The sequence below is a fragment of the Vulpes lagopus genome, chromosome 22 (genome assembly GCF_018345385.1).
Source record: "Vulpes lagopus strain Blue_001 chromosome 22, ASM1834538v1, whole genome shotgun sequence".
NCBI classification, from domain to species: domain Eukaryota; kingdom Metazoa; phylum Chordata; class Mammalia; order Carnivora; family Canidae; genus Vulpes; species Vulpes lagopus.
In genome coordinates, this window is record NC_054845.1 from 15541816 (window position 1) to 15685994 (window position 144179).

Genomic DNA, 144179 nt, shown 5'->3' on the forward strand with positions numbered 1-144179 from the left:
CATTTGTCCATGTGCCTTACACTCCTGGGGGACAGTACAGGACACAGATGCTGCCTAGAAAAGGATCGACCATGTGTCATCTCTGTGCTTCCAGAGGGTCACGGCACATTAGCATTGGTCTTGGTGCCTCACAGGGGGACAGAGCATTCTGTCTCCAGATTTCATTCAAATTCTGGACTATATGTCTGCACATTTGACACTAAATCATATCCCATCTCATGAAATCGATGATCTTGTCTTCTGTTGTTCTATAACTTTAAATGAATGTATCTCCTCTCTCCCATTAGACTGTAGGTTATTTGGGCAGGAAACCATAAGCTGCTCATCTTTGTGTTCCCACAGCCTAGGGCACAGGGTGGGTTCAGTGATTTCAGATCAAATGAACAAAAGAATTCAGGAAAGTAGCCCCAGTATAATTCCTAGTCACTGGTGCTATTAATACAAAGTCACATACAAAGATGTGATCCTTAGGCCTTGTCCCTAATTGGCAGAAAGATGAAAAGCCATCAAGCGGATCATTGAATACACCCCTGTTGCTGAGGGTGGCTCTCTACAGCTCAGTAGATCCCGCCTTTGTCCATTACTGGTGAATTATCTATGGACATTATCATTTCGAGTTCCTGATGTTTTTAAAATATTGGAAATACCAAGGAGAAAGATAAGAGTGATAGCATGTGGCAAATGAGGCTTGGATTTTTCTTACTTGAGGTCCAGGCTGGGTTTTGGTGGATGATATATCAATTACTGAGGAAGTGAGCCCTTTGAGACACAATTGCTAAGAGTGTAAATCAGTATCACCTGGTATAAAGGGGATTACCATTCTCATTTAATCCTCTAATCCTGCTTCTAGGAATTCACCTTGAGGAAGAAATAGGACAAGTTTGTTAGTGATATATGCATTAAAGAAGTTCATAAAAATTTGAAAATATTGGTAACAACACAAATGTCTATTCATGAAGGATTTGTTGAGTAATTTATGAAATGGCTGTACAATGCAATATTCTAGAGCCATCAAAATATTAAGGTAATTTTTTAAACTTTATTCCATCATTTATAAGATGCCTTTTTAATATTTTAACATCTCTGAAATTAGGGTATGTCATATCGTCTACAGAGCCTGCCGATTATAATCTGCAGCACTTTTTTTCTTATAGTACATAACCTTATAATCACAAGTGACTTTCATCATGGAAGCATAGCATATGGACAAGGAAATATGGCCATTGTACATGAAGTTAGAAAGGGATCCCACAGAATACTGCATAGAGAAGATCCCATTATGTTATATATATGTTGATTTCTGGAAATATGCATCAAATTCTTGATAGGATTATCTGGATAGGATTATAAGATTATCTAGGGAGGCTTGAACTTTCTCTTTTTTGTTTGTTTGTTTGTTTTGTTTTTGAAATAATTCACAACATTTCTGTGTTACTAGGAAAAAATAAAGATATTTTCAAATGAATCACTTGCTTTGTTTTTTTCCTTTCTACCCACTATGAGGCCATTACTCTAATCAGGACTCATTCCCTTAAGGGAGTCAGGTGAACAAATGGAGCCTTTCTTTCCAGCCTCAGTCAGCAACATGGTCATGACCATGAGTCTATGGCTCTTGGCTCTCAATTACGCCATCCAGATAGCTTCTTGTGGAATGAACTTCTGTGGCCAAGTTCCTATTTGGCCAATATTACATTTAGCCTACTAGCTCTGCTGCAGTATTTTCTTATGATGAAGGAAGAGAGGTACTCTCAGGGAACCTGCTTGGTGGGGGGAGGAAGGAGAAAGAAAAGTGGTCTTTTGAGGAGAGAAGCTACCTATCCTGATAATGGAAAAATAAGGGACAGAGAAGGAAAGAAATAAGGCATTTAGAACCTGTTTGCCATTTGTCTTCTTCTGACCCAACAACTATCTACATTTGGCAGAAGTGTGGCCATCAGAGTAATATTATCTCCACCAGGACTGCAGGATTGGACAGAAATTACTTAAAAGGAGGACTCAGAACACGAGAGTGATCACTTAAAATTATCAGGGCTTTTTCATTTTTTAAACATTTAATTGTATTACATTATTTAAACAACCATAATTAGATGATAACCAGAATCATTTAAATTTATTTGATGTGTGATTTTTAAATTCTTAAGCATTGTGCTAAGTATGTTATTATCAACGAAATTAGCATCCTCACCACTTCTGCTCTCAATAACTTTCAGCTGCTATTATCTGGAATTTTAGTAGCATCTCATCAGTAAAAGCTCATTGTGGCTGTCCCGTCTGTTCCATTAATAATTTCTTAATTAAATGAGATGACAGCTGTCCCTCCTTGTCCTCACTACCTTGTCACTCTCTTTCTTTCCAAAGTAATTTTTTTTTCTGGTCTTCCTCATTTTTGCTCCTTATTTTTCTCCCCCCACAGACAGCTCCTGGTGTCGTTCACAAATGGATCTGGAATTTCTTCTCTGATCCTCACCCCGCCTACCCCCATCTGTTCCCTCTCTGTCTTCTTGATTTCAGTTCCATATTCATTTCTCTGCTTCAAAAGCTTTTCTCACTCTTTGCCATTCCCTATGTCTCGTCCTTTTCTGTTGTCTTGGGTTTTTCTGCTGAGCTCTCATTTTTGCCAGAAACAATTCAATTATGTTACCTTCCTTTCCTGTCTATTTCTCTCCATATTTCATCTTATATTCTAAATATCCAATAATGGAAACACAGCCCTTGTACAAAAAGAACTAGTGCCAGCTCAAACACGGAAACCCCTGATGACCTCACAACCGTCAGCAGCACAGAAACAACCCCCAATGAAGCCATCCACTTATTTATTCAATTCCAAATATTTTTTCCCCAGGTAATTTTTCTTAATGAGAAATGGGGAATGCTAACTTTGGAACAAGTAGACTACTTGATACCAAAATATAACTCCCAGGAGAACGTGTTTCTAAAGTAGTTCATCTTCTAGGACTGCCTTTTTACTTGAGATCATATTGTCACCGTTTTGAAGTCTTCCCTCTTGTTGATAAATAAGCCAGCTGTGTCTTATTATCTCTGACTCAAGAATAAGAAAAGTGACTCAAGATTCAGCCCTTATTTTATTCAAATTGGCTTATCTATTTCTGAATTGTGTATGTAGAAGCACAGATAGAACTAAAAAAGACCCCGTTTTATAGGTGAGGGCCCTGAGAAAGAGCTTTTGGATTTGTACTGTTGGATACCCACTAGCTGCATATAGCTATTCAAATTTAAATAAATTAAAATTTAAAAAAGAAATGTAGCATTCCTTTATCATATTAGCCACATTTCAAGGGCTTGTTAGCCACAGTGGCAACTGGCCATCATATTGGACAGCCCAGATACACATTTTCATTTCAGCAGAAAGGTCTGTTGACAGCACTGGTTTGGACTATACATGGCCGAGGTTTAAGAATCTGAGACTCAGTCTTCTTCTAAGCTGAAGACCCCAGTGCCCTATAACACAATTTATTTTGTAATGCCTCCTTACGATATAGGACCCTGAGAGGTCACGTACAAAGGGAGACTGAATTAAATATAATTTCATGTAGTTGATCTCTCATGAAGAGATGCTTTTCAGCTTACAAAGCATTTTCACATCCATCATCACATTTGGAGCTCACAACAGTCCTGTATGATAGAAAAGACAGGTGTTTACATCTTCATTTCCCAGAAGGGGAAACAGCAGTTCAGAGAATTAAAGACTTGTCCAAAGCCACACTTCTTTGAAACTAGGATGTAAACCCAAGTCTCCTGCTCCAAATCCCTTGATCTTTTCATCATGTCAAAAAGCACAAGGAGCATGGATACTATTTAAGAACAACAACAACAAAAAGATCGTGTGTATTAAGAACATCCTAGAAGCCAGGTGCTACGCCAAGTGTTTATGTGCATTATCTCATGTAACCCCAGCCTAACCTTTAGTCTTAAATGTCCAATGGCCTACTTGACCTCTCCCCTTGAAAATCTGCTAAGTTCCCAAACTTACAGTGTCGAAAGTGGCATAGCAATTGCCTGGATGAGAGAGAGGGGCTGAGCTGAAGGTGGTTTTAGTGGAGATGGAGAGAAAGCAAGATGCTTTGCAGTATATTTTATTTTATTTTTTTAAATATTTTATTTACTTATTAGAGACACAGAAAGAGAGAGACACAGGCAGAGGAGAAGCAGACTCCAGCAGGGAGCCTGACGTGGGACTCCATCCAGGGTCTCCAGGATCACGCCCTGGGCTGGAGGTGGCGCTAAACCGCTGAGCCACCCGGGCTGCCCTGCAGTATATTTTAGATTCATTGATGTAGAGAAAGAGGGAAACTGAGAAGCCAATGACTCAGATTTTTCACAGGAGCAGTGAGATGAAGGTTAGTGCTCTTCACTGAGGCCAAGTGCTTGTTTAAACATGTAAATCATGTAAGGGTACCCCTCTGTTTAAATTCCTCATTATATCCCCAGGGCTCTTAGAGCAAAGCCTCAGTCCTTGACCTTGCTCCACAGAGCCCTTCTTGACCTGGCCAATGTCCAGCCTCTCTCCTGCTGCTACCTCATTTGCTTCCTGCACTCTGGCCCCCGGGGCCTCCACTCTGTTCCTCCTGCGGCTCTTCGACCCAGTTTCTCCCTCGACTTGGCTCTCACTTCCTCTGCCCAGAAAGCTCTTCCATTGTTCTACACGTGGATGCTCACCCTCCTCTCCACAGGTCTTAGTTCAAATCTCACCTTCCTAGAGAAGCCTCTTCTTACCACTCCATCTAAAGTCACCCGCATGGCCACAATGGAGTCCACATTATGCTTTACTTCCTCCGTGGCCCTGCATCACATTAATTATTTTATTTACTTATTTATTTTCATGTTGATTACCTAGAAACCTGCCACCTGTTTTCTGAACTACCTTCCTTAATCTTGAGTAGGGCCTGTCTCCTAATAGGTCCTCAATAAATTTTTATTCAATAAGTAAACAACCTTGGGAGTAAGTTCCATTATTATTTCCATTTTATAACTAAGGAGGTAGAGGCTTAGATAATAATTCACTGATTAGTTCACATTCAGTGGGTGGTACAGTGCCAAACTGATCCCAACTATATCTGACACTAAGGCTCTTAATCATAGATCTATGTTGTGTCCTTGTTTTTTAAAGTTCCCTGTTGGTTGGTTGATTTATTCATTTATCAAACATTCATTGAGCATTTACAAAGTAAGTACCAGGCCCAACAGGCCACTCTGAGAAAATTCTGATTCTTCAAAAGTGTGTCTTCATGTAGCTTAAAATCTAGCAGGCAATTCTTTTGTGAGATGAAAAATGATCACTGGCTTATTTTATGTATTTATCTGATTTGCTTAAATCTGCATGTTCTGATTGTAACAAAAGAATCATAGGAATAAGCCAGTTCTTAAGAGGTTATTTCTTTGTCCCATTCCTCTCCCCTTCCAGGTGAAAAGAATCTTTTCTTTCAGATAATTCTCTGGAATGAAGGTTTGGCAAGATATTTTAATAACTGACCAAAGCAAAATATACATAGCTTATTTGGTACCATCAAAGTGGCTTGTCATCATAGACTGAATTATTAGTGATACAGATGTGATCCTTTACATTGACATTAAAGGAAAACCTGAGGAAGGGCAGAAGGAACATTGAGTTGGGAAATGAAAACCTGAGTTCTAGTCACAGTTCTTTCCCTGAACTAACCTTAGTCAAGTCATAGTCCTCTAAAAATTTCTCTATCAATAAAGTGGGGGCGAGAAGGGGATGTATGTTCTATCATGTCAAAATGTGTAAATCCAGTGAAAAGCTTATGTAAATGTGCTCTAAGAGGGGGCATCTGGGTGGCACAGTTAAGCAGCTGGCTCTCGATTTCAGTGCAGATCATGATCTTAGGGTGGTGAAATTGAGCCCTGAAGATGGGCTACAAGCTAAGCATGGAGTCTGCTTGAGACTCTCTCTCTCTGCCCTCCCCTTACTCATGTTCTTTCTCTCTAAAATAAATAAATAAATAAATAAATAAATAAATAAATAAATAAATAAATAAATATTTTTTTTTTAAAAAGGTCTAAGAAGCCAAAAGTGCTATGCAATGTGCTTCTTATCATTTCAGGACCTCCCCTGCTCCTTAGAGGGTGGTGAAGGTGGAAGGGTCATAGGTACAAAGGGACACAGAATGCTATTCCCCTTTCCAGCCTCATATTTCATTCCTCCATGTCATGGTTCCATGATGCTGAGCCTTCAGACATGTAGTTTCCTCTGTCTGGAATGCCCTTTCCTCACTGATGATTTTTTTTATATTTAAAGACTCAGCTGCAATCTTACTTTCTCTGTTCCTGATGTCGTCTTAGGCAGATTCATTGTCCTTCTGTGTTTTTAGAATGATGTATTCTTTTATTGAGCTCATGTAATTATAGTGTCATTATCTGCTAACAAATCATGACACTGGGAGTCTCATGAGAGTTGGGACTGTCCTTCACAGGATTGTCTTCTCCACACCCCTCTTCTAGCTCATTTCCACCTTCATCCACATAATTACCATAGGACCCACCATGCTGTTCCACACCCCTCCTCTAGCTTTTTTCCACCTTCACCCAGATAGTTACCGTAAGACCCACAATGCTGGTCCAGTGTAATATCACCCCTTACCCCTATTGACTGGTTGGGAGCGAGTACTTGACCGAAGCAGTATCCTACCCCAAAGGGCAGAGTCATTTGCCCTAGGGTGAGCTCCTGGCCCAATTTGGAAATTGGATTGAGAAAAAGCCCAGTTTCTTTGGCTTTAAAGCAACAAACTCCAGAGTTATTGGCAGCCATCTGATATGAATGCAAAAGAAGTGGAAGTGTTTAGAAAGAAAAGAATGAAATAAATGAGCTGAGAGGAATATAGCTGAGATAGAGGGTCCTGAGCTTTGGAACATTCATTTCTAATTGTTCTAAAAGTCATGTCCTGCTTCCAGGGTTTCTACAAATAAACTCTAAGATCCCTATCGTGAATTATACCCCTATCCTTATAATGAATTCCCCTTTGTGCACACTTCAAGTTGAATTTCTATCACCACCAAAGACAAATAAGTAAACATAAAAATACAATTCTAATTAATATATTCACCTTGGCATCTTTGAATCCTCAATGTAGAACACAGTCTTCAGCTTAATGTAGTCATCAGATAAGATAGTAAATTAATTAATCCTTATCTAAATTCCTGTGTCATATACTTTTCACAATATCAAACAAAAATGTCCAATCTTATAAATGACCAGACACAATAATGCAGTTGTGGCTTTAACTTTTAAATATGGACTACTTTCATAAAAATATACCAAAATATTGTTTTGAAACAACTTCCAAAACACTAGAATGACTCAACTATAAACATACATATCTATTAAATGAACCAAACCTCTGGGCATTGTATCACAGTAGGGTAACATTGGCTTCAGGAAGTGCTGATTGGCCCATGGTAGATGAGAAAGATAATTAAGAGAAGAGTGATGTAATCACCTCAACTCTAGCACATTGTGACTCTCTGGGCGAGTCACTCAACTTCCCTGGGCTTCAGATTTCTCACTCAAAAGACAAAGACAGGGTAGGGAGTTAGGCTTACATAATATCTATCCTTTTGATTGCACAAGTATATTATAAATATTAAATAAGATAGTATGTTAAAACTATGGACAAACTACTAAAACAATAACTGAAGGGGGTATAGCTTCTGTTATTATCCTCTAATGTCACTAGTGAATACTTGGATATGTTGTGTTTCTTCATTTTGTACCTATGGAGAGCTGCTATTAAAAATCTAAATAATCAAGTCAAATCAATTGATCCTACAAGATTACCACAGTTTTACTACTGTGAGCATTGCAACCCATGATTGGCTGGCAAAAACCACCATAAAGTTCCTTTTAAAGAGAGGTAGAGGGTATGGAGAATATCCCAGCCTATTTTTCTGTAACTCTCTTTGGTGCTTCTCCCTTTTGAGAGTTTCCTCTCTCTCTCTCTCTTTTTTTTTTTTTTTTTCACCTCTCATAGAGTGCTACTTTCCACGACAGGACCCTTTTACAACAATAATAGTAAGTTAGATTTGACTGACATCTTATTTTGAGGGAAATCCAAATCATTTATCAAGTACATATTGTCTCCTTTTAGAGGCTGAAGAAACTAGTTCAAGGAGGCAAAGCTCTTGGAAAGCCACTACTGGTGAGTGACAAAACCAAAGGGAAAATGCTGAATCTTCTGCTCATATCATCTGGGGCCTATTAACAAAGACCCTGTTCTTTCTAACCAAAAATAACCAATGCAGGAACATCTCAAAACCCTTTCCTGCCGTCGTGATGGAAATGAGTGGGCACTTAATCACTGCTCCCCTCTGTGCTGAGTTTCCTGACCCTTCTTCCTCCTGGTACTCTCCAAGAATTGCAGGAAATCGGACCTCTAATATGGAAAAAATAACACTTAGCAGAGAAAATGGCAAACATTTCCACCGGGGTAGTGTTTTCTGAACACACTGATTGGCTTTTTGGGGCTGAAGTCTCTGGAGAAAGAGGACTGAACTTGGGAAACACTCAACCCCCGGCCCCCTGGCCATACTTATAGCCTTTCTGGCGATTTCCTCACACTTTAAGGAGTGAGGGTGAGGAGTCGGGGGACCCTAGCAGTTGGGGTGGCTGTGGGAGAGGAGGGCAGAGAGAGAGGCTACTTGCTGTGAATGGAGCTCCTCTCATGATGTTTTTTCCCTTGAGCACAAAGCAGAGGTTGCCAGTCCAAGCCTTGGGGTGAGTGTGAGCAGCATGTCCAATTTCTCAAAGACTATGAATAGATTCAGATCCAGAAAACTCTCCCCTGAAATGCTCAAGCTTACCATCAGTAATGATGATGACAGCCAGCACTTAGCATGTAATATGTGCCAGGCATGTAACATGTGCCATGTAACAAGTAAGCAGTTATTAAGCATGTAGCATATGCCCGTCCCATCATTTCCATATATTAATAGGTAACACGTAGCATGCAATACATAAGTACTTGCTGAGCATGTAACATGTGCCAGTCTCATCATGTCGTCGTATTAACTCACATAATTCTTAAAACCATCTTTGAGTTGCTAACAGAGGCTCAGACAATTCATAATTGATGTCTGATTGTGTTTCACAATGCTTTTACATTTATCTTTGGAGGTAAAGGCTTCCGATGTTTTTAGCACTTAATCCAAACAGAAAAAGGAAGCTCTGACACACAAGGAGATGGAAAAGCAGGCCAATGTCCCTATCCAGCCATGTCCGTGTTTTTCTGCAGCACCTAAATGTTAGGGTTTCCAAGTGTTTCACCAAGAGAATGAAGGCTGCATTCTCTGTTGAGCAAAGAGAAAGAAGCCATGCATCATCAATGTACGCAGAGGTGTATCACATAAAATAGCATTAAACATAAAAGGGAAGTTTACCTCAGAAAACAAGTAAAATCTACATCCAATGTAGATGATAAAGATTGCACTTAATGTGCTAAATTGTGCCTTTTGTGAATGTAGGGGTCATATCTGTTTGTTGCCATTTGCATATCGAGAGCCTTGCACAACAATGAGCTAGCATTAAAGCCTTCTCAATAAATTTTTGTTCAAGGAATGCAAAGAACAAATGAAAAGAGGAACCATTCTCCAGGACCATTGCACATTGCTATTCTATAATTTTTGTATCAAATATATCTTGAAATTATCACAGAATTTGAGAATGAGAAAGGACTTACAGATTCATCTAATCTATTCTCTTTATTTTTTAGGAAAAGAAAACAAGGCCCAGAAAGGCAAAATGATTTACCTCAGGTCACAAAGCCCAGCCAGAGGCATAGTTAGAGCTGGGAAAATGTTTCCTGACTCTGTATCCACTGTTCTTTCTGCCTGCAGTGCCTCACACATGAATTAATAGGGAAACTCATCTTTGTCTTTAATAGAACTATGTTTTTCCTCATTGCTGCAGCTTTTCTCTTGGTTCTTTGATTTTTTTTTCCCCTCCTCAATCTTTGGAAAGGAGATGTGGCAGAAATGTGAATGTGGAGGAATTGGTGGTTCTGGTAAAGGGAGTAGGTCAGTGCAAATGTGGGAGTACATTATAAATGAGGAACATAAAAAATAGAACTATTTGCAAGGCTGTGTTGGATATTCTGAGACACTTGACAAATGAAGACATAGACCCTTGTACAGTGCCCTGAGGAAGTGCACCAGAGCTGCCTGTCTTTTCTTTCCTGGCTATGCTACTCACAGCTCTGGAGTAGCTTGTGCCTTGCCCCTGTGCCCCACTTCCCCTAGTAACAGCGGACTCAGGCAGTGAGGAGTCCTATACCCAAACTTGGCCAATTAAAATTTTCCTCATGGGAAATTTGAATGGGGGCCCAGAGACTGTCTGTTCCTGTGGGTAGCCAGGTGACAGGTCCTATAGAGGCTGGAACAAAGGGAGTTATTTGGGGGCAGCTAAGAGGGGAAGGTATGCTGGACCATATGCAATGGTTGAGGAAGCAAAGTAGCTTGTTCATGGAAAGAAGGGCAAAGCAACAGACAAAAGAAAACAAATAAAATATGGGGGTGTGAGTGGGAGGCCCAAGGACTCTCAAATTCCCTCAGGGACAACTGACCCACAATGAGTCGTCATGAAATTTCCCTAAAGCTTTTTATGAATCTCTTCATCTTGATAAAATTGTAGTAAATTCCTGTTCTTTGCAAAGAGATGTTGACTACTGAGTTAGAAGAATCTTGAGAGCAAAGGGGCATGTAAAGGGGTGCTGGAAAGGGAAGAGCACTTTGAGAACAAGGAGAAGCAGAAGAGAAGAGAGTCTACAGAAACAGGGAAGGGGACCAGGGAAGGCCAATGCCTGGAGAAGCTGAGGGGAGTGGGGTGACGATGGCTGCCTTCCAGACCCCCCATTGACTCTGTGCCCAGCCAGCCTCATTTTCCATCCCGAAGAGCCAATCAGCTGCTCATCGCCGCTGCGCAGGGAGAGCATCAAAGGGATTTAATAATGGTTGGCAAATGTCAAATTACATTGAATCTAAACCAAATTCCAGACATTTAGGGCTGCATAGTCATTAACAACCAATTAGTGAACTCGCTTTTCAGTCAAAGCATTTTTTATACCCTCTCCTTTCCATGACAAGGAAACACATGCTTTGGCGGCTGAGCAATGCATCACTCCTTGAGCTTACTCAGAGAGGGAACAATCTAGTCCCTGTTCTTTTGTGGTTTCGGTACCTTGCTTGCTCCCCCAACAGCACTTTCAGGAGTGGAAGGAAGCGTTAAGTGGTATTTGTACATCCCGTCCTGCAAACATGAGGAACTAAGAGAAAGAGAAATGGGTCATTTTTCTCTCTTTCTTGGGAATCATGAAGTAATAAAAGGTAAAGAGGAAGCGGAGAATTGTCTAAAATCTTTTCCCTAGTTGGAAGCGAGGGACTTTGGATGGTGTACATTGAAGAGTGATGCATACCAATTACACAGGGGGGCATTAGGTGAACTCATTTCACCTCTAATGGCCCATGTTCTGAGGCAGCAGGATTACATTCCAGCAACAGAGCCGTAAACATTTACCACAAAACAAGACAACGCTCTATTGATTGCTGAGTATCTGCTTCATCCTTCCTTTTCCAAATTAGCTCAGATTTATGGCAATTCCCTTCCTGTTCCCTGAGCCAACCACCTCATCGCTGGGGTGCTACGGGTCAGAGGAAGGAGATAAGTAGAAAGCTGTATTCATATTTTCAAGAATAGTTTTTGCAATCATTTTGAAAATTCCCCCTTCTTCCTAGTTTTCCCTGTGAGGTCTTTCACAGGCCTATTTTTAGAATAACTTTCTCAGAATATAGAAAAACCCATATTCTCCAACTGTGACATGAATTTCTTCCTCTGGTGTAGTTGGTAAAACCTGAATGTAAAACCGGGCTCAGCTCAAGGGCTTTGTTGACAGACAGCAGACTCCTCTGGGCTTCCTCAAGCTCTAGTCTCAGGTGATTTCTGCTTGAAAGATAAACTTCAATTACATCAAGGGGCAAGGATGAGGAAGCAAAGGTTTAAAAAACAAATAGGACTTGACACAGAGACGGTGTCATTTGCATCTCAAAAGCCAGGGACAGGGCCCAGACTTTGGTCTTGTGCCCAGAGCAGGTGAGTCATTCAGGCCTGGTAACAGGCTGGCGTCGCTATGCCCAGGTTAGGACTCTCCCAAAGATCATCTCAGCACGGCATGAGCTGCTAAGGCCAGATAAGAAGACTGAATCAAAACCAACAAAGAGGAACCTTAATATCCCGAGTTCCCACCAGAGCTCTTTTCTAAGGAAAGACCCAGAGAAGGTCTGTTTCAGCACACTATCAGAAGAGGGTCTCGATCAGCTTTACCTGATCAGCTACAGTGTTGGCGGTCCCCCAGTAGTAGTAACTGGTGGGAGGGCAATTCTCATCGTGTCAGATGAACAGACATACCGTAGTCTAAGCAAGTCATAAGTACATCATCTCAGGTGAACAGATTTAGCATACTCTGAGCAAATCATTAGTACATATGAAAATTCACATTTTTACCAAATAAAAACTAGAAAACACTTATATAAGATTATAAAATATTGCTTTGGCTTATGTGTAACTTTGAGGTTCTCTGAAAAGGACCCTGAAAGAACATGTTAAAATGTGGGTGTCTAGGTCCTACCCATCTCCCTCCCCCCCAAAAGAACCCAATTCAGGTTTGGGATGAGACTCAGAAAATTATTTTTGAAAGGAACCTTTGATGATTCTGATCGGGGTGGTCATTGGTTCATACTCTGAAAAACACAACATATAGTTGGCTCCTATATCCATTTTAACAGAAGTCAATTTCTCCTTGGGGGACAACAATGTTGCATAAATCACCCCCCCCCCCCCATGTTGTAATGGACAGAGCTGTGAGCTAAGAGAGAAAATTCACATTTGGTATTTTACAATCCTGACTCTCTAAGATTCATATTGTTATTATTTTATGATTTTTCATGTGTCTTGTTAAGAAACATTCAAACAGGTATGTGTGTGGCCAACACATCTTGTACAACACATATCCTGAGTGACTGACCCCCTGCCTGGAGATCACAGTGCTTAACAAATGAAGATGTGTCGGAATCCTCCATGTCATCTTGCAGTTTTCTAACTGTACCTAGAGAAACCAGGAGAACAACCCATCCTCTTAGTAGCACCATTTTAAGTTATGCTGAAAAATGTACACCCTTCAATTGGGACATAGTGATGCTATAAAGATAGAGAGGAAGCAGGGAGGAGGAGGAACGGGCACCTGGGAAGATGAAGCCAGGCCACTGGGACAACACCAGGAGGGAGGCCCACTATAGGCTTTGGAGTCAGTTCCTCACAGTGATTTTCTGAAGACACCAGGAGGCAGAGAAGAAGGAGAAAGAAAAGAGGAAAAGAGAATAAATGGGAACAAAAATTAAAAAAAAAAAAAGGAGCAAGATTAGGAACAGAAAGGTGCTAAAAGTTCCCAGAGCCAAAGACAAGAATCAAATTATAGCCAGTCATTAATACTGTCATTCATATACTATATACATTAGGGTATGATCAGCTATTTCTAAGCAGGGATGGGAAATGATTTTGTACAGATTTGACACTGAGTGATTCCCGTAAGGTTTTAAGTGGCAAATCTGTGTCTTTGTTTCTGAGTTCTCCAGAGCATGTAAATAAGAACAGGGTGTTTATTTCTTACAGCCTGGATTGACTGGGATTGACTGGCAATCCCATAATCCCAGGTCATGTGCTTCTTAGAACAATCCTTATACTTAACCCCAAGAAGACAGTGTGTTGTGGAGCTTCAGAAAATACATCAGCTTGCTTTGGCTTTGAAATTATTTACAGTCCGTCAGTGATGATCCTTTAAACACTCAACCCAGAGACCCAAGCACATTCCCATTTTTATGAAGGGAACTTGACTTTCTGCTCACAAGACCAGCACCCAGGAAGTTGGTGCTTCAAGGAACAGAACCCAGCCCAGCAACTGGGGGTCTGTTGTTGTCATTATCTAACCAGAGGCCACCCATTTGCTGGTAGCTGTTTCCTGTGATAAGCTCTGCAGACCAGCTTCCTGTAAACTCTTATTTTGATCATGCAGCAGACTTTGCCAGCAACAAAATATTGCTTCAGTCCCTTTATGAGGTCATTTGACTCTCCTGTGTGTTCTGTAGTGATGGGAGAAGAGCTGCCCACCTGGCTGCTTACCCTTCTCCACCACCGGAGTCCCAGAGTTAGCCATGTGCTTCTGCATTTTTTTCCTATTCATAATCCCCCTATCTCTCATCCACCTTGCGCTCGAAGCCTTTTCTAGTGAAAGGATAGAATAAACCCATGTGCCTTATGTACAACGAGGGATAAGGCATAAAGAGTTGCCTCTTTCTGGCTACTTGTAGTTTAAAAACAGGAAAGCCACTAGGCAAAAAATAAATATTTAGGAGTAGATATCAAGTGCTTGGAACCGGTTGGAAAAATATTTTGGGGGCTGCATTGTGTATATATATATATATATATATATATATATATATATATATATATATATTTTGCATTGTGTGTGCACACACACAATGCAGCAGAATGTGGCCTGGGGATTCTCAGAAACCTACCAGGAAGGTGAGCACATTTTTTGAAGTCATATTTTATAGCATATACATTTGTTTCTAGGCATTGACTATTGATTGGGGGCAGGAGGAAAAGATGATTTCCTTGATGCAGTCAATGCCTAATGTCTAGGGCTCCATTCTCAGGATAACAGTGTGACCTGGCCATAAGCCCATCCACTGAGAGTGCTTTTCCCTGAGGGAAGATGGGTGTTCCAAGGATGGGAAAACATGGCAGAGAATGCATGCTCACTTCACTCACGGTCACATTATCTGCTTCCTCCTAAGAGACCTCTGGGTCCTTAAGTAACTTCCCAGTCATCAAATCAGTCTTTATTAAATTTTCACATGCACTTAGTTTTAGATTCAATTTGAAATGTGCTCCAAGGAGCATCATATGGACTAAATAATTAGCTAAAGAGAAATGGAACAGAATAGATTTTAGACTATGGCACAGAACAGTGTCTCTCCACTACCCTCAGTAGTAATTGTCTTTTAATGTGACACAATGAGCAATATTTTTATTTTGAGTTATACCCTTATTTTCATTTGTATTGAAAGGAAAAACAGTTGAATCAGTGGTTTCAGGTATATTTTTGCTTAGAAGAAGCTAAAACACTACATACCTGTTTCATACCTTGAAACACAAAGGTTTCAAACAGTGGGCCGATTTAAAAACTATATATTAAGGAAGTAACAGTGCAAGGATATTGTAAGAATCCAAAATGTTATACTCAAGTGACTGAAGTTTGAGGAACACTGCCAATATTAGCAGAGCATTACTGCATATCAACAATCCTGGGTTGACTCTTGGTTCTGCAAAGGATATGCTAGACAGCCTTTGGCAAGTCGCATCCCTCTGAGCCACAGTTTACTCAAGTACAACGGTAGCCTGAAAAGAGATCTCTAACTTCCCTTCCAATTCTAGTGTGTGATGATTTATCCATATTTAATGTTACCTTCCGTAACTTATGGGCAGGGTATGGGGAAATAAAGTCAGCCTGGTCAACGGTGATGTCATGGCTAGACACACATCAGCATTAAGTTAGCTCCTGGATTATCCAAAAGCAGGGAGGTATAGAGGAAAGTCCACTGGATTGAGAGTCAGGGGAACTGGGAGCCAGCTCTGCCATTTACTCTGCCCCTGGGCCTTCACAAAGTCATGTGGACTCTTTGAGCCTTGAGTTCTCTATTTGTGAGGGCAAAGGGTCATGATGGTGAATGATACCTATTCCATTACTATGCAGTCTTGTTGGACAGCTCAAATTCAGTGCATATAAAGTGAAATTCTATACAAACCTAAACTTCTTCTACCACCTTTTTCTGTCTTATCATTTCATCATTTTAAAATAGTGTGGTGGTACGTATAACTCTATTGTAATCAGATAGAATTGCTTAAAAAGTAAAAGGTTAAGCGATGCCTGGGTGGCACAGTTAAGCATCCAACTCTTGATTTCAGCTCAGGTCTTGATCTCAGGCTTGTGAGTTCAAGCACCGTGTCAGGCTCCACACCCAGGTTAAGTTCAAGATGGTCAATACTGATCATTTTTAATAGCTCAGATAAAATGTTTAATGTTGGAGAAGGAATCATGAATTGGTTCATTATGGATACCCCAGAAAACCCTCACCTAGCAGTCACCTCAAAATCTTGCTATGGTTATAAGTTTTAACCATTTCCTCTTCTAAACCTATAATCAGAGTGGAAGATGAGATAGATATACTATTTATCAATTGCACTGAGCTCTGCTTTGTGTGAGGTTCCTCTCCATTGGCACAGTACCCAACTGGATATGCAATCCCAGATTACAACTGTCACGAGGTTTATGTACTTTATTCCCCTAGGATAGCCAGGTTACACTTTCAGACTACAGCCTGTTGAATTAGGATTATAGCTATTTTTTGCCTTTACCAAGTTACCCAGCTTTCTTCTCTGATTTGCTAGGTGACGAGGAAGCAAATATTGGTAGAAGTTGATATAAAGAGCACACATCTAATACGGAGGACACAGCAGAGAAAGTAGAGTCACAGAGTGTAAAGTGTGGAGTCATTTAATGTGATGTCCATAATCCCAAAGTTGGGAGTCATCTCTGAATTTATATTGCATTGCAGAAATGGATGCCCAAAATGTTGTAAAGTGGGGAGTGTTTTTAAACATATTTTAAGCAAAAGTTAAGTCTCTAAATGTGGAAACTTCAGTTGTCTAGAATATCCCCTTATGTAAACCATCTCGTTTCCTTATGTGAAATGATAGGACTTATTACCCTTTCCTCATTTCAACACAGTGCTGGTTGTCCTCCACCTGAAACATCCAATTTGCTATTCTCTTATAAATCAGATTTTTATTACAGAATAAATAACTCCTGTTTTTTTTTAAAGATTTATTTTAGAGTGAGCACAAGTCGGGGGAGGGGTAGAGGAAGAGGAAGAGAGAGAAAACTCAAGAAGACTCCCCACTGAGCAAGGAGCCCGACGTGGGGCTTGATCTCAGGGACTTGGCATCATGACCTGAGCTGAAATCAAGAGCCTGCCACTCAACCTACTGAGCTACCCAGGTGTCTCATAACCCTTGTTCTAAGTAATACTGCAAAGCTATCTTATTTTTCCTCCTGCAAAGAAATTTCTAGGCTAATGACTTGGGTTAGGAGAATTAAGTTACTCATCTAGTTATGGAACATCTGAATGATCAGGAACCAGGAGACTGGTCTGTGGATTCTGGGCCAGTGCTTTTCCCTGGATCTCAAAGTTTCTCCTCAGTTGGCCTTGGGTTGCCCTGTTGCCCAACTCACTTGTCTTCTTGGGAGATGTGGCAACTGACATTTACAACTTTCTAAAACATTTTCCTGGCCCCTACATTGCCTACTCTTTCTTGTAACTTAAGTTTTATTAGGGTGAGGGCATAACCACTCAGGTCCCCTTCCAGACCCACCACAACCATCCTTACACCTGCTTTCCTATTCAGAGACTGGGACGGGATATGTCTGTGCCAACAAACGAAGTTCAGTCACTGCAGCCACAGTTTTTTGTGTGAAAATTTATGGAAGAGTTTCTTGTCAGATTCATTTGATGAGGGGCTGAAATTACTCACCATTGTATCCGTTCCCAAATCCAAAGCTTGAAAAGAGAGCTCGAGGAGCGATGTGTCCTCCTAAGTGAGAAAGGTGTTTCCTGTTGTTTCCAGTGAATGATACCACTTCTCTTGGGGACTCGCCCTGCAAGGGAGGCTGGGATAATAACACCAGTTAGGTTCTCTACCTTCCTCCTCACCTGGATATTCTTTCCTGGAGGTGGTGCGTGGAAGAGAAGATTTTAGTGAGCGTTCTTTTTGGTTCTGTGAGTTTTCCCTAGAGTTTTCATCTGCCTCTTTTCAGTGTTTGTGGTTGCTTATGTTTGCATCTACCTTCTTGCCCTGCATGTGGCCACCTGAAGTCCTCCACCTCTGCTCAGCCATCTCTGCTTTACTTTGTTCCCAACCATCTCCTGTGTGCTGACTTGTCCGTCCCCTCACCTCACTTATTCCCTCCAGCCTTGGCCCTTCTTCCCTCCTCCACAAACAATTTCCAGTTATCCTTTCCAAATATGCTCCTATGTAACACTGTCCCAGAACAAACTTGCCCCTTCTCTTATCAAATAAACTGCTTTCAATAAGCCTCTCCTAACTCCCGAAACAAACATCCCATAATCCACCTCGCTCTAAAATATTGCTTTTCATAACCTCCAACCATTTGCTCTCCTCCCCTCAAAGAAACAAACTGTCTTCAGAGTTCCTTCTTATTTGGGCACAGAGCTACCTCAGTGAAACCGTAAAACACACACACACACACACACACACACACACACACACACACACGACCAACAACCTCCCGAACAAAGAAAAATGACCTAATATAATCTTGCCTTCCCTTTCCCTCCCTGAGAAAGAAAACTCTCGTGAGGTATATAAGGACCCATTTGTGTCTCAGGATTTTCTTCTTCCTGATGAAATAAGCTAAGGAGAAATACAGTAAGGCATTCCAAGGCCAAACACATTCTACTGTTTATTACACATATTACATTCTTAAATAAAAATGCGTCACATAACATTTTTTGCATAGATATCTTACAATATACCAATTTAAAAAAGAATTATGAAACAGACCAGTAACAAAAATAAATTTTTTCTTCATTAATAATTTTGTAACATTAACATACCACCATCATATAATACAAATAATAGTTTTAAATCTTAAGACTTTTGTACAGCAAAAAAACTTGACAAAGTAATATATTTATATATATATATAAAAAGCTTAAAAAAAATAAAATGTCAAAAAAAGGCATAACCGAGGGCTATAAGACTGGGTACTTCTGTGATATATTATAAATACCAGAGAAGGCCTGAGAGAATGTGACCGGGGGAGGCGGGGGAGGGGAGGGGGCTGGGAGGAGGTCTCTCCGAACACACTTGTTAGACACATCTGGCAAAAAGAAAATGTATAGTGCAAAAACAAATTTCTTCAAGCAACTGTTAAGAGGAGAATAGAGACTGGAAAGCAAAGTGGTGGTGGCTGGGGAGTTGTGTGGCGGGAATGGGGACAGAGTGATGAGAGAGAAGGGGGTTTGGGGGGTATTTATGGAAAGGAAGGGGAGGCTGCAAAAACATTAAACATTTATTTTTGCCTCTGTGTTAGCAAGGAGATCTTGGCCATAATAGGTGTATTTTTCCTCCCTGGAATGAAGCAGAAGTGAAAGATAAGGAAATTAAACCAAGTCTGGGTTTAGATAGGAAATGCATGCTGGAAAAAACTAAAATCAAATCAAAAGGTTGAGAACCAGCCAATGAGCCCCAAAGCCTTTCAGGAGCTAGATTTGCAGAAATCATTCTGCCTCCAGTCCAAAGGCCTAGGATTAAAATGTCCCCTCTCCCCACCCTCCGCCCCTCCCCTCCATGTGGAACTCCCAGTGTGGTTTCAATATACTGGCATTATAAGCATCCATCCCCCCCAAAAGATATTAGGCACTGGTGGCTACTCCTCTTAAACATCAGTAGCCTGTTTTCCTTCTGCGAAGGTACAATAGGTACATCTGCACACGTGCATGGCATGTGCACACATACCACCCTCATTATTCTGACGTGGGGTCCATTTTATGGCAGTAGACAGAAGCTGGAGTCAAAGCAATTTACGATTCCAAAGCTTACAGTTGAAAAAAATTGTATAAACAGTCCCCAACAAAGAACGTATCACCCTTCCCTCATGACCGCTGAGAGGGAGCCCTGTTTGAAAAGAGTATCTGGTTTGGGATATTAGTGAAGTGATGGCCCAGGATTTCGCTCTCCCGTTTTCTGATACCTGTTTCCCGAGGACTTATAAACGCAAATGCAAAACACCTGAAGAATACAGTACTCTATTGGAAGGGCGCGCATAAGAAAGTGAATTGCAGCTTGATTTTCCCCCTGTTCCTTCCGGGATCTATTAGGAACCAGCAGAGGGGACATAAGAGTGTTAAAAGCAAGAGAAAACCCTGAAGCCTCAGGCCATTAGTCACAGGATCTCACATTTACAAGCAGTTTTTGTTTCCTTGGACACATTTTTGTTGTTCTATCTCAAGTATTCCCAAAGATCCTCACTGAGGAAAGTAGGCCATCAAAGAGGCATTGATGGACGCTCAGGCCAGCCCCACTAGTTTTCCAAACTGAGATATCACCATGTTTACCGAAATGTAACCCAGACTCAGAATTCGAATTCTCTCCTCCTGCCCCCACCCCACGCTTGGCAGGTGGCCAGTTCTGGAAGATGCCAGGGAAAGCTTCCACAAGTACATTTCAAACAGGTTCCACTTAACGAATTTTCACTTTGGCAAAGATCCGGGTGCAAAATTATGGCCAGAAATGCCGGCCCTCATCAGATCTTTTAAAAAGAAAGAAAGAATGAACCTGATTTTTGCAGTTAAATACGTTGCATCTCTCTGACTTTCCCTACCTTCTTCCTTCTCCTAAAACCAAACTCATGCAAAAGAAAGGACAAAAGCACTGTGCACTGTATTTTATATTTTATGAAGCGACTTCCATCGAGGAAATCACTTTGAATCAATGAAACTGATCACTAAGATGTTGTCATTGTTGCCGGTTGAGTTAATTTCTTTTGACTTTGCCATCAAATTCAGGCACGGGGGCTATGGGCGGAATGTTCTGAATGCACTAGGTGAGCTGCCCTGAAAGTCCCATTTATTTCCCCTTTGATGCAAATAGACATGGCTAATCTGGAAGCTTTATCCCAAACTAAAGCCCCTAAAAAAACCTTCTCTGGCTTCTGGATTCAAAGAAGATTTTTTTAAAAGTAGGAATCAGTTCTGCGAATCGTGCGTGAGGTTGGCTGTCTTTTTACCCTGTTATAATCAGGCAATCTAAGATGTAAAAAGGGCACAAGAGGTGCAGGAGGGGAGGAGACAGGGGATTTGAAGGGCTTTGCAAGGGAAAGCACACAGAAGGGAGAAGGAAATGGTCAGCATGAAGTTCATTTTGGGGTCTCCGATATTTTTATAAAATGCAGCTTTGTCACGGAATCTGAACATTTCTTTTTCTGGACATAGTACTCATCACCACCAGGCTTTAAGCTGGGCCAATTAACCATTAGTGGGGCAGGAGGCCAGTAGCTAGGAGAAGCATCATAATTTCATGTTTCCACATCTTTGACTTACAGCCATGTGGTAGGAGAAAGAAGCACAACTTGAAATAAAGAAAATTGTCAATGGCTTAGAAACACTCTTTCTCTATACATCGAACTCTGAACCCTGGATCAAATGTGCTTGAGAGGACAACCACAAGAAACACCATGCTAGGTTTTTCCTTCCAAATTTGGGATCCCCGGGAATGTCAGGAGGTGACAATTTAAATGAGAAAGCGGTTTGATGTGTTTTAAATGTCCAGTAAAGCACTATTTTAAATAACCTGTCCTCCTGGGAGCCAAGTATTTTCAGATGGTTATTTCTTGGAAAGCCTGTTTGCTCTGGCAGGCTCTTACCAACCACCTCTGCCATTTCAGAGATGATGGACATTTTATCACAAATCCGTTTCCAAAATGATTGGCGCTACCCTTGCTGTTATGGATAGGTTATCATTCACAGGTGTCAAATGGGCTAGAGAAGAACAGTTTCCAAGCCATACACTTAGCACCCACCAAATTTCAGGCCAATTCTCACAGTCCACAAATGACTCTGAAGCAAGCAAGCCCCACCATCATGGTTCAGTGCACCCTGCTCTGAGAAAGGTCAGGAGCACAGTACAAAGGACCTCACTGATACAAAAGAGAGAGGAATCACTGAACATTTCAGACACTGATGAGGACCAAAGGGTCTTTGTTCTGCCACATTCAAATGAGAACTTTTCAAGACCACAGATGACAACAGGGAGCAAACAAGCAATGATTACTCTTTTGCATTCTTTTTTTTTTAAACTTTCTTTTTAATAGAGCCTTGCATTGGTCAGTTCAAAAATTAAATTCAGTATTATAAACCCTTAATAATAGCATTTCGAGAGGCAAGAGCAGCTCCAGCTGGGGAGAGGACATTTGTAAATCGTGGCAGCCACGGCTAATGCCATCACTGGTATGTGCGTGCATTCATGCTGGAGGCTGCTACAGAAAGGGAAATCAACGAACCAACAAAATCTGGGGTGTCTAAAGTTTCATCTAGTGCACTGACTGGAGGCGCTACAGTTTAATACAGCTGAGGTTTAAGGTCCCTCACACATCCTTCATCCAGAAAGGATGCACCACACATTCAAATATAATCCCATGATACGCCCTGATGGACTGGCCACAAAATGCACTCAAATGCAGTAGAGAACTACGAGATTGTCAGCAAGCAGTGCTCCAGAAAATGTTTCTAAGTCATGTCTAGTTTTAAATCTTTGGAATAAAACTGATTTTTTTTTTTTTTAAATACCCTCCAACTAACATATACAGAATTGCCTCCGGCAAATGGGCAGATTTTATGTGTGTGTGTTTTAGGGTGGTTTTTCTTTTTTGTTGTTGTTGTTGTTGTTGGTTTTTGTTCTTGTTGTTGCTGTTGTTGCTGTTGTTTTGGTTTTTGGTCTACATTGAAAAAGGGGAAAAGAGAAAGAAAACTTTAAGGGCCAGACCTCAGAATGCCCAGGTGTCCCATCGGTAGCTACCGCATTTGTAATCAGGAGGCTCCTTTACCCTTTGACGGGCACTTTCAACATTTCGGGGAAGTCAAAGGTTGTAGAAAGCTGAGAAACCAAATGCCAAGGATCTTGAAGGTTGCTGTCATACATGTATTTGTGTTTCTTATATTATTATTTCCTTTTAAAGACTTCAGTTTTGCATCCCAAATAGGTATGGGGCGGCATTTTAACAGTCAATGAGTCAAACAGTCAAAGGAGGGCAGAAGGGGAGCCAGCTGGTATGAAGGAGCAGCAACCATGTGCGGACCAAATGCCATTTTTGTTTTTTAGACGTGTCTTGAAGGGATGGTCCCAGAATATACAAAATATACAATCTGTCCTAATAACCACCCCGCTTGCTTGCATAGGCCATTTAATGGTCCTAAAGGCAGTCTTTGGAGTTGAGGCCAGTGCCAGCTAGCTAAGAATGCGGGTAGATAGAGACCGATATTGGATGTGTGTGGGATGAAAAGTGAGGAATGTGAACCCCCTTGGAGTCAGCTTTTGCAGAGTAAATGTGAGGCCTCTGTTGATCCTGGGTGCTCTAGGTCACAAAGTCATGGTGGGTCTAGCCAAAAAGAATTAGAAACATGTCTCTCCTTTCAGACAGACCATGAGAGAAACTTCTCAACCCTTTCCTTAAATGTCCACCCTTCATTCCCACAATGGCATTTTGAATTGTGTGTTTTAACAAGTGGGGGAGTATGAGCTCAGTGGGTATGAGAGAGGAAGATAGGATGATATTTTCGGAAGCCACTAGACTCAGGAGGCATCCTCAGTTTTCCCCACTCCTGGAAAGAGTGATATTTTTTGGCTTTTTGTCAGGTCATAACCCAGAGTTAGGTTAATTATGCAGCTGCCCTTTGAGACTAGCAACATCTATGCTGAGACTGGTTATAGGGCAGCAATGACACCCAGCACGGGGTTGATCACTATGCGCTGAGGTCATGATGCCTCAAGGGGGATGAGAGAACTGTGATGTCCCATCTGATTGGCTGCTTCGAGAGCTGGACATCCAGGTGCCGAGAAAGTCCTGGAGAGGTTTAGTCCATGGAGAAAAGATAAAACATTTAAGCTTCCAAATAAGCTTTTCAAGTTTTCGTTAGCAAAAACAGAGAGATTAAAAAGAAAAAATCTAGCACTGGCAATAAGGTGAGGCTCAAGGGATATACTGTGACTTATCATCAAGGACTTTATTCTCTTGGCCACTTTGCAGTCATGCTAGAAGTTTCCAGAATCCCTAGTGCATATGGTGTGCAAGAGTCAAAAAGTAAGAAAAGAAAACTCCTCCCTTGAGAGTGAAGTCTAGAGAAATGCAGGCCAGAAAGGTGTATGGTGTTATTCCAGTCTGCCGCCGCTAAGGCCGTTGGTATCGACTCGAAAGATCTCAATAGTACTAAGGAGAACCAAAACCGATCAACAGTTCTGTGAGGAAGTTGGACGCACGGAATAGGAGGACTTTTCACACACAAAGGACAAATAAACCAAGAGTTAATTTTGGCTACCAAACTGCAATTTGGTTTTCTAGGTCATTTTCCCCCAACTATTTAAAAAGAAACATTAGTGCTACACATATGCAACTTTACGACGTTGTATTCTCCTATCAAGTTGCACTGAGAAGCAAGTTAAATAAGCCCCTCTTACTGCCGTCCACCTGCAGAGACGTCACATCCGTTTTCTTTGATTTCCATTGGCAACAGCGGGAAATAATTCCAATAGTGCTGAAGTAAGCAGCCAGTCTGCCTTGCTGAGTTCACCTGGTTTCCTTCTTCTTCGTCTTCTACCATCTGGCAAGGGCAAGGCATAAAGAATAGACGTATATATTTTAAATATAGCTGAGTGCATGACAGTGCGTGTGTGTGGGTCTATGTGAGTGCATGTGTGTGTGTGTGTCTGTGTGTGTGTGTGTGTGTGCGTGTACACAGAGGTTTATGAGTGAGAACTTTCTTCTGCGAGGCAATGGATCCCCGCCTGAAGTCCAGTCCCCTGCCTCACGGCATTTCCTTCAGACAACGGCCGACGCCATGGCAACTCTGGCCTTTAGGGGTTTTAGATATGTCTCTTCATGTGGAGGGCAAGATGGTCAGACCTGGAAAAACACCTAGGAAATATAAACAACAACAAGGATATAAGAGGGGTCCAGGCAACAACCTCAACTTCCAGCACCCCTTAGAAAATGATTAACCCTACCTCAACAAGGCAGTACATATGTCCTAAGAAACAAGGTGGTGTGTGGGAAAGGTGAGCTCAGGGTCAGACTGCGTGGGTTTGAACCCCCAGTTCTTCCCATCCTTGTGTGACTCTGAGCATGTTAACCTTTCTGTGCCTTCATTCCTTGTCAGTAAAATGGGGATAATTGTAGCACTCGCTGCATGGGCTGGTGTATGGGGATTAAATAAGATGATCTATGTAAAGTGCTTAGAATATTGCCTCACACATAGTAAGATGTCAGCAAATGTTAACTATTATCATAATCATCATTATTAAAGAAGAAACTACTATGAAGGCACTTCAGAAACACGGGACATACCCATATACCAGAAATATGGTAGAAAATGATTAGCTCATATTTTCCAATGGTGGAACTCTAACATTTCAACACCCAGAGTTGAATCTTGAACTTTATAATGAAGGCCCAGAAATGCTGCCTGTGATACCTACAGGTCTCTATTATACCAGTCAAGAAAAAGAATGGAGAAGTGAGTTCCCGTTTACTGAGAATGAGATAACATGCAGGCATGTACTAGGTATTTCTTCAACATTACCCAGTACCATTCTTGGCAACTATCCATGCTAAGCATTCACACCTCTTGTGTGTATGTGTGTGTGTGTGTGTGTGTGTGGTAAGGAAACTGAGGCAAGGGTCCTGTAGCTAGTGAGTGGTAGACCTGGAATTCAAACCCAGGCAGACCCGCAAGTCCACTCTTTTGAATGCCCATGCTTTCTAATGCCCAGTTTTCTTGGTGCCTGAGGTCCACCATTGAGTCTCTTCCTCAGCCTCAAAGTGGAGGCAGTGGTCATCTTCACTATCCTTTCCTTTGACACTCACAACTTGATCTTCTCTTGGGTAGCCATGCTCCTGCACTCCCAGTTGTATGGGGCTGACCCTTCTTCTAAGGCTAAAGCTATGACCATAGTGGTCTGCTTAAGCTATAGTCAAGTGACCCATCAAGGTTCATGAGAGCTAGTCCTGGAACACTGGAGAGCTAGTCCTGGAACTATTCAAAGGGAGAAGCTCTTTTCCCACTGGGGCTGCTATGCTACTAACACTGAAGGTGGAGATGCTGGTATCCATATGGCAATGTGGGAAAGAGACTGTTGAGAACAAAGTCAACAGAGAAAAATGGGCCAGAGGATAGAAAGAGAAAGAAAGAAGACTGATGACAACATCTGGAGACCCTGGATCCAGCCAAACCTAAAGACCAATCTAATTTTGGTCTTCTTAGTCAGTTGAACTAATAAATACTCTTCAAAGCTAATGTCAGTCTGAGTCAGGTTTCTGTATCATATAACTAATAGAGTGGGCATTTCTATATCCCCACAGCCTACCATCTAAGGCTCTGGCTAGAATCCCAGTAAAGTCAGCATATGAGATAGCAATCATTCCTAGCTCTGAGTGTGTGCTCTCCCTCTGGATTCTTTTCTTGAAACTGACCATCTCTTACCTGTGAGGATATTCCCAGGCTCTCCAGAGGCCCAAGACATGCTCGCAGTCCAACATTCTCGTTATGATGTTAACAAGCTGCCCTGTTAGCAAGATTTCCTGTTCAATGCAGGATTTCCCCATGTTTGTTCATTCTTAAAACAAACAAACAAAAAAATCTACCCTATCTCCTGACCCCAACATTCTCCACCCACTCTGTTTGTGTTGTTTTTTTTTTTTAAATAGGCACACACATGCAGGTTAGAACCCCAAGGAAATGAAGCAAAACAGAACCATGGCAAAATTGGAGATACTTAAGAATGGGAAGGTATTGTAGAAAATAATCTAACCCAATAACTTCTTGAGTAATAATAATTCTAATTATACCCACTTATTTCAGGCCCTAATTTAATATCAACAAGATATTTGGATAATCGCTTAGAGTGCCATCTGAAGGGGATTTAATTTACCATAAAACACTGATAAATATTCTTTAAAAGTAAGTGCTTGATGTCACTAGTATACAGAATAGCAATACAGCCTATAGGGAATTCGGCAGTTAACTCCCGTGACTTTGTCTTATCCTGAGGGCTCGCTCACTGCCTGTTCTCTTTCTTCCCTCCCTCCCTCCCTGTCTCCTTTCTTACCTCCCTCCTTCCTTCCTTCATATCAACAGCCTAGAGAAAGAAGATCTAAGTTGGGAAGTTCTTTTTGTAGGCATTTCCTTTTTAAAGTTAACATCCTTAACAAGAACTCTATAAAGAAGATGCCATTCTTATCCCTTCCACCAGCTGAGATAGTCATCAAAAAGAGGCAAAGTCAAAATCTGAACCCCAGTAGTGTGACTCTGGAGCCCATGTTCTAGCCACACCTGCTCTTTAAACTGAGAAGAAGGGAGAGCTAAACTGTCAGTTTAAGGAGTCTGTAGTAGGTAGAATAATGGGTTCCCCCTCAACCAAATATCTACACCTAATCCCTGGAAACTGTAAATATGTTACGTGATGTGGTAAAGGGGAATTAGGGCTGTGGATGGAATTAATTTGCTAACCAGCTGATTCTAAAATAGGAAGATTATTCTGGATTATCTGGTAGGGCCAATGTCATCTTGAATATCCTTGAAAATGGAAGAGGGAGTTGAAAGAGAACACAGAAGCAGCATGAGAAGGACTCAACAGCTTGGTTGATGGAGGGATGGGGTAAGCAGGCAAGAAATGTGGGCCACCTCTAGAAGCTGGAAAAGATGAGGAAATGGATTCTCTCTAGAGCGTCTAGAAAAAAACACAGCACTGCCAATACCCTGATTATACCCATCTGACCTTCTAACCCACAGGTTACCTATAAGATGTTACCTAAAAGGTACAACATTTGTCAAGTTAAACAAAGATCATACTAAATTTGTGGCAATTGATAATGGTAGCAACTAGAAAATGAATCCAGAAGTCAGTCTAGTCAGACCTGAGCAGTGACACCTGTGAGAAAGCAACAAAACAAAACATCCTGCCTGTCTGAGAGAGGAACATAAGGATTGGAGATAGTAGAGGTGAAGGAAAGATCTTGGCCTGGGGACAAAACTTCTTTCTTTTCCTTTCTAATTCCTGGAGACCTAAGGGAAAATAGCATTCTTGATACAGAATTTCATTTGCAGAAACCATTCATGATGATGATGATGCATTCCAGACTTTTCTTGATGTATGCATTCCAGACTTTTCTTCTGCCTTTGCCCATTGCCTAGTGTGTGCTGGGTATCTAGCAATATATGTACAAGCATCTATCTTTATGCTTCGAGATCTTGCAGGGAAAAAGAAAAGTTAAAAAAGAAAACAACAAGTTTTTAATGTGGTGTGAAATCTAACTGTACTCCTCCCAAACTGAACCAGCACTGTTATTTTTTCAGATTCTTGGAAGTAGATGGTGCCTAGAATTTAGACTAGGTCTCTCACCATTGGGGTTTTACTTAAATTCAATATACCAGCAAGCTACTTAGTCAGGATTAATTTATATTTATTAATTTACACTTACTGAGCTCCATATAAGAATAGTAAAAGGTAATAGATAAACTCACCACCTAGAAATGTGGGATCAGATAATTCTAAGAGTAATATACCCCCAGAAGGTATTTATGACTATACAGTCCTCGGACCACCTTAAATAAGAAGGTCCTTAATGATTGAAATTTGTTCATTATAGAGAACTAGTCAAACCTTTATTGCCATTTCCCTGGGTTTATGGAAAAGGCACAGTAAAGGCATGTGGGTATTAAAGCAACCCTCCAGGACACCAAAGGGGCTAGATATGGGTTGGTATTTGTTACTGCCTATAAGTAGATCGATTCAGAGATCAAAATGTGTCCTTCCGACCGCCCAAGATCTTGAAGGTACTACTCTGATAGCAGTCTCCCTGAGTTATAACTGTGCTCAGCTGACAGAACGATAGCCTGTGTAAACCACTGGTAGAAATAGAGCCCTGTTTACCATCAGTAGCAGCCTCATGCTGTATGGGCTGGGAAACAGGGCTCACTCCTCTAGGGTGAGCAGCTGGTCCCTCCATGGCTTATGGTTCAGTCTGATGGCCAGGAAGTGGGAGAGCCTCGCTGCTTTCTCCCCCAGCTCAGACCTGAAGCCAGAGGTCACAAAACCCAATGTCTTCAGGGGCCCACAGATAAAGGAAATGAGTGCAATGGGTTAAGGACTATCTGGTTCTACTTTTGATAAGGCACGGATATGAAGAAATACCACTCTTCTGTAAGAGGACAAAACTGAGCAAGCACAATGATGATGGCAACTGATGGTATGGCTTCATATTGGGGAGACCGCAGGAAGTGGTGGGAACAGTGAGAAATTAGTGATCACATGACCATCACAAATGGGTAGTGATTACTATTTAGGTTCAGAAAATTATGGCCACATGGGAATGTGAGCCCAGTGTTACCAGATCTCCTGGTTTTTCCAGACAAAGCCAGAGATGCAGACATTTTTGTGGCATCTAGTAATTTTAAAAGTAAGTAAAGCAAATAAACAAAAACTCATTTATTTTTTTCAATCTACCCAATAGCAAAATAAAAGTACAAATTAGACTTGGTATATGCTTTAAAGACAGAAAGCCCCAAACCTAGCTTAGCCTCTAGAGTGGTCTGATTTCTCAAATTATAAGAAAGCAAGACAGAGGTTTCTTAACGCTTATTATACACAGTGTGTTACCAACAGGATTCAGAGTCCTGCTAAGGGCTACAGATGCCCTCTTTTCTGAAGGTAAAAATCCACTAAGGAATGCCAGCTTCCAGTCACGCCAGGCTTTCCTTTCATCTGCTTTGGGACCACTCCAATTCCCCATGCCACCTCCTGGACCTGCTCTATTCTTAGCACAATCGCTGCAATTGAAATGTAAGGTGCTGCTGGTCGTGAGACACTAATGAGAATCCAACCCTATATTTCTGACATTGTTGAAAATGCACTGACTCTTGGCCAATGCCACAGGACTTTGACCCAGATCTCCCCCAAATCACACTCTCCCCCAAATACCATGTCAGAATTTGTACCAACTGTTCAGCAAATTTCTAGCTCCAGGAACCATATATTTTGGTGAAGAAAAATAAAGAAAAAGACTAACCAAATTACCCATCTCTGACATCTTCCCTGATCCAGTTGGCTTGAAATATTTCACCACATAAATCATACAAATGGTCAGATTTAATCCTAGTATATCAACTGCTGGACAGTTGTAAATTCTTCAGTAAGTCAGTTGATCTGCAGAGAGGAATACTAACTCTGGCCATTTCCCAATAAGAATTCTTGGTCCATTTCTAAGGATGAATGCAATCTATAACGCACAATCTCCACGTAATAGCCTTATCACCCTTCAGGGATGGGCGACTTTTGTGTATGCCTACTACTACCATAGTTGACAACTCAGGGGATTCATCTTCATCCCAGTTGATATAATGCTCTTCCTTAAAGGACTGTGGGCAAAGAGTCACCCTCTATGCAGCTTCTTTATTAGTGGCCAGGAGTAGAGAGAAATGAACTTGAGATGGCAGTTGAGGGAAGATGTCAAATAAGAAGAAATATTACTGAAGTATAATCCTGTAGCAAAACAGCCACTGATTCACATAAATTCTGGGAGCCTTGGAGATAATGGGATAGAAATTAAAAAACAGGCTACATTCTTGGGTAGCAGAGGAGAGAACTCCAAGGGAATGAGAGACAATAGCTTTGTAAAGTGGACTTCCTCAGCCCTGGGGTGGGAGGTTATCTCTGAACTCCAGGAGGCATGGGGGCTTTATTTAGTTCTTAAAGAATGAAGATAAGAGGAAAATAGCCTCTTCAGGAAGAAGAAAAAAAGGAGAAAAAACATGAATGCTCCTTTATAAGCATCTTAAGGGAGCACCAAGCTAACTGGCCACCCATGAGATTTGGCCACTACCGCTCTGCTCTCCAAACAAACACATGCTACTACAGAGCAAGGCCTGGTGTAGGGAGGTGCCAGCACAGGGACTGGGAGGCAGGATGTGAAAGCGATCGCATTTCCTCCCACGGAGAGCCAGGCCTCTATGGACATCCTGCACACCCCTCCTGCCATCCTGCAAGCTGGGGAACCCTGAGGCTTTCAGGGCTTTTATCGTATTAGAAGCATTTTTCTCATCATAACTGAGACCTTTAGTATTGCATTAAAAAGATGGTTAATTTTCTTAAGCTTCCTTTTAAACACAGAAATAGGATTAGAAGGATAACATGCTCAGATGCAAGCCCATTATTTGATTATGTCTAAACCTAATCCTGCCTTCACCTTGGCCTGCAGAGTCTCCATTTTGGGGTTTATTGGTTGATAATGCCAGGGCTGTCAGATACTATTACTTGTGTAGTATCTGTTGCTACGTGCTCTTTCTTCCACCATCAAATGCTGAAGGTTGGAAATTGAATTATAGGATCAGTTCTCAAAGCTTCACCATCTTTTAGACCTTTGTACCTATTTTCAAAGGAGAAAGAATGATTCAGGCCCCCAAAGAATGGGGACTCTCTCCAGTAAATTCATTTGTAACAACGCTTCAGAGGAAAGCCTTATGTGTAACCTTCTTTCCGCTAAGCAGGCTTTCTATATTTTCACATGATTAAGAATCAAGAAAAATGGTATTGATGTTAATAAAAAGATCAGAAGGAACAGCTATACATGACCATTCCCTATCCTATTACTTTCCATATTATAGTAAAATCATCTATCATATCATCTCCCTGAGGGTAGGAACTGTGTCTCCTTGCCATGCATGGCTCCCATGATTCCCGGCCCAAAGCTGGTGTTCAGTACTTGTGTGACTGAACCAAGAATTCATCTCATCTCTGGATTATACACAAGAAGGCACCCTTATCCCATTGGTTTTCTCAGTGGAGAAGTAAAAGGCATTCACAGGCCTGAGTGTCTGAGGCAGAGGCTTGGGATAACCCCAGAAGCACACAGACAGCCCACCCCATGACCCACCTCACCTTCTCCCCTCCCCGTCCCAGCAGCTTCTAGGTTTCTTTACCTGTCGCAGTGGTTGCATTTAAAGGGCTTTGCACCTGTGTGTTTCCTGTAGTGCCTCGTGAGCTCATCACTTCGTGCAAAACGCCATTCACACCCTTCCCATGAGCACTTATAAGGCTTCTCACCTGCAAGAAGAGATGGAATGACCATGGTCAACACCAGGAACAAAATGGCCACAGGCCTCATTAGTTTCTCCTACCTATCTGTCGTCTTGGAAAAGAGTTATATTATAAATCAGTCTTGAAAGTCTACATTTCCTAATACAGTTTGTCACATTTTCTTTAGACTCCTGGTATTTTGTTGTTCCTGTCGTTGTTGTCGTTGTTTTAACCTTCAAAAATGGTTTCAGAGGATCTTCTAATCTGGTGCTGTCACTTCAGTTCCCATAGTCAGAATATTTCCTTCAACTGGTGAGGGATCAATTTTTATTTATTTTCTATTCCCTGGAGCACTTCGACCCCCACTGTCCAAGTAGAAAGGAAATGTGCTATTTTCATCTGAACCACAAATGCTTCTAATTCTATTTTTCTCCAGAACCTACAGTAATTTACCATTTCAGCCTTTTTAGCCTTCTCCCTCCTACCACAAACTGGAGCCAGGGAGCTGACGGACAAGGCAAACAGCTCAGGTCTCCCAGAACCACTGTTCCTTCCAGTAAATGGGAGTGGATGGACAGTCATGAGAAAGCACTACCATTCGAGAACAAAACAAAGATCACCTGATGATTCCTGGCGTTTATGTAGAATGTAGTCACAAAGTCCTGTTTGAGAAGCCCATAACCTAATTGCTCTAGAGCATTCATATTAGAGAGAGATACAGAGTATCACAAAATATTTTTAAAGCCAATTTGTAGAGCAAGGTTTTTGCCACACTGAAGCTGCTTGTAAGTACTGAAATTTGAGCTCTTGTGCTCAAGTGACCTTTTTGCACAGTAAATACAGATGGAGGGATATGTAAGAGAAAGTACATGATTTTTCCTTAGACCTTTTCTTTAACCCATCAACGTCTGTCATCAAACATGGCAAATATTTACCCTTCCAACTGTATGGTGGGCTGATTCTGATTAAGAAGAAAAATAGTCTTAAGAAATCCTGAGAGTTACTGAGCCCTCCTAACTGAAAGGCAGGTTAGCACAGTGGTTGTGAGCTCTGAAGATGACCTTCCAGGGCCCAGCTTTCAGCACTGCCCCTAACTGGGCTAAGTTTTTTTTTTTTTTTTAATATTTTATTTATTCATTCATGAGAGACACAGAGAGAGAGAGAGGCAGAGACAAAGGCAGAGGGAGAAGCAGGCTCCATGCAGGGAGCCCGACGTGGGACTTGATCTTGGGTCTCCAGGATCATGCCCTGGGCTGAAGGCTATGCTAAACCGCTGAGCCACCCAGGCTGCCCAACCCTGGGCTAAGTTAACAAACCTATCTGTGTCTCTGTTTTTCTAGAGATTATAGTAGTATGTAACTCAAAGTGCTTGGAGAGCATAACTTAATATATATATATATAATATATGTTGTATATATAATACATATATTAATATATAATATATATTATATATTAACATATATATTAACATATATTAATTAGAACACTGTCTGGCACACACATCACATCACTGGTAAATGTTATAAATTGCCAAACCTCAAATTTCAGGATACACAGGTGCCAAAGTAGTACTATGGCTGCCCCATTATTGCTCTATTTTTAATAGCTAGACCTTCACTAGGCAGCACATAAGGAGACATTGCCCAGGTACTATACTTGACCCACTTTCTTCTTTCCACCTTTTTCCTTCCCTTTAAACCTGACTACAAAGTGTTCACAATTCTTTATTTGTATCACCTAGAATTGAACCAAACATGATTGAAAATTTTATTTCATTAAATCGATGCCCTAGTGAGCCACTGCTCTATAAGGCCCATAGAGGAGAGAGGAATGAGAAACACAGGCATTTCTTTTAAAGAGAACCAAGAGGACATGAAGGAGGGCTAGAAGCACAGGAGGAAACCCATTCACTTTTGGAAATCAGAAAAAAAAAAAAAAAAAAAAGAATCACTGAGCAGTGTTAAAAGTTCACCTTCTGGATCCTTAAAGCCAAAATTTTAGAAAATTGTACCTGCTGAAGAGAAAGTAGCAGAAGGGGGTGGGGTGTCAAATCAACTTTGGAGTAACACACCTGGGATTGGAATTCATTACAGAATATGCCTCGGTGTCCTTCTTTGTCAAATGGGACTGAGTTCCCATGTTTGTTGTGAGATTTAAATATATCGTCATGTGTAGGACACATATCCTGAGCCTGATACACAGTAAATAATTTCAATTTATTTTTCTCTCATGTACACCTGTGCCCTCAGAAGCTGCGTAAAGGTTGTCACCCAAAACTTTCAGAGCTCAGGTTCCAGACAGCTGAGTCTGGAGTCACTCTGGGCAACCTAAATATTGGAAAAATAGTGTTTTTAAGTTTTAAATATTTTCTCAGCGTACTGATAAAAAATGTGCCAGAAAAACAGAGTGTTCTTTAGATCTACTCTGAAGGACTGGGATGCTGAGGGGAATTAAAGAGACCCCAGTTGGAGAGGTATGCCCTCCCTGAGAGGCGTGTTGGCATCATTTACTTAATGTGATTGATTGCCCACCAGGCACCATTACTTCAAGGAAATCTGGCACAAATAGAAAAGGAGAATGAGGCAACGTCAAAGACTTTAGAAATTCACAATGCCCTCCACATTCCTCCCCACAAGGCCTTCAAATGCAAGTAAAACTGGAGGTTCCTAGATCTCGGGGACCAAACACACCCCAAATGCAACAAGGCATCTAGAAATCCCATGACATTCTACAACAACAAGCAGAGACATCTAGTCCCCAAAATCAATCCCACAATCGAACTAACCCGTCCATCACTGGCAACCACATTTTGAAGGACACAGGAAGGACAGCGAGAAAATGGAGGTTCAAGTAGATGTCTTTGGGTATGTTTGAAAAATTGTTATTTCAAACTGTTTGGTTTTCCCCTTGCTGAATTTTTTTAAAATAGTTTCGTTTTTTATTTTGATAATTAAGGATTTAGTTACTTCCCAGAAACTAATGTAGACTCAATTAATTCTGGCACAAACCAACTATCCTATCCAGTGGCTATTTCAGTATTCCTGTTTGCCAGTGTATAGACAGAAACTACAGATAGTTTGACTTGGCTTTGAATTGTATCACCTAATGTTGTTTCCTGCTTGCAGCCAGAAGCAGTTCCTGTGGGTCCTAATATTTAGCCAAGATACAGTGCTTCATCAAGCTATTTTTCCAGTGTCTGATTCATTTACCTACAAGTTGCCATTTCTGCAAATACTCACTATTATTAACTTTAAAATAACCAAGAAAGAACTTGACCAAATGAGGGGGCAGTGCCTGATACAGACAGAGTTCAGAAATCAGAGGAGGAAAAAATATTAAAAATTGGGAATAAGACTTCATATTTAAGGCTCAGAAATGGTGGGGTTAGGCTGGCCTCATTTCTAGGTTCCATTCTGGCTTCTGTAAACCAGTGTCTACTTGAAAGGCAGCAGTGAAAATCCTCTATCAGTACTTTGCATGGCCAAGATCACACCTCCCTAGACACCAGCACCCACTGCTTGATGTCAGGGGCAGAGCCACCTATATCCACGATGCATTAGTTTTCATCTGAACAGCCTACCTAAAGATTTCTGTGTGTTTCATAAAAAGCTTAGGTTTTTTTTTTTTTCTCTATAGAAGAATGGCTTTCTTTCTAAAAGAATGGAAGAAAGGAAGAGAAAGGGGACAGAGGGAGGGAGGGAGGGAAGGAGGAAGAAAGCAAGGAGGGAAGAAAAAAGAGAAAAGGGTGGGCAGTTGTAACTAGAGCAGACTTCATGCAAAATCAGCTTATCTCCTTTATCCTGCCCTCTCTTTCACCCTCCTTCTCTTCTTGCTCCACTCCAGGCACTATTCCTGGGTAGAAGACAGAAAGTGGCATACCCTTGCCCAATGCTATACTGTATGGCACCTGGGATAATGCCTGCCTTTCAGCTCACTGCAACTCAATAATAACGATCAAAAATGCTCGAGAGGTCTATATGAGACAGGCAGATGGGAGAAAGGCTTAAAACATTAGGGCTCAAGTCTGGAAGGGGTGTGTGGATGAAGGCGGGCACATAACAAACCGGATGGATGAGAGAGCATGCCAATGCCTGCACAGTTCACAGGGCCAGAAGTGGAGACACTGTCAGAACCCACCCTCCTGAATTGCAGGGGGAATATCAGGATCTACTTTTCCTCTCTGGAAATTAACCCCAGGAGACGTGTTTCCCTCAGAGGTGATAGTAGGTCTAATCAGGTGTAAATACATTTATAGCCGTACGAGGGCTCTTAAGAAGAGCTAAGGATGCTTGAGAAACAGGACTTGACATTTAGCAAGGTTGAATCATGGCAAGAATTCATGCTCTCCCACAGAATGGCCTCTGAATTGGAATGTGGGCTAAACCAGTATGGCATTTTTTTAGTTTCTTACAGAGTAACTCTCTCCACATCACGATCATCAAATTTGATTGGTCAAAATGTACATAAATACTTTTGAACATGCACCTCCAATACAAGTAGATTTAGTCATGACTTGTACAAATGTACTGATGTCCTAACATATTAGGGTATTGTAAAATATGCTTTCAATACAGAAATTAAAAAGAATGGGAGTAAATTAAATACAAACGAAGCTTTACATTTTTCTTCCTGCATTCAAAAAGACTGCATTGTACACTTTACTTTAGAGGCCACTGCCCCATAGGGTAAGTGGAAACAGCTTGGTTCCAAGCTCCCTGGTCTCAGTGCTTCCAGACTTGGGCCCTATAGTCCGTTCTCCTTACAGCAGTCCTTTGAAAATATAAATCAGTGTGGGTGGGTCCTTCATAGGGGATATATTTCCATATAACTGGTTTCTCTGACATCCTCTAGATTTGATTTTGTGCATTGGAAAACATTCTATGAAGCATTCTACAGACCTCACCAGACTGCCAAAGAAGTTCATGACCCAAACAAGGTTAGGAAGAAATCATAGTGTGAATGTTTCAGTAGCTTCCTGTCATTCTCAGAATCCAAGTCAAAAGCCTCAGCAGCCCCGTAGTGTAGAGTCTTCTGATCTCATTTCCTACCCCCATTCTCAGGGCCTTTGCACGTACTAACCCTTGCTCTCTCACCTTATTCAGGTCCCTGCTCAAGAATGTCTCCTCCTCAGAGAGCCTTACCCTCAACCATCCTCCATAAGACAGCAGATTCTATCCCCTTCTCCATAACACTTAATTACTTTGAAATTAGACTACATATTGTTTTTGTATTATTGTTTGCTTCCCCTACCAGAATGTAAGTTTTGTGCAGGCATCTGTTTTGTTTGCTGTAATACTGAAGGCACTAAAGCAGGGCTTGGCTCAATGCAGTGAATGAATAAAGCATCCTGGTTCGTAACAGAGAATCAAGTGACACAGAGGGTAGGGCAGCTTGTGTGATTTCATCCCCTGGCTTTCTATGAATTGAACTGGCTTAAGAGTAGAAAATGTCATTTGTTGGCCAATCCTCTACTCCAGGGAATGAAGTATGGAACTACAATGGATTAAATATACCTTCACCATCAAAGATCACTTCCACTTCTTCGTGATCTTCCCCAGCCTAAAGAAAGGCATAGCCTCAAAATCTTCCTGTAATATTCAGCTCACACTTGGGACCACAGTCTCCTGAGCAACGTCCCCTCTGGGAAACCAAGTGCGTCATTTTATGGAACTCATTTATAAAGGTTCTCACTGAATATGTGTTTGGAAGAGCATGAGTGATACGTCAAATGTACCGCACCATAAATTTGCCTTTAAGATATAGGTCGTAGAATAAAATATGAACATGTCAGAATTGTGCATTCCAGGTTTAAAAGTGCCTTGAAAATATACATCGTTAATGCAAATTTTCTGCTTTTGTTTCCTGATCTGCAAATTTTCAAGTTCCTAATCCGATTCCTAGAGAGACTAGGACCTTGACATGCCCAGATTTCAGTTAAAACTAATTTTATCTATTGCTTCTTACGTTTAAAAAAATGTTACTGGATTTTTATTATTTGGGCTTGTCAAAGTCCTGGTCTCCTTAGGACTTGGATTAGGAACCTGAAATTTTGCAGATCAGGAAATGAAAAAGTAAAAAGGATAGGAGGAAGAACACTTACTTCATAATGGGTTTGTATTGCCACTGAGTACATCTAGAGGAAACCCAGCAATTGCTTTCACATCACACTCAGTAGCACTAGAGAATTTAAGCCACCTGGGGAATAAAGACACTGAGAGAGAGAAAATGTCACTAAGCTTTCTTAACACTGGAAAAAGAGTAAGCAGTAAACAGCACTCCACAGCTTGGCCATCCCTTCTCAGGGTATATGAATTGCAAGTAAAAAATACCCCAAGTTATTAACTGCTTTGGAAAACTGGCTCTGAGCTCTCTTGGATTCCAGCTGAACCTTCAATATTTTCTTTTATCAAGGCATTTGAGATAGGTGATTGTTGGAAAACAAGACAAAGGCTTTCTTTTCCAGAACTTCAGGAGCTTTTACAACAACTACATAAAACAAAATACACATTTATTTATGTTACACATTGATTTTTTTTTTTTTTTTCATTCATCCATTACTTGCTTACCCCAAACCTTCAAGGTGCTGGGACACCTGAGTGGCTGAATTTGCATAAAGCAGCAGTCATTGCACAGAGCACACACTTCTCCTCTTTTCTTTTATTTGTAAAACAACTAATAAAATAACTGGCCTAGGTCAGGTTAAATCCTTACAGCCTGGATCACCACCTAAGATGGCTGCTTAAAATGTATATTCTAAAAGTTAAACTATACCCTCAATAAGGAATAGCTCCTACTTCAGAATATGGAGACGGGTGGGAAAGAATTTTGACATAATCCCATAACTACTGACATCTGTGGTGTCTAGGATAGTAGCCACTAGCCACATGTGGCTATGAGCATTTGAAACGTGGCCAAAGTGACTAAAGAACTGAACTTCTAATTTATTTTTAATTAAAATAAAAACTGAAACATTATAAAGGATATTTTATACTCTTGTTTTGGTAGGACTACATTTAAATTTAACCACTGAAAATTCAGCATATGGATTTAAATATACCATAAGTACATAATACACACTGGGTTTCAGACTTTGTTTAAAAAAAGAATGTAAGCTATATCTCATTAATTTTTTCACCTTGACCTGACATTGAAATGATTATAATTTGGATATATTAGTTTAGGTAAAATATTATTAAAATTAATTTTACCTATTCCTTTTCACTTTTTAAAAAATGTGGCTACTAGAGAATTCTAAATTACATATACAACTTGCTTTCGATTTTAAACAGCACTGTTTTAAAATATATTTTCTCCAGGGAAATCCCATCATCACCTCAAGTGTAAACTTTTCCCCATGCCCAGACCAAAAAGCTTGTTACCACCTTGCCTTTCAGATCCATGAACCCTAACATGCATTAACTCCAAAACATCTCATCTCCGTCCACGGCTGAGCAGGCAAAGTCAAATACCTAGACTTCTGGTCTCATCCACTGAGAATGAAAATACAGCCTTCTCAGCCTGACAAGTTGGATTCAATCTACATTAATTGTCGGCTCAAATCTGTACCAAGCAATGACACTGCTGGAGATAAAGCTAAAACCAAAGGTCTCTGTAGTAGAGGAGTTCCCCCACGGTGAAGCCCCATGCATGTATACAAACTACACAAGGCCCACATGTTTGATAAAGGCATGTGCATGACATGTAGAGGAGGGAATCCCTAAAACTCTGTAGGAACACTAGGGCAGCCATCTCTAGGTGCCTCAATGAATCTGAATCATTGCTCTCTTGGAGAAAAATGGGCTCATTATCAAAAAAAAAAAAAAAGGACTAGCCATCAAAAGTCAGATTCTTCCTGTTTCACCTTTGCTGCCTAATAGCAATGTGGTTTTGAAGAGTCAGTAAACTTCTTTCGGATTTATTGTTTTTAACTGTGTGGGGAAGGAATAGAAAAAAATCTGTCCTACTTCCCTTTTAGTTATGAAGATTCAATGGAATCTAGCATAATGAAGTGATTGGTCAATTACAAAGTTCCAAATGCATGAAAGTTGTTATCATGATGATGGTGATATTGGAAGACAGTGTGCAGGCATTCGAAGGCCGGAGAAGGCTATGGGCATAGAGACTGTGTCAGGTCTGTTTGCAGGGCAAGCATGGAAAGGTTTCTCCACAAGACTTATAGACCCCAAGCATCACTTCTCAGATCTACCTTACCCTGTGAAGCACAGCCAGGAAATACACAAGATTAAGCAAATCTTTGGGGGCCAGCTTCCAATTTTAATGATTATTAACTTCTTCCAAGAAGTTTCTTTGGAAGTGAGGTGTTAGGTTTTTGGTAAATTTATTTGAAATGTTGGAGAAAGACTGGATTGGTCATGAAAACTGGCAACTACTTCAGATGTTGGATTAAGTATAGCTGTTGGCAACTGGAGTTTTTTCAACATGCAGCCTGTGATCCCAATGCATGTGTTTCATAAACCACAGCATGTTTCTCCTATGGCAAGGGGTCTCATAATATTCTCAAAGTCAAACTGAATATTTATTTAATTAAAAATGCATACACTGTTCTAATATTTTTAGGGGGCTGAGTGAGGTATAACTCATACTCTCCCTCCAAAACAACATCCCACAAGTTGTAGGATAGGTATTATTGAAATTCTCAAAAGACTGTAAACTCACTTATAAATTTAGACTCCAACACTCATACCTAAAGTTATATGTTCTCAAGTTGTGAAATAGATAAGCATGATCATGTAGGGAAACTACATGCTTTTCTGGCATGGAGGAGGTTAATTTCTTTCTTTTTTTTTCTTATTTTGGTTTTATCCTTGTCTTTGTTGTTGCTATTCAAGATTAATATTTTTTTGTATTTTTAAAAAAGATTTTGCTTATTTACTTATTTAGAGACCATGTGCATGTGCATGCAAACTGGGAGAAGAACACAGGGAGAGGGAGAGAGAGAACCTCAAGCAGCCTCTTCACGCAGCACAGAGCCCAGTGTGGGGCTTAAACCCATGACCCTGAGATCATGACCTGAACAGAAACCAAGAGTCAGATGCTCAACCAATTGAGCCATCCAGGTACCCCTCAAGATTAACTTTTAAAAATTATTTTATCAGCTTTTTCAGAGATAAAGCCAAAGAAAATTTAATGTCAATTTGGAAACTTAAGTATATTTTGGTAATTACCAAAGTTATGATAAAGTTAAAAGCTAGAAATAAGCTAAATATGAAGAAAATAGTTGTTAAAACATTCATCATTTTTCCTGTTAAGATGACAATGACAACACCATGTGAAATGGTTGAAAATCCATTTATAGGACACTTCTTCTACTTAATATTCAAGTTATTATTCTGTAAGCCACTTTCCCACAATTCAATTTACTGTATTTAGATAGAAACTTGATTATTTCAAAATATTAATTTTAAATTCATAGCCAATCTTTACTTTTTTGCATTCAAATGTAAAGATAGCCATATTGCAGAGGATGTATGCAGGCACAGATTATGACTACCACAATGACCAAACTACTAATTTTTGAAATACTTTTAGAAATTTAATTTTAAGAATGAAGAGAAAGAAATGTTACCTTAGCTCCACAGATGTTCCAAGCTTAGTTAATATCGGAAGTTATCAAAAAGCCACTCAGAAAGTGACATCTCTAATGCAGATGGGCACCTTTCAGAAGTAAACCAACACAGAACAAGAACCCTTCCCTCAAAGATCCAATTCATTGCTGAATTTAGCAACTCAGGTGTATGGCTTCAAGTGTGTATCACAAGAAACTGTTCTGCATGGGGAGAGGGGTAGTAGTAAGGAAAAGAACAAATGCGGAGTAAACAGCTTTGAGGGAAGGTAGCATTACCTCATACCTCTTGGAGACGACTGGAGGGGGCCTGAGGGCAGTGTGAGATTAGTAAATCCGAAAGTCATGGAAACAGGGGGTGCATGGAAATATAGTATAGGTGGGTGGGGAAGAGAGGCTGAAACAAACCTCACCAGACCCTGGACCCATGGTTGTCATTGATTGGCACAAATCACAGTAGTTGATTATGCCTAATCTATTGTCCTAAGCATACTGAACTTTTCACTAACTAAAAACTAGAAAATATAAATGCAAATCATTTACTATTAGGATGAAAGTTAACTTTCTGCTACATGTTTGATAAATATGAAAAGAGATGCACCAATGGTATAGAAAACCCACAGGAGTGGATAATCCAAAAACCATCTCAGATATAATTTTGGAAGCTATCACATGATTGGCTTCAGCATCCTGAATTTGTTCTTATTAAGCTACAGCTAATTTTGTTATTCCTTGATTATATAAATGCAGATGGTGGAGAGAAAGTGACCCACGCATATGATTATTTTATAGGCAATTTGCCCTGTACCCTTAAAAAAAAAAAAGGTAACTTTATCAATCCTCAAGAAACCCAAATCGGATAATTTACATAGAGATGATAAAGAGATGGGCCCTCCTCTGGACCAGCTACTATTCAAGTTGAATAGATCTAATTCTCTAGAGATTTTTAGAGGCAAATATTAAATCAGCCAAGCTTTAAAACATCAATTTGTCTGCATAACTCTCTTCCAAGATGATCAAACACTATTTTTCAGAGACTGAATTTCCTCATTAGCTAAAGCAACCTAAATATGTACCATACCCAACTATGAAGTGTAAGAAAAGGGTAACTCAAAGGAAAAATTTAAGTGTCTTATTTTGACAAATAATAACCTAAGACAGATGCTCTTCACATACCACTGCCTATATACTTAAAAGAGATGTTCACAAAACTACCTCACTTATTTTTTCTACCCTAACCTACCCACTCCTCCTTACCTAAGCCCCTCTCTCTCCAGCATCCTGAAGCTGCCTCCGCAGCCTGTCCCACTTACTAGAATGTCCTCTACTAGAATGTATCTGTCTTCCACATGTCATCCCGTCCTAAAGTGTTCCTCCTGTTTAGAAATCTACAGTCTTGTCAGAGTTTGCACTCTTTGGCTACTTATTTACTATGTCCTGTGAAATATTTAATTTCCTATGCCTTGATCCCTTGCCCTGCTTTCCCCACCCATATGACATAGAAAGTGCTTTTAACACTGGGACACCTAATACCACCAGTTTAATAAATGTAATTAAAACAATGTGTGTCCAAGCACAGGGCTAGATGATTCTCAGTTGCTTCTTTGTCATCACCCACAATGTCTAGCACAGGCTCAGGCACATTGTATGTACTCCATATGATGCTTGCTAATTAATAGACGGGTGATCAATCAAAAATTAACAGTACAGAAAGCTTTGTTACCACCTTGCCTTCCAGATTCAAAAGCCCTAACATGCATTAACTCTGAAATACTTCATCTCTGTCCATTGGGTGAGCAGGCAAAGTCAAATGTCTAGACTTCTGGTCTCATTCACTAATGGTGAAAATACAGCCTCTTTAAGGTGACAAGTTGGAGTCAATCTACATTAATTATTAGTCTAATATGTACTGAGCAGTGACAATGCTGGAGATGAAAGCTAATAGCAAAGGATCTCTGCTTTAGAGGAGTTCCCAGGTGAAGAAGTCCCACTTGTTTGTATGCATGAAGCCACAGCATGTGCAAAGACTCAGAGATGAGTGACAGTGGTTTATCATAGTTGAGGTAAAGGATGAGTATATAAGGAAGAATTTCAAGAATGACTGGAGAGGTGGTAAGAGCCAGACCCTGTGGGGCCTCGAAGAGCAGGTATTCCCTCCAGGAGACTGACTGCCTTGAGGTCAGATCCCATGTCTCTGCATATTTGTATCCTCAGAGCCTGGCCCAATATGTGGCACTAGTACTTTAAAAAAGCATATCCTCTGAGAAGTGATTCTAGATCAGCTCTGGTAGTTGAGTGTTCCTTCCTCTCTATTCCTATAACTCCCTATAGAAGAGTCTTACACTGCTTCAGTCATTTTTTCCTGCTATCGCCTCACAAAACCAAATGCTTCTTTCAGGGGCAGAGATCAGATTTATTCACAGTAGTATTTCCAAGACTCAGAATGCCGAAAACATGTCAAAGACCCCTGATGCATTTGACTGAACGAACACATACATATGTTATGAGTCCTTCTTCAAACCTTCTTTAAACACAGTAATCTAGATCCTCCTACATCCTCTTTCTGCTGCTTCATAATATGAATAATTAGGAAGAAAACACAATGATTGAAGCCACCCATGGAATCTACATTAACATACACACACATGACATCCCCCCCAAATCTGCAAACAATTCAGCACAAACATATTGACACCCACATATATAGAAACACCCCCACACAATCTGTCAGCCTGTATACCTCTAACCTTAAACAGCCTTAATTTTGTCTGTGCTAAGCCCACAGCTACAAAATACATTCTCTTTATTCTTCTACTTAATTTTCATCCTGGGACAAAAGTGTCAAGGCAATGTGACTTTATACTTCGAGGGGGAAAAAAGTCCAAGAAATTTTAAGACATGTTATTTTGATTCTATAAGCTTGATCTCTTGTTATTAACTTCCCATTCACTTCATATTGTTCCAGTAATGCACTGTTCTCATGAAATGCAAAATGTAAATTAAGTTTCCATTCAGAACTTCTGGCATTCCACAGGAACCTAGTTTTCGTGCAGTTATTTTGATTTTGCAATGTGCCACAAAGTAGAATATACTAAAATTTCTCCTTTCCCATGTTATACATTTAGAATTTCAGAAGTCAAGTGTTTCATGTTCAAATGTCTACATTACAGGCTAAAAGGAAACTATTCTTCAGACTAAGAGCTAGTGCAACTGCCAGATGACTTTCTGTACGCATTCTCCCTTTTTTTGTAAGAGAACCCCCAAATTTTAGTTGGGCTCATTGCCACCCCAAATTAAGACTGTTTCCCAGCTCCTTTGCAGTACTGTGTTGACATATGACTAAGTTCTGGCTGATGAGATGTGAGTGGAAGTGACAAGTGCAATTTCAAGCTGTACTTTAAAAGGTTGGGACATCCTCTCCCCTTCCCCCTTTCAAAATAGCTGCATGAAAAGTAGGTTCCTGGAAAGCAGGCCTGGTGGCAGCCATCTTGAATTGTGTGAACACAGGCAATTCCTGAAGGACAGAAACCCTATGGATGAGGGGAAAACAGGATAGAAGGAGTCTGGGATTCTGACATCTTCTCAGGGCACAGCTGTCTGAGATTCTGGATTTTTATGTGGAGTAGAAAAAACATATCTTTTTAAAGCCTCTGCTAGCTTGCGTCCCTGTTACAGATAGCTTCCTCTATGTTCTTAATAATTCAAAGGTAACAGAAACTGATGAATGAAAACAATGCAGGCCTAAATGGCCCCAACTTACAGTATAAACATTATTTCACATCTCATAGTTCTTTTACTCAGAGCTCCTGTAAACGGTGTCGCCTGTGTGCACATACACTTTAGTAGAGAACACACACACACACACACGACTCACAGTCAAGAGAGCTGGTTCTAGTCCTAGTTCTTCCTACTTACTATGTGATTTTAGGAGAGTTACATACTCTCTGAGTCTCACTTTCCTCCCCTGCAAAGTGGAGCTAACCCCTTCTTTGATGTTGGCCTCTTAGGACTATTGTGAAGTCTGAAGAGATGATTATCTGTGTAAGCACTTACAGGCAAGGTGGTTATTAAAATATTCCAAACAAAAATCCCCCTTTATGCAAGGTGGCTCATATCAACACCTAGTGCCTGGACATACTTTCTTAGTGAATAAAGGGCCAACAGTCACTGTTTTTTACTAAAATGATTAGGGATCAGTGTTACGGTCTTAGGAGCAAACCACTTCCTGGGGCTGGTCTTTCATTTAATTCAATACCCCAAGCCCCAATGCTTCAACCAGCAACAGGTCATTGATTAGAAAGCCAAAGGGATTAGACCAAACAATACAAACCCAATGCCACATATAGAAAGAAAGCCCAGATACTGTGTACCAATAAAATATGGTATACACATCATGCACTAAAATATGCTGGGCTTTTCCTACTGGAGATATAGACAGCAGAATCAAATTGTAATGAGATGTCTATAATGTCCTTCCTTACAGAGGTATATGTAGAGTAGATAACTAAGTGTGAGAGAAAGACACAAAATGTTATACACAAAACTAGACAATAAATGTATCTTTTAAGAGAAAGTACCTTGAATGGACATCCTGAGCCAAGAGTGTGGCCCCATTCAGCTATCTACAATTAATGATAGTGTTTTACAAATCTTGGGGCAATATTTAGCGAGCTCTCCATATGTTCCAGGCACTACAGGAAACTAAAGGCTTTTATATATATTCTTTTCTTTAATCCTCTCAACAGCCCTGTGAGACACATTCTCCCCACACTACACATGAGAAAACTGAGGTCAGGGAAATAAAGCCACTCACCAAGTTCTCCACCTCATAAGTGGTACAGTCAAGATTTAAACTCAGGCAGCTTATCTTCAGTCCACAGGCTTAACTACTACCTCACTCTGACTTACTGAAATGCCAGTAATTAAAATAGAATAAATGTTTACATTCCCTTTGGAAATATTTTCTGATAAAGCAAATCTTTCAACTGGAAAGAATGTCAGAAATATTTAGATGCACCCATATAATAGCTGTTTTAACTTTTTTTAAATAAATTTATTTTTTATTGGTATTCAATTTACCAACATACAGAATAACACCCAGTGCTCATCCCGTCAAGTGCCCCCCTCAGTGCCCGTCACCCATTCACCCCCACCCCCGCCCTCCTCCCCTTCCACCACCCCTAGTTCGTTTCCCAGAGTTAGGAGTCTTTATGTTCTGTCTCCCTTTCTGATATTTCCCACACATTTCTTCTCCCTTCCCTTATATTCCCTTTCACTATTAAATCTTTCACCTTTTACTGTTTTAACTTTTTAAAAGTGAATAAGTAATCTATTGAGATGAAAGCCAGGGGTGTGAACTACAACTCACACCCACTCCCCCAGGCCCATATTCAGCTCACAGAGCAGTGCTGCTCACTACAGGACCTCTATGTGGGATAGGCAGGCTATTTTCCCTCAGAAGAGAATATAACATAGCAGCTTTACCAATGTTTTCTCCATTTAAATCCCTTTACTTTCTCAAAAAACATCTGTTCAGCCTGACTTAGCCCTAGATAAACCAAAAATGGAAACCCCCCAAGGGCAATAGCAAAGCAAGGGCTTCATTCTTAACCCATACCTCCAACTGCCTGAGATCCCTGCAGAACAGACATGTAAAATGAAGTCAGCCCACTGTTGGGCTATTTCCTCCAACTCTTTAGCAGGGGTGAGTTTCTCAACCCCTCTTCCATATCCTCTCCCACACCAAGCCCAGATGGGACAGAAGTCACATCGTGGCTGGAGAATCAAACAGGACCACACACAAGGGCTTAAATATGTGTTCCAGGAGTGCCTAGGTGGCTCAGTTAAGCATCCAACTCTTAATTTCAGCTTAGGTCATGATCTCAGGGTCATGAAACTGAGCCCACATTGGGCCCTGTGCTGGGAGTGGAGCCTGCATGGGATTCTCTCTCTCTCTCTCTCTCTCTCTCCCTCTACCCCGCCTCCATGCTGCTTATACATGCATGCTCACTCTCTTTCTTTATCTTAAAAAAAAAAAAAAAGATGTGCATGGTCCAATGTGGTGGCTACCAGCTGCATGTACCTCCTGAGCACTTGAAATGTGAACAATCTGAATTGACATGTGCTTTAAATGTAAAATAAACACTGAACTTCAAAGACTTAGTCTGGAAAGTAGGATGTAAAATTGCTCATTAACGATTGTTTATATTGATTTCATGTTGAAATGATAAGTTTGGATATACTGAGTTAAAGTCCAGTATTAATTCATCAGTACATCAATTAATAAGTAAATTAATGAATAAACTAATGAAAATAAATAAAGCTGTCAGAAAACGTATAGGTAAGTATACACATGGCTTGCATTATCTATTTCTATTGGACACTGATCTTATAGGCCACATTTAAGAATTTGGACTCTATCCTAAGAACAATGGTGGCTGCTGTGAACTTTTAAGTAGAGGCATAATACGATCAGATGTGAATTCTCAAAATATCACTCTGGGTACAAAATGGAGAATGGGCTGCAGAGGGAAATGAGCGGATGTGGGAGGACCCTTGAGAAGGCTCTACACAGACTGGCAGACAGAAGACAGTGGCTGAAACACGGATGGCATTGTCCCTCACAGCAGAGACGCAGAAAAGTGGACAAATACAAACCACACTTTGAAAGTAGTGCCAATAAGATATGGGTATTGACTGAATAAGAAGGGAAGGAAAGGGTATGTGTCAGGGATGTGTCCCGGGGTTCTGCTATGAAGACTGGGTGGCCATTCGGCTTCCATAGGCTGGTAAGTGCCCATCCAGTAAAAGTGGCCCATCCAGTTCTCCTGGACTGGCAGTAGGCTGTCTGCATGAAGTTTCCCTGCAAGGGCATGAGTCATGGATGCTCCAGCGTACCCGGGAACTAACACATACTGTTCCAAAGTGCATTCCTTCTGAGGAGCCCCCAGAACAAGTAACTCAAGATTCTGCCAAGACTAAAACACTTTGGAAAGCTGTCGGAAATGCTGAGGGTAATTGCCGTAAGGACCAGGAAATGAGCTGAAAGCACAACAAATGGGATGGGCGGCAGTGGAAGCAGGGTGGGGTCTGTGCTCCTGGGGCCTCTTCCTGGCTTCTTTCCTAGGAAATTCCAGAATACTGCAGGGGACCTGGCTTTGCAGGCAGACCAGACTCAGAAGTCAGGTCAGCACCTATAGCTGGGTACCCCTGGGCTCTTCCAGGTTTACAGCTTCTCCTCCCACCTTGGGAGGATTCAGGACACGGCCACGGGTACAGCACGGGCAAGCTGCCTGATAAGTACAGGGAGTGCCCCAAACCAGGGCTGGGACCACTGGGCCTCCCTCCTTTGCTGGGGCAGCACCTTTGACATGTGCTCCCTAGAAAAGGGCCACAGGTGTCTGAGAACCTCCCAACCCTTAGCCCGCTCACCTCCCGCAGGCAAAAGCGTGACAAAGCCCGCTGAGAGCCGGGCAGGGTAGTCTGGTGTTCACGGCGCTGTGGGGACTTGGGAGGCGCCCTCCTTCCAGGGCAAGCATTATCATGAATAATTAAAGTGAAGCTCTGCTTATCAAACTAAACGAACAAAAGATGTCTCTGACACAGCAGCCACTCTGTTGTTGTTGTTGTTGCTGTTGTTGTTGTTGTTTTAGGAGGCCCTTCTTTCTCCGTTAAACTGTTGCTTCTAATTTGATCATCTTCAGAGGCCTCTCTATCAATTTGGGTAAATTAGCACACTTTTCCGTATGGAGCTGGGGCCGTAAATCACAGATATGAGTATGTGTAAAATTATAGAGCATGGGCCCAGTGTAATAATAAACACATTTATATTTTATAACTGCTGTTTTCTCCACATTCGAGCTGTCTCAGTGCCTGGGCCCCAGGGGCTCGCAAGCTCTGGCCACCCGCCCCGGGCGCCAGAGTTGCACTTTGCGTAGTTTTCTGCACTATCTGCCAAATGCCAGCCGCTCCTCTTTGTGCTGCGGCGGCGGGCAGGAGATCACACCCGCTCAGGGCACTCTGTGCAGCGCAGCAGAGACACAAATGAGCAGGTGACCTTTCAAACCGTGTCAAAACGGGGCCCTTGACCCAGAGACCTCAAAACTTCAGTGGCTTCACTGTCTAAATCAGCCAGCTGAAAAGACCTATGTTTGCACAATGTGATTGTGTTTACACAAAGATTTAACGCCTCAATAGAGCAAAAGCTGTTCAGTTAATTTTAATTATTGCTTTATTCTTCCCACAACAGAGTAAAAAAAAATGGTTAACAGTGAGCTGGTGGTAATTGATCCCATAAGCTTTGTGCCTAGGGTCTTTCCAGCTCGAGCAATGACAATAGTGGGAAGGAAGTATGAAAGGTTTCCTTAGCTGAAAAGATTCTTTCCAGTCCCTGCCTCTGCTTATTAAACATTCTTTGTGGAGAAGATGGACACCAAAGAAGACCACAGAAAAACTTGGAGACCTGAGCACGGTGACAGGAAGTCACGCAGGTGGGTTAGCACGCCTTCTACACGCCCAGCAGCAAACCAGGCAAGCAAAGGGCAAATATCAAATGGGGATCAGGGGCCCTGCCAACCATAACGATTTATAAAGGTTATTCCTTTGGCAGGTAAATAAATAAAAGAAGGAAGTAAATTCAAAAGCACAAAGATATACAGGAACACAGGATCAGACCAAAAAAATAAATATCTATAGGTAAACAATCTTTGAAAAATGGAGCCCACAGGGGTTACATGTTCCTTTTACCTTCCAGGGATTTGTGTCTCGATGTTAAAACCTTTTCTTTCTGCAGATCTCTGGAAGACAATGCAAGTGCCCGTTGCTTGGAGTTTCCCGTAGATCCTTATGGTAGAACCAGCTATTCTTCCTTACTGAGCTGTTGTGAATATAGAGGACAGACTGCTACACACGGAGCAGAATCTAAACCTGAGTGAGTTTGGGGTCTTTGCCCCTTAGGGAATTTATAATTCCTGTATCGACCAAGTATTTTGCTCCATAACACATCTGATACATCCATAAATATCCTCCAAAAAGTGGGGTGAAAAAGGGATAAAGCAAGATTATCTTTAACTCCATATTTATCATACAAACTAAAATAAAAGCACAAATTGTTTATTCACACTCCCCTACCAGAATTCTGGTATACCGAAGACTGCAGTGGGCAACTTGTACACCATGATCCATCCATTCATAGCTTGTTCCAACTACCCGAAGGCACCACCATTTGGATTTTCCAGTTTAAGAATAAATGAGGATGGCAAAGGTGCATTCTTTTAAGGGTTCAGGGGAATTTCTGTTTATAATTCTCTACACAAATTTTCTACAATATGCAAACTCACTGGTACTGAGATATCACTTTCAGAACCAATACACCAATATATATATGCATCTTCAAAACCAGCTTTCTTTTTTAAAATGGATAAAACAACTAAGATCAGGATTTTTAAGTCTAATCAAAATAGACAGGATATAGGAAGATATGATATTCCTATACATTATATCGTTCTGTTTTCTTAGCTCTTCTAAATTTGTGTCATATTGGACAAGTAAGATAATAACTCATGTGTTACTTAGGATATGTGTGAAATAAGTAGAATGGCAAATATTAGGCCATTTATTTTGCTGAACTATAATAATACACCTCAATTCATTTATATCCTGCTGTAATTTAGGCAGGCACGCACACAGACACACACACACACACACAGGCATCTAAAGGATAAACAACATAAGGTAGGCTCCACAGCTCAGCACAGAAACCTGTGAAAGATCATCCTCTGAGCCTGCTTCCTCATCTATAAAATGGGAGCAATGAGAATATTTATCCCACAGGTGAGTGAGGGTGAAATGACATGAGGTATGTGAAAGCACTTGGTAAACTGTAAAGATTAATACAAGTGATAGTATTGTGCCTATTTACTTGGACAAAGCAATAATATGGAGGTAGCCATTCCCAGGTTTGGTACCCAATTGCCTTCTCATTTCCAAAGCCAATCTGAGTAGGAATGCCTCAGCCTACCCCTTCTTTAGCCCATCTGCTCTGGGGAGTGGTCTAAATAACCACTGCCTCTTCAGGTCATCAAGCTAAATATTCCTAATTCCCTATTGGGCCTAAAACTAAGGTCTGATAACAACTGTGATCCAAAACATGGCACTTACCACGACCCCAGGAGGGCAGCTCACTAATCGCAATCCCTCCAAGAGGCAAGGGATAAACTAATCTGTGTGAAAGACACAGATGTCACGTACTCCCTACAGCCACATTCACATGTGTGAGAGGAATCATGTCAGCAGTATTATCTCCAAACAGCAAGGACAATGCCATACAATTATAATAGCATATTGTCCATTGTATCTGGGGATGACACGTCTGACAATGTTATTTTCTATGCATGTGAATGTAGCTGAGAGGGCCAATGCATAATTCACATCTCCTGACAAAATGTAAGCATAAAGTATGTGTCCATTAGATAATGCCATTTAAATCTCTTCACTTTCGATAGCACCTTTCTCCCTGAGAACTCAAAATGCTTTACAGTACTTTCCACATGGTGTTGGTGGGAACCGGAATCGTGAACGATAGCAAAGGCACTGCAGTGGCACATACAAATGGAGCAGCACAGTTTTCCTAATAAAAGTTCTCTTTTCTGAATAAAAACACTTACTTCTGCTCTAACAATCAACCTTCTGTTTACCCACAAGGCAAAAACCGTTGTAATTCAGTCAGGTTGCTGTACGGCAGAGGATAGGTAGAGGATGATCGTTAGTGCCCAGTCGGCTGAGCCCACTTGGCGAAAAGCCTCCCTCCCACACACCAGGCTGGCAGCTCATGTGATTCAAATCCCTGCCTCAGCAAAATCTCAAATTATTACAGGTCAGGAGTCTTCAGCAAGGAGGGTGGGGTGGGGGTAAGGGGGATGTCGCTTGCAAAGAGTTCCAATCACAAATGTGACATCTAGAAAGCTAAGCATCTGACAGAGGTGGAGAGATTTCCCTCATGGTCATAAGAGGGGAAACCAGCACATCTAAGTCCTGACAAAATAATAAATTATACAATATTTATACTTAGTCAACATCTAAAAGATCATAAAAGGGAACCAAGACCTGGTGGGCGGTCTCAAAAGGATGAGGAAATATTTTGCAAGTGCTGCAGAGTAACACAAAGAGAAGAAGCAAAGGCCAGCTAAGGTTGTGCGAAGCCAGGGTTTCTCAACCTTGGCACCACTGACATTCAGGGTGCAATGATTCTTTGTGGCAGGGTCTGTCCCGTGCACTACAGGATATTCAGCAGCATCCCTGACCTCCATTTACCAGATGCCAGTAGCAATACCCTCTCCAAGATGGACAACCAAAACTGTCTCCAGACATTGCCAAACATCCCCTGAGGGGCAAAATCAGCCCAAGTTGAGAATCACTGCATTAGGCAACTAATGATCTCACATTGGGGAGAATGGCTGGGCTAAAAGGTTTGCTCTCACATATAATGGCCTCTTTAGCCATTGAGAGGAGGCCTCAGGACCCCCCCCCCCTTAAACAGTCATGTGACTTTCATGTTCCTGCTGGAACCTCATTAGCCTCACAAGTTCTTCAAGGGTCAGGGAAGGCCCACTGGAGTGGATCAGCTCCCGTGGTGAGGAGGGAGCCATGTGAGGTTGTGGGCACAGGGTGTCCAGCTGGAGGGCTGAGGACAGACTCCAGCACCACTCCTCCAGCACAGGGTTGCATCTGCCCCATAGAAGGGACACCTGCTTCTGATTCACACAAAGGATTGATATGGGTTAGTGGCAGCCCTGCTGGGCAGACAGTGGCCATCAGATTCCTCTTTTCTAGGCTTATCAACTGATTAACCTTATAGAAGAGGTAGCAGTGCTATGTGGAGATGAGAATTAGCAAAGCAGGTGACTGAGGAGAATCGAGAGGTTGAAGCAGCTAGGAGGAATACTTCCTTTTCTCAACCCCCAAAGCATGCCTGCTGTCCCAAGATTGCTTTCATCCAAAGAACAAAGATCACCCACCCAGCAGAGCACGAAGAGAGGAAGCTCAGAAGTGAGAACTGGTGTTCATTCAAGGCTGGGGCTACGACTAACTACTTCGGCCTTTGAAAACCCCTGTTTCTTGGGTCTTACCAGAGCCACAGTGTAGATATGTAACCACACCCAATGGATGGGTGAAGAGTGGTGGAAAAGACAAACACCAGGACTCCTTGGCCTTTTCACTCCAGATCCTGCTTCAGTTGGCTAGGAATGATCCATAACATACATGGAAAGTTGTTACTCTAACAATCCGTCATCAACAAAGACTAAACAATCAAACAACCAAAACGACTTCCTCCCGAGGTCAGAGTATAAAACTTGTCAAGCAATGGAGGTATGTTCTGACATCTGATGGCTCCCATAATCAAATGGCTGAGTCCTTTAATGGGAAAATACTTCTGAGTGATTAATAACTGGTAGCAGAAATAGTATTTTGTCTGCTCTGTTGTCATCCTCTGAGGATCAGATTTTCTTTTGCAATATGAATGCTATCACTGGTTAGCTGGTGGAAGATCTATGGAACATTACAAAATTCTCTCCATCATCCTAGCCTACTTTGAGGTCTTCTACACCTATTTTAAGGATACTCTAAGCAGAAATGATTCCACAGAGCCTGATCCTGTCTGATAGTGGCAGGGCTTGTTGCTCTGAATAGAACTCTTCCTGCTTCATTTTCGAAAGGGGGTCGTAGATCTCATTAGTATGGAGAACCTGTTCGGGCCATCAGTGTCAAGTAAGAGTTGCCTTTCCTAACTATTTCTGAGCACAGTCATACAACGTGCTCCGGGTTTTCTGAATAAAATAGTTCCTCTGCAGGGCAATGAAGTTGCCTCTTCAAGGGGCCTAAATTTGCATACCCCTTCTCAACCATTTAAAGTGAAACCTCCATGAAGCATCACTTCACTTCTGAAGAATCTTCCTCCCCACACTTCCAGTGAGAAATGGAAAACGTCTACTTCAATAGGAGACACAACAGATAGAAAGTAATTACACTTTTTTAAAATCGCAAAACTGATTTTAGGTTTATCTTGCACCACATTTGATCATTTGCTATAAGGTGTGCAAAACATCCATCTCTTCTGTGTAAAGCAATGTGCCACCAAAAAGCATTTGAGACATGTACTGGGCATATCAGAGAAATGAAATCCATAATGAAAAGTCATGGGACTAGAAGTCTCCGTTTACTCCTTCTTTAATGAATAAAACAGTTGGGAAAAACAATAATTGCTTTTAGTCCATTTTATTTCTTACTTTACACTCTGTATGATTTCAAGAAGAATGGCTACAAAAGAATTTGGTCCATTTAAGAGATAAAGTGGCACTACCTTTAAGATGCTAAAGATGCCGCCTTGTTATTAAGTTAGTAATTTCAATGTTTGTGCAAATACTATTAGCGCCCCTATCAAACATAAATGTGTAGCAATTTGCCAGTTCTTTCTTAAGAAGACTAAATCCATCATTTAAGTAGTCTTCAAATGTCTTATTTCTTTTAAGTTATATTCAAAAGGTATGCAGAGAAAAGAAAGACTCCAAGATTCGAATGTGTTTTCATAGCTAAAGGATTTAGTTGAGAAAGCAGGATGAGGGGACGCAGGTGCCAGACATTGTGTAGAATTTGCACTTATGCTCCATTAATTGCCAGCATATCTTCCTTTTCCTTTTTCCTCCCCACCCCCCTTTAAATCCCTTTGGAAAACAGCAGAGCAGCAGGCCCAGACTGGTACCCAGCAGCAACACCAGGAGCAGAAGTAGCCAATTAGCCTCCAGAATACAAAGAAGGGGGAAAAAATTGATGCAGTTACCTAGCAACCAGAAAGAGCAGAAACAGCTGTGTAGCAGGCCCAGGCTGGTACCCAGGCAGAAACAGGATAGCCAATTAGCACACTGTATTTAATGCTGATGTGGTTTCCTAGTAACAGGCTGTACAAGTCTGTCTGTTGCGTTTTCTCCCTCCCTTCCTCACATTTTCCTCAATCATGCACAGTATTACTATTTGCCCTAATTACTGTTTCTCCACTGCTTCGAGCGGCCATTATTTTGTCCCCAGAGAAATTGGAAGAACTCAGAAAAAAATCTTCCATAATGACAGTATTTAGTTTCAAATTTAGATTAGCTGTAAGCCTTGAGACACTAAACAACAACAACAACAACAAAGAATGAAAAAAATAAAAAAGCCAGCAAATCGCCTTCTGCCTAAATTTGTAAGTAGCCTGTGGTACCTTTTCTATATGCTAATATTTACATGTGGGTGAAGCAAAAAATATTTAATAATGCATACAGTCATTTCACCATATGCTACATTTCAGAAGAGGATGAATCCTCTGTGTACTTGAATTTATTCATATTGATTTTCTGACACTCTCTCCTGAATGCTAGGAACATAAAATGTCTTATTACCTATATCAGAGAAGGGAGATGTATCTTTTGTTGTTCTTTTTACAATACCAATACTGGCTTCAACAAGCTCGTGACCAATTGAGAATTCAGTATGATCATTATTTCCTCTCTACAGGAGAACCTGAGTATAAGGAAAGAGTGCATGTGCCCCACAGTAAGGGGATTCAAACATAGTAAGTTCATAATCCCAGGAATGAATTCCAGTGAGATGACATTAAACCACATAAACACACAAAATGAAGACAGAAAACTTTTAAAAATGACTCCTGCACAGCTATTCTCGGATATTCCTCCTGCATCTTGCTCCTCTCAGATACTAGAATATGTACCCTTCAAGCCTTTTTGTGGGTTCTGTTCATCAGGGCAGAGATTATATAATTCTACATTTTTTAGGGCATCCATTAAACTCCCAGAAGTTCTCTCACTAAACAGTGCCTTCAACTAGGGAACAATTTATAGTCCTTCTCACAGAATTTCCCTGATATGAAAGTAGCAAGGGCTCCACAGGAAGACATCATATACCATAACACACTTAGTTGGGTAACAATCTACCATGAAGGGAGAAGACTTTCTCAGCTAAAGATGGTTTCTGGCTTCCTTCCCTAAAACAAAAGGATTGATGGCTTCTACCAACTTCAGCTAACCTAAGTGAAACAGTTGAAAGCTATTCTATCCCAACAAAGTTGGAATTCTAAAAAGTTGTACTTTGCCCGAAAACACTATGCGTACCACAGTTTTACATTACTGAATTCCATACATTTAATGTCAATTATAGTAACGAAAAGGTGCAGTCTGATGGCAGAGACAACAAAAGAAGCCTGCCTCTATATTTTATGAAACTGGGTGAGTGGTTTACAATATCAAATGAGTTTTAAATTATAAATGCATTTTATTTTGCAAACAAAATAAAAGGGGTCTAACCTGAATGCAGGTAACTTCTGAAGGGAAGATAGGAAAAGATACAGGGTCCAAAATAAAAAGCAGGGACCAGAAGGGAATGAGCCAGCTAGGACTAGTTTAGGACAAGGCTAGACCCAGGCTCTGTAAGGAACTAGTAATGGGGTGCCCTGGTCTTCCATCCCTAAAAGCTTAGGGATGTCCAGTCCTGGGACAGTCCCTGACTCTCCTACCTCAATCAGCACAGATGGTGAAGGAGAAGGAAAGGTGAACAGAAATATGGGACAAACCATGAAAAGCTTATTCTCACTGCAGACGCTCTTAAATAATTTAAGTGGGCTGACCTCCATTATATAAGCTAGTCAGATTCTAACATTGGCAACTACACATGGAGATACTGCAGGAAGGGGGAATAACTCTGCCATTGGTTCGCCAAATAACCAGGACAATAAAAAGTCACTAATTTTTGATTACTTTGAACGGCCTTGGTTCTACTAATATTTAGCTTAATAACTAATGTACAACTTTTAAAAGTGGTTGAAAAGAAGTTCATCTTAAAAAATGTAGAAAATCCAGTAGCAGAACAGAGGAGGGGAGGGAGTGAAGGTGGGAAATGCTGCCCCAGCTTCCAACATACCCCCATCTTGCCTCCCTACTTGCTTGAATATGCCTAAAATTTCACTAACAGCCACCCATAATTCAATATAAAAAATAATAACAATAAGAAATTTCATTCTGATGCAAAAAAAGATAATAAAGGAAGGCTTCAAAGGCAGGAAGTGACCCAGTGTAGGCGAGCATCAGGTGTAAGGTTCTTAGGTGGGGCATGAAGAAGGAACTGAGATTTTGGGAAACAGGTTGCTCGGGGCCATCCAGTTCACCTTCCTCAGGGTGGGGACAAATAGACATTGCCTGGTTGGAAAGAGCAAGGCTCTCATCTTTTAATACCTGAGTCACCTAGCAGAGCTTTGAGTCCCACACCATAGATGCCCACAGTAGGCTGGGTTCCCAAAGAGTCCTATTTGCTTATTGGAACTGGCTTCCTTACATGAAATGCTTGTGCTTTCTTGATTCATTTTTGAGGTTTCAACTATAATTTCTACTAAACTCAAGCTGGATATTTTTCAGAGAAAATCATTTTACAAATATATTTCCATCTCTCCTAATATTTTAACTAACCTTTTAAAAAGGATGATTCCAAAGTTTTTTTTAAAAAAGTTTTCCTTTGTTTTGTTTTTATTAAACACAACTTTCTTAAACTCCTTTTTTGTCTGACTCAAACAGAATCACTCCATTATTGTTTTAACTTCAGGAGACACATGATGTAACTATTGTCTACTCCCAGCTAATTTCTATAATATCACTTAGCCTGTACTCTTTTCAAAGCTCCACTTAATTGCCCCAAACTTCCCAACATAAAGTGTACAGGATAACCATGATCATCACAGTCTTAACATGTTTATTATAATAGAAACAGCTTCTGTACATTATCTATTTATTAGAGAGAACAGTTTTTTTCTTAAGTTCACACTTGGCCTTTCCAATGTCTCTCCTTCATTTGCGCAAACGACTCATGACCTTCTTTTTCTCTTCTCCATCAAACACAGCTGGCCTAACCTTTAAATCTTAGAATTTATAAAATTCTATTACTTCCACAGACTTTTCTGAAATGAGATTCCTCTTTTCTCTTCCCTCATTCCAACCTCTCACCCCCAATCCATGTTCTTTCCTCTTTTGAGATCAGGTTCCAAATATAGCGACTTCATAAAACCATTTTCAGGTTTTTGCATCAAAAAGCAGGGCCCTCCGAGATAGGGGGAAGGAAAGTGTGTAGTATAATGGGTGTTCAAGAAATATGTTTATGATGAAATGCTTATTAATTTCATGCTTTTTTTTCTTCTCCTTCCATTCTTATTTTAACATGCTTATTTACTTCATGACTACCAATTATCCATTAAAAGGACATCTGGAATAGGCATTCCATGAAGCCTACATTTATTACCATATTCTAATAATAAAATAAATATGCTTGCTGTGTATATGCTGAGTTTATGCCATCCCATCCAATATATGTTTACTGAAATTTATCTTCATAAACGTTAAGAGCTAACATATTGCTAAATTATCATGTGGTGAAGCTCTAAGAATTTCTTGAATCATAAAATTCTCCCATCAATTGTTTTCCGTCATCTCATTCACACCCGTTCTTTTCAAACTCTCTTAAGCTCTTGAATATGCTAAACCAAACTATTACACCCTTCTATTAAACTCTCTCCACCTTGTGAACTGAACAGTTAACCCTTATTCTAGTTTCCATCCCATAATAGGGCTTTAATGAGTTTCTGCCTCAACACATGGATAAACTTCATTAGCAGCCATGTGTCTCAGCATATTAAAGGCCCTTTAATGCCTTAAAATTGCCCTATTTCAGTTGCTATTGTATAAATTCAAAGAATTCTTATCTATGGGGCTGAGGAGGTTGAAAGTGGTCGATGGGCCCCCTACCGTTCCAGACTGAGGTATTTAATTTTATCCTGCTGATATGCCTGACCTTGAATTAGGGCTTCTATTTAGATAAATTAGTGTATTATCACATGGGCATCATTTGAAACGATGAATAGCACGAATAAACACTCTGTCCAAAAAAGAGAAAGGCAACTTTTTTTGAATTGTCCTCACTGCTTTTGACTTCTGCTAGGTGCTCCAACTCTCATTCAGTGCTCTGTCTCCCTCTGCACTCTTTCTTGGAAGGACTATGCCTTTCCCAGGTCCTGCTTACTCAGTGGCGCAGCGCCTGACATCTAGGGGCACTGATGACCCATTCAGGAAGTGACTAATAGAACAAACAAAATGAAGAAGATGATGATCTATTGAATAGGATGCAAACCGAAGGGACAGGAGGCCTGGGTCAAATTTTAATTCTGCCAACAGCAGGTCATACAACCTGGGCTAAAGCATTTCTACACTGCTGGTTCTCAGTTTCTCCCATACGTTATCATGCTTGCCCTAATTTCATAGAAATGGAGCATTAGCATTTGTCATTTTAATGAGAGAATTGGGGACTGTTACAAGAAAGTCTCGCTTTAATCCTAAGGTTAAAAAAATGGTTTAATAGTAATGACCATAATAACAGTAACTATAACGGTAACAATAATGGGCCTAGGAACGGAAGACCATTCCTTTGTAATTTCCTTGTTCTGGTTCTTAGTCACTTGATGAGGCAGTATGTTTAAGGACCTTCCCAACTTTATTCTATTTAGAAGACACTCAGAGTAGTTTTCATTGTCAATTTGTATTTAAACTATGTTTCTCATTTCCTCTTAATAATGAGTTATTAAGAAAAATATCTACTTGATTTCTTTTCTCATTGTTCATCAGCACAGAAGTTAAGAGCTTGGACTTGAGCAATACTATTTGGTTTGAATCCTGGCCCAGCCTCCTCGGAGCTGTGTGACATTGGGCAAGTCACTTGACCTCTCTGGGCCTCATTCCTTCACCTATAAAATAAGAATAGTACCTACGTCATTAGATTAACACAAGGATTAAAAAGGTGAATATTTGTAAAAGACTTAGAACAATGCCTGGCACACAGCAACTGCTTTCTTTGTTGAATAAATAGATGATATTTCAAATTTTAGAGAACTTTCATTATATGTATAAAATAAACTTTTTGTTTGCCTTTTAAATATGACACTCATCTTTTTGTTTCTGTTATTTTTAGCTTCCTTTTTATCTGAAAACAAACTATTTCCCTAAATCCAAGTTAGACTGAAAAATGGTGCCACCTCAAGACCTGCCCCACAGCAGACATAAATTGTTAAGTAAATTGCCCAATTGTGTGATTTTTCCACCTAAAAAGCACCCCTTTACATTTGTTGGTGCAAAATCCATAATGTCCTTATCTGATAGACCCATGGATTATGTGAAAGCAACACCCGTCCACTGAAAGAGTCCTCCAAGTGAAACATGCGAGAAGATGGCCTCTTTTCCCCCTCTGTGATAAACGACCAAAGATTTCATTTCTGGCCTTTGTCCTGACTCTACCAACATGACTCACTCTCAAAAGTATAAATGTGGACATGTTTTATATGAATTTCTGTATTAGAAAAGTTTGCTCAATTAACACAAAGCACCATTTCAATCACAGGCTTTTTTTTTTTCCTTCTTAGAAATGATCAAGAAGAAATGCGGAAAACACTTCTTTCTCTTTTTGTGTAGAAACTACTAACATTTCAATAAATTGACTTTTGCTGAACATGAGCACAGTAAAGTGATTTTTTAAAAAATTGAAAGTGAAAATTTCCTTTGTATCAAAATATAAGAATTATTTAGCTGACTCCAAGAAGATAAATAAATCTGTGATCATAATGACTGAATTATTGAACAAGAAAACTATGCTACACAAAGACCAGAAGACAGAGTGAGAGAGAAAGGTCTGTAATGGTTTGGCTGCTAAAGGACATTTTTACACACATGCCAGCACTAAGTGCTCTTCGCAATGAATAAACCATATGTCCATTTTTATATGCTTCCTTTCACTAAGATCCTGCGACTTCACAATATTCCCTTTGTCCCAGTCCTTGCCTTGTCTTGCCCCTCCCTCGGTTCCCCCATCCCTAACTTCACCTCCTTGGGCAAACAGTATTTGTGCCCTAGCTACCAACTTGAACATCTGCTACCTTAAAAAAAAAAAAAAATCACCTCATTGCCTAACATCCTCCAGGGCAAAAAGTTTGAAGGATTCAGCATCCTCAAAAGAACAGCCACAGAAGGGGGGAAAAAAAGGCATATCTTTTCCAGCTCAGTAAATTCTATCTATATAAAGATTAAATGAATAACATTTTAAAAATTCTTCAGTGCAAGCAAATCCATGTTACCAAGAATGTATTGTCTTTCTTATGCATAGAGGGAGACCCACACATTTTATTTTATTTCATTTTTGCAACTGTGTCTCCTTTTCAACATATTACCATATAGAAAAGATATAGCATATATGACTCTAGAGAAAAGAATGCCAATATTTTCCCTCTTTTTACCCAATGGTTTTCTCATCTTTTTTTTTTTTTCTCTCCTCAAACACTCCCCCAACTGAAAAATAAAGAAATATTTCCACTAAATTAAAGGGAGCTCTGTGTTAAAAATAGCTTGCCCGGATCCAACCAGAGCCCATTTTTTTAAACTCCATTTCAACATTTAGTCGGCATCTCTGCCCCTCACTCACTTATATCAGCCACACCCCCAACCAGAATTCCCATCGCCATATACCTTTGCCCTCAAGCTTTTACTAGTCCATTGCTTTTATATGTTTGCACTTAATTTGATTCCCTCCTTCATGCTTTTTTTCATTATTCTTAGTTCATCCACACCACATAAATTATCACCTTTGTTTTCAGTTCCCCATGTGCCCCATTCACACCAATTCCAAATAAATACTTCTGATTCTCATCCATTTAATCCAAATTAATTCATATTCCCTCTCCCCATCCTCCATCCTCACCTCTAGGTCCCCTCCTGTTTCTCTTTCTTATAGCACCTACTTTTCCTTCCATGCTTATCATCTCTGAGGAGGGTTTCACAGGCAAAATACTTCTGGAGGATGCAAGGAGATCGCTTTCTGTATTGTCTTAGTAAAGCCAAAATCCACAGTGCTGCCACCTTCAATGAGCCAATGCCTGCACATCCAGATGCACTTTCTATAACTGGTGTCCATGAGTATCATAACCCCCACACAGAGTGAGGAAAAAGCTTTTTGCTTTTGATGGTATTTCATTTTGGTTACTGCCTTATTTCTACTTTATATAGAGCTGTTTTTTTCACACAGTCATCATTAATCAATATCAGCAGCAATCGTAGTAAGTACAACCAACTCCACTATTGTCTTCAATGAGCTCTTACGATCTGCCAAGTATTTTACATATATTTACAAATTTAATTTTCAAAACAATCTAAGTTGAAGATAAAATTATCCCCATATTTTATAAATGACTAAGCTGAGACTCAGGGAAGATAAGTCACCTAACCAGATCACAAATCTAAGAAGCAGTAGACCAGAACTCAGATCCTTGTAGGATCCTTGTCCTACAAAGCCCTCCCTCCGTCTTAACCACTCTGCAACACTGCCTTTCAATAATGTAGGGTGCCTCCTTGAGTAAATTACCCATGGGGAGGAGTCTTAACACATCAGTCCACCGTACGGCAAGTGGTTGCAGGTGCTGGGGAACATAATGAGCTCCACCTTGATAATCACTCTGAGTAGACAATACCCAAAAAACAAAGCACTGAATAAGCACCACTCCTAAAGGGGTTTCCTTCTGACACATCTGTTGGGAAAAGGGGATAGGAAAAGAAGAAAAATGCTCTGGACTTCCCATTGAAAACAAAGAATCTCGCTTCCCCAGAGCTGTCCAGTCTTCATACTAGACAGGATGTGGCCTGTCTTCATGTCAATAATTCAGAAACGTGTCCATAATCACGACTTCCACGCCCTCAACAAAGCATTCTTACTTCATTCCGCTTTCTCTGGTTTCCTGGGGAGAATAGGAAGTGAGTCACCATCAAAGCCTGGGAGCACTGCAATGTCTTGTCATGACTTTCCTCATTGACTTGAGAAAGAAAGATATATAAATAAAAAATGACCTGCAGGACAATATCATAAAGGAAAAGAAGCTGACTTGAGCAGGAAGCATTGTCTGTGGAGTAGAGCACTCAGACTCAAACTCTTGAGGAAACCCTACACGGGACTCTGCAACCTGAGCGACCAGGTTCGCAAGTCATGTTAGCAGACCTTCCCATGAGTCAAGAGCTACATAGGAAGTTAAGTGCGGAACTGGAGGAGTACATGACGAAGTCCTGTGTAGCAAAGAAGCAGTATGTTCTCATCCTCCCTTGGGACTGACTTTGAGGTTCAAAATGGTGATTTCTTTTAGACACACAGTACACATCTTACTTCAGGAAAGTGTTTCTGTACTGCACACAGATATTTCATGCCCCTGACACCACAGAGCACTGGATGAGAAAGCCAGTCGGTTGGAGAGATACGGACAATGAGGCCCAATGAGGTAAAGGGACACTCTCAAGGTCACAGAGCTAGTTAGTGGCACAGTGAGAACTAGAAGCCGGGTCTTTCTGATTTTCCAGCCAATGAAATCTGCTCTGCACATTTCCTTGGTGGCACAGACCGAAACTCCCCACAAAGCACCAGGAAGACAAGCTGTGAGACCAAAAAGGACTCTCAGCAGCCATATCTCCTGGCTCAAATCCAATCACCCATTTCTCTCGAGCTGCACTCTCACTCTGCTATACTTTTGGAGCTTTTCCCTCTTCAGCGGTACGCAAAACCACACAGGCGAGACAGTAGGGACTCATTTAAAACCCGCCAATGACAGTAATGGCTCCTAGGATGCTAACACCAGGAAGAAACACCAGCCCTAAGCTTGCACCTCAGAGCACAGAATGAAGACCAGTTTCAAGGAAAATGCCAATCTCACTCTTTGCTCTGTAAGACCCGCTCTTCCAAATCATCCCACTGCTCCAAAGATCAATACGGTGCCTGGGAATCACCGCAGAAGTCCTGAGTAAAACATACAGTCCCTGTCGGTGCCCACTCCCCTCTACCACACACATAGCAATGTAATCACTTTAGCAACTTCCCAGTAACAGGCTCATTAAAAAGCAATTCCGCCATCTCTCCATAAAGCACGCGCCAGAGAACAATGCAAAAGAGGAGATGCCAATTAATTATAGAATGATCACATCTAATGAACTCTGAAACCCTCCTGCTGTTGGTGACTTTGATGAAAAATCAGGGATGCTGGGAAAAGAGTGAATAGGGACACCCCGACTACCTTGTTTAGCCGTGGAGTCTTTCAAATGTGCCTCCTCAGACTCCAGTGTTGCTCAAAACTGCAGAGCTACGCTCCTAAAACGATGAAACGTGTCGGGGAGGTGACAAGCACGTGCAGGGTATATGGCGGTGAGTCACGCCGCGGAGCCCATTCAGGCGTCCTCGGAACTGTGTGATTCTGCCCTGGGGTGCTCCCTGGGCCCGAAAGGATGGCGTGACCAGCGAGCGACATGGCCTGGGCCACCTGGAGGTCACAGGTGCGTCACTCTGCCGCCCTGGCCCGGTCCTCCCGCCTGGCTACCACTCCAGGTGAGCACAACGCCCCTCCTTGGGACACGGGAGCCCTTCCCACTGAGAGGCTAGAGGAGGAGAAGGAGAGGGAGGAGGAGAAGGAGGAGGAGGAGGAGGAGGAGAAGGAAGAGAAGGAAGTGGAGGAAGAGGAGAAGAAGCAGAAGAAACCACGTGCGGCCAACTTGTACCACTACCTGTGTGAGTCCTCTGGTGGGCCTTTAGGTGGGAGCTTTTTGTATAAACTTTCCGGCACCCGTTAAACTGACAGCGGTGAACCCTCTTCTTGTTTTCGGGGCACGCCTCGGCCCCCACCCCTCCTTGCTCACTGTCGCTCTGTCCGCTTTTAACTGTCCCAGCTGCCGCCACGGCCGCCGCTGCCGTTGCCACCCCTCCCACCTTGACTGAGCCGAGCGCAGCCTTCTTGGCCACCAGTTTCAACGTCACCGTGCCATCCACGGCTGAGAGAGTCTGTGAGGTTTTGACCAGATGGCGGCTAAGCTCAGGGGACGACGGGGGCGTTAATGAGGTCACTGCGTTGAGCTGGGCCTGGTTGACGGCTGTGTAGCTGTCTAGAGAAGAGCTGGTTGGCTGGAGGCTGAGGCAGGTCTCAGATAGCAACTTGTCCCGAGAGAGCAGAATGTCCACTGCCGAGCTCTTCTCACAGATGGTGGCTTCCACCGGGAGCAGCAGCGGGTCCAAGCGCCGGAAGCTTTCCTCAATGCATGGGGGAGGAGAAGCATGGAGGAAACAGTCCAAGTCCTCCCCGAAGGTCTCCGAGATCCTCCTAGGCTCTGTCTGTAGGTAGCGTTCCAATTCAAGGCATGTCTGCAGAGGGGAAGGAGGGAGGGAGAGAAACAGCCATCAGAGGCGAAGAACACCATGAGGCCACATGTTGACAGGCTGAGCAGGAAGACACACAGAATGGTTTTGTGGCTGGAATCTGTACTTTTCTTGGTGGAGGGTCTGACCTTGTTATTTACTCCCCGAGTAATTTCTGAAGGGTTCATAAGGGTCACATCATGCAAGTATAATGAAGGGGAACTAGAGGCCCAGAAGGACTATCTCGCACCATCAAGATCCCGGAGAATGTTCAATGTTAAAATGATCTCTGCCCCACAACCCAAGTCAGCAGGTAAGAGTCTCCAAGCACCCTTAGGAGTTCTCATGTAAGCAAGAAGCAAATAGAATCAGACAAAGTTTTCACACCAAAACAAGACTTCCCATAGTTGAACTCCATTTTTCAAACAGACTTGAGCAACTTTCAAAAATAAGTCAATTTTCCAACTTGCTCTGAAGATCAGATCATACCCGTCCAAACTGAGAGGTGACCTCAGTTGCAATCAACCAACAGCAAGCCTGGCCTTGCATTCGCTAACCAGCAGGAATGGGTACTGTTCTGAAGAATGCCTCTCACAAAACCTTTGCTTACAAGACAAAACTCCCATTGTTTACAGTAAGTTATTCAAAGTACAATTGCTACCTATTTTGTGGCAAGGAGCCTAAGTCTGAATACAATGGTTTAGCATCTCTAACTATGTGATAAAAATAAGTTCAAACACAGCTATTTGACTTGCTAGAGATAGGACCCAATATATTTCAACATAAAGCTTTTACCTGGTAAAGAAGTAAAGAAAAAGAACTGAAAAGTTCAGAGTCACAACAAATCTTCTTCCATGGTGCTCTTCATAAGATGGTGGAAGTGCTCTTATGGCAAAAGTGAATATTTAAGTTTGTACTCGAAAAGCTCTCCTCACTTAAAAATTCTACTTTTCCAGAATCTTGTATAAAAACCATGGTGCTAACTGGCACCCTCAGCTCTATTTGCTCTGGCTTCGAGACTTTAACAAAGAAACACTAATGGCAAAGAAACATTACTGGCAAATTTTAAGTGAGACAAGGTCCTAATTTATTGCCTCTGTAGAGGCATCTTTGATTTTCACCAATGTTTGGATCTTAGGCTTTTATTCTGTTAAGAATATATTTTAATGATACACCTAGTTGTATCTATTAAGGATTTTATTTTGGTGACACTTCAAAATATTGTTTTTGTTTTTGTTTTTCTTTCCTATTATTCATTCTCCCATAAATGTCTAATAGAGATGCACTATTGGTGGGGTTTACATTTTCCCAGATATAGACTCATAGAACCATGAGCTCTTTGTCTAGATTTTAGGTAGATTGTGCTTCTCTAATATGTGCATATGTCAGCATTTTACCTGTTTTTCTTAGACTGCATGAAATAGCGATGCCATGCTCACTATTTTGACAAGGTTCTAGCTGCCTACCTAGGGTTAGTATTTAATCCATTGATGGTCACTGCCTTTGGTATTCTCTGTCAGCCTGTCCTTCATGGCTGCCAAACATCATCTGTATCCTTAAGACACCTAGGGCCCAACTCCTCCTACCCTGCTTGTCTCACTCCATTCCTACTCTCTGAGTAACTCAAATTCTACCTCCAAAGTTTTCTTTTCTATTTGCTGAAGTATCCAATACCAATTTATGTACTTTAACCTTCAAAATCTTTAAATTATTGTTTATATTCTCCCACTGGTTATACAGTTGTCTTGTGTCTTCTGCTTATTTTTTGTTGCTGTTGTTAGTACTGTTTTTATTGAGGCATAACTGACATATAACACTTTATTAGTTTCAAACAACATAATGATTCCATATTTGTATACATTACTAAATGAAATGATCATCACAGTTAAGTCCAAAAAATCGGTTTTTAATCAGCCTTATGGTAAAACTCTATTAATGAATTAATGAGTTTTAAATATGAATCAACTTTGGGTTTCACTTGACTTTTAATAGTATAAACTAATGAATGATTCTAATCTTCATTCAACACTCATGTCACACTTTTTTGTTCAACCACTGTGTTCACAGCAAGATGCAAGTTTTCTGTGTATTGGAAGAAGATATTAATAGATCCATGTGATGAAAGTGCAGAATAAATAATTACAAGCTAAAAGTGACATGAATTTACAAAGCAAAGTGATACCAAATAATATAATATAAAGTGTGTTGATAAGTTCTTAGGCAACAATGAAGTCTACTCTCTATAATATAAGGCAATCATCAAGTATTTTATGTATTGATTAAATAATAGCTCTGGCTGAGTAGCTTCCCACTACTCTATATTTGAAACCAACACTATCACCATCTCAGGTCTAGAAATTTACATCATCCTCAGGTACCTCTTTCTAAATTCCATGTCTCAAAAATGTTCCTTTTCCTTTTTCCATCTCATTTCTAGAAAGTATCATTTACTTATCTCCAATATTGAAGCCCTCAGTTTTAGCTAAAGTCAATTCACTTCTAAATTATGACATCTTATTCCTAAAACCTCCCTTAAAGGTCCTCTTCCCTTTCAAAACCCTCACCTACACGGCACAGTACCTGGCACTCAATAGGTACATGATGTCTATCAAACAAAGACAAAAATCAACTTTATACTAGTACTTTGATTATTCTAACTCCTCCATTCCACAAAAGTCATCTCCTGAGGCCCTACCTGGATGATGCTGAGGCTAGAAATCTTAGAAATGACCACTAATACACGTTTTCTGGAACACAACTATAATGCTTCTTTAGCTTTGCCCAAAGGGCAGAACCAGATCATCGAGACCAGATATGTTTCAGGTAAAAGTCAGCTGAATCATAGGTTATTAGTTGTCCTTGAGGCAGTTCCCTACCTCACATGCAAGGACTATTTCACAACCAAGCCACCGCAGTCTTTTGATCGAGTTTTTTGTGTGTCATGTCTTCTTACATACTTTCTAGCTCAAAGATTTGAAAGCTACTGAGAAATTGTTGTGATCTTTAAGAAGCTCAGATCTCTTCATATTCAGAGTTCTGGGAAACAGAGAGATTCTAAACACATTTACATACTTTTCTGGGAAGGTTAAAAAATAACCTACCCAGTATGCCCTAGTTTAAATCCCAGGAGTACACAGGTCACACTAATGATCTAAAGATAGAGACATATCTACTAAAATGTGGAAAATGCTGGACCACTTAAGACCAGCTATCACTTGCAACCCTAATACGGGGCATTCTTATTCCATCTGAGAATTAGAAATCATTTTGGAATGGTTTTTGTCTTGAGAAATCTACTTCTTGTAAATTCTGCTTAGATAGAGGAGAAAATTTTGTTAATTAGAAACTCATCAGGAGTGCTAGAAATTAAAATGTCAAGAATGAAGAGAAATTTTTTTTAAGATTTTATTTATTTATTCATGAGAGACACAGTGAGAGAGAGAGGTAGAGACACAGGCAGAGGGAGAAGCAGGCTCCATGCAGGGAGCCCAACGTGGGACTCGATCCTGGGTCTCCAGGATCACATCCCAGGGTTAAGGCAGTGCTAAACCACTGGGCACGAATGAAGAGAATTTTAATGTTAGATTATTTCTAAGCCAAAGAGAAGGTTTATCTCCAATGTTTTTCTTTAATGATTACAAGGACTCCCTTAAGAAATGCCTATAATGTTTAACTGGAATTTGAGGTATTTATTCTAGATATTAATACATACACACAGAGAGGTATATATAGAAATAAACATGTATGCATGTCTATGAGTATATATACATACATTTCCTAACTCTGTCTTTAGGAAGAGTCTACAAAAGAAAGACACTGTGGTAGGAGTGAGCACACCTAATATACAGATCTTGGTTTCTAAATATCATTATCCAATAAAGGGAAACCAGGGCACCTTGGAGAAATAGGTGATTCAAAGTCTGAGGCAAAGAAAATAAAAGATGAGTCTAGACTATCTCATGGTACTAGAAGGTTAGGAAGTGTTTATAAAGTAATAGAGATATGTCAAAAAGATTCAGGAGCCAATTTGAAGGAGCCCTTAATGACCAACTCTGGACAATATGAGCAACAGAGTGAATAGTGATAATGGATTTTAATACATGGAATAAAATTAATATCTATGAATCCAAAGTGATATAAATAGTTGAATCAATATAGTAAAATTATAATTAATAAAAATAGAAGGGATGATGGAAATAGAAAATTGCAATTAGGCAAACAAAAAAGTAATAATGACTATAGGCCAGAATCACAATGGATGCTAAAACTAGTACATGAAAGTATAATGAGAAACAAGACATTTACCTAGTCTCAAAGTATCCTCCAACAAGATACTAGTTAACTGCAAAGACAAAAACAATAATTTTATAGTGGGGAAGCCTGGTATGCACCACTTTTAATATATGATCAAAATTAGCAACACCAGTAATAAGACATATTGATATCATGTACCCTGGTATGACAGGCTGAAAAGGGCACAAAATTATTCTACACTATTTCTGCCCAAAATACATAACCTCAATGTAATCATGAGAAAACATCAGAACGATCCAAATGGAGGGTTATTTTATAAAATAACTGGCTAGTATTCTTTAAAAATACCAAGATCGTGGGGGGCATCAGGGTGGTGTAGTTGGTTAAGCATCCAACTCTTGGTTTTGGCTCAGGTCATGATCTCATGGTCATGATATCAAGCCTGGCATTGGGCTCTGTGCTCAGTGTGGAGTCTGCTTGAGATTCTCTCTCCTTCTCCCTCTGCCCATCCCACTTGTGTACCTTCTCTCTCTTTAAAAATAAATAAATCTTTAAAAAATATATATCAAGATCATGAAGAAAAAGAGAAGATTCAGAAGCTGTCCCAGATTGGAAGAGTCTGAGATATAACTGAATACAATGGGTTTTGAAGAGAAAAAAAAAGACACTGACGGGGAAAATCATTTAATTCAAATAAAGTGTACAGATTAGTTAATGGCTCTGTATCAATATCAATTTTCTGGTTCTGATTATTGTACTATGATCATATAACGTAAGAAGAAACCAGGCTATGTATATACACGAACTCTATGTACAATTTTTGCAATTTCTGTAAATCCAAATAATTTTGAGAGTGAGAGAGGGAAAAAAACAGCCATTAGCCATTAGACACTAGGAGTGTCTCCATATTGGAGATTTGAGTATAGAGTTCAAATATTTGTTTATCTACTAGAACCAAAGATTTGCTCTGTCTCAATGACACTAGCCAGCAAACTCCAACGCGGAGTCAGCAGATGTCAATTTAATTACATAAATTGTGCCTTGCCAAAACTTCACCTTTGGTGATATGAGGCTTCCCTCAACCTGACCTATCAACACCACTTAAGACTTGAGTCATTGGACCAACCACCACCCCTTCAAAAATCCATTACAGTCAGCAATGAGAAGGAAAATGCCCAAGTGCAAAGTGATTTTCTTACTCATTATGAGGTACAGATGAGCTTTGTGAAGACTCTCCAACATTTCAATTTTAAAACATGTGGCTTCTTTTCCTAGTTTCCTAAGAAATATCACCTGAAATTGTTGTTGAAATGATCATCCTAGAATCTTTTTAAATACTCTCTCCATGCTGTTAATATTACTTGTTGAAGCATGCTTATTAAAAGTGATAATCCAAGACCTAGTTAAAAAAGAAAAAAAATCAAACCTACTACTGCCATACCTACTCTTCTGTGACAGATTCCAGAGGCAGAAATTGACAGGGAACAGGATAACCAAAGTCTTGTAGCACAAATTAAGATCACCAAAATCTCTCCAATGTTGGCAAGAGGTTGTTACTTTCATGTGTTCAAGAAATACATAAGAAATTTGGCCATATATGGGCATGATGATGCCAAGGTTACAAATGGTTTTCATTAAACCTGTCCTTCTCTCATAATAAATTACATGAAATTTGCCATGTAAGACTACAAACATCTCCAGTCATTTTTGCCATTTCCCCTACAACCCTCCGCTAAAGGTTTCCTTTACCCATTCTTTCCGCTCTTTACTTTCTCTTGTGTTCATATGCTTCACACAATCTTTCATCTTCCCTCCCACTAATCATTGTTTCATTCAAAGTTCAACATACAGTCTATCTACTTCAGGAGTTTGGTCTAGAAAAAAAAATGCAGTTAAGAAAATATGATGACTGCCAAGTGTTGAAAGACATACCTCCTCAATCCTGGACAATTAAACAGTATCTCCAAAATGAATCTATGAGTCCATAGATTGGTGGTATGCCTGATTTATTAAGATTATAATCTATGGTTTTAGTTTGCATTTTCCTAATGACTAGTGAGGTTGAGCATCTTTTCATGTACCTGTTCAGCTATTCAGGTCCTTTGCTCATTTTTCAACTGGGTTATATTTTCTTGCTTTTGAGTTGTAGGAGTTCTTTATGTGTCTAGGAGATTAGCTCCTTATTAAATACAATATTTAGCAAATATTCTTCCCCATTCTGCAAATTTTCTTCTTACAATATTGATTATTTCTTTTGCTGTGCAGAAGCCTTTTAGTTTGGTATAGTCCCACTTGTTTATTTTTTGTTTTTTTTGTTTCTGCTCTAGGTATCATATCCAAAAAAAAAATCATTACCAAGTCCCCTGTCAAGGAGCTTTACTCCTATGTTTCTTTCTAGAATGGCCATCATCAAAAAGACAAGAGGTAACAAATGCTGGCATGTATGCAGAGAAAAGGGAACCCTTGTGCACTGTTGGATTGTAAACTGGTGCAGCCACTATAAAAAACAGTATGGAGGAGCCTCAAAAAATTAAAAATAGAACTACCATATGATCCAGCAATTCCATTTCTGGGAATATATCCAAAGGAAATGAAAACACTAAGTCAAAAAGATATCAGCACCCCCATGTTCTTAGCAGCATTATTTACAATAGCCGAAATACAGAAACAACTTAAGTGTCCAATACTGGATGAATGGATAGAGAAGTTGAAGAATATATATACAATGGAATATTATTCAGCCATTAAAAAAAAAAACAAGGAAATCCTACCATTTGTGACAACATGGGTGGACATTGAAAGAATTATGCTTAGCAAAAGAAGTCAGACAGAGAAAGAAATATGCTGTATGACCTCACTTATATGTGGAATATTAAAAAAAAAAAATCAAACTTGCGGTTACCAGAGGCAGGGGCAAGGGTAGGGGGAGAGGATATTGGAAAAGGTGGTCAAAAGGTACAAACTTCCAGTTATAAAATACATAAGCACTAGGGATGTAATGTACAACATGATGACTACAGCTAACACTGCTGTGTGATAAAAGAAAAGTTGTTAAGAGAGTAAATCTCAAGGGTTCTCATCATAGGACAAACTTTTTTCTTTCTTTTTTTTTTTTTTTTTTGTATCTATATGAGAAGACGGATGTTGGGTGAACCTATTGTGGTCATCATTTCACAATATACGTAAGTCGAACCATCATGCTGGATGCCTTAAACTTACACAGTGATGTGATGTATGCCAATTATTTCTCAATAAGAAGAAAAAACTTAATACATTAATTCTTAAAAATAATGACAATCTTCTTAAAAGCAATGATATATTCCTTATACAACATGGGTACTCAAACAATAAAAATAATATTTTAGAACAAAACTTCTACCTCTATTATCTCAGATGGCAAAGATACCGAAGTGTTTAAAGTGGTGTGAAGTTGTCAGAGTTAGAACTTTCTGAAAGAATGAGCTAAAATCACCTCACAACTCCCATCCAAAACCACCACCATAGCTATATTCATGTTCAGTTGGACACATTCAAGTCCAGTCTCCTCAGTGCCATCCCTTTATAAACCATCCCTTTTTATTTAGAACATAAATAATTTTTCATTTCTGTGTCTTTTGATTTGAACATAAGACAAAGCCATTGGTCCAATATTTTTGCCATCACTCATTATTGTATCTTATGATTAATTATTTGGAATCTTTGGGTCTGTGGATACTCAAAATGGTGAACCAAAAACAATAAAGAAAAAAAAAGATATTTTATTTTGTGAATGATTTTTTTCTAGAATAATATAGAGTCAATGAAATGAAATGCCACCTACTACTGCCCATGTTTATAGTCAATTATCAGTCATTTGTGATCCCTTTAGTCAGTTACCCTTAATCCCAATCATTCTACCTATTTCATTCACTTAAAAGATCCAACAGTTAAGACAGCAAAGAGATAAAGCAAATTGGGGAAGGATATAAATGCAAAAACAAGAGGAAATACAGTTTTCCATGTTATAGAAACTTGCAAAATCATGTTCTTCTGAGATGAGACCTGGACCTGATAATGATGATGGTGATGATGATGGTGATGATGCTTCTAGCAAAGAAGGGGTGAACTCTAGTTCCCAGAAACAATGCTCACGCAGGTAATTGCACACGTAGGTGATTGCACTTGGCTGCCCATGGGAGCCACTTCCTGACATTTACTATGTGTGGTTTTATCACGTGCCATTAACCATGGTGCCACTGTCCCCAAAGAGCATGAAGTACAGAAACAGGGAGATGAATCCCTTACTTTTCCCCTGGGATTGGCCCAAAGCTTAATTACTTTTTTATACTTTGAAATCTTCACACACATCCCAGAATGGAAATACAAAGTGACACAAAACAAGTTACTGATAATAGGGTAACCTGAGCTTCCTTTTAAAAATGATCTTCCAAAATACTCATTTTTTTCTAATTCCTAATTATATATGTGTATAATGCACACTTTTTAGCAAAATCTTTATTCCTCTGACTCCTGAAACCAACTCTGTAGGATAGCAAAGATTGATATTTATGGGAATTTTGTGATTTTTTTTCCCTTTAAAGATGACACGTAATGACTCTGACACATTTCTCATCTTTTAAAATTAGGTCAGAATTGAAAGATGGGAAAGGAAGCAAACAGCATGGTCAGAGAGTTCTGGTACCATTCTTCTCAGGAGAGGAGAGGTAAGAAGCATCATGGTTATGATTAGTAAGTTCAGTTAAGCCCATGGGAGAACCTCAGACACCAAGTAGTTGAGCCTTAATTGCCCATCTTCCTGGGTTTCCCCATTTCAAAGTGGGTTTGAGGACGAGAATATAATATTAAGTCTAACCCATGGCAGAGACTGCATAGAGCCAGTAACAAGAATCAACCACATATGACTCAAAAAATGATTGCTTTTAAACAAATACTCACTTTTTTTTTTTACTTCCATTGCCAGGAAAGATTAGGGTAAAAGGTTAGAAGAAAATGATTTTGTTTAGAAAATACAGGTAAGTAATTACACAGTATAAGTGAAAATCTCTTCCCGCATGTTTTAGCTATTAAGCTAAAAAAAACAAAAAAAACAAAAAAAAAAACACCCAAACCCACATCAATAGCACACCCCAGAGGTGCAAGAGCATTACACATTACTGCCAGAACTGCTGAACTCCACAAAATAACTGTGGGACTGTAACCAACGTCAGATCACATTCTTTCCCTCTGTTTCTCACATCAACTGGTTGCTGGAGATGAAACCAAATTAAATATTTCCCTCTTGTAATCTGTAAATTTTGAGACAATGCTGTGAAAATTAATTGAATTCTAAACAAACAAGAAAGTTGGGAAACTTCTACCAAAACCTATTCAGCATCTCTCCTCTCTGAACTATTTTCAACATACAAAGAAAATATTTGTTTGTATATTTTTCCTTGGGGAGCCGAGCGTGGAGGTAGGAAGGAGAGAAGATGAAAGACCTGGGAGTGGGTGCTGTCTTTGAAACAAGTGGCCTCAAATACCCCTTTCATCTTCCAAGGGTTCCTTACTTGCAGCACATAAAAGAAATCCCCAAAACAACCCCATTCCAAATTAAATGTTAAGGTGAGTTCTATATTCACAGAACCCACGCAGAGCTGGGGCCCAGGTCTCACGCTCCTTGAAGGAAGTCACCGGGGTCCCCCGCACGTCCAACAACTTGGAAAAGCATTTCCCCCTTTAGAATATCTGTGATCCTCAAAATTAAGTGATCCAGCTGTACAGGAGCAGTGTCTGGTCCACCTGCTATCAAATCAAGCCTCTACTTAGCTCGACACACAATGGAGGAAACCCCACTTTGTTACTTTACAGCTTGAAAATGTTTCATGAGATGTCCCTGAAAAGCCATTACGCTTTCATGGACAAAATGAAATTAGTAACTTAATAGTCAATGAAAAAATCATCCTACACTGGAGCAAAGACCTAGACTGGAGCTGCCAATCAGTTTCAGAAAGAAAAAAATACAGAAGAGGCACTCCTAAAGAAAAAACCTATCATTGTATATGAGAGTGCCAAGCAGTCCTTGCTCAGGAAGGGAGGCCTGCTAATCCCACAACTCCTGAGAGCCCGAGGCCTTGGGAGAAGGCCTCCCCTCTGAGAAGTGATGGCTTCCTAAGAACAACAATGGCCCTGACAGTTTTTCAGCTTCACCATTAATTTTCCATAAAGAGCAGTTTTCTCGATGAGCGCTTGTGTCAGGCAGGGCCTGATGCTTCAGAAACCTGTAATTATTCTTGGCTCCCCACCCCCCACAGCCTCTGCACCTGTGTCAGTTCAAGGCACCAGCTGGTCATGTCTTGCCTCCTGCCTCTTAGGGGGTGGGGGGGGGGTAGGGGAGCCTTCATTGAAAACCCAAACTCACATTACTTGCCTCTTCTTCCAAAACACAAAAACAAAACAAAAATTTTAAACTCACCAATCTCACCCCTTCCCCCAACGGGTCTTGCCAAAGGAAACAAATAAACATTAATTGGCTAGAGAGCCTTCATTCAAACCAAAATTACTGAAAAACACAGTAACAGGGAAAGGTCTGACAAGGGGTTATTAATCCTGTTTTACAACCCACTCTTACTCAACCCCGCCCGCTCCTGTTAACTTTGCACACACATGCACACACCCTCCCCAAACTCCCTGGGCCCCTTTGCACTGGTGGCCAAGATGGGAACATGCCGAACCCATTACATCATCTCCCCTGCCTCTCCCAAATCACTGCACAGGCTGACTCAGGCTACTGGGAGGTTTTTTTAAAATCAAAACTCATTTCATTGACTCCCTTCTGGAACAATGCTATATCCTTCTCAGTTGGATTAATTAAATATACTTTTCCCCTAACCCCCCATAAGAATACATATATGACTGCTTCTTTTATACCAGAGCACAATTGCACATGTGTACAAAGTACAGACAATGCATGTGTGCATGTGTACTCTCTCACATACAAACACACTCTCACACATATTCTCTTTCACACACACACACAAACACACATACACACACGCTTGAAGCTTGACTTTTGACTTTCCCAAGAACAACAGGTTCAAATCCCATGGGGGCCCTCATGATGGATACAATTTAGTGGCTGGTGTCATGGAGGATATTTTCAATTCCAAGAGAGTTTTCAGGAACTTCCACTGTGGAATGGTAAAGACAACGTGGGAGCAAGCACTAGGAGGGATATTGGCTCTACTCCTCAGATTATGTAAAATGGCAGTCCAAAATATAATGAAACCAACCCTAAACTGCTTTTCCTGCCATGGATGGTTGAACATTTACTTAATTTGAGATCCTAAGAAGCAACTTCCCAAAATATTTAAGGTGACAGTGTATGTGCCCCCCCCCCCCCCCCCCCCCCCCCCCCCCCCCCCGTGCTTTTCTCACCCCGGGTAAGGAAATTGAGTGTCTTGTGCATATGAAAAGGTAGATGGGGAGTTAAGAGTACTGGCCCTATAGCCAGACTGCCTGGGTGCAAAATTAGGTTACACTACTTACTAGCTTACATCCCTGTGGGGCAAGTCACTTAACCCCTCTGTGCTTCAGTTTCCTCACCTGACACACAGGAGTGGATGAGAGTCCAATCACCTGACATACGTCAAGTGCTTATAACAGCACCTGAAACCCACACTATATCTGTTGTAGCTGTTACCTAACTAGTGTTATTTCATTGCACTTCCAAGAAGATAGTAAATATAATCAAATGTAACAATGACATAGAAAGGGAAAAAAATACCAAATGATTATCAAAGTAAGATAAACCTGTTGCATATAACAGGTTAAGTAAGCAGAGGACTCTGGCTAGGTGACATGCCTCACTGAGGGCTCAGTTTTCTCTTCTCCCACGTGAAAGGACTGAACTTCTAAGGAACCCACTAGACTGGAGTTCTATGATGCTGTGAAATCACAGTGGCAGGGTAGAGACCAAACATGAGAATAACTCACTCAGAAGAGGCTCGAAGCAATGGGCACATGGCTCTGCTGCCCAGTCAGGTGGTGAGAGGAAGGAGGTTGGAGACCCTGGAAGAAAGCGGCCCTTGGACAGGACGCTGAGGATATCCCCATGGATATCCCCATGGATATCAACCTCACCAGCATCTAAATGTAGACTTCACTAGAAGGGAAGCTCCTCGGACACCTGGAACAGTCCCTGAATTGTGGCCTTGTCTCAAGCATTTGTCAAATGAATGAATGAATGAATGAATGATTGAATGAATGAATGAAGCAACTCCCAAACAAGCCGATCAAAAGTCAACAGTAATCACAATCCTGGGCAGGGAGGAGTACAAGGTTATGATGAAAGCCTAAAATCCTTCCTTCTTAGAACAAAGAACATCGGAAACAATGCATATGCATTTACTACCAACATTTCTTGTAGGATTCATCAGTATTTTAAGATTTTAACTATAGGCGATACTTGTCTCCTCAGTGTTTTTCATTTGAGAAGATAAATCTTTAAATGTTAACTGTCTGGGATACATCTAGTATTCTCAACCGAGAGATACATTTAGGTTCATAAAAGGCTATAGGGCAGCCCTGGGAATATGTAACTGGGTAGCAAGTAAAAACCATTTCCTCACCTAAGAGAGTGTCCTTCTCTCTTCTGGCACTTCCTTTTTTCTCCTCTGACCTCCAGAAACCACCAGAAAGAGAAAGCAATAAAGGCAAGTGGATAAGATGCAATTTTCAACTCTCATTCTTTATTGATGAAAAGAACCTGACCTAGAAATCAGGTTTGATCCCCACTTTCCCCACACTGTCTCTACTCTCTCCACTAACTAAACTACTGAACCCGAACAGGGCATTCACTTCCTTTTCCACAAAATGAGTGAACCACACACTCACAGACCCCCTTCCAGCTCGAACTACTTGCTGACAATCCTTATATGGCCTGCCATCATGGGTACTTCCTTGCCATGGCACATTGGCTCCTAGAGGATCTGGCCTTGTTTTCCTCATCTCTTACCCTTCTCCTGTTCACACAAACATACCAGGTTCACACCTTTCTCAGTGTCCTTCTTTGATCTGCCTACATAAAGTAGCCCAAATGCCACATTTGTTCTCCAACATACTACCTTTTTTTATTTGCTTTTCAGTATTTTCCAAGTTCTCAAAAGATCTAAATTATCTGTTTGCATGTTTATTGTCTACCCTTCTCCACTGGGATGGAAGTTCCAAGAGAGTAGAGACTTAGTCTCATGTGTCAATGAAGCTCCAGCACCTAGAGTACAGTACCTGGAAAAGACACCCAAAACTTACTAGTTGAATGAATAAACAAGTGACCAACAAAGCCATTAATCCAGTCTCGGAATTCTGGGAAGATTAGATGGTCTATCCCAAATCTATCCTAAAATGTCTACTTTATTAGGTCTAGGGCTTCATCATCACTTCTCCTCCTCAGTTCAGCTTTTAGCACTGAGAAGGTACTCACTGATACACATTCATCAAATGGGAGTAAAATGGAGCCTCTCTTCAAGACAAAGAGATCAGTCTTGGGTCCTTAAATCTGCCCATTTCAAACAGATGCCAAAAGAATATTTCTTCCTAGCAGTCCATGTTGCATCGTGTGTTCTGAATTTCACTCTTGCTCGGATGAACAAAACCCACCCCTTGCCTGGCCTCCATACCAGGTGCTTATTAACTGGTGCTTTGAGATAATAGATTAAAGGTAGAGGTTTAGTCCACTTTATATCATGTATTCCCATTTCCATCACCTAAAAGGACCTCCCTGAGAAAGGTAACTCTGGCCCCTGGTCTCCAAAGCATGTGAGGGTCACATCAGTTTGGTCTCCAATGTTGGCATCCTTACTATCATCAGTCCTTAAATGAAGAAGTTCATTCAAATCTAACAGTCATCAAGAACTTGTGTTTTCTGTCACCCTAAATAGTGCCACATGCCACTTACATAGATGAGGTCCCCAGAAATTCTTGTTTGGGCCCATTCTGGTGACTTTCCCATAAATTCCTAAACGCAGAAAGATTTCATTCCTCTCCATTCCCTTTAAGAATTTTACATAAAAAGATATCTCTACTGAGAGGTGCTATTTATTTCAGGATCATTATTTCACAGATACAGAGCCCTCATACACTGAACCTGGAAGTGAGCCAAAATCCAATTAAGAGGGTATGGTGTTTGAACTAGGCAAGAGCTAAGGGTGAAAATGTTGAATATAGCTGTACAGGGTTTGTGTGTGTGCACGCACGCGTGTGTCACTGACAATGAAATGTAGATTCTTTTTCATGTATTTCCGAATGCCTTTCTCTAAACCTATCGTTGTTCCCAGAGCCACAAAGCTGTTCCGTTTCTTGTTCATTATGTTAGGCAATAGGAATCTTTCACATGCTGGCTGGACAAAGATGAGGGAGAAACGAAGAGAAGGTTTTCCATCATGGAAAGAAAAGTAAAACTGTGCTTGGCCCATTTCTGAGCCACACTACAATGTTGCAGATTTCAAATTAACAATTCAACCCATCTTGACAGGGAAGAATTAAGTGCTGGGCCCTGCAGTTTGGATTCCAGTGACTCGAGCCCCTTGCTTAACCTCAGGTGGCTCAGCTGATATCGGATGACACACACTTTCAGACACACCAGACCCTCACTGAAGAAGAGACACTAATTTGAATCATCACTGCCATCCCTTCTCCCCTTTGTTCCTGTCTGAACCAATTTCCATACAGTTTCAAAGAAATCATCAGCCCATGCAAAGGGGAAATCCCAAAGGAACAAGAACTACATTAGCAGCATAAGGGGGAAAATCTAATTTCCAATCCAGTTGCTTTGTTGTTTCAACCTCTAAGGAGGGTTCCTACATATGCAAAACATAAATTAAGTTTTAAAACACCACCGTGATTCAAAATTAATAAAAACTCTCATGAGGAAAAGGTGGTTCTTGGTACAAATCTCCTCACACAATGAGGGTCAACTCTACCCAGAGCTTGTGGGTGGTCTCTGCCTTTGAGGTCTCAATCATCTCAGTCAACAAAATATTTTAGAACAGCGTATATTCATTGAAACCAATGGACTTGTTACTTAATAGATTATGGTGAATGAATTCTCAGATGAAGCAATATCTGTATTAAAAATTCTTAAACTACCTTGTTGACAGAACTCACCCAGACACATTCTAAACACTGAGTTGGTCCAAATTAAGGATTCCTTTTTGGCATGACAGGCTATGCCAATACAATTTCCTAGTGCCCTACTTGCTGGAATAAAACTCATGGCAAGACACCAGTGTGACTACATCATTAATTAACCTGAACCACATACCGGAACATTGCTGCTAATAAAACTCCCCTATAAAGAAAACATGTTTTCTCTACTGAGAATCCTGGAATCTGGGCCCCAGCAGAGCCACTGCCTTAATTAAGAAGATATTTTGATGTTGCATCTCTATCTGGGATTGCCATAAAATTTGGTCGTATTTGGCTGGATCGTCAATAACTTGAGTTCTTGAATGTGCTTTTTGGAAAAAGAAAATGAAAATGACATCCACACTATCAGGGTGTACAAACAACTATGTGAATGAAAGGATCACTTTTGCTAAGGTAGGGGTGCTTTATCTGTGCTATTCTTAAAAGCACAGTCTGAGCTCTCAACCCACGATCCACTGAATCAGAAATCTATAGAAACCTTCCATTTTCTCTAGAAAACAGGCTGACAGAATTGGGAACAGAGTCATAACTACGGCAGCCAGATGAAACGGCGATTTTTCCAACCCAATCCACATGAAATGATACATACTTTTTACAGAGAATTCCTTTGTGAACAGCTTCTGAAAATGCTTATCAATATTGATCAGGGAACCTCGGAGTCCCCCTGTGAGACCATCTAGGCAGCATGGATTAAAATCCCCATCCTATTTATGGGGAGCCCAACCTAGGAAACAAACGCAGTTTTCCACAGTTCTATAGCCATACTATCAATAAGACCAGAAACAGAACCAAGTTTCTTGGCTACTTTCTGGCTTCTTCTGGTCAAATTCTAAACCTTCTACCAGGGTCTCAAAACATTCTAGAAATTTGACAAACTAACATCCCTCAATAACACCTTGAAGGAATAGGATTCCTTACAAAGGTTCAGGATCTTTCCAACCTGGAAACACAACACTTTTATCACAAGCTTTCCAACTACATATCTCTGTGTAATTTCTCCCAATGAGACAGCAAGAGGAGTCTTGGTTTTGATGCCAACTTTTATTAAAAGATTCCTGAGGTTTTTCTAACTGCTCCATATCTTGCTTGGATTGTTAAAAGTAAACAGGATTTTGGGACACTTGGGTGGCTTGGAGGTTGAGTGTCTGCCTTTGGCTCAGGGCACAATCCTGGGTCCTGGGATCAAGTCCCATGTCAGGCTCTGCTTCTCCCTCTATGTCTCTGCCTCTCTGTGTCTCTCATGAATAATTAAATAAAATCTAAAAAAAGTTTTTTTAAAGTAAATAGGATTTCAATCATTCCAACTTGTCCATATCAAGTGTCACTGTTGAGATAGAAAGAAATGAAACTGGCATCATTTTTTTAAGATCCAAACTGAGAAAACTTATCATAACTGTTTACTGAGGATCTAATTTTACTTGTTTATTGGATAATGTCAAATATATGAAAACTAGAGGTAATACATTCTTTAAAGAGGAATTTGAACCTACTATCCAACACTAAAAAAAAAAAGTCCTAATTGTAATAAATATAAAAATACAAATTTGAGTAAATCAGATTCAACATTTGTCCCACCAGTGCCCTTTGGAATTGTGGTTCCTGGCCCATTTTAAACACCACCAGTATGTATTATCAATCACTCTTCTCTTTTGTTAAATAGTCAAATAGAAAATGCAGCTTTAAAAAGGACATGGAAGGAATAGATGCTGCAAGAAGAGGGGAAAAAATAGCAGCCATGGAAAATAGATGAACAGCAAGCATCTCATTCCTGCATAAAAATCCTGGATGCCAATGCCTCTTATCAGGTTACATACCTCTAACCAAGAAAATCCATCAAACTTTGGGCAGCAGATCAGCTCAAGGGCAAAACTGACTCTTGGCCCTATTCCCTACATGAAACCTAAACATTACTTTTAAAGTGGTTTTGTTTATAATCATCTGATAGTAACAAACTAGAAAAGTAGATGGCCAATGGGTGAAGAACATTACTGTGATTCAGAAACATATGGTGGTAGAAGACCATCTTTGTTTAAAAATCAAGTTAACTAGTGTTGTATAGGATTCCTTGCCTAATCAATCTAGGATATCATAATCCTTCAACTTTGGGACTTTTTATGGATATATAAAGTCAAAGGCAATGCAGTGTCATGGAGAGAATATAGATCAAAGTCGGGAGGACTTTTACCAGCTCCTCCTCTATAATCAGCTTTGGTCTTCCTCAAGTCAGCTTCCCTTTTTGGTCTTTGGCTTCTCATGATCAAATCTTGCCTGCCTAAGGGAAGCAAGGCATGAGGAAGGTGGGATTTTCTATTCTGATCCCTTGGCCTTTAGGAGTACCAGGACTCTAAGTACCTCAATTTTAGACTCTGGACTGCAGTTTCTGCCAGTCTCCTGTGATACAAGGCCACATGGTTGTCCTTGAGGTGCTGAGGTAGACAAATGGCATTTCTACAGATGCTTTACTCCAGAAGTTAACAATGCCCTTCCGGATAAATCTAGGTCAGTATTCACAAACTCAAATACCTACGGCGACCCAGGGGATCACATCCATTAGCAAAATAGTCAAGGAATAGGACTGTGGGGACTGTGTAAACACTTGCCATCGTTTTCCTGAAAATCTTTATTTAAGGAGAAACCCAGTAGTCTTCTGCTCAGCTACTCTTGCCCAGCACCACTCAGCCTAGATCTCTGCTCTTAACAAGAATCTTGTCACAAGAATGGAAATCTGCAGAGGCGGCACCATGAAATGTCATGCAGAAGACAGTAAGAATTATGACAAATCTACAAGAGCCTGGAGGTCTGGCACCAAGTTTTAAACTTCCCTTGGGCTAAAGCACAGTGTTTGGCATAATCAGCTGCTCAATGAATACTTCTTAAGTGATTTTTTTAAATCTTAATTAAGAGGCACTATTATCTCTACATACTCTTCTCTGGAGTGACTGGATCAGACTGATAGATTTACCCAAAAGGATAATGACCAGAGAAAAAGAATTCTGCTAGGATAAGCAGGTTACAACCATTTGAACTTTGCTGGCCTTTCAGGGGGACGTACTATATCTTGTATTTCCTTTACATTAATTTAACAATTATTTACTGAGCTTCTACTTTATACCAGATACTTTGCTAGAGACTTCAGGGAATCTATGGTTCAATATCTGCCTACAATGTGCCCACGGTATAGCAGGGAAAGAGGGACAGAAATGCATATGATTAAAGATAACATGGTACAAATGTGTGACTAATAAAAAGAGTAAGCAAAGCATTATGGCAACATAAAGAAGGAAGAATTCATTCTCTTGGAGAAGTCAGGGAAAGCCACGTAAAGAAATCACAGTTGAGCTAGACTGCAAAATGAGTGAGCTTTTGTCAAGTGGAGAAAGGGAGCAATGGCATTCTAGAAAGAGCATATGACACGAGCAATAGTGCAGACACATGAAAGCACCCCTATGTATTTGGAAAAGGATGAGAAGCCTAGAGGTTCTGATGCATGGGGTACATGTTATAGGACAGCAAGAAACGAATCTCCAGGGCCTAGAAAATGCCAACTATTTTTGGCTGATAATGCTCTGGCCTCAGAGCCTCCCACCCACACCTCCATTTGCTCTGACCTCAGCCTTTACACTTATGAACAGCAGTGGCTGTTTCTCTAGATGTTCAGTGGTAGTTCGGGGAAAGATTAGAGCTCAAAAGACAGTAGTGAGGCCTAGTGGTCATATTAATGTTGCCACATAATATTCCTGAACCTAAATGTTTTAAACAATCACCTGAGGCATATTCCTTTTCAGATTTATACTCCTAATTTAAAGGACACATGTAATACTCTTTAAAATAAGAACAAAAGAAGACAGAAATAACTATTACTCCTCGCCCCCCAAAAAATCTTAGCTTAAAAAAAAAAAGCTACTGAATCAAGCCCAGAATTAAATTAAATTAAATTCAGCCTTGAGTCTCCTGGTAGCCAAGGCAAAAAGTTAAGAAATTCTCATCATATGAAAAAAACGTAAGTTCCTTACAAATCAGTTAATCGGTGCACACCAGGTTTAAAGCAACAGGAGAAGAGGACAAGAAAACGTGGAAGAGAAGAAAGAGCAAAAGAGGAAAGAAGATGATTTAAAAATATCCCCCCCCCTTTAAAAAAAAAAAAGGTGGGGACGCCTGGGTGGCTCAGCGGTTGAGCATCTGCCTTTGGAATCCCAGGATCGAGTCCCATGTCGGGCTCCCTGCATGGAGTCTGCTTCTCCCTCTGCCCCTCTCTCTCTCTCTCTGTGTGTGTGTGTGTCTTTCATGAATAAATAAATAAAGTCTTCAAAAAAAAAAAAAAGGTAAAATTCCCTCATTAAAAATCATCAAATGTTTTGGTGGTGAAAGGACCAAAGGTTCAGTGCCTGGATGTTTTTCTCCTTTGTAGTCTCTCTCTGTTGATGTTTTTCTGGCTTTCTAAGCAAAGAGGAAACCTCACCCATTCCTGTAGACATGCATTTATGACCACATTCTCCTGGCCAATAACCCTCTGTGGCTCCTTGAGGCACTTCTCAAGGGTGGAGTGTCAGCAATTGGATCTGGTTATGAAGCTACTGCTCCTACTGCTCAGGTTGAACACTGGCGAGTTCAGTGAGGGCTTCAGGGCAGAGCTAACTCATTAAGGACAAAATGTGCAGGCACATTTGACCTTTGGAAATCCAGCCCTGGTTGGAAGCTTCCAGATTCAAAACAAAAGCTCCAGGGCTGGAAAAAGAGTTGGAGGAAGCGCGCTGTGAGTGCTGGCCCCATCCCCCACACATTCCCCAGTGACTGAGAGGCTCACAAAATCAATAGAGCAGCATTATTAACTTTGCAATATCATAAGAGAAGGCTTTGCTCTATGCCTGGGTGGAGAAAGAAGGCAGGGAGAAGCAGGCTGGCTCCGAGGGAAAGGATGCTTCATTAAAGTCTTAACTCTGGGGAGGCAGCTGCCATGTAAGCTCAACAGATGAACCTGGTGTTGACAGCCTCCCATAGAAATCTTGCCCTTGGTGGAGGAGTTATAGTGAAAGAAAGTACAGCTGGACAGAGCAAGGTCTGCAAGGCAGAGTTTCTGTATGCTATAGATTTCCAAAAGGTATGCCAGGGGGCTAACCTAAGACAAAATTTTAAATACAACATTCAGATGTGACGGTTTTTCATCTGCAGTCTCCAATTTTAAAGCATCCCATTGTTGCTAATTTTTCACTCAGTTTTCCTGGGTTACCTACAAGTACCAAAATAAACATTTTAAGTATTTCCATCAAAAGAAAATACAAAGCTATTGTTATACCTGAATGGAAATGAAACCACCAACTCTATCCTTGTGTCCCCTCTGATTTGTCTAGGACTCCTACCCAGCTGGGTCACCACTTCCCACTCACAGGTCAAATGACTCAATCCCACTACCTATAGAACCAAGTCAGTGCCACCAACAAATCTTGTGCACACCCATTGACCAGAGAGGGGTTCATTTCATCTTTCCCTTCATATGATATACGTCTTAGTCTCTCCTTTATCCTGCCATCATCCCTCAACAGTGACAGTAACTGGCATTACAAGGTTACAAATTGGCAGACATTAAAGGTAAACTAAATTTTCAGACACATCTTCATCCCAAAATCCTTCCTTCAATCATGCAGATCAAGCAAACGTCTTATCTTTGTAAAGTCATTATTGCCTTCAGCTTCTCCAATTCTAGATAGTAGGTTAAACATCCCCTGTGCAAATCATACCTACATCAATTCAATCTATTTGCTGTTAAAGTAGTATCACACTTGTCAGAAAGGTTTTTTCCCTTTAACTACATACCACGTCAGAATCAGACAAATACAGCTTGATACATTTATTGATACTATTCACATCACTCAACAGGGGACAATGGAAACTTACCAATTACTCCTGGGGCAGAAATGCTCATCATATCTATATTTTTAAAAACTAGCACCAACTGATGACCATAAACCACCCTCTGGGTTTACGTATTCAGACTTTGTTACAAAGGATGTGCAGTAAGGTCATAAAGGCCTTCACTGACATGCATAGTCAAAATGTCTTGTCTGCTGCGATTTGCTACGTGACATGGAGAAGACTTTTAACTTTTCCTTTACTTTACTTCCCTCATTTTCTTTTCAATGTAAGGAATAACATAAATCTATTACAAAAGAAGTTAAGGTTGCAAACAAAACCTTTAACCAGTAATACAATGCCAACAATATCAATAGAATATGGAATGTGATGACTCCTTTACTTTGCAAGACTAAAACTCCAGGCACAAACACAGCAGGGAAGTTACAAACCCAAGAGATTAGTAATAAATGAAATAAAACTTCTAAAGGTTCTAAGTTTTGTCAACCCCAAATGTCTGTTCCATTTTAAATTCCTTTTGAGTGGTAACTGTAAACTTCCAGGAAAACATTTTGAGAACATTTTGGGGAAGTATAAAAAAGAACTGTGAGATGAACAAGAAAATTCCTTAACTATTTCAGATGTGACTGGGAAAATCACAAAAGAAATATTCTCTCTTGGCATTCTGTCTTTTTCCTTATATCCCCATGGCAATGCATACTTTTACGTGCATTTATCTTCTGGGTCCACTGCTAGACTCTAAACTCCACAAGAGCAGGGACAGCGTCTACCTGGGGCACTACTACATCCTCAGCACCTAGCTCAGTGCTTAGCATATAGAAAGCCCTCAAAAAATAGGAAGGGAAGGAGAAAGAGAGAGAGAAATTGAATTAATTAATTAAAGAGCACCAAGAAAGTGATGTCATCAAGATGGCAACAAAGGTCGTACTTGACTTCACTCCCTCTCATAAGATGAGCAACTAACAACTATTCATAAACAAGGCACCACTGAGAAACTCCTAAAGAAACAGAATTCCCCCCACAAAAAAAAAATCACAGAGCAATGAATCATAGCTACAAAATTAAGCACTCTATTTCCTTCTTAATAATCTCAATAGTTTATTATGTATCAGTATGATTATCTTAATGTCTTCATCTCTTGTTGATGAATGACATACTCTGATCAGCAAGGGCCAGTTGACTTCAGGAACTAGGAGTGAGTTCTGTTCTGATGTGAAGTAGCCAAGAAGAGGTAGGCGGACAGGTGGACATATAAAGGACAAAGGAGTCCCCATAACCAGAATGTTTTAGAGACATGAGAGTCTTCTGTTCTATCCTCTCCACCTACATCACTCTTCCATTAAGGCTGCTGGTCTATAGTCCTCAAACTCTTTCCATTTTTACTTACAGGTGAGGTTGGTGAAATTCAAAACCCACTAGAAGCAAACACACCTTGGGTTACTCCTCTTCCCTGACTACTCCCAGTCTCTCTCTGGCAGGTGTTCCTTAAGTACCAGGGCCAAGGACAGGGGACCCTTGATCCCTTCCCTCAAGTCAGACAGACCAATGTAACACCATCACTGCTTCACCTTGTCTTCTTTCCTGCACCCTGAGTCCTCCCCCTTGCTTTGTGAGGCTCTTTTCTCCCCTCCTCTGGAGGCCTGGTACTCCTTCCCCTCAGACTTCTTTCTGAGTAGGGCGAAGGCTTTCCCTTGAATTTTGTTTCCCTGAGGGCCCTTCTCTCCCAGAAATAAATATCTCCCAGAATATCCTGGAAGCAAAACTTCCAAACTTCCTTTACTTCCTTTATTCACTCTTGCTCAGGAAAGTAAGTATTTCGTGATAATGGGTGGAAAAAGAGGGGGAAGGGAAGGGACAGGAAAGGGAAGGGAAGTGACGGGACGGGAAGGGAAGGGAAGGGAAGAGAAGGGAGAGGAGAGGAGAGGAGAGGAGAGGAGAGGAGAGGAGAGGAGAGGAGAGGAGAGGAGAGGAGAGGAGAGGAGAGGAGAGAGAACAGAAAGAAGAGAAGAGAAGAGAAGAGAAGAGAAGAGAAGAGAAGAGAAGAGAAGAGAAGAGAAGAGGAGAGGAGAGGAGAGGAGAGGAGAGGAGAGAGAACAGAAAGAAGAGAAGAGAAGAGAAGAGAAGAAGAGAAGAGAAGAGGAGAGGAGAGGAGAGGAGAGGAGAGGAGAGGAGAGGAGAGAAGAGAAGAGAAGAGAAGAGAAGAGAAGAGAAGAGAAGAGAAGAGAAGAGAAGAGAAGAGAAGAGAAAAAGAGGACAGTGCTCACTCATCTCTCTTCACCCTGACCCCTCCCTGGAGGACTTGACTCTATCCCCTACCATGGGGAAAGCACCTTGGGGACAAGTAGACCTGGGGAATCCTGCTATTTTGTGGATCATACACTTTCCTGGATGGGTCGGCCCCTAAACTAGCGGTGGAGGCAAGACTAGGAAGCCAGAATGAAATGGCCCTTCCCAACTAACTGGGTCTAAATCCACCTTTATCAATGATAAACCTGATATTTAACCTCTAACTCTCTGGTTCTTGTATCTATTTTCTCAAATACATTAGGGAGGGGAGAAGTGGTCTTCATTTACTGGCTGCGCTAAAAGAACAGCAATTGTGCTAGAATTATAGACAGTTGTTAACAGTCCAAATTATTGATTCTCCCAAGAAGCTTGGTAATTTTTAAAGTAACATGTAAGACTTTTAAAAGAACAACATATAACGAGGAAACATAAGTGGCCCATTATTCCATCACCTGGATTGCTCTTTAAAAAACCAAAATGTAATGAACATACGTGAAAGCAAAAACATTTAAATGGAACAGAAAGGGTATAAAAAGTAAAAATTTCCCTTTCCTCACTCCCCAACACCTTCTCTTCCTTCCCCCAAACTGTCAACAAGTACTTATATATATCCTTTTATTTGAAATGCTAAGTATATCAGTGTGTATAATAGACATTTTCATTCTCTTTTTTCTCATTTACACAGAAGATAATTGGCTTTTCATTTTAACAGCCATGAGACCCCAACTGCAAAGAGACTGAGTTGGGGGAGGCCTAAATTCCTTCTAGCTTGCCTCCCTACCCTCAACCATAGCTCCTTCCACCCCCTACTTTACTAGGCATTTCCTCCTCCCATACCCACCCCATTTCCTCAGAGGAAGTGTCTCAAAAGAAACCAAGCCATCACTGGATAACTATATAAGACGTTGCCATTGAGGTAAGCTGGGTGGAAGGTGAAGGGACTCTGTTGCATTTTTGTAACTTACTGCTGAGCCTATAATTATTTCAAAATAAAAAGTATTTTTAAAGACAGAAAATAAGTTAGTGCTTGAGGGGAAAAGCCACAGCAGAGGAACCCTAAAGCAGGTGGAGAAGGAAGAAACAACAATAACCAAGTTCCTGGAAACATAATGTGCTGAAGGCCAACATCAGTCCTTGGCCTCTGCTGCTTGCATGGTGTCCACTGGCCAGTGCTGCAGATCAGCTGGCTCTTGAAATGTTTTAGGACTGGTTTGATTTTCTTTAAGGGATAAAACAACGTTTTCCAATCAAACTATTTGTTGTGAACTTGGGAATGCTACCACTAGATTCAAAGCATTTTATGTTATTTTTCTTTTAGGAGTCGAGTATGTTTCTATCCTCTTTTTAAAAATCAAAACTAAACCTTAAAAATACATAAATATTTAATTTTGCAGAGAAAGGTATGGCTCTCCAGATGGGGAGTCCGTCCAATTCATGATCTCAGGCATTTTATGGCCATACTTCCCTGCAAATCACACTGATGGCAATAACCCAACTGCATACTCAAGTGTTTTGTCACATTCCTGACCCCAGAATCAAATTTCTCACGTGAGAGGTTGAGCCAAAGGGATGTCCTGATAAATCCCTACAGAAGTGGGTTGAGAGGATGACACTCCTGTCCCTCTTCATCTCCACTTTTCCTTGAGAATCTGGAGCCAGAGCAAACTGGAAGCTGTGAGCTTCAGGGACCTCATTCCACTCTACCTACAGTGAGGGGAGAGCTGTGTCTGCAATCTGACCCAGCAGACAGAGCAAGAGAGATCCATGCCAAGCCACCACACTAGCTGTTCCCCCAGGGCCATCCCAGGTGCAAACTTCCGCTTCTAATGAATATAGAAAGATAGAGTCACTCAACCCCAAAAGAGAGATGAACTAAACTCTGGCAGCCCCTCACAGAGATCCAGAAGTGCCTTCATTTTCACCAGTGTTCCAGGTGAGGCAGTATGAGAGTAGAACTTTGGACCTGACACTCTGGCCTCCTAAGTCCTCATCAAATATGGTGTCCGTCTTAAGTGGCATGGAGACCTGAGTATCCTGACCTGAGTCAGTGTGGTCCTGTCAGAGAGATCAACCTCCCTTCTTATCTACGATTACGTCCTACTAGGGTTGCCCTAGGTTGAGATAAGAGTTCATGTCCCAGACAGCACACATGGTGCTCTGTCGCTCCAATCCTTATGTGACATAAGCTGGGTTTCCCTGGAAGTCAAGCTAAGAGGCTATGGTAAGTCTAGGACTTCCTATCCAGGTAAGTCCCCATTTTCTTATCATCTAACAACATGTGACAGTACATTGTTAATGAGTCATTTTAACCACAGAGACTTCCACTTTCAGAAGCAAACTGTCTCCAGAATTCTCACTTCTACACAAACCCCAAACTTCCTTCATCCCTGGGTACTAACACAGATACACACACAACTATTTCATACATGGTAAAATAATTTTTTAAATGTATCTAAAAAAATTAAGCCAAATATGTTTTCTATCCAGAAATTTTGACATGCTATAACTATAAAATAAGTTTATTTTTTTCAAAATTTTTTGTAAAGGCTAACACACACACAAAGAAATCAGAGTTTTATGTCCCTACTTTTAGACAACCAGTAGGAAAAGTTTTTCCAAGTACTATGAGTAAGGCACACATAAAAGCCCTATTTGAACAAATAAGCTACTATATTTCTGCTCAGAAAACTGAACAGAAACCATGAGGAAGAAAGTCAACAAGAAGTGCTAGTTTAAGGCTTTAAACAAAAGCCTTTCCTACCACAGAATAGAAAACATTAACATTGTATGTATAGCATGTGAGAGTTTATAAGTCAGTTTCACATCCATATATCATTTGATTATAACAATCCTGTTATAATCCCCACATTGCAGATGGGAAAATGCAGTTTAACAATTTGTCCTAGTTTATATTTACAGTCAGGATAAAATTCCAGGTTTTCTCACTCCAAATCCCTTAAACTTTCTGTCACACTAGTATTTCCCAAACTTCATTTTCATTCCACCTTTATGTATTTTTACCAAATCAGCATTCCATTTTTTTAATAAATTAATTTTTTATTGGTGTTCAATTTACCAACATACAGAATAACACCCAGTGCTCATCCCGTCAAGTGTCCCCCTCAGTGCCCGTCACCCATTCACCCCCACCCCCCGCCCTCCTCCCCTTCCACCACCCCTAGTTTATTTCCCAGAGTTAGGAGTCTTTATGTTCTGTCTCCCTTTTTGATATTTCCCACACATTTCTTCTCCCTTCCCTTATATTCCCTTTCACTATTATTTATATTCCCCAAATGAATGAGAACATATATTGTTTGTCCTTCTCCGATTGACTTACTTCACTCAGCATAATACCCTCCAGTTCCATCCACTTTGAAGCAAATGGTGGGTATTTGTCGTTTCTAATGGCTGAGGAATATTCCATTGTATACATAAACCACATCTTCTTTATCCATTCATCTTTCGATGGACACTGAGGCTCCTTCCACAGTTTGGCTATTGTGGACATTTCAGCATTCCATTTGTACAATCGTTTCCCTATCATTTTCTTTTTTAATTGCCTTAGGCATTATGTATTAAGGCTGCATATATTTTAAAATTCTTTTCCTATAAATGTCCATCCATAAAAGATAACCATAAAATTAAAAACAACAAAACCAACCTGATACTAACTTTTAGCTGGATGTTTGCCTACCAAAAGCTCTGGGTCTGAGATCTCTCTTTATGAGAAGAAGAGGAAGAGGAGGCGGGGGAGGAGGAGGAGGAAAAGGAGGAGAAGGGAAAAGAGAAAATGAGAAAGCAAAAAAGTAAAAAGAGAAGATGGAGAAGAAAGGAAGAAAAGGTGTTGGAGACATATTAACACAAACCTGAGTCTTTCTCCTTGATTTAATCACAAGGATTAAAAAAGAAGAAAAGGGGAAAATACTGCCTCCCATGGTCGTTTGTTATTATTTAACACCATACTCTTAAAGCTTGAGAATTGCAGCCCACTCTTTAAGAGGCATTGCCTTGAGCCATGCTGCGCCATGCATTGTGTTAACATGAGAATGCATTTAAACTATTGAAAAGGAGATCACAATTCTTGAAGGTCCAGTACTGGCTTGGACTTAAACAATGATCTCTAAGGCTTCAGCAGTTTATCTGCAAATTGAGGAGGAGGAAGAGGGATTGCAGCAAGGCGTTCAATGGTCTTCAAACTCTAATATTTGTAAAATTCTAGTCTCTATGAATAGGGATCATAAAGAAGAGACGCAAGATGCAAAAGCAAGAAGAAAAAGTAGTCAGACACAACTTGGTTAGGGAGACAAAGATTTTTTTGCATTCTGCTTCTCTTTCAATAAGAATACTGTGTAAGGACATTTTAAGTCCACATAATGTCTGCCTTGCCCTTCCTTCCTTCCCTCCTTCCTTCCTTCTTTCCTTCCTTCCTTTTTTCCTTCTTTTATTCCTTCCTCCCTTGCCTTCTTTCCTTCCTTGAAATATGTTTTCAGAATTATTTTAATGGTAGCTAATTCACACAGTAAAATAAGTAGTTATAAGTTTAAAAGTAATTAATATGTATGTTAACAAGATGATGACCCTGGACCTTTACTTAGCATTCAGAAGCTTTTAAAAAGAAAAAAAAGGAAAGGGAATTGGAGATTGGAGAACAGAAGGAGGAACCCCCAACATCAAGTATTTCAAAGGAATGGCTTTTTGAAATAGGAAAGAATGACTCTGAAATTCACCATCTGGCCAACCTAAGTGATATCCTTAGTAATATAAGAGAGCCAATATAAAATAATAAATTTTTTTAAATACCTCTAATGTGGAACAGCGTTCTGAAAGCATTAGAAAATGGAGGCCAAGTGCTTGCTGGCAGTATTTGCATGCCAAGAGTAGGAAAAAAGCAAATTACTTGAATCTCAGGAAAGTACTTTATTATAATGCCCTGGAGTTCTTCACACAGAAAGCATCACTTCGTCAGTGAAACAAATCATATAAAACCCACCTCAACAAAAAATTAGCAATTAAAGCTGTTAATGGGATTCTGTACAACATGCCTCTATGTCAGACTAAGAAACTTCACAATTTATGTGTTTTTCTTCCCCAAAAAGGAGTTTTTCCCACCACTGACCAGTTAAGAATTACAAAAGAAACCCTGACAATAGCAGCCATTTGGTAATAAGGTCTATCTGACCAGAAAATATTTTTTGTTTGGTATTGTCCCATTTTGCTCTCACTTAGACCAAAAAGAGGCTGCATGCACAGGAAACTCAGTTTCCAAATTGGAAAATGTTGCAAATACCAATAAGGAATGAACATGCTCTGGAGCAACTGCTCAGCCCAGGCAGGAAGAGGGGTAAACCAGATGGTCCTTTCCATCCCAGATTTTGAAGATCTACAACAGAACCTGGATGACTAGGAGAAATTCAGATGCAATTTGGATCTCCTGTATAAAACAGAATTCCAAACAAAGACATTCAACAAGGCAGAGAAATTTAAGATTCAATGAAAATGAATTCTGGGAGAAAGTAGAAAGCAATCCAGTTTGAGAATGGGTGGAGAAATAAAGGTTGTTCCCAAATCATAGCATTTTCAAGGGGCAAGTGTGTTAGAGAGCTGCCAGTCGAGGGGTCATAAATTCAAATGCATGCTCACCAGGTTAGAGATCAAAAATGAAGTTAGGTAGAAATAATGGGGACAAGGTTAACTGACAACTGCATAATCTATCTAAAAACATTCAAATTAAAAAGAAAATTGAAATATGTACGCTGGCCAAATAAAACACCTCTTCAAGCCAGTTCAGCCAAGGAGCTTCCTGTTTGTGTCTCTGATAATCTAACTTTTCCTAGTTCTACCCTAAGGTAAGCTCTACCCATAAGGAAAGAGTCACATCATTTGATGATGAGCACCAAAATGGTAGGATTACATTATACACTGAGACGATACTAAATAGAAAAAAATAAATGATATTAAAGAAAAAGTCCTCTGCATGTCTTTGGTTCAGGTATACTAAGTTCACATGGAGAATAAATTACCATCTAGTTAAACACAAAGAGAACTGGGGAAGATGTATGTAGAGAGAGGTTGTAAAATCAAAACAAAACAGAAAAAAAAAGTTAAGTAGTCAGAGTCAGATAGTTACACCTGCAGTTAAATTTGTCACAATGGCCCTGGATTAGATTTGGCAGATGGAGTTCCTGTCTTCCATTTTCCAGGCAGAAAAAGCGGGGTACTTAGAGCCCTGACAGCTTGGTTTTTAAATACAATTTTTTTAAAGTTACATGTTCAAGTTTCCTTCTAGATACTTCTCAAGAGCAATAGAAGAAAAATCCTTTCCATTCCTGATACTGGTTAATGTATGATTTTGTTTTTGTTTTTGTTTTTTAATAGTGTTAAGTTTAGGGCTTTTTTTAAAGTGAAATTCCGGGAAAAAGATCTCATTGATATGTTAAGTGAAGTCTTCCCAGGAAATCTCTGATGTGGGGAGAAGGATGAAGATATTCCCTCAGGATAGCTTGAAGCAGGCTAGACAAGAACTGGAAATGTTCACTCAGGGAGCCCCCTCCTGCCAGCCACGGGGACCCTCCGTCCCTGGTTTCTACACATCTAAGAAAACACAAATATACACACTCCTCAGAAGGAGTCTGCACACAGGGCTGGCATTTCTGAAATAAATCTCTCCATAGGTGCTGGGCTAAACCCTCAATATGAGGAAATGATCTTGGAGTTTTATAGCGGCATATGCATGATTCTCCCCCTCCCCCATAAAACACCCAACACGAACAACCACATCAAATTATTGCTTTTCAGAGGCCAATTCAAAAACGCCCTACTTTATCACAGAAAGAATATTCCTTGTATATCTGAGTGCTTCCATTATGTCTTATTTGAAGGAGGAAAATGAAATAAAAATCCTATCTGAGATATTTATAGATCTCATAAAACCTGATTCACTCTCATAAGCTGCTGTAAGCTCAGTCATCAGGTAAGGCAGAAATGGCAGGTGTAGTAACCAGCGCTGTATTATGTTATATATGCCTAATTCTGGCTCTTAAAAAAAAATAACCACATGCTGGAAAAACTTAAGAGAAGTAAGTCATAAGACTGGAAAGAAGGAAAGGGGAATGGGTTGGAAATGTATATGAGCAGGCCAGCCAAATTCCAACATGTCACATAGGCCCAGTTTCAGAGGACAATGGGTATTGCTAGGCTTTCCCCAGTTCTAAGTACAAGTGACTTCATAAGAGCTTCCTCTTTAGGATGAATAAAGGATACCATGCCCAATGCCCAGACCTCTCTCTTGCCCTGTCTTCCATCAGTCATCTTCTTAGACACTCCAGAATCACTGGTGTCACAGATCAGTAATACCATTTATAAAAAGAGCATTGTGCCGCTTTGCACTGCTATTGAAGAAAGGCAAGATAGCTGAAAATGGAGAAGGAACAAGCATTTGTTAAGTGGATGCTAAATGCCAAACATTGGGCCAGAGATCCAACATGCCTGCCCTTATGTCGGCATTATTAACTCAATTCCACAAATGATAAAATGAGGCTAGAGACATTGACTGTCTCAAGGTTTTAGCTCTCCCTTATTCCAAAACCTCCATGTAATTTGACTACCACCAAACACTGTGACCTGAAGGAGATACAGCATCGTCCAGTCCTTTCACAGATGAGAGAACCAAGCCCCAGGAAGAAGACAGACCAGAGAATTGTTCAAATCCATACAGGTCCATAGTTGCCAGGCGATGACTTTTAGCTTCTGCCCTTGTGTCTCCTATCTCACCAACCATCAGTAAAAATATTAAAAATTCAGAGTGTTGAACAGACTGCCTGGGTTTGGATCCTGGCTCAACCACTTTCAAGCTGTGTGACTTTCAAGCCATTTAATACTTCTCCAACCTCAATGTCTCCATCTGTAAAATTGAGTTATATGGAATCTGTATCTCACAGGGTTGGGAGGATTAAATGAAATGCTGCATATGAGGTGTTCAAATGAGATCATCTTCAGGGAGTATTTGATATATATTAGATATTATTATAATGCTTATTACAAAGACAGGAAGAGTCACCAAGTGGAAAGAGGGAAGAGGAAAGTGTGTTCCACCACTAGTTTTGCAACTCATTTGCTTTGCAGCTATGAGAAGACAACTTGCTTAATCTTCCCCTGCTTCAATTTTCTCACCTCCGAATGGGAAATTCTGTAATAGTTGCCTGGTCCTTAGTTACAGAAAGAATGTGCTAATGACAAGAGACCATGAGCAAAACACCCTGAGCCCTTCTGAACAAATGCTTAATAGAGATGCTTGTTAGACTCTCCCAAGCAAATAGGAAAATCCCCATCACGAAGGAAATGATCTCTTGGTCCAAACTAAAAAAAAAGCAAGAACCCTCAAGTAGAGAGGCAAATGCACAGGTAAGGGCTGAACAATCTTAGAACATAGAAGCGAAGCCAGCAACTCACTTTGCCATTTAGCGCCATGTCGGGTGGCTCACAGGAGAGTCAGCTCTACCTAGGGCCTCCTCACAGCAGACACCTTCTCCCACCATAGGCAGGAACTGTGCTCCATTAACAGGGTCTACAGTGGCCATCTGAACAAACACCAAAAGCACAAAAGGTATGTGGTGGGGGGAATCTATTTCCACTCCTTTGTATGCTTACAAATTTGCTGCCTCTCCAAAAATAAGAGCCAGCACTAGGACCACTCCATTGAATTCCTGCTAACTGAGCTCCGGAAGGTGAGCCTGCGAGCAGGGTCAGGAGCACACAGGCACTCCCTTGCACAGCAATTGCTCCACAGCTAATTGCCGTTTTCACAGCTGGGTTGAGCTTTCCAAAAGGCATCCTTCAACCCTAAGCTCTGAGCTCCTCTCATGATGTTCTTTCTTGCCAACCATACCCCCATCAAAGACAGTTTATAGATAAAAGGATGTAGCTACAGTACATACATTTTTGCAAACATCACAGTGTGATATAGAGGCATTTCTAAGGCTTCTTTGTGAAGATCACCACATGCCACGGTCATTACCACAAGAGCTAAGCCTTCTACGGACAAGGAGGCAGCCTCCTTGCCTGAATGTCCTCAGTGGCAATTCTTCCACAGTTTATTTTCACTTCTCTTACTAGAAACATGGGTCCTTTGAAACCCTTTATAAACAGAGTCTACTTCCAAACAGTGAGGTCAGTAAGAAATATGGAGAGCTGCTACTTAATGCCTACCTGGCATCATCCAACAGATGTTCATGCATGCATCCATCCCTTTAAAACCACAGAGCAGGCTGAGGTAAGTGGAAAATCATGGTCGAGGGCCTGCCGAGAATGAATCATTTGAAGCATGGCATGGCTGCAGTTGAATGCCCAACACCACAAAGGTACCAGAAATGGAATTTGACCAGGTTAAGCAAACCTCTAGTGGGTCACAGGAATGTGGGCCAAATGGGACTGCATTTGACACTTTAAGGCGAGGGAAAGCAAAACAAGAAGGATGAAACAACGCTTGGGCTGTTGCTATTAACCAATGAGCTGGACGAAGTGCATCCACCAGCACTGTCCTGCTTTATTCTAAATCTCTGTTACACTTAGACTCCAACTTACACTGGAAAGCAGATATTTCTATATAAGCAGCAGGCACTTGCAACTCTGATATATCTGATAATAACTCTCCATAGCTTAATGGCTCAAAGCCTTGGCTGAATACTGAAATCACCTAGAAGCTTTAAAAAACATTGATGCCTGGATTCCACCTAAAGGGATACTTATTTGATTGGTCCAGGGTGCAGCCATGGGAATCATTGCTGCAGACATAGTCAAAACTTAACTCACCATCATATCATAATCCCTACCTATCGAATGCCTACTGTGTACAAGGCTCTCTATGAGACTGAAAGGTTACATATTTAAAGTTGATTATCAAAATTATAACCAAGGCATTGATTTTGCTCTAAACCAAATCACCTAACTGGAAAAACAAGTCAACAGAACAGAAAGAAAGGAAGAAAGGAAAGCTGTACTATAAGACAAAACTAAAAAGCATCATGAAAAATTAAAAAGTCTACACAAGAGTGTGGAAATAGTAGCAATTACTATCAGCCAAGAGAAGGGAAAGGCATTTCCTGGAAGATGTGGCAAACATCTGAAAGTTAAAAGATGGGTAGAATTTGGACAAATAGGATCAGAGGAGAAGAGGGAAGAAGAAGGAAAGGCTGAAGAAAATGACAGAAATAAAGACAGAAGCAGGAAAAGCACAGTGATCCAATTTAGATGGCATTTACTGCACATAAAAGAGGGAACTGTGACTATTACCCAGGCGGAGTGTTGGAACATCTTAGAATGTCCTGACTCTTAGAACTTTGGTCTCATTCTATGTGCAACAGGGAGACATCAACAGCTTGAAAACACAGTGATGGAGGTATAAGGTCAGTCCAGGGGAGGTGTCAGGGGCTGCCCTGGGGAATGGCAGAGGGAGCCGGAAGTTGAAGGCCATGGTGAAGTACTGCATGGGCCAAATCAGTGGGATTTTCTACCTGACTGGGTGCAAGAGAAAAGAGTAGCCAAAGACGACTAGAGCTTCAAACCTAGATCACAAGAAGAAAGGTCATCTCGATAAAAGAAACCGGGAAGCCAGAAAAGCGGAAAGAAGTTGCTGAGTTCAAGCTTTGGGACATATTTAGCCAAGGTGACCATGGGACAACCCCAAAGTCTTTATTGTCAGTCCCATGTTTTTAATACAAAATGGGGCCTGAAATTCTGGCAAACATCTGGATTTGGAGATGCAGGATACACCTTTGAGGATATAAAGACATCTCCATTTGGAGAGGAAACTGCAACTTCTAAGATCATAGAGGTGAAACAGACAGTGAGATAGGTTCCCACAGAGAATTCTCTCCATGATAACTCCCCAAGATTGGGTAAAGAAGGACAAAAATCACCAAGCAAAGGGGTGAAGAGCACCCTACATTTCCCTTTTCAGGAGGCACACTGGACTTAGGCCCACTTCATCCACCAGCACCAAAAGGACATTCTGAAAAGCTCACAGAAGTTGACTTTCTTCCCAACTGCTTATCTCAATATGTAGCTTTTTGTTTTTAATTTAAATTTGTAAAATATTACAACCTTACTGCCCATACAACCTGCTCCAGAAATTTTTTTAAATTTCAAAATATTTTTTTCCTGAATTGGCACGATTGCTGTTACAGTTTGATGCAGTCCCTTGGTTGGCAAGGTGTCAGAGACAAAGCCATTTCACATTTAATGCTTTCTAACATAGAACCCCAGTTCTATGATCCATCTCAACCCCCTACTGTATACATCATGCACCCTCCTTACTCCCACTCCACTTGTTATCATTTAAGTGACAGACCTTATCGAAATAAAACTAGAGTTGTAATTGGGGGCTTTTGTTTTTTTCAGGATAGTGTACATTTTCCAGGTTACCACAAATTATTATACAAGTTGAAAAGGGATTAAATCATACTCATAAACCTTCACCAAGATATTCAATAGCTTGGTTTAAGTCTTGGACAATTCCAAAATCCCATGTACTAGGAGTGTTTTAAGTAAAAAAAAGGGGGGGGGGTCTTGTTCCCTTTAAGGGGAAGGAGGGAAAGAGAGAGGAGGTAAGAATGAGAAGTGAAAAAGTATACTCAGTGTAACAAAAAGCAAGCAAACTGATGTGGGCATCCAAAAGAGTCCTGAACCCTGGAAAAACCATCAGTGTTAACAACAGCTATATGACCTTGGAGGGTTCAGTGTTTCATCTGCTTTAACAACCGCTTGGTCCAACACCAGCGTTTTAGAACTGAAGAAACCAAGACCCTTTTCAGGATTTGAAATTCCAAGATTCTATGTTCCTAAGTTTAGTACAAGGCCTGAGGCCTGACTTTCAATATGACCCTCAGGAACTGTCAATAAACCCATATTCAGAAATAGATATCACATGTGGCTCTACATTAATTATTTTAATTATCTCTAATCATTTCCGAATGACACAGACATGGATGCTGCTTCCTGGCCATTATGGACATGTGTATTCACACTGTATATTCATCTGCCCCAAAAGGGCCACCAGCCCCAACATGCCATTGGCTAAAAGAGCAAAGAGACTTAGTAAATCTCAAGCATGTTTTATAAACAAGGTTGTGGCAAAGTGGGTAAGTCCAGGCAGGCACAGATCAGTGTTCAAAAAATCACAGGACTTAAATTTTTTTTCTTTTTTTTGGCAATTACACTCTGATTCTGTATCACTTAATTTTGAACATGCTTATTACTCTCCCCTACTGGAGTCAAGGGCAAAATCCGTATCTGCATCACCCAAAGAGTATTTTTGCACATAACCAGAATTAAGGAATGAAGTATTTACTGTGAAGTATTTTCCACATTTTAATATAAACAAAGGAAATCTCACAAGGTGTGACCCACCGCATCCACCAGCTCAATCAGGAATGGTATCGCTATGAAATCAGAAGTCACTTGCAGCTCAAACAGGCTGCCACTAGACCCATATTCCACGGCTGCTGCTGACCCTTGGCTCTAATATCAAGATACCACACGTGGTGGAGAGGGCTGCTGGAAGCTGCTCTAATGGAGGGAGAAATGGACACAACACACTTAGCAAGACACTTAGCAAATTCTCCATCACGCCAAAATACCAAGTGAGGAAAACAAAAAGGACTCGAGGCAGTAGAAATAATTCTCCAAATCAGCAGTTTGCAGATAAAGGCAAACAAGATCATGATCATTTTTAGGTAAACGCATGTCCTGGTAATGGCGATACTTCATTTATTTTGGGAACTCTTAAACTAAATTGAAAAAGGAGGGTTTCTCAGGTGGATGTTCCTGGGTAAGCACAAAACAGAACAGGATGCAGGAGTGTTTCTTCACTTGCCCATGTTACATGTAACATTAATGATTAGATACTGAAAATTGTTCCGCCGACTTTAAACCATTAGCAGTTGTAGAGCTTCCTAATCACTGTACTTGTTAAGATTCAGCAGTTTGGGTTAAAACATTTCTACTTGTTTATGCTAAGTAAGCATTCAGATGATTCAGGAAAACAAAGGGGTTTATTTGTAGAGAGGCTAACTCTCCACCCCTCACTCTTCTGGCACCACTCAGGTTAAACTGGGGAGCTGTCCTAAACTTTCAGCAAATCCCAATTCCAACATACATGCTAACTGATATACTGAGTGAAACCAGAATCACAGAGACATTCTCTGCATTGGCCAGTCACAGGGTCCAGCATAGGTGAGGGGAAAACACACAGACACACACACACACACACACACACACACACAAGCAACCCTTGCACACTACTACAAACTGCAGAGACAGGGGCATCAGCAATTCCAGTTGGGGCTGGCCAGAGTAAACTGTATCCTTTATGCAATGGGCACAGAGTGATTAAAGAATACTGCAATGCCTTCTTGTACTCAAAAAGTTAAAAACAGGAATTCTCTAAAGGGAAAAGAATCTAAAGATTTATAAGAGTGGCTACTAAAAGGCCCATTAGGACCCTCTCTAAACTCTTCCCATTTAAGTGGAGAGGCAAATAGCCCCCACTGGCATTTATATTTAGAATGGGCTGGAAGGGAGGAAGAGCCCACATCTGAACACGGAAGGTCTCTGACATACCCATACATAAATCATTTCAGGGTGAGGCTGTCACAGTGCATCTTTTGCCCTGCCCTTTAACTGGATTGGACCCCAACATCCTATTCTCCTCAGGGTAGGGAGTGGGGGGTGGGAGTTTCACAGAGAACAAAGAAGTCACCACCTCTTTTATCCCCCCACAAGAGACAGATGTAGTAAAAACATCTGCAGTGTAACAGCCACTCACTTTAGAATACCAAACTGTAAACAGGTAGACCGAATGATCATGTTTGTGAGCCCCTAAATCTACACAAAGATGTAGCTATTAAAAAGAACATGGAAACGAGTCTATTAAAGAAAGGCTAAGTGTGTGATTGATTGCATTCACATGTGCTTTCATTTGTAAAGCTACATGTATTTAGTGATTGCATCCTTACATAGAAAATCTGAATAACGGGACAGTTTTCATTTTTTTTTCATCTACCAAGTCACTGTTTCAAATAAAAAAAAAATTATGGTAACTGAAGAGCACACAAATAACATACAAAAAAAAAAAAAAAAGCCAGCTATTTTATCCTCTCAGTGTGGTTAGCAAGGCTCCTTTGTGTCTCCAAATTTCCCTGGGTGGTGCTGTTGCCAAGAAATTCTAATTCATGACAAGGTTTTCTGCAAATTGGGGACAGAGGCAAACCTGCAGATGCAGGGACCCTACAGTTTGCTTTGTCTTTCTGGCTGAGACAGCACCTGGCTGCTCAGGCCTGTAGAAGGCAGTGCAAAAGCAAGATCACCATAAAGAGGAAGAAGCAGTGTAGCTCACAGAACAAATCCCATCCCTTGTATCATGAGGCTGTTCTTGGAAGGCAACCATTTTTGTAGGTTGTCCCCTAGAGATGCCTCATATCAAAGGCCCTTGTAAAAAGCGTTCCAGGGTGCCTGAAACAAAGATGAAATTGCAGTGTTATGGGGACACTTTAGTTGGTACAGTAGCCAAGTATGCCATTAGTTTAAAACAATGGGGGAGTGGGGGAGGAGGGAGGAATGTTCTATGATTTATTTATTTGTTTCCAGTAGCAGTGGAAAATTTTCTCTGAGCAAAAAGGAGGCCTGAAACTGACCCCATCTGCCAATTATGAATCAGCATTAACAACAAGCATAATTCCATAAGAGTTTTCAAGTAAACATACCATGCTCCTCAATGGCATGAAGCAAAGCTAAATGCAAATAAGACTTAGAACTTCATTACTTGACCTCCACCCGTGAAAGAGCAGGCTAGGTATACAAAATCTATCCAAATTCTGAGAAGTCTTTGTAGCTTCTTGGAGAAAAATAACCAAGAGTATCATATCAAACCCTTTTTATTTTCCAAGTCAGGAAGGGGCCCAGAAAAATCATGATTTCTAGAACTGGCAACAAAACTCATGAATGTGTTTCCCTTTATCTATCATCAAGTGGTACCCTATAAGCTACTCCGGCTTCTGTCCTACCTTTGACTTTTTTCTACTTTTGCTCAGACAGCTCTTGGAAAATTTCCTGCAAGTTTCCAAAGAACTTAAGGCTGGTAGCCTTAAGAGTTGTGCGTCAGCTGAATTCCATAAAATAATAGACCACATAAGCACAGTGTAATTTACAGTTATATGACAGGCCGAGATGATGTTACTTGGGCCAAGTGCTTAAGTATGCAGTCAGAGCCTAGGAATGGAGAGCTGTTAATGTAGGATGTCCATCTGGATTTTAAAATTACATCGGCAATGATTTTCAGAGTTGGAGCTGTATGTTGCTAAAGACATCATTGCCCAATGTCAAAATGGCACCCCCCCCCCCCCGCCGTGACAGGAGGACCCTCCCAAGCTCACTGACTATTAAGGAGGACAATTACCCCAGACTACAGTTTAAAATAAAATCCCCAAAGAGTCCATCCTTAATTTTCAAATGCACAGATGTTCTTGGGTTTATCATCCAAGCTACCCTTTCTCTACAAACCAAATCAGATTATTGGAATCTCTGTATTTTGCTCATCTCCTCAAGGCCAGGTACACTGTTCACTTTCAGAGAACATCTAATAATTGCTCCTCATCTGACCTCTAAAATCTGATTACCCCAGAGCATCAGGAAACTTCCTCCTGCCTGGGGTTCTTTGTGGCAATCTTCTTAAGCCATTTTGAGCAAAGGAGTCTCAAAATTTCACCATCTGATGGTTGATCTGGCCCCAACAGTTGTCTATAACCATCCCCCCTCCTTACACTCAGAAGCAGCAATGGGAGGTGGGGGGGTCGGGGAGGGTCCGGAGCGGGAGGAAGGAAGAGATGGAGGTTGGAGGTTTTGTCATCAGCATGAACTTAAGAGTCACAGTCACCTTTTGCGAGCAGTTGTGACTACGGAGCCCGGAGCAGAAAGCTCCTTGGAGTGATATCTTATTTAGGAGTGCTTCCCCACAAGTTATGTTTCGGTATGGACTGTGAGCACGCTTCTCAAATAGCTTGGCAAAGGGTTTTAAGGTAAGAGTAGTAGTTGGAGAGGGTTAAGGCAAGAAGTAAGGAGGGAGGTGTGTGTGGAGGGAGAGGGGCTTAGATTCCTTGGCCTGCAGATAGAAACTAAGCTAGAGGTTCCTTGAGGGAGGCAAGTAGAGAGGGGGAAGGAGAGGAGGGGGAAGGAAAAGCACAGAAGGCTTCACTTCGGAGGAAACAATAGATCTAATACATCCCCTAATTACCAAACCAGTGATGTTTCTTTACAGATCCAGACTCTCTCCTGGATGGTCTAACCAGATCTAGAAAAGCAGGTTTCCTCTGGAGAGGCCTTCCCCAAAAGCAGGCTTTACTACTGTGAAAACTTGAACCAAAACAAAGTTGTGTGATTCATCAGGAGGGAACGCTGCAACAAATAAAGCCAACTTTCTTCCCTCCAACACTGCTTAACAGTTAGTCACAAACAAGGGCTGCCTTGGGCAGACTGACTAAATCAACAGATTCCCTACCCTAACCTGTCTAGACAGTTGTTAATACGCAACCGGTTTGACACCAATGGGCTGACAATGTGAAATGAAAGCTATTTCGGAGAATGAAATGCTGGCCACATTTTGACTCCATTAGCACGTGTGAAATAAAAGGAGGAAAAGATCTAGGGAGACCCTTCACGAGACAGTCTCATCAGGGATGGGGGAAAGGATGCGCCGAAGAAATGCCTTCCGCTAAAACCGCGTGAACTATGTGTGCACTCAGAGACAAAGTGGAGGGTCTGTGCCAGCATCCCTGGGCAGCAGCGGATGGTGGACACACAGACAGCAGAGGCCACAGCACCTGGAGGACAGCTCGCCGCCTCTGATCAGGGGAGAACAGCAACTAATAACAAAGGTACAGTCAGAGGCTCAGCTTTGCCACTCTGCTCCCTCTGCCCAACGCCAAACCTCACTCGCTAGAGCAGCAACTGTTACATCCCAGCCTCAAGCTGGCAAATCCCGCTTTGGATCCTGGCAGAAGAAATTCAGCCGTTCATTAGCCTTAACAAGCTGCTGTCACTGAGCGAAGTTACATGAGCAGCCACACACCAAGCCTCTCGCAGTCCTCCCCAAGGGCAGGCTGGTTTCTTCAAGATGGACTGTGCGAGTTCACACTTCCGATGTGCAAATCCAGACTGTCTTCTTGGACGTTCCATGCTGCACACTGGAGCATTTTTAAAGAATACCCATAGCCCCCCCGCCCCCCACCCACCATCTTTCCTGCAGGGTGTCCCTTCGGCAGCTCCTAATCCTCGCTGAGAAAACGACTGGTTTCCGCAGCAGATCTAGCACTTTCCACTGACCAGCACTTTCTTTATTCCACTTCACAAAGCCCAGTGAACTTGTCACCAGACCCACTTTGCCCTCAGTGGGACGCCTAGCCAACTTGGCATCAGTGCCCTTCAGCATCATAGGAGTTTCTTAACTAGTCCTCTAAGACAAAGTCAGAGGCGTGGAAGCGCACACCACCCTTTGTCAGAGGCAGTGCCTTCTAACCAGGGAGGGACCCCAAACGGAAAAAAAAGAGAAGAAAAACAAGGACACGTACAGAGAGGCATTGCACTGGGGGAAATCCACAATGCATGGTCAGCCCCGAGACAGATGCATCTTCCCGTCCTCCTCCTAGACATCCTTGAGTATCTTTTGTCACGGGGCTCCTCTCCCTTCTGCCCACCTTGTCATCTCAAAAATCAAGTTTCTATCTTTTATTGACACTCGCTGATTACTGGGGAAACACTCCGCTAGGCTCCTACCTCCTGACCCCCCATCTGACGGTCGCCAAGCACCAGTTGAAAAGAACTGGAGCTGATTTAAGGTACCAGTAGGTAGAACTGGAGCCTGTAGGGACGCAGTACCCTGTCATCAGTGGCTCATAAAGCCCTAGACCACCCTCCCACCCGGGTCCTCCGAACCCCAGAAGTTACGCAGGTCTGTGCTGGGGACAGTGAGCCCGACAACGTGTGCGCAAGGATGTGTGTTGGTGACTGAAACGCAGGCAGCTCACACCGGCTGCTCAGCTCAGTACACTAAGGGGTTAGAAGGTGGGTGGAGAGGTAAGCGCAGATGACTGTTTCCGAAAACATTTTAAACAACAAACAGCCAAAAAAAAAAAAAAAAAGCGAGGGGGGGGGGAAGAGAGAGAGAGAGAGAGAGAAAAAAACAATAAAACAAACAAACAAAACAAAAAACAAAACAAAAATTTTTTCAACCCCCGAGCCCACACCAACGCAGCCCCTGCGTCTCCGCCGCCACCACACGATTTACACAAGTAATTTAAATCATTCACCTGCTGCCAGGTCTCCTCCAGGGATGGCAAAGCTGAGAAGTAGCCGGTGTCGTGGACAAGTTGTAGCTCCTGGAATATACTATAACTAGCCAACACGTCCATGCTGCTGCTGCCGGGCAAAACGGGAGGAGAAACCCTCCCCCGAACACAGTTGGGTCTGTTTGTTTGTCAGTCTGTCTGGCTCACCCCCCAAGAAGGCAGACATCCAGTGGCCCTTTTGTTTTGTTTTGTTTCAGTCAACTAAAAAGGAAAAAAAAAAAAAAAATCAATGCAGGAGAGAGGAAGAGAGGAGGTGAGAGAGGAGAGAGTGAGTGGGGTGGATGGAGAGAGGCATCCAGCGTGTACAAGTGCAGACGGCTGCCAGGAAAAGGGGACTTCTCCACGGGAGTAACAATTCCCTTCCAGGGCTCTAATCACTCCAGCTCGTGGATCAGGAAGGGGGATGCAAACTCACTGACACGAAGCTGCCATCTATTTCTGCAGCGCTGTTCGCTCCTAATGCAATCTTTGCTCTTTATTTTGGGAGGTTGCATTTTTTTTTTCTCGCGATCGCTTCTCTCTCCCCCCCCTTCCCTTCCCTCCCCACCCCCACCCCATCCTTGCTAGTTTGTAGTCTCTCCCCCCCTCCTTTTCTCCTCCTCCGGCTCTTCCCCCTCCCCAAACTCCCCCCCCCTCCGCCCGGCTCTCCGCGCAGCCGTGGGATCTCGGAGGAGGGCGTCCATTAGGCCGCGTGTGACCATGTAAGGTAAACAGGGGGCTCATGAAGTCACTGAGGACCAATGGGGAGCGCGGAGCGGGGCCCGGGGCGGGGCTTGGCCCTGGCGGCGAGCGCCGATTGGCCGACCGCGGATCTCCCTGCTGCCTTACAAGGCGGCGCGAGGCGAGCTATTTTTAGAGGGCTATATAAGGGGGCTGAGGCGGCCGCGCGGCGGCCGGGGAGCGGGAGCGCGAGCGCGAGGGACGGGGAGGGCCGCGGCGACGCTCGCGCCGGCTCCCGGGACGCCGAGGCGGCCGGGCTGGGGCGGCGCGCCGGCCTCAGGGCCTCGCTCCGGTGCCCGGAGCCCCGGAGGCTGCGCCCCCCGGAGGGGCGGGGGCGCGGCCCGGCGGGAGGGTCGAGGGTCGGAAAGCGGGGTTAGGCTGCCTCCTGGAGGAGGCGCGGGGCGCGAGCGCGGCGGGGCCGCCGTCGGGGGGGAGGGGCGCTCCCGCTTCCCTCGGCCGCGCTCGGGGGCCGCGGCGGGGAGCCGCGAGGAGAGGCGCGCCCGGGAGGCCTCACGGACCAAGAAATGAGCCGGGGTGGGGGGGGGAGGAAAAAAAAGAAAAAAGAAAAGAAAAACGCACCCAAAGCCCCTTCACAAATTGCGCACAGGGCGCCGGAAGAGGCGCCTGAGGAGGAAGGGGCACACAATGGAGCCGAACAAAGGGGAGCGGCGCCCGGAGAGCGACCTGCGCCCGCCCCCGCCCCCGCGCGGCGCGCTCCCCTCCCCGCCCCGCCCCCCGCGCCCGGTGCGCGCCGCCCCCGCCCCGCCCCCCCCGCCCTGCGGGGGCCGCTCGCCCGTTGGAGTCGCTCCGAGGGGGGCGTCTCGCCGGAGTGCGGCTCTGAGGGAAGGAAGGCGCCTGGGGGGGGCGGGGCGCGCGGCTGAGGGGGGCGCCAGCCCGAGGCCCCCCAAGTGGCCTCCGGAGAGAGGTGTCCGCCGAGCCGTGGGGAGGCGAGAGGCGGACCCGGACTCCGGAGCCCGCACGTCGGAGTAGACCCGCTCTTACCTCAGATGAAAACCCTCCACAACGCACCTATTTTTTTTTTTTTTACCTCAGATGAAAACCCTCCACAACGCACCTACTTTCTTTTTTCTTTTTTTTTTTTTTTTTACCTCAGATGAAAACCCTCCACAACGCACCTTTTTTTTTTTTTTTTTTTTACCTCAGATGAAAACCCTCCACAACGCACTTTTTTTTTTAAGGGCCCGCCCGGTGTTTGCTTGACCTTACGCGGTTAGTGTCGTTCAGGTTTCCCCCAAATGCGCCGCGCGCTGAGCTTACATTGCTGGACCGACTGCAGGGTCCGATGAGAGACTTCCCTGTACCCGTCGTCGCGAGAGCAGCGACATCCACCCTAATCGCCCTCCTCGGCTTCCCCCTGCTGACTCTGTGGGACTCCGCCTCGTGATATTTGCGAAATTCTGCTTTCTAGAAGGAGCACGATTCGAAATTCAGTACTTCGCCAGGGGAAATTAAGCAGGAATTACTGGGTCTGGGGAGAGCCTAGTTTACTTATTGGCGACGTCTGGGATTCTGTGGGTCGGACCTACAGCATCCGCTGTGGGAGTGCAACTGGCACACTGGCTGGCGTTTGTGCATGGGGTGTGCGGAGATGTTTAGTGTTATGTAGACACGTCTGTGGTGCTAGGGGATAAATGACATGAAAAGGTTAAACGTCGTACCTGAATCAGGGGACATCAGGCTGCCACACACGTGTTTGCACCAGGATGAGAAGGCCTTTCCCAGAAGTGGGAAACCACTTAGAGCCATCACATCCCAACTAATGCCTTAACTTGATCCTTAGGGTCGCTGGTGCTGCTGCTCACCAGCCCTGTGACTTTGAGCTTAGGGGCTCAGACCTTCTAATTACCCGCCTCAGAAACAGAAAGAGTGGTCTCCGCCTTGCGGGGTGGTTATGAGGGCTCCAAGTAACGTCTGTAACTCACCTACCGCAGTATATGGGGCTATTAGGTGGATACTAAATGTTTAGCCATTATCATCTCCTGGTTATAACTGAGTCAACTAAATAATATATCTGAACTAATCAGACCCATGGGGGGACATACCAGATTCTTAGAGACAGAGGAGAGAGATAGAAGCCTCTTGCCAATTTGTAATAAGTATTACAAATGTAGTGTTTCTCGCGTGTGGGGGGATAGGGAAGAGGCCTTGGGAAAGCGCTGGGGCAGAGAGCAAGTTCTTTTTTTTTTTTTTTTTTTTTTTTTTATTTATTTATGATAGTCAGAGAGAGAGAGAGAGAGGCAGAGACACAGGCAGAGGGAGAAGCAGGCTCCATGCACCGGGAGCCTGATGTGGGATTCGATCCCGAGTCTCCAGGATCGCGCCCTGGGCCAAAGGCAGGCGCCAAACCGTTGCGCCACCCAGGGATCCCTTTTTTTTTTTAATAATAAATGTATTCTTTATTGGTGTTCAATTTGCCAACATACAGAATAACACCCAGTGCTCATCCCGTCAAGTGCCCCCCTCAGTGCCGGGCACCCATTCACCCCCACTCCCCACCCTCCTCCCCTTCCACCACCCCTAGTTCGTTTCCCAGAGTTAGGAGTCTTCATGTTCTGCAAGTTCTTGAGTGAACAGAGGAAGTAAAGGAACTGAGACATAGGGAACTCAAGAGGCAAAACACTAGGCAAAGCCAAAGCATATAATTTGATGTGTGAACTCAAGTGAACTTGATTTCTGTTTTTTTGTGTTACACCATTGATATTTTTGAACGAAATATGACATTTTGGTTAACTTGAGTTTGAAGATTTTACAGATAATAGTGAACTAGTTAAACACTTTGAGTGTACCAGGCTGTGTGGGCACATAAGCCCATACAGTGGGCTTTTATTATATACAGTGTCTCATTTCATCCTCACAACAACGTGAGGCAGGGACTTTTGTTATATCCAACTTTATGGATGACGGTATGCAAGCTTAGAAATATTGGGTTGCTCAAGGTCCTACAACTAGGAAGCAGCTGAGGAGGGGCTCAAATCTAGGAACGTCTGACTTTCAAGACTGCTTTGCATGGGGGTCTTGGTGTAGTGAAAAACTTTTAAGTTTCTTGGGTTTTGTTTTTGTTTATATATATATATATATTTATATTTATATTTATATATATATATATTTATTCATAAGAGACACACACACACAGAGAGAGGCAGAGACACAGGCAGAGGGAGAAGCAGGCTCCATGCAGGGAACCGGACGGGGGACTCTATCCTGGGTCTCCAGGATCATGTCCTGGCCTGAAGGCAGCGCTAAACCGCTGAGCCACCTAGGCTGCCCAAGCTTCTTGTTTTAAGTCAAGATTTGTTTACAAAAATGCTTGGGTGTAGAGAAGGGGGGGCTTCCTTTGAGGTTTTTGTCCATGTAATATCAGTCATCCAACTTCCAGAAGAACTTAACCAAAATCTTACAATATAAATCCTGAAGATCTCATTATGACTTTTTTCAAAGTTTTGTAGAATATTTTAGAATTCATGCTAAGAGATTTATGCAATGAGGCACTTCTAAAGGCCCATTTTCAATATCAGTCATACTTAGCTACTTTTTATAGCCTAGAGACCCTACGTTTGTTCACATTGCAAAACACACACAAATAAACTGAATGTACAAAATAATCAACAAATTAAGATCACCGGAAACTTCGGCAGTCACACAAACCAAAAATAGACAGCATGGCTCTAAGCACCATATATTGAATGCCTTCTCTATACCTGGCATTTTATAGATGTTCTCATCTGGTCTTCACCACAGTCTTGTGACAGAGCTATCATGGCTCCATTTTCACAGATGAAGGTATCAAAGTTCAGAGAGGGCACACAATTTACCCATTATCATATGTCTGTTAAGTGGCAGAAGCAGATTCAAATATAGGTCTGAATCCAAGATGACTCCAAAGTCTGTGTCCTCCGCATATATTATCTTATGAGACACTTATACTATTTTTAATAATATCACCCTTTAGAAGTTATCCTATAGGAAACACCAAAGAGTAAATAATGTTAACCGCCCCCTCCCCATGCCACCAAAACTAAGAAATGAAACTATTTTATGAATAGCATTTTATGAAAATGTAATATGTAAATAGACACAACCAAGACATCAGACTGTTTCTACTAGAAAAGTCTGATTCATTAGTACAGGAAGTCCTTATTAGCACTGTGTGATTAGCATTGGTAAAACCTCCTTAAAATAAATCTACTTAAAGCAGAGACCACATTTCAGAGCAATTGGTGAAAACTGGGCTTTACTTGAAAATAAAAGTCAATGTCGTTAAAATGCATTTAGTCTATCTTTTATGGAACAAGATTTATGTTGTAAGTACAATTATGTGTAATTATGGAATGAATAAACAATAAATCAAGAAGATTATTGTTGGCTTAATTGGAATTTTTGGGGGGGTTGGGTGTTTTTTGTTTGTTTGTTTTTACCAAATGTGAAGCACCTTAACAACATGCTTTCTTTCATATTTGACTTTTATGCCATAATCAAAAGAGAGTCATTTTGTAAAAATGTTTGAGAGCGTCATCAGTTTTCCAAGGAGTCTCATTTAATTTTTTGATATTCGGAGTATTCTCTTCTTCTGAAGCATCAATATAGTCATCGTCTCTGTTGATTTTACCTGCACTGCTTGTTTAACTCCATAGACCCTCATTTGTCAGTTTCTTTACCAAGTTCACTTTCATTGATATCATGAAACCTTACACCTTTTGCAAGATTGCAATTTCAGTTTGCAATAGAACTGAATTTATTTGCATTGGATTATAAATGTTTACCACCACGGACAGTGGAGAAGGGGAATCTAGTGTTTAAAAGATGCTTCAGGGGGTCCCTGGGTGGCTTAGCAGTTTGGCGCCTGCCTTGGGCCCAGGGTGTGATCCTGGAGACCCTGGAGACCCACATCAGGCTCCCTACATGGAGCCTGCTTTTCCCTCCACCTGTGTCTCTGCCTCTCTCTCTCTTTCTGTGTGTGTGTGTCTCATGAGTAAATAAATAAAATATTAAAAAAAACAGAACCTATTTAAAAATAAAAAATAAAAAGAAAGATGCTTGAACGGGGTACTAATTTATAGGTAGCCATATCATTAACAAATATTTTTATCTACCTCTGACTTTTGCTCCCCTTCACAATCTCACTACAGTGAAAGAAACTGTGAACTTAGGGAGCATGCTTTGATGATACCACAGAAAACAAACATGTCAGAGAGAGTGGAGGTTAGTAAAGAAGACTGAGAGACACGGTTTGAATATGGAAGAAAAAGTATGTAGAGCCATAGGTGTCATACAATGAATGATGTACATATGTACATATAACCAGAGAGTTGTTTCATTTTTGAAAAAAAAATGGCACCTTCATCAGAACTCTCATGTCCTGGATAAAATATTCCTCAAGGATAGTTGTTTTCATTCTGTACTCACTTTCTACTAATAATTTGGTTTCCCACTTGTTCTGCCTGCAGGGAAAGAATGTACTGGCTACAACCACAGGAGCCTGGTGCTCATTGTGACAGTTTTGGTTGTTTTGTCAATACAAAGACATTTTACTTATAATTGTATTTTTTGTGAGTATAGTTAGCAAGGGTCTGGCTCCCTGGATGTGTTCGATATTGAGACTCTGACATGTTGAGGTTTCTGGGCATGATGGGTGAAAGAAAGAAAAAGAAAGAAAAAAAAACAAAAGGAAAGAAAGATAGGGAGGGAGGAAAGGAGGAAGAGGGACAGGGAAGGAGGGAGGAAAAAAGGAAGGAAATAAATAAATCTTGGTCTTCATGAATTAACCAAAAACTCTTGGCAGGTAGTTTGCTGATCTCCAGAAAACATGCCAATCTTGCTGTTGGCTTTTCAGAATTCTTTGGGTATGTTTTAGTTTAATAAGAACAAATTTTTTTTAATGAAATGTTAAAGTCAACCCTGAATGTTGAACTCTTCATTGTATTGGGTCATTCAAACAGGATGAAGAGGGGACCTAAGTTTCATTGCGGAAGATGGGCATGGTGCTCTGACTCGCATAATCTATTGCTTAACAAAAATTGATTTACCATAATGATAAAGGTAAGGAAGTCAAAAATTTCTTTAAAAGTTTACTGACAGGAATGTCCTGCCCAGACCTTCAAGTTGGACATTGAATGTTATTATGACCTGCGGCAAGTAACTCCAATGGAGATTGACATCTCTAGCCACTTTCCCAGCTTGAACTACCAGCACTTAGAAGTGTCAGTTTTGGGATACTTGGTTTGCTCAGTGGTTGAGCATCTGTCTTTGGCTCGGGTTGTGATCCTGGGGTCCTGGGATCGAGTCCCACATCAGGCTCCATGCAAGAAGCCTGCTTCTCTTCTCCCTCTGCCTATGTCTCTGCCTCTCTCTGTCTCTCATGAATAAATAAATTAAATCTTTAAAAAAAAAGTGTCAGTATCTTCTAATGAAGAACAAAATCATCTAAATTCAATCCGTTATTCAACATATATTATGCAAAACATTCATTCATCATACATGATGCAAAAACATTTGATCATTTAACATTTTGCACAATGTGTATGTTGAGAACAGAAGTGTAAACAAAGACACATTACTAATGTTAGTTGTAGTATATCTCAAAAGTTTGAAAAAGCATTAGGAGTATCTTGTCCAACCTTCACAGAACCCACTGCTTCCTTCTGCAACATTCCTTCCAGGAGATGCCCAGTTGCTCCAAAGATGGGGAAATCCCAGCAGGCACTGGGATAAATCACTGTGACTGAGCCTACCAGGCTCATTTTCCCTGTCTAAGAATAGCCTCACAAGCTCCTCAGGGGGTTCTGGACAAAGATTTTGGGAAATAGGCTAGCAGAAGATGAGAGAAGATTTTTAAATATTAAAAATAATTCCTTTGGCTATGTAATGATAGAAATGCCAAGACAGTTATGAAGCTAGTGAGAAATTAAGTTGCTAGTGTTTTAGGGATTATTACTCTTTGTAGCATGTGAGGTACAATTTGTAGAATTGTGTTCTATTTCATCCTATTTTGTTGTTGTGACATGTTGAATATTAATATATTAAATATCACTGTCAATGTTTTATCAGGATATTATCATTTTTCTTTTAAACATGCCATTTCCAAAAGGTTCAGAACATGCTTAATGGGATTTAACAGCAGAATTCATCTCAGATTCTGTAATGGAAATCAATGGGAGAATAGGATTGATTTGATAGAAAGTCTCTGTGCCACAAACTTTGCTGACAGTGACCATTCCTATAAGTGAGAGATACCTATTCCACAAGTGCCCAATGATGAGTTTTTATGTGTATGATAGATCTGGGTAGTTGAGAAGATTAATAGTGTCAGCAGCAGTTTTTTGCTGACTGGTTGCTCATTTGAATTTCACTGAATTTTCTTTACCAGAAGGATGCTCATTTGAATGGTTAGAAGAGTTCGCTGAGTCACAGTTTTTAATACTGGTTACTGCTCTTCACAAGAGTGAGCAAGGCGAATGCCCTGGCCTTCCACTTAATGCAATCTAAATATAGGGGTGGGGGAGAGGTGCATGCTTCAGTGTCCACCACAGTTTCATGACCCTTTGCCGGCTCTCAGCTTTCCCTACTGTTCTGCAATACTCACAGACCAGACCGTTCTAAGCAAATGTGGTCATGTTTTACAGTCATTTCTTCTTGGCCTCTTCGTAGCTGGGTCTGATATATGACATGCTCTTCTGCTTTGCTTCAATGTTGGTCATGACTTGGGAAGGAAGGGCAATCCCACTGATGAAAGCCAAAACGTATCCTAAGTCCAAGAGGTTCACTCCCTCCACCCAACGTGTCCCAATGTGAAATTCCACCCAGCTCTCTTCATGCCACACATTAATCTGTCCTTTCTTTTTCTGCAGTACTGATTCTTGAGTTTTGAGGTTTGTCTGTGTTAAACTGATCCCAAGTGTTCTTGTCCTTTCCACATGTTCATGTGCATTAGTGCCCTTTTGAGATGATAAATTTCTAGAGAACATTTGTCTGATCACCTGTTATAGAATCTAATATCTGTTAAAGCACAAATAAACTTTTTAAAACCCAACTTTAAAGAGTTCACAGGAAATATTTTTAGTAAAATTTAAAAATAATATTCCTCTTTCTCCAACATTGTTTAGATGCTATATTGTTTGTGTTAGCTTCTATTAGTTTAGCCTAAATAGAAGGAAATGGCATCACTTCAAATGAAGTCAAATGTGGTTAAAAGAAAATAAAAGATCTAAGGCCCTTAGCAAAGATGTCTGTAATTAAAATTACCAAAATCTATATAAAGTACATGAGACGTATTGTCAAAGAACCCACTTCACAGAGTGATTTGGAGATAAATAAAATCTTTATATATATATATATATATATATATATATATATATATATATATATATATATAATTTATTTACTTGAGAGAGAGAGAGAGAGAGAGAGAGAGCGCACACAAGCAGTGGGAAGGAGCAGAGGGAGAGGGACAAGCAGGCTCCATGCTGAGTGCAGAGTCTGACTCAGGGCTCAGTCCCACGTGGGACCCTGAGACCATGACCTGAGCCAAAACTAAGAGTTGGATGCTCAACCAATGAGCCATCCAGGTGCCCCAGAGAAAATATATTTTTTAAAATAAAGTACTTCCCAATCTATCAGGAAACAGCAGCTATTACATTTGTTACATTTTAAGAGAGACTAATTTTGAGTATTGTAATATTTCACAAAGTGTCATAATAACAGACTTTTCTGGGAACTAGTGACAACTTTAGCAAAAGGAAAGCTAAAGAACAAGAATTTGTTAAATTTAAGTTTCTTTCACTCTGACCTGGAATAAAGAATGCCCTGATGCTAAATGGCCTTTAAAGATCACTTAGAACAGAAAGAGATCTATGCTAAGCAATTTGAAAGTATTTGGCAACCCTGAATTTCCTCCTTCTCTTTTGTCTTTACCATAGCAATTTCTGACCTGTAATTTGGTCTTCTGAGTGGACTTATTTATATGAGATTGCCTTTTGTAACCATGTAGATCTATTTTTATTTATTTACATACTTTATTATTCCTTCTATTATCAAAGAGGAAGTATGAATAAAGACAACAAAACATGAGAATGATAATACAGAAAACTACTAGCACTAACTAAAGACAGAAGTCAAGTACTAAAGGATGAGAGAAGCAGAAACATCATAGGGATCCATTATCATTCCAGCTGTGTCTCCTATTAAACACTGATCAAGCTATGTTGTTACTTATAAATTATTTCCTTGTAAATTTGCCTCATGTGAACCCATACCCCTAGCACAGAGTCTTACCTCTATGAAGTTAATTATTTGGTTTATAAAGTGGCAAAACTGAGCTTCATATTTTTAAATTCTGGTTGCTCCATTAAGATGTCCACGTAGTCTTATTTAAAGCCCTGTAATTTCATTTACTCAACAATTATTGAGCACTTGTTTTGTCAAACACTAGGCTGGGGTCTCGGACGATAAGAATGAACAAGATATAATATCTAAAGCTGACATGTTAAATGAATAGAGATATAAATAAAAATAATATGGGTAATATGGCAGACTAGATTATTGGGACAGACTTCTTCTATGTAAAAATAACCAAAATTCTAGGACATAAGCATTAATGAGATGACAAGAAAATAAGGAATCATTGGGCTAAAATTAAAATCTAAATGAAAGTGAGACTCAACATCACTTCTGGCACAGAGCACTCTTAAACTCAATATTCCCAGCCCTGGCTGTCTATTAGGAAGAGCTTTAAAAATATCATTGAGTGATGTGGCTTCCAGCAAGGGTATACTAGCTGGTATTGGATGAGTGGCCCCCCTTCATCCAAGAACAACTAGGAAATCTAGACAAAATATAAAAATTACATGATGAAGGTATTGGAGAAATAACAATGGAGCAAGGACTCACCAAGCCTAGGTCCTGAAAAGAAAGGAAACCAAAAAGATAAGCCCCCAAATCAGCATGGTTTTATCCCACTGCAGTAATTACCTAACAGAAAGTTGAGCTATGAAGCTGAGCAGAAAATGTAATGAAAAGGAAGGTGAGCAAAGGTTTTGGTAAATCCAAAAGATTGGAGGTATAAATATTAGGGTTTACAGTTGGCCAAAAGGTTGAAGGGAAATGTAAGGGACAGAAAAAGACTATTCCTTACCAGGACTAAAGTCTGACTTTGAGCTATAATAATACCTGACTGGAGTGATCTATCCCTTATCAAGTTGCCTTCAGAAGAGAAAAATAAATCCTCTCTGTAAAAAGATAATCCAGAATTTGAACTCTATAATTTTTTTAAGACTTTACTTATATTCATGAGAGACACACACAGAGAGGCAGAGACATAGGCAGAGAGAGAAGCAGGCCTCATGCAGGGAGCCCAATGCAGGTCTCGATCCTGAGACTCCAGGATCACACCCTGGGCCAAAGGCAGACACTCAGCAACTGAGCCACCCAGGCGTCCCTCACTCTATAATTTTTTTTTTCTCAATGTCCATCACTCATTTAAAAACAAAAAGATTAAAATTCCTCAAAATCAAGATTTTAAAATTTTAATAAGAACAGACCCATAAAAAAAAACAGGCCCATAAGAAATCTAGATATTGTCATTATTAGGCATGTGCTTGAAACAACTGTCATTAACATAATCAAGAAATTAAATGACAAGAGGGAGAATTGCAGCCTAGAATTGGAGACTATAACAAAAAATGAAATTCTGGAACTAAAAATCACAATGATTGCAAATAAAAATTTAATGGAAGGGTTTGTGATGGCTAATTTTATATTTCAACTTGACTGGATCACATTGTGCCCAGATATTTGGCTAATCGCTTTTTCTGAATGTGTCTGTGAAGGTGTTTCAGGATGAAATCAGCATTGGAATTGGTGGACTCGGTAACCAGTTTACCCTCCTCAAGATGGATAAACACAACTAAACTATCACTAACTGATTCACAGAAAAACTGCTGACTACCAAAGAGAAAATCTGAAAAGTATTTAGGTAGGAGTGCTTTTCTTTCAGGAGTACAAAGATAAGACTCCATTCTTCGCTCTCAACAGAAGCATTGGAAGGAAAAGGCAATGGAATGGCATATTCAAAGTGCTTCAAGAAAATAACTGCCAATTTAGATTTCTATACTCAATGGAAATTTCCTCCAAAAAATTGTTGGGGTCAGATCTACTCTGAAGTAATAATAAAGACAACTCTTCATTACAAGGAAAGATAAGGTACCAGATGAAGTTATGATGATGGATGGGGGGAGGGAGGAATGTAAATGATTATATAAAACAATAATAAAGTCTAGGTTTTAAATTACGTGAAATTTAAAAAGCATGAAAATAGGGAAGTAAATGGAGTTAAAATAGTCTAATACCCTTGTATTGTCCTAGAACATAGAAAAAGTTCTAATGTATTTTAGACTAACAAACCAAAGAGAAATGTTATAATTTCTAAGGTAATCTAAAAAAAATAATTTAAGAATTTTAAGTAACATGCTAATGAAAGAGAAGAAATAAAATGACTAATCTAGGAAAGGAGACAAAGAGAAATAAGATAAGTAGTGAAAATAGAAAATGAATAATCAGATGGTATTTAAACCCCAAATTTTCAGTAATTTCAATTATTACAAATAGACTAAACTATCCAATTAAAAGACAGTGTCTAACTAAAACAAAATTCAAGTATAATGGAAAAAATCCTCAAGTATAATGAATTTTCCATTTTTGTAGTTTGAAAATGGCCTAATATTGACAGTTTTAAGTTCTTTTGTCAGAAATGGATGCTATTTATAAAAGATGCTTATTAAACATGGGAATGGTTGAGAATGAAAGGAAGAAAAAGATAAATCATGAAAATTTAATTAAAACAAGGTTGTCTTAGCTCTAAAAATATTCAACAAATCAGATTTTAGGTTAGTAAATAAAGTAGACATAGAAAGATATTTTATAATACAATAGTCCACTAAAAGATATAACTCTTCTAGATCTATTAATACAGACTCAAAATGATAAAGTAAACTGGAAGAAGTAGAGGAGAAGTAAAAAAAATCTACAATCATACTGATAGAGTTTTAATTTTTTTCTGGTAACTGATAGAACAAACAAAAATCTGTAAAGATATAAAAGATGTGAGCACCAAGATGTCTACTTAATTAGCAAATATAGAACCTGGCACTTAATGCTTATAGAAAACATATTTTTCAACTGCATGCAGAAAATTTACCAAAACAGATCATGTTTTGTGCCATATACAAGTCTCAGCAAATTCCAAAGATTGAAAACCATACAGAATAGACTATCTCACCACAGTGTGATTTAAGCCAGAAATGAACAACAAAAGATAACTGTAGAGTCCCCATGTATTTGACAGTTAAGAAACATACTACTAAATAGCCTATGAGTTAAATACAATATAACAGAAAAAAATTTTAATACCTTTTGAACTACTTGAAGATGATTTGTAGACAGATATGTAAGCAAACATAGTAAAATGCTAATGGTAGATGGTTATTCACTGGGAAATTTTGCTACTTTCAGCTCAATTTCCTTTGTGTCAAAAATTTTTTTAGGCACCTGATTTTGTAGTATAGTACCTACATTTATACATCACCTACAAATTGAATAGGCCTAATAATAACAGCTAATGTAAATAAAGACTCCTAGGTATCAGGCACTGTTCTGCGTGTCTGCATGTGTTCTATCATGCTCACAACAACCCTCTGGGTTAGACACTAATCATATACCTGTTATACATATTTAAAAACTGAGGCACAGACTGGTTAAGCTGTGGACCACACAGCTTCTAGGCATCATCTGAATCCAAAGCCTACATGCTTAGTCACTACCGTATGCTTTGCCCCCTCAAAGCTCTGGGGCAATTTATACAGACAATAGTAAAATGCTGAACTCTTTTAAATATTATCCTCCAAGTTGAGCCTCCATTAGGGGGAACTATAAGGCCAATGGACAGATGCCTGGGTGGCTCGGTTGGTTAAGAATCTGCCTTTGGCTCAGGTAATGAATGATCCCAGCGTCCTGGGATCAAGTCCTGCATTGGGCTCCCTGCTCAGTGGGGATCTGCTTCTCCGTCTCCCTCTGCCCCTCTCCCCTGCTAATGCATGCTCTCTCTCAAGTGATAAAATCTTAAAAAAATGTCAATGGACTATTTATCACACATTCTATACCTTGTCATCTTATCTACGAGGATACTGCCACTGGCTGCTTTGTTTAGATATGCCATGTCCACAACCCCTTTGCCTCTGGCTAAGTTATCCCTCAAACAGGGATATTGTATTGTTTTGGCCTATCTCCATTGTGGGGCACAGATGCTGGTTTCTGGGGATAGTGGCTTCCCTTCTGGGGACCGTGGAAATCATTAGTTTAATAATTAATTCTAGAATTTTGCTAAGAAATGAGGTCAAGAACTAAAATATAATCTGGGGTGCCTGGGTGGTGCAATTGGGCATCCAACTCTTGGTTTTGGCTCTGGTTGTGAGATCGAACTCTGAGTTGGGCTCCATGCTAAGTACAGAGGCTGCTTGAGACTCTCTCCCCCCTCAGCCCCCCAAACCTCTAAAATAAATAAGTAAATCTTTTTAGAAAAAAGAATCAAAATATAATCTGACCCAGGAGAGGATTTTGGTGGGTCCCCAATTAGATCGTTATAAAAATACCCATGTAACTAAGAAAAAAATGATTCTTGGCCATAGATCTACCTCTTGGGTCCCCCTAACATTGCTTTATAAATTCAATAACATAGCTCACTCTGTTCTAATGCCTTCTAAAGAAGTCTACACTATTTGTAATTGTCCCCAGTTATATGTCTCTCCTTCCAACTTTTACACATTCTTTTAGAAGCTTAGCTTATTGACAGGGCAAAATCTTTAGATTTTTTATGTATTTTCCTCAGTAGAGTCATTCATCAATATATTGTCAGAGTTTCAATTTTGAAAGTGTCCTACTCCTCTTGGGTTCAGCTTCCCTTTCAGTGACATAGACCTTGCTACTAAAAGTGTGGTCCTGGGCTTGGGTGGCTCAGTCAGTTAAGCATCTGATTCTTGATTTCAGCTCAGATCATGATCTCAGGGTCCTGAGTTTGAGCCACCAGTTGGTCTCTGTGCTCAGCTTTTCCCTCTGCTCCTCCCTCTGCTCGCTCCCTCTCTCTCTCTCTCTCAAATCAGTCAATAAATATAATCTTCCAAAAATATAATAAAATAAAGGCTTGATCCTTGTGGCCCAGTAATACTGACATAGTTGAAGCTTGTTAGGACTGCACATTGGCAAACTGCACACCCCAGACCTACTGAATTGCAATATGCATGTTAACAAAATGCCCATGTGATCTGTATACACACAAAGTCTGAGAAGCATTGTTATAGGCCAAGAGCTCATGTCCTCTCTTTTTCCGAACTTGTTATAAATGACTTTTTAAGCCTACACCCATTTCCCTCTGGCCACATGCCTCCTGTTTACTCTGAGATCATGGGCTTATCTCCTGTGATGGCACTTCCACTTTACCAGTTGGTGCCTTCTTGTTGATAAGATTTAGACTTGGAACTCCCGTTCGCCTTTTACTTCCCTGAACTTCTAAGAGAAGCCTATTTTACTCCAACTTTCCTTCATTTCCAAGACTCGGAATCTGAACTATCTCCTCTTTAATCATCTTTTCATATATGAATAGACAATCATACATTCAAATATATTTTCATCTCAGCGATTCTACTTGGTCCTCACAGCAGTTCTATGATGTAGTTAGTCTTAAAATGTTCAGAGCTTAGCTTATTGTTCCCATTTGTCAGATAAGAAAGTCGAGCAACTTTTGTGAAACCATATAGCAAGTAGTGACAACATCAGTGCTAGTATCCAGACCCCTTGCTTTCTTTCCACTGCACAACTCAATCTCCAAAGTTATGCTCCAAATCTCTGAGCAGTGTTAGAGGGAGAGCTACCCATCCTAGTACCACTTACCAAGTACAAACACCCTCTCCCCTGTGAAAAATGCACTTGGTTATCCAGAGAACTCCTTTTTAAATTTGCCAGAGACCTAATGCTTCCATTAGAATATGTTCAGCCACCTGCATAATTGCTCCTTGTAGTTAGGGGGTGGCCAAAGGCACAGTTCTGGCAAGAGAGGTGTAAATGGAAGTTTCATGGGCTGTATGAATTTGCTAGGGCTGCCCTAACAAAGTGCCACAAGGGATGATTTAAATAACAGAAGTGTGTTGTCTCACAGCTTTGGAGGCTAGAAGTCTGAAATCAAGGTATGTGTAAGATCAGTTCCTTCTGAGGGCTATGAAGGGAGGATCTGCTCCCGGCATCTCCCCTTGACATGTAGGTGACCACACCCCATTCACATGATGTTCCCCTGTCTGCATATTTCTGCATCCAAATTTCCCCTTTTCATAAAGATACCAGTCATAGTGGGTTACTACCTGCACCAGTGACCCCATTTGAACTTGATTACCTCTACAAATCCTATTTCCAAATAAGATCACATTCTAGGATACTGGGAGTTAATATCCCAATATATTCTTGGAGGGCTGGGGTGACACAATTCAATTCATAACATGGGAGGAGTATTGGTTTGGGGTGCTTTTGCTTTCCTCACAAGAAAGGACAGCCACAATGTGCTGTCCTTCCACTGCCCTTCCTTTCTGCTTTATATTTTGCTTCCATAGCTGGAGCTGCTCAGCCTTATTGGGATTAAGAGAGAAAGACCAAGAGAGCTAAGGAGTTGAACCAACATTAGGAACTGCCTGACTCTTCATATCTGTTACATGAGGAAGAGCATCACCTTTGCTAAAAGTCCTTGCAGTGAGGTTTTCCTTGGCTTAGACAAACACATTCCTAATAGATTTTACCATTCTCAAATAGCTGGCGTTATATGATTTTACCAAATTAGACAGCAATCCAGAGTAAAAGAACTAGTTATTATCAGGCTATGTTCACAAATGATTTAGATTGAGAAAGTGGTTGAAGGGATCGGATAGTGAAAGTATCATACCTTTACAGACATTTTGAAAATAATGCCTAAGAAAAATAAGTACACTGGAGGCTGTCCACCAATGGCCTTCAACCCCCCCCCACCCCGCCCCTTATTTCTAGTTCTCGAAGGTGACTGGTGTCTTCCATCCTTCAATGTTGTTCTTGACAAGCCAATAAAAAAGGTCCTACTTGCTATTCTTAGTGTTTATACCAAGGCCCTGGTGTGAGAAAATGAGGTCATGACTTGTTACCCTCAACAGTGGAAATTTTAGTAAGTCCCTCCGTGTACTTCTTTGACGACTACAAATGAAATCATCTCTGCAGTTACAATTTACAGTCTTAAATGCACTTCTCTTCCCTTTCACATGCTGCGCCCTGTAATGATCTCTTTTGGGATTCTTTGGGGAGCCAAAGAAGTCTGACAACAAGTGGCAGTCATGACTCCAGATATTTTAAGTAGGAAGGCAATTGCTAGGGAGAAACAAGGTAGTTGCCAATGAGCCAGGCAGGATGTCCTTTTTTTTTTTTTTTTTAATTTATTTATGAGAGACAGAGAGACAGAGAGAGAGAAGGAGAGAGAGAGAGAGAGAGAGAGAGAAAGGCAGAGACACAGGCAGAGGGAGAAGCAGGCTCCTCGCAGGGAGCCTGATGTGGGGCTTGATTCTGGATCCTGGGATTAGGCCCTGAGCCAAAGGCAGATATTCAACTGCTCAACCACTGAACCACCCAGGCATCCCAAGGCAGGACAATCTCTGAACAAGACAGGGGCTCAGGTGAGGCAGGAGAGGCACCTCACAAGCGAAATTTAAGGAGGCGCTCCCTCTCAGCACTATGCAGAACACGGCCAGCGCCTCTTCATTTTTGCCCTGGGCATTTCTCCCACCTTCACCTTGATTTTGAGTAAGAATGATCTCCAATGGACACTCATGTTTTATTACTTTCAGTGGAATAGCTATACTCCTAAGAAGAACACATTCACAGAAAAAAAAAACATTTTTCTCCCTCACATTCAGGAATTTAATTTTTTATAGTAATAACTCAAATGAGTGAATACTTATGTACTGAAACCCTAAAGTACTGTATACATGCATACTATCTGCAACACTACTAAGAAATTCTGTGGTAAGGTACCATTCAGATCCCACTTTGTAGCTAAGACCAAGAGAGATTAAAGGTTGGCACCTGGCCCCACAGAAGACAGGGCCACTCTAACAAGGATCCACCCTGTTCCACTCCTACACCTGCTTGAAAATCAAGCCCTCCCTTCAGGCTTGAAAATCCCTGCTTTCTCAGTATTTCTTATTTTAATTCCCTCAATCACCACAAATTCTACCTCTTTGTCTCCTAGTCAGATTTCTCTTACTTAACTAAAAGATATCATTATTGCTTTGCTTTTGTGGTTTCTTTCTCTTTTCCAGCTTAAAAAAAAATTTTCATTGAGTTTGAGAGTAGATCAGTATGTCAAGTTTTCTCAAAACATTCTTTAAAGCCATTTTCTGACTTAAATGTCTAGAGGGCAGAGCTAAATGGGGCCACCAGGTAAGAAAGCAGGACGGCTCCACACACTTAGAGGGGACGAAGAGGGAGAAAATGGAAAGGAAAAATCTTATTAGGTTTTGTAGGTCAGGGAAATCCTTTCTAGCCTGGATTCTTAAACCTTCTGAATTTTAATTGAAAGTATTTCTCCAGAGTATTGACTTTAACATGACTGTGCACTCTCAAAAAATATTCCCTATTCGTATTAGAAAAATATTACAAATTCCAGGAAGACAAGATCGCATTTGAAGGAAGAATTTTGATGATGTGCCCTTTCTGCTTCGGACAGTAACCATGGAATTGCTGGCGACTACAAAAGCTGCCAGACTTCTATTGAGCATCCCTGCTGGGAAAACCTTAAAGCTCATGGATATGATATATGATTGCATGCTCCCACCTAGAAATCACTATTAATTCTTACTTTAAAAATGGGTAGTATTCCCTTCGAGATTGATGACCATCCACACCAAAAAATGACCCCAAATTAGAAAGTAAAAGATTGATTTTAACATATCTGGGGGCTATTGTAGAAAGGTATGAAAATTAATGAAAAAACCTGAAGTCATACTGATTTCCAGTTTTGGCCTCAAATACAAAATAGTACTTATTTTTTGTACAATTCACTCTCTCGCAAAGATAGAAATTCTCAATTGTTTTCTGTAACAAATGGAAAATCAAATGATAGCCAAATGTCACTACTCATCTTTTCTTTTCTTAATTCAAGTACACATCTTTACCCAAACCAGAAATTACTCTTTTCACTTTTTTTCTGCAAATAGACATATTACAACTATCATTGTTAGTAGTAATTCAGATTATTATAATAATAGACTTGCTTAAATAAAGCTCTTTATTTCTGGCTCAATATATTTTTTAATATTATATCTTCTCATCTTCATTACGTTCCTATAAGGGAGGTTACTTATCATTTCTGATTTATAGATGTAAAAATTATGGCACTGAAAAGCAAGATGACAAAATGCGAGGTCAAATAGTCATGAGAAATTGGTCCTTCAACTCACTTCCTAGATTCAAATTACTTAAGTCTCTTCAAAGACAGAAAATGGAGTATAGTAATATGTAAGAAACAATTTTCAGTTGAAAGAGTGCTTCAGTGTAAGAATACATTTCCAAACTAGAGATCTTTTTTTCCAAATGCCTTTAAACAGGCATCCAAGTATACAAGCCTGGGTATTCAGTATGGTTTCAAAGCTGACCCACCTGAGTCAGAGAATTTACCGGACAACCTTTTAAGGACTCTGAGTAGAATTCTTATGATGCTATGACTAAGTGATCATGCCTTGACTGCCTCATCTACCTCTTACTCACATTTTCCCAGCACTTTGTTTAGGCAAATCACTTTGGCCCCTCCTTAGAAACATATTTTCCCACAGTACTTCAGAATTTTTGCTGCAACTCTGCTGCAATGTCCCCACTTGACACTGTGCTCCCTGCTGTGGGGTTAGAGGCAAAGTTTCCCTCCTGCAGGACTCCAAACTGAAAGTGGTCTCCACACTATGAAGGACACACGATCTGTCCGTTGCTCAGCCATCCATTCCAATTTACTGCCTTGGGTCAAGATGTCCCTTCTCTCCAGTTTGCTGCTTGATTCACTGGAGCCAACTCCCTCCTCACCTCCAAGTTTGGTTCTGTTCTGCAAGTCTCAGGGATCTTTGCAGTCATAGGAGGCTCAGAGATAATATATGGGCATGGCCATGACCTCCACTGTCAGCATTTAGAATATGGGATGACTCAGCCTAGCCATGAAATGAGAAGGTGGAGGGGGCTGGAGACTCGAGGGCAGACATCCAGTATGTGCAATGTGGGAGACAGCTAACCACTCACCTTAGCAGTGGCTGGGTAAAAGTGGCACAAATCAATCTAACACTCAGGCTCTTTGGGTTCTAGCTTTATTTAGGTACATTCTTCACTTCAATTTTCATGCTTAGACCTAACAACTTTTTTCCTGGTAATGACTATGCATTGGGTACATGTTCCCTGCTTTTACATACAATATTACTATTGGAAGCTACTGGTTTCTGGTCTAGCATCCTGAGTTGCCTGCTTTGGTAACCCTACTCTGGTTTTCCTCTGAGCTTCAGGATAGGGTCCATCCCTTCTTGTCCCTAGGAATGAAGCATGTGCACTAAGCCTGGCCCATAAGCATTTCATATTTCCGTGGATTGTGTGGATGATTCAGGGGTAAATAGCTAATCACAGTGACCTTCAGTGCTTTAACAGAAGTGAACAGAAGAGATTTGTTCTAGCTTTACCAATCTGAGTGTTGGGAGCCTAAACCACTGAACCACACCATATAGAGCCTAAGAAGGAGGCAGTCCAGAGGAAGTAATAAAACAGAGCCAAAAAAAAAAAAAAAAAAAAATTAGATGCTAGTGGCTGGCTTCATTGAGGACTGAATCTCACTGATCTGAAGCTGTACCTATTCCTACAAATTCAGCAATAAAATCTCTTTTTAGCTTAAGCCCATTTGAGTTGAGTCTTCTGTCACAATTTCAATAAAAAATGCACTAACTGGCACATTATCTCACTTTTTTCTCACTGCTTATATTTGCATAAACACTGGCGGAGCTAATACATAATATTGTTGTAAACAGCAAATGAGCTAATGCATATAAAGGAAATTTCAAGAGTATAAACAGAAATATGAAAGCAAAAAAGATTATTGTTGATCTACCATAAAAGTAACCTCCTCTTACCATTTTCTCTTTTCAATCACAATATTTAAAATCTGATTCCTGTGAAGAAATTGTACACACTGATTGATGAAAGAAGTCCTAACTCATTAAAGGTTATTTGGCTGAATTTTTGTTTCATTCCTTTTGGAACTGAGCTCAGCAAAACATAAAACCAAGTAAACAAGCCTCTTATCCTAAACTTCTGTCACTCTCTTACTCCCCACTCCTGTCACCAGGTCTGTCAAATGCTTCCTTAATGTCTACTTAGTCCATTCATCTCTTGCCACATCTATTACCACTACCTTGAAACAGATCCTCATTATTCCCTGCATTATTTGTTGAAATTAGACTGTGATGGACATGTCTGAGGAAGGAAACACCAGAGTTTTAGATTGTGTTGGAATATTGGTTATACATCTGCTGCATGACTGCCAAACCTAGTGGTCCAAACAACAATAAACATTTATTATTTTACACTGTTTCTATAGTACAATGTTTAGGAGTGGCTTAGCTAGATGGTTCTGATTCAGGGTCTTTTGTGAGGTGTCTGCCAAGATGTTGCCTGGGGCTGCAGTCATCTAAGGGCTTGACTGGGGCTGGAGATTTGCTTCCGGTTTTGCTCATTCAGATGCCCAATGAGTTTGTGCTGGTTGTTGGTAGAAGGCATCTTCCATGCCGCACGGTCCATTCCATAGGGTTGAGTGTCCTCATGACATAGCGACAGGCTTTCCCTAGAGCAAATGATTTGAGAGAGCAATAAAGAAGTCACAATTTTATGACTAAGCTTTGAAAGGCACACATCATCATTTCTACAATGTTGTCTTGGTTACATGGGTCAGCCCTATCTAATGAGGGAAGGTATACAACAGGGCATAAAAACCAAAAGGTTGGGATCATAGGGGCATCATCCTGTCAGCTGGCTATCACAACTGGGGACAGTGAAGGCTTCACTCCGGGATGTTTAGGTTTGAATATAAAGTACTTGTAATATCAAGGTGGGTGGAGAGGGACAGCAGAACCTGAATTTGTGAATTGGGATGCAAAAGAGAGATGTACCCTGGGAGTCATCGGTACAAAGATGGCAGCTGGAGACACAGGAGTGAGTAAGATCACCCAGGCATAGTGAGAAAAACACAAAGGACAAAACCACCAGTATCTGAGGATGGACAGAGAATGAAAAGTTTGCACAAAAGACTAAGAAAAATGAACCAGAAAGGTGGAAGAAAAGCCAAGTTAGAATAATATCATCAAAACCAAGGGAGTTTCAAGGAAGGAATATCTCTGACTTCCCACTGAAATCTAGAATTCTATGATCCCCATTGACAGTTATAATGCTATTGGGTTTTGATGAGGGACTAATTTACTTGAAATAAAATGGGAAAAAATCCAAAAGTCTTTGGAAGTTAATATCTAACAAATTAGTTAATTTTCTTACTGTTTGATTTATTTTGTTTCATTTTTGGTGAAGGTGATAACTTTTGTTCATTTTGCTTTACAAGTTGAGTATTTTACTAGTCTTTGTATTCTGTCCATATAGTTCCTCATATTCTTTCCTGGTTATTAAAAGAATACTCATCATTATCTGGAATATCAGACTTGGTTATAATCTCTTATACTTTCCTATCTCTTAAGGCAGGAATAATTCTATTCTCTATGATTTTGAGGGCTTCAGAATCTCTAGACCACTTCTCTGGCCTATGATATCATGAGATATCATAGTTTGCAAAAAATTCTGTCAGGCTTATGTGTTTTGGTTGGTTGGTTGGTGCTCTGGTCATCTATCATTATCAGAATAAAGCTTTAGGAAATGTACCTTTAATAGAAATAAGAATCATATAATCATGAATATATTAGATGTTTTGTTTATTTTGCCTTTGAAATCCTTCAGGTTGGATTTCTTGTGGCTCAGAGATTTGTTTTGTTCTGTTTAGTTTAGAACTATTTTAGTCAATCTATGATCTATTTATCCTCCACCTGACCAAATATATTCACTCTGACCCATTTCATAAATAGCTGTTTGCTGTTTACTTTCCAGGGAGAAAAGTGCTTGGTCAGCCAAGGAAAATACTGCAAATGCTAACAAGAGAATCTTATGTGGTAGCTTCGCAAACCAATTGCATTTTGATCCTCTTCTCTATTTTCTGAAGAATTCAAGTTCAGGTCCCTTCAAGTGGAATTGAATCAGGAGAAAATAAACCAAATTTATGTTGATTTATAAATCACATTCTTCTCATGAAAATGAAACCTACAAATAAGATTAAAACTTGCACTCCTGAAGACCTTATAAAAGTAATTGACAGTGCTAATGTCCCCAATTTCTTTTCTCACCATCTCTCATTACAGAAAAAGCACAGGAAACATTTCATTCATATCTGGAATACAGCCACTTCTGGCATGGAAAGCAACAAACTATTTAATAGCTACACAATAAAGCATTCCACAATAGTGAGTAAAGATAGTCCAGGGCAAAGACAGCTACCATGCAGTGTGCATTTGCTTGTAACTTACCTGGAATGCTATTGAAATGACTGTCCAGCCATCACCGTGGGGAATGCCACTATTTGTGGGTTGAATCATGGCCCCCTAAAGTACATATGTTGAAATCTTAACTCCCAGTGTCTCAGAATGACCATATTTAGAGATAGGGCCTTTAAAAAGGCTAAATGAGAGATAAAACAAAGTCACTAGGGTGGACTCTACTCCCATATGACCGGTATCCTTATATATGTCCTTATAAAAAGGGGAGATTAGGACACAGGTACCCACAGAGTGAAGGCTATGTGCAGACATAGGAAGAAGGTGGCCATCTGCAAGCTTAGGAGAGAGGCCTCAGAAGAAAGCAACCCTACTGACACCTTGATCTCAGGCCTCCAGCTTCCACAATTGTGAGAAAATCAATTTCTAATGTCTAAGCCACCCAGTCTGTGGTGCTTTGTATGGCAGTCCTGGCAGACTGGTCCAGCCACAGTGTTAGGCATAAATGGCTCTGCAGCCTGGATTTATAGGAGATTGATATCTGAATCCCAGAAATACAAGCTCCATTAGGCAGTGCTTCTGCACCCTTCAGCCCATCACCCTCTACTCCTGAGTCTCAGCTCTGTTCCCTCTTGGATCTAGTTATCTATAAACCACTTATAACATATTACAATCTAAACTAGCCCAAACAATAAGCAGCTAGAGAGCTACGTTTCTTTCAACATGTGCACACACACATGCAAACACACTTTCTGTGTTAATAACTAATAAATATTCCAGTAAGTGTTCTAATGGCCAACAAGAGGCAGATTCTTAGCAGCCGAGGTACTCTTATAAATGAGCTACATGGGAGAAATTCCAATTCCACTTATATTATTCCCCTTCAGTCATATATTAAGACACAGGGATTTAACATGAATCTATCAGGTACAGTCAAAAGCTTCTTCCAGACATTTTTCTTTTTTTGGTTTTTAATTTAATTCAGAATATATATTTGGGAGAATGCCCACAAACATGAATTAAACATAGGAAGTGGAGACCGTTAACATACGAGCTAAAATCAGTGCTATAAAACAATTTTTTAATCTGAATTAAATTACCCCAGTTAATGCAGAATGTTTGTGGAGTTTTTGCTCTTTAGGGCAACAGAGTTCTCTCTAGACCTCCCAACTTCTCTGGAAGGGAGGTGGCAGAAAGAGGTGGGAGAGGAGCTGCAGTATACGAATGGAGATACAGAGGCTGACTCCACATCCATCTAATGCAGGGCTCAACGTCATGACTGGCACTCCTATTTCTAAGAAAATTTTAAGCATGCACCCCCAAAGGACATCTTTCTATTCATTTCTTTGTAAGTGGTGTATTTGTACGACTACAGTCATATATTAGGTACATTGAAAGCATACACCAAAAATAGAGATTTGGAAAGGACGAGTTTAAAATGTGTTCTCTTTTTGTGGATTAGCCTGCCTTCTCTATGCTTTGAAAACCACTGAATTTTTGTCTGTGGTGTAGGAATGGGGGGTCCAGATCCTTAGGCTCCCTTCCACACATCTATTTGTCCATCCTGCCCCTCTCCAGTTAAAAAAAAATAATAAGTACTTTAGTGTGTGTGAAGAAGTGCATGACATGTACTACTTATGCTCAGGGCCACAGCATCATCTCTCTAAAAATTCCCTGCAGATTAGCCATTAAATACAAACATACGGACTTTTTTCTTTTCTTTTGGCTAGGCAATGCCTATCTCCATGGAACCATTGGTCCAAATACTCAAATTCAACTGGAATTATGCTCTAAGGTATAGACATATGTTGTACTCAACCATCACAAGTGAAGAAAATGATAAATGATAAAGTTATGAGACTGAGCTTAGCATTAAATGTTTTGGTCTCTGTACCTCCTTGTAAGTGAACAGAAATGCGTGGGACAAATGGGTAAAATTCGTCCTCTCAAAACAGGTGGGGAGCAAGCATTTATTTAAAACTCAATAATTCCTTTTGTTTCACTTCATTTTATATTTATTTGTATTAAATTTGAATTAAATTAGAATCAATTGCAAGTGTTTAAAATAGTAAGTATAATATGACCCAGTATTATAAAAATATTTCTATTTACCCATTCTCTCAAGGTAGCTTTACTTGAACTATCAGTGATTATGATTTCTGAGTTGTAGGATTTGGTTTGGTTTTCCTTTGCTGTTTTGTTTGTTTTAACTTTCTGCCTTTACTCTTCTGTATTACTTAAAATATCTTTGTGCTATAAAAATATATATTGTATAAAAACTATAAAGTAATTTTCCTTAAAAAAATAAATAAGATTCATATCTAAGTGAATGAATGAATAAATCTGAAAAATTGGTTGTGTCCGAAGTTGAAAGAAGACTTGGCAGAGAAGACTATAGCAGGAGATATTGTACTTTGGAACCAGATATTGTACTTAACTGCATATACTATCCCTATGGAAATAAAAACATGAAGCCCTGCCCCCTCCCCCTCAGTGGAAATAGGCTGGTCTTTTCTGCATTCTCTTGCACTGTTATATCATGATCAACAGTAGCCCCATCTCCAAGACAACTGGCTAGACTTAGATACTCCCTCAGCCCTAAAATCATATTTTTTCTTTATATTCAGCTGAATGATTCATGAAAGCCCCAAATCGTAGAAACCTGGAATTTTAAAGATGGATGATATTTCAGAAATCATCTAATAATGTAATCCCTGTGCCTTCTAGTTGAAGAAGTCACAGCCTAGAGAGATGCAGCATCTTGCTCAAGGTCACCAGTGTGCTAGAAGCAGACTCTGGACTATAACCCTGTCCTAGCTACAGGCTCAATAGCAGCAGTTCTGGTGACTCTAGACTTGGCACATTTCTGGTTCTCCTTTCGTTTATTCTGGCTTATTACTTCCATTTATGGCTTTATTATTGTTGCAATATCATTGTAAGTAGTCTCAAACCATTTGTAGTAAGAGATGGAGGACTAAATATTTATACTATAAAGGTCAGGACAGCTCTTGTAACCCCCAATCCAAGTGCTCTTTCCAAAGAAGGTAGCGTGTCAGAAACCTGGAGCTCACTGTTACTTCACGGTCATTGACAATATCTGCCGCGTCCCCAGGGCCATGAAGACTGGCAGTAGTAGGGCAGCATGCTGTGCACTCTTACAAGCTTTCTTCCTAACTGGAAATTTCTTGAAATGAGTTTTTAAAATGTTTTTGCAGGTAAAAATAGAAGCAATTAATGTATCTATTCAGTAACTTGTTTAATAATCATGAATAAAATTACCAAAGGTGAGAATAGAAATTCTGGTTCAGAACCATCACAGTTTGGAGCTTTCCAAAATGAAAAATAAGCACCTATTTGGAGGAAGTGGAATTTGTGTAGTTTTGTATGACTTAAGAACTTGGAAATAAAAGCTAAAAAATAAGCATTTGTAAAGATGGTCTGAGACAGAAACAGCAGTAGATACAGTAAGTGATGCATAGGAGGTAAGAGAGGTTCTTCTCTAGGACATACCCCTGATCTTCTGTTTCTGACATCACTTTATTTTCCATGAAAATATACCGTGATACCAGAAAAACAGGGAGGTAGAAAATCAGAAGGTCTTTGACTAGAGAATCAACAACTAAAATCCAAGAAAGCTTTATCTGTATAACACTTAAGTGGTAGAAGGACAGGGGAAAAAATGCATTGACTATTTCTGACCCTGAAAACATAATTATTAGCAAGAACACCAAAAAGAACAATAAATTGAGCTTCTAGGTCTAGTAGGATATAAAATTAACAATGACTTGTAAAAATTCAGTTAGTTTTCTTAATTATCTCATGCTAGATGATTGCTCATGTTTGTTGTCAATAATCTTTTAACCAAGTAAATTCATAAGGAGAAGAGAACCTATGATCTCTCTATTCCCCCTCTTTGTTTGAAAAGCTTTAACTAAAACTGTGCTTATATATCGTCTATAGACCATTCACATCCTGATAGGGAATGGTGGCCGTTTTTTGAACAATCTGCCTTGAACTTGCTGGTCTTATATCAAGGCTGTCTGTCAATCATTGTTGGAACAGGACAGGGTGAATTTGAGGCAGTGAACACACATTCATTAAATGCAAGTCAAGGAATAGGAGTTGTTTTAAATAAAGCTTATACATAATACAAACCTTCCATGGTCAAACACAGGAACAAAGCTCTTAATTATTCACTTCATTGGAGTGTACGTGGGGAAGTGATTACATACCATGGGAATTAGATGTAAGGAAATGCCAAATTCCAAAGTAAAACATTCTAAACATAAGAATTATATTGAGGAATAGCCTGGTACTAGTTTTATTTTCTAGATCAACATAAAGAAGTATTCATCATCTTATTTGAAAAAATAAAGACTTAATATGTAAATATATATTGATTTCATCTCAATAATAAGATCGACAGTAAAAATAATAGATAGTTGTCACAGAAATTAAAGGTTTTATGTTCTGTTTATGTTTATTATAATAATAATAGAACCTCAAGGTGTAGCAATGAAAAATTATCTTATTTTAAAGCAATTATCTGGGAGGCAGCTAATAAAATTACATTGACATTATATACACTTGTCTTTCCACAAGAACCACAGCAATCAAATCAAATTAAATTTAGAAGAATGCACTAAAATACTCACTATTCAAAAGTGATCAACAGATCTTCCTTAAGTATCTAGCTGTGATAATTAGGAGGGTAATGTTTGATTTGCCCATAAAACTCATTATTTCTTATTCTATTTCTGGGATTCATTTATCTCACTTACCTGTGACCTGTTTAGTATGGATCTGGGTCACTTTTAAATTGAAGAGTATGCATTTTAGGGTAATAAGTCCACAAAAGGACTGTGGATATAAATAAAATGCAGGCATTCCCTAAACTACAAATATCCAACTTATGAATACACATACATAAGACCAGAGCCCTGGCAAATGAAAAGTATAGCCAGTCTTGCCAACCCTAATGCCTATAGATAGGATCATGCTGGTAACATAAGTGGCCACCAAATTATTGCCACATGGGAATAAGGAGCAGCAAATCCACATTTTTATTAAAAACCTCCGAATATTTGAATGTTGAACACACCAATTCAAAATCCTGAAGAATACTGTGTAAGCCACACAGAAGACTTCTATAAGTCATCATAAACCTTCTTGAATGGAAAACTCAGGAAATTAAAGAGGAATAATTCTCCAGATCGTCTTTATTCAGAATACAAAATCTAGTCTGTTTTACTTCTAAACATGTTTCCAGAATGTAAAAGAGCTAATCTATGATTGGAAAATAAGGGAACTGTGTTAACATAAATGACACATTGGTTCACACAGATTTTTCTGCCAGCACATTCATGCTTTGTGTCCTACAGCAATGGCAGCTGGATGTAAAGTACATTAGCCTAGCTCAACGCGGCAAGTCACAGAGGAATACAGCATTGTTCCGTTCACCCCGTTCTGTCTGAGAGGTGATTATTTACAGTTTCCCCCCATCTTTTTGTATTTTGCCCTTGTCTCCAACCTTTAACATCCCTTTTATCAAGCTACCTGCGTTTTCAAGTCTTATATTTAATACCATAGTATATATACTTATTTAGAAATCGGCATGGCTTTGATTTCTAAAAATACCAGAATTTAATTGAAACAATTTTTTTTTATTGGTACTCTGCTCACAATGTTTTCTCAGTGTTAATTGGTCCTCAATATTATTTTTCCCAGAAGTGCTGCTATTTTTGGTGTGGGATTGCAGAACACAAGGGTTTTTTTGTTTTTTTCAGGAATACATATATCATGTTATAGCAGGAGTGTTACCCCTTGTTGAGATATGGATGCAGCATTTCAAGTTAGATCTGTTCATCAATTAATTAGTATCATTAAACCAGCCTTTCAATATATGATTCACTTTTGGCTAAGCCTAAGCCCTCTGGACTTAGTTCACACTGCTATAACAGTGATAGCAGATCTGGTATCTGGTGAGAGCTTGCTCCCTGGTTTGTAGACAGTTGCCTTTTTACTGTATCCTCACATAGCCAGGGAGAGAAGGGGAGAGAGGGAGAGGGAGAGGGAGAGTGAGGGAGAGAGAGAGAGAGAGGAAAAGAAAAAGAGAGAGGGAGGGAAGGAGGGAGAAAGACATGACTAAGGGGAGATTTGGTCTCTTCTTCCCTTTATAAGGGCACTAATCCCCTTGTGGGAGCTCTAGCCCTATGACCTCTTCCAAACCTAATTACCTCCCATAGGGCCCATCTCCAAACACCAACACACTGTGTGTGTGGGTGGGGGTAGGGAGGTTGGGTTCCAATGTATAAATTTTGAGGGGATACAAACAATGAGCCAATTGCATCTTTCCATGTATTATTTCATTTAATTTTCTCAACAACCTTACCCACTCAGCAGCTATACACTACCTAGAAATGGGGCCAGCAGCTAGCTAGGCTATATGGACTTGGTGAACAAAACCTGCCCTTACTCTCGTTCAGCTAAGCTCCCTGAGGGATATACAGGCAGATGTAATACTGCCTATTATAAATGCTTACCTGCCCTGGACAAAAATGTTGTCTATGTCAAGGGAGCACTCCAGTCCCCAGAGGCCAAGTAAGTGAGAAAGAGCCTCCCATCATTGTGTTCCTTGCCACTGCCTTAGGGAGGGAGGAAGTGGGTCCTCTCACACCACATACCTGCCACACCCCACTCCCCGGCCCCACCACCACCACTGAAGGAGGCCATAAGCTCTCAGGGACTCTGTGGCTAACTTCCTCCTGCCTCTGAACTCTCAACTATGTGACCCTTACCCTGTGACCTCAGAACTGCTTGTTGGGATTTTTTTTTCTGCCTGGGGTTTGAACCTCAGATTTCTCTGTAATTTTCAAGCCTAAATTGTTCCTCCACTCGTGGTTCTCAGCTTTTCATCTTGCCTGAGGCAGGAATGCTCTACTCCTTGTCAGCGCTGTAGAACTAATGTCTGCATTCAGTTAATGCTAGCTCCCTGCAAAGGGGGTGTTTGCATATTGGACTCTATGCTTGCCAAGTCTGGGACTCCTGCACAAGCATTCCTCAGTCCTCCATGAGCCTGCCTCACTGGACTGCACAACCATCACACCGTGGAGCCAAGGGAGTTCTTTAAACCACACCCAATTTATAAGCTAAAAAACCTGTACCTCAAAGGATGTGGCTTGGAAGGAAGAAGTGGATGGGTTTTTGAGCAGTGAGATACCTCACAGAAAACAACAGAAGAGAAAGGAAGCAACTTTCCTTAGGAGGCAGCACAGAGCACAAAGGAAGGGAAAATGTTGATGATTAAAGAAAGGGATAGAGAGAGGGATTTAGTTGCACTGAGAGGGAGTTTGTTGGGGACCTTGGAGTTAGAAGAACTTGGGCCCATTAATGTAAACCATAGAGAATTCTTGACTGGAGGGATAATGCGGTGGTTTTGAACTTGAGGACAGCTGCATTCCAGCTGACTTTAAAATGGGTTAGACAGGGACGCCTGGGAGGCTCAGTGGTTGGGCTCCTGCCTTCAACTCACATCATGATCCTGGAATCCGGGACCGGGTCCCGCATCAGACTCCCTGTGAGGAGCCTGCTTCTCCCTCTGCCCATGTCTCTGCCTCTCCCTTTCTATCTCTCTCTCTCTCTTTCTCTCTGTGTATGTGTGTCTCTCATGAATACATAAATAAGTCTTTATAAAAATAATAAAATAAAATAAAATGGGTTAGACAAAGGACAGATGAAAATTAGACAAACCTAAAAGCTGTTGCTATCTATCTACCTATCTACCTGCTTACCATTCACTTATCACCTACCTATCACCTACTTACCATCTACCTATCCTCTTTCTCTCTGTGTGTGTCTCTTTCTCTGGGAAAGAGAACTCAAACAACCAGAAGAGTTTGAGAACTAGAGGGAGGCACAAACTCAAGGGACATTGTAGGTGTTTATCCATCCAGGTCATCACTCCATGTTCCAAATGGAGATCTCAATCTAATGAAGCTTCCATCATTATTGCTGTTTTTGAAGATCCTTTGCAGGGGTTAGGGGAGTGTCACACAACCAATAGAATTTCCATAACAAATGAGATCCTTGGGCCCTTCTATTCATACTTTGGGCCACTGTTCACAGTAACCCAGGATTCCCTGCGAGTACCTGTTTCTCCTCTAGGAGTCTAGATGTGGGCTCAGAGGACCACCAAGGATCTATATGTACACACAAGGTTTCAGGCTGTCAAGGCACTGAACATAAAATATGTCGGAATGCAGGGCATCGGGTGGCTCAATCAGTTAAGCATCTAGCTCTCAGTTTCAGCTCAGGTCATGATCTCAGGGTGGTGACATCAAGCCCCTTATCTGGTTCTGCACTCCGTGCAGGGTCTGCTTGAGCTTCTCTCCCTCTTCCTCTACCCCTCCTCCGCTCATGCACATACTCTCTCTCGAATAAAATAAATAAATAAAATATTTTTTAAAAAGAAAGAATGTGTCAGATTGCAGATCAGGAAGGCTTGTGGAAGAAAGGACTCACACATCAGTGACAAAATGCCATTGCCTATAACATGAGCATTTTAGTACTAGCTCTCCCTGCATTGAGCAATATCCATTCAGGAAGAAAAGGGAGACCTGCTATCTTGTTTTCTGCTTTGAGCATGTGGGAAGGTGGGTCCTCTCTCAAATCGCTACCAATTCATGTCCTTCACATTCAGCATCTCATCTAAAATTCAATTTACCTAGGGAACTTTCCAAGATTACTCCTAAACTTGGTATTTTTCCTGGCCCAGGAGTCCAAAGTATGTAAACTACTTCAAGGAACAGAGAGTTTCACAAACCTTATAAATTTTAATATCAATAATTTAGACTATAAAAAATTACTATTTACCATAGGGGGCCCCTATCAATAGCTACTTTTTGTTTCAGTGCTTCACAAGATCCAGTACCTACTCATCTTCTCAAGAATATGTTTATTGCCCTGTTTGTGATACAATATGTATTCATCTGGTACTTCCTGTTATTTGTTTCATATATTCTTCAATCATTTTATAAGTGTCTTCCATCTAACTATCCCATAAATTCCCTGGGGGCACAAACCTGCTGTATTAATTTTCTGACATCATCCTGTAGTACCCACTGCTATTTCTTGGCACACTATGGACATTCTATAAATGCCCTCTCCATCAGATCAAGTTGTTAAGTCAGAAGAGAACTCAGTGGTTTATAGTCAGGTCTAAATCTTTTCTGACTGGAGAAGAAAAGAAATGGGCAGGTATTTTAGCTTTAAAATGGCATGGGAAATTTGTTTTTTTCTCTGTAGCAATTGGAGTAGATGATATTGGATTTACCATGTAGCAGGGATCATGGAAGTGCAATACAAAACCCAGATGACAGTATGAAATGTATTTTGTGTGTATTCACAAAATTCCACAGAATCAATCACCATCCCTTTGACCGAGTTAATATGAACTCCAGTGGCAGTAACCCACGGACCTCTAATAGAATTCACCAATGGGAAATAGTAACAGTTCCTGTGGAGGCATTACCTTCGGTGCCGACTGTGATCTATGGATGACAGCCTCCCAGAAAACACATTGACACAATAGGCTGTAATGGCTCAGATGGGGCCTTTATGTGATATCGGGCCAGTGATCTGCAGACAATGTCTCGCCGGGAGGTTTCTCAATTGCCTTCTCCAAAGCTTTCCCTCATGCTTTCAGGGCCTGTCCAGGTACTTTCCTGAGCTCAGGGATGTCTGTCTGTGCTCTAAGACTATCGAAGCTTGCCTTAAGGCATCTCCATTACACTAATGAGCTGCTGCAAAGCCAATGAAAAAATGAAGAATAGCTACAGATGGAAGATTTTCTCCAATTTACAATGATGTAGGTGTAGATGTGTTTGCTTATAAAGTATAATTAAGCTCCAACAGTCAGATTTGAGCCTTATTTCTTCTCAAGCCCTGTTCACCAGTTTGAAAACTGCTTTGTCCACACCTAAAGAGACCCTGTTACCCCTGCGCCAGTCAGCCACTCAACAAATAATTGGTAAATGTGCTAGTTGTGCAAGGCATTTTTGTAGCTGTAGGATAATAATTGACTTATGCCCTCAAGGAGTTTCTGATTGAGTTAGAAGAGGTGAAACTGACCCATGTGAACCCCTGTGTATTTATGGCTACATTGCTGTGTTGGTGTAGTCTGTGATCTGGATTGTTTGATAATTATGCATCCAAACACCTGTACTAATAAACACCTGTACCTCACTCATCACTACAACTGACTCTGAGCAATAACTCAGATAAGTAGTACACAGCAGGAGAAAAAGTAGATTTATCGGCAGATGCTCAAATAACCCGAACCTTACATTCTTAGAGTAAATTAAGGCCATATGTAGGGGAGGACTGGGGAGAAAAGAAGAGATAGGGAATTACTAACATTTATAAATACTAAGTATGCCCCCAGACACATCACAGGTTGTCACACTTTTCCTTAACAAGGCCTCTATAAATTACAAATCAACATCCTCATTTTACACATAAAAAATAGCAATTCAGAGAGATTACCTGTCTTGCCCCAGTCCACACAACCACAAAATGAGTGAACCAGGATTCAAACTCAGATCTGTCTGCTCCAAACCTCACACTCTTTCTACTCTGTCATTGTCCCTATCATGCCTTGTATCATCTTGACTAAACCATACCTGTAACCACTGTAATTTCCACCTTACCTGTGAATAGTCTTCTTCAAAATGACCCCTGATTCTGAATTGGGTGGGAAAAAGGAGAGATCAAACACAAGAAGACAAAAGTAAAAAAAACTAATTCAAGAGATTACCTTCTGCCAATTCACAAAGCTATGGCCAGGGATGGTGTTCAGCCAGTCTGGCATACCAGCCAGCATCCATCCTAACTGGTCAGCTCAAAAATCATTGAGGATGTGATATATTTTTTAAATATCATCTTCCCCAACTACTTTAATGGGTTCCTGAAATTTGAGTTCACTGAATATTGGTTTTTGAGAAGAGTAATGTCAACTTTGAAGGCAGTTTGATGGTTAAAAGAAGGTGATATGAATAACACTTATTTCTAGGAGAAAATTTATATTGAGAAAAATCAATTATTCTAGTCATCCACTTTATATATATATCTTAATATATATAATAATATATTATATATAATTATATAATACAATAATATATATTATATATAAGATATTAATATATCTTATATATATCTTATATATATCTTAAATGCCCTTAATATTATTAGAAAACAAATGCAAAGTTTTATATGAAATTTTAAATACCTGTTATGATTGGCTTGTGCTTTGGTCTAAACTCATGACATAGAAACCTTAGATTTTATCTGTTGTATGGATACTTTAAAAACATAGTAACTATTCTTCAAGTTCCCCAATCCAGTTTCAATATGTAACTTCTCAAAGATAAGAACCATTAATAGTTTATTGTGTATCTAGGTTTTTTTTATCCATAGAGGAAGATAAAATATATTTGAAATATGTGTTTGTTTTACCAAAATTTAGTCATATGTACCAGTCTACAGCTTGCTGTTTATAATTAATGTCTCAAGGATATCATTCTTGTCAATATATCTGTTTTGTTCTTCTCAGTAAGTGCATGGTATTCTGTGTATAGATGTATCATAACTTCAAGCTTTATTAACATATATTTAGAGTGTTTTCAATGTTTTGATATCTTAAACAATGCTACCAAAGACATCTTAGTGCATTTTTCTCCCTTACATGCATATTTTAATAAGAAAATTATACTCTTTTAAATAGCTTGGTCTCCTTTTAGGAAATTAACATCAGGTGTTCATCTGTACCTATTTCACAGAAATTCACACAGATACATACTGTTGCTTTGTATAATTAAGATATTGTTACATCAATATGATAGATTGGTATTAAAATAATATATTTGGTGTAGTTCTTGATCACATACAACCATCAAATGTAATATTGCACTTACAACTCTACATTAATTTACTTCCAGTCACAGTTAATGGACACCCATTGCAGTGAAAATCAAGCACTATCCTAACAGGTTTCAAAAGCACTGTCAGAACTCAAAATAGTAACACAATGAGGACTGGAATAATCAGACAGGGTTTCTTGGAAAAGCTGGCACTGCAGCTGTTCCTTGAAACATAAGGAGGATTTGGATAGCCTAAAGGAAGGGGGAAGCCAAGAATGTGAACCTGAGAAGTCAGGACCACGGACAGAGCAGAGATGGTCCAATGGAAAAGTAACACTTTGAAAGGAGCAGTAAGGAGGGGTAAGAGAGACAAAGGGAGGCTTTATGCGAGGATTTTTAAAAACAGATCAGAAGGACTAAATTTTATGTAGAAATAAAACATCAGGACCAAAGGACAATTTTGGAGAGTAATATTAACAAAGCTAGGAGACTATTTAGTAGGGTGTGAAGAGGAAACAAACAAACAAAAAAGTATCGGACCAATAGATCCAGGAACTATACTAGGGTGGTAACCTCACAAGAAATAGTTAAGTGACACATTCGTAGAAAAAAATCAACATGATCTACAATAATGGCTACCGCTTATTTAGAACTTACTCTGTGCCATGCCCTGTACTAAGTGCTCTAGTCTCATCATCTCATTTAACCTTCCTCATGACAATTTTTTAAGTCTGCATGATAACCCCATAGATGAGATATGCTCACGCTCATAGAAGTTAAGTGATTTGTCCAAGGTCACAGAGATTACAAATTACAAAGCTGAGATCCCAACCCATGTCCAAATCCAAAGCTAGGAGCCAGAATTGAAATGCAGATTTATATCACAAACATTAAGGAGATTCCCTTCCATATTAACCGATAGCTTCAAAAAGGAGATGGTTCTTCTTTTTTTCCACTGTACTTCCCTCCTTCTGAGGAAAACTATGAAAAGGTAATTTTTTTAAAAAAAGATTTTTTGTT

General features: G+C 40.6%; 1 protein-coding gene across 4 annotated transcripts; it reads right to left on the reverse strand.

Annotated features, from left to right (window-relative positions):
* Positions 1 to 18610: 18610 nt before the first annotated feature.
* On the reverse strand, positions 18611 to 109638 carry KLF7 (Kruppel like factor 7). Of its 4 annotated transcripts, none has more exons than XM_041737266.1 (5): positions 109148 to 109638; positions 107810 to 108049; positions 65243 to 65873; positions 31909 to 32032; positions 18611 to 24851 (listed from the first exon to the last, which is right to left on the reverse strand). In XM_041737266.1, exons 2-5 carry the CDS (start codon positions 107909 to 107911, stop codon positions 24800 to 24802), a joined length of 909 nt encoding a protein of 302 aa, XP_041593200.1. In that variant the 5' UTR covers positions 107912 to 108049; positions 109148 to 109638; the 3' UTR covers positions 18611 to 24799. The 4 variants fall into 4 exon arrangements, with proteins under 4 accessions (XP_041593200.1, XP_041593198.1, XP_041593201.1 ...); XM_041737264.1 differs by lacking the exon at positions 109148 to 109638 and adding an exon at positions 108264 to 108561; XM_041737267.1 differs by lacking the exon at positions 109148 to 109638 and having other exon boundaries at positions 65445 to 65873; positions 107810 to 108614.
* Between the last annotated feature and the right edge of the window lie 34541 nt (positions 109639 to 144179).

Coding starts and splice junctions, on each gene's coding strand:
- KLF7 (XM_041737266.1), bottom strand. CDS start 107,911: ATGGACGTGTTGGCTAGTTATAGTATATTCCAGGAGCTACAACTTGTC. Junction 32,033..65,242: donor CCACCAGAGGACTCACACAG/GTAGTGGTACAA, acceptor CTCTTCTTGCAG/GTGAGAAGCCTTATAAGTGC. Junction 24,852..31,908: donor AAATGCAACCACTGCGACAG/GTAAAGAAACCT, acceptor TATATTTCCTAG/GTGTTTTTCCAGGTCTGACC.